We start from the raw sequence: 144179 nt of genomic DNA on the forward strand, positions 1-144179 counted from the left end.
ATTCAAGACATACATTTGAAACATGATCGATAGTTACATCTTCGGAGATCGTGTTTCAACTGCTCATTCACTCGCTTGAGTGGGAAAGCGTGTCGGTTTTGATTTGTTGCTCCCGTACAGTAAAAATGTTCAAATTCATTAATAAATAGTAAACATCACTTGAGATGTTATTTTTTGACGTCCTCTATCCCTGAGCTAAAAACCGAAACGATCTTCTAGGACAAAAAGAATGCTGGTTACAAACGCAAACTATTGGTTTCCAACATAGGGCTAGGTCGTTCCTCATTTCAAGAACATGAGAATCTAGTCAATGTGCATTTCTGAAATTAGGTCGAATTTTATGTCGGACGTGACCATTACTGTATACATCGCTCCAACCGTTCTTAGTATCATAAATTTAACCCATAGTCTCCGGAAATCAACCATACTCAATTGGAGCAAATATAAACATATGTTATTAATAAAACCCCAATAACAAATTTATCAAATGTCTGTTGCAAAATTTCACGCCAGCAGATGCGAAGCATAGACAACATTTCCCAAATTAATCATAATCAACATGTCGGCATGGGTGATATACACTATGTTGACATATCGTACAATTCAACCAATTAAATCTTCTCGCCAACCATACGCACCCCGAGAACATAACGAACTTCTTCTGCGCATAGAATTTGAAAAAAGAAGCGAAACAAAAATTAAACGAAGCGATCAGTCGCGACAGTTTTCTTCAAGCGCTACAGCTGCAGCATCTCTCCTGATCTCTCGCAGGCACTGGGATACTAGAGCTAGCACTTCTCCAAGTTCTTCGTCAGTCGTGTGCGGGATCTCGAGCAGTGTGGTCGCAAAAAGTTCTTGAAGTTCCTCGGAAAGCATGCTTCACGGTGTCGGGAAAACGGAGCAAAACCATCCTTAGAAGTGTTGAATGAATTTCGCTGATAACGCACTGGAAATGTGATGCAGTGATTAATAAAGCTGGGAGAGAAACTAGGCATACCGACCAACCAGAGGAACCTGGAAAGTGATAACGTTACCTAATCTGTGTTGAAACAGAGGAAAAGTGAAAGCTACAGATTAAAACCTTCTTGGGATATCCATTATCAAATGCGTTGATTAACAATGAAAGCAGTGATCTTAGTTCAGTTAGTCGTCCTGGCGTGCATTGGATTAGCCGGAGGGATAAGCTCGGATGATTTCTACGTAGCCGCTTATGAGCCGGTCGAAAGCTTACAGCCAGGAAATGAGGAATTCGCGGAGATCATATTGGACATTCCGGTGTACTTCTACAACGAAAAATATGACCATATCTTCGTAAGTAAAATTTTAAACTTTTCTATTAATAACATTTTGGGAGTGCCGTTATCAACGGCTTGAGGTCACAGAGTTCATATAGTAGTAATATTCGAAAGTCTAATCGCGAACAATTTTGTTGTTGTGAGCTTTCTCAGTTCTCCGTTCTTGTAGAAATGTGTGTTTGCGATTATGCAAAATAACAGCAGAGCTTGCGGGGAGAATCCTTTCACCCGGAATGTGGAGGCGCGTGGGTGATTGTAGATTTCAAAGTGTGTGAAATGCGAACCATTCAGATGTTCATCATGCTTTGCTTATCAAAGGAAACAAATGTTGCCTTCACATAGAAACACAAATCTGTTTACAGACATAAAACGATAACTGTTCATGTCCTGAGTCATTTGAATTGTTTCCAGCATTAATGCAGCATATGTTTTACATGCGCCATTTCATTTTTCTTGTGTTTTCTTCATTGTATGCTGTACACTCATAGAATATGGGTTCCATAAAAGACCGTGCTATAGTGCATGGAAATGACTAGTAGATAGTTTCCTAGATATTCCTCGTAATGCATTAATCTTTCATAGCTTATTATGCTGGCTAGTGATTTGGTGCGTTGTTTTCTGTAATAATGTGACTCGAACCTTTTTTTTGCAACGACAATAAGCTGTTTTAAATTTTTAATACATATAATTAAATTTCCATATTATGTTTACCTTTCCTACATATATTGGGTGTATGCATAAGAAAGGAATATTCATTTCATTGAAATATTTCCAATTATTGTTCTTGAATTGTTGAAAATATTTTATTCAGATTGATGGCCATTTGGAAGCTGCACATTTTCCATCTTTCAGCCAATTTATGCCTTGTATCTAGTCGTGTTTTATGAATGGAAACAAATGACATTCGGAAGGAGACAAAAATGTTGAAAAGTAATTTCCATGATCAGTCTTGCTTGGTGTGGCTGAACATTGTCATAAAGAAAAGTTACGCTGCCTTTTCTAATATTCCGGTCGTGCTTGGAGCCATTTCTGGTAAAGATTTTCGATAAAATTCATTTTTTGACAGATTCGCCTGTTTTAAAAATGTCGTATTAGATTACACCGTGCTGATCCCAAAAAAAAAACACAACATTGTCTTCTTCCCGAAGCGATCGGGTCTTGTGGTCAATGTTGAACGGGATCAACATATGATGTTTTGCGCTTACGAATCTTGAAATATCCCTAGTCACGATCCGATGCAGAAATGACTTCCTTATGTATCTTTGCAAGCAGAATTTCGCGAATGCTTTTTCAGGTTTCTTGTTTTCAGTCAAATTTTGTGAAACACGGGAATGTCGGGAGACGGTCAACATTCAATTATTTTGTTAATTGTTGTTGAGTTTATTCATCGTCTTCGTCCAATAAAATTTTCGATTCGGCGTCGTCAATCACTTTCGGTTGATTTACGCGCTTACATCAAAATTAGTATTTTTTAAATTTCTGAACCGTCAGAAAATTGATGATTTGTCAAAAACATGTTCGCCATAAGGTTACACCAACATTTTTTGTGAATCGGAAACGGGTTTGTTCCAAATTTACAGCAAAACCCAATTATATTCGCAGTTCACAAAACTGTAGGCACGAAATCTACAATTTTTAACACAAATAATAATTTGTGGATGCATGAAAAACTTCTGATATTTTGAATTGGATATTGTTGGCAAATGCACAATAACAGACATAAAATGATGATCGATTTGACTTTTTACATAGGTTTGTGTAACGATTAATGTGTGAATTCCAGTTTCGTATGCATAGACCTGGTATATTTAATTTACATCTGGTATATTAAAATACACCTGGTGATTAATTTATCAATTAATCCCTCTGATTATTATGATATGAAATGACTGATTATTGAAAAATGATTATTTACCATGCATCTCTGAATTTAAACATTTTCGATTTTTGGTAGAGCCTAACCTATATCCAGGCCATTGTCCATACTGTAGCTCCAAATCGTAGCGATGTCATCCGATCATAGCATTCAAGTATGTATTCCATCGTATGTTACTATTTCAGAGAAAAAGACTGTTGAGAGTGTTCTCATGTGGTATCTTCTTGTATACATCAATGGGAGTAATACAGTGGTAGACATTTGTTTGGTGGCATACTATTATTCCTTTATTTTTTTAATCAATTAAATGTTTAAATTGAACATTTTCCGTTATGATCGAGCGTTATAAAATCCTCTTTCTTTGAAAAATCCTTCTATATACTACTATTCCCCATCACTCGAGTATTTCTCACCTTTCTATAATTTCATTCCGTTATTTAAAATGACCCAATAATCGACCAACTTTTAGTTTCTTCGTGAAAATGAAGTACTGCTCGGATAGGCCAGGGATCATAGCTCGGAACAAGTGTTACTCGTAAGAATCAATGCTTGGTGAATACAACGAGGTATAAAATTAAAACTTGATTGCCCAAGGAAGTCATTCAATTAGAAAAACAACTATGTATATAATGCCGTATGTTTTTTAGAATATTGTGACTTTTTGTACAACATATAAACACGTTTATTAAAATTATAGTTACCTTTCCCCCTTTCATTTCCGGTACACACATATGTGTTATACCTATATTGCCAAGAGCAGTCATTTTGACTGCTTCGGAATTCTAGACAATCAAATGACTCTCACTATTGAATTGAGTGAATTTGTGGTTTTGTATTGAAATGACAGTTTTCATAATTTTTCGATAACCATCACATGATAACATACAAGTAAATGGTAAATTGTGGACTTGGGCGTATACTTGATAAGTTTCAATTTCTGTAAAGCTAAAGTAGTACTTGTGGTACTTGTGCTAACAAGTTGTTTATTTTACGTCTTTTGACCCATAAATTGAAGAAAGGAATATGAAATAGAACTGAGTTATTGGAAAATCTGAGGAACATAGATGAAAATTGTTACGATATAGTATCAGATGCAACAAATTTTGAAACACCATCTGAGGATTTTGATGTTTGTTACTGAAGATAACGATGAATAGTCGATCACCAATGATTGATGTTCATCATTGGTGATCGACTGTCATCAATATGCTCAAAAAAAGGTGTAGGATGTAAGGTGTAAGTAGTTCAGACTCAGACTCCAGCATCATGTCAGATAATATTATCAGTGCATTCTCGTTGATAATAGATAACAATATTATCAAACATATCAAACATCAAACATAGAAGAAGGCTGCCGAATTTTGAGGAACGATTGGACAACAGTTTTACCGGAAATACATGCATATATTGGGGTTTTATATGCTCGTGGAATTTACAAGATATAGAGGGATCCCATGTTTTCAGAAAAATTATGGCCACAGGAAAGTCTTACAATTTATCCGCTTTGACAAAATAAATAAAAAGTAGACGTTTACAAACAAATAAATTCGCCTCGGTTTCGGAAATATGGGACATCTTCATTGAATTTAGTCAGGCTTGCTATCGACTAAAATAGAACAGTTCATGAACAATTATTTCCGCCATAGGCCAGGTGCAGGTTTACACTGTATATGCCAAATAAACCGGAAAGAATTCTTGTTTCAATTCGCAGAACAGTTTTTTACCGAATACAAAGCAGCAAGACGAAAAAAAATCTGAATATGAAGACGCACGAAGATCAACTGCAAAATTATCAGATGTAAACCATTCTAACAAACGCTAAATTTGTCAAATACAACTTTGCTGCAACTATAAAACAAAAATACAAATGATAATGATAAAAAATGACAAGAGTATGTAAATAATAAAATAAAAGTGTACAAATAATAATGCATAATTTTTTCCCCAAGTGAAATATTTTTTTTCATTGTTGATATTTAATAATAACTTGTCATATAACTGTAAACAACATAAAATGTATTGAAAATTGATTTAAAACTAATTTCTTTACATATTAAGCAAAGCAGTCATTTTGACTGCTTTTGGGCAATCTAAGTATTCATAAAGTTTCAGTCTTTCTAGTGTTAAAGCGCCTACAAAGTTTCTCGACGATGTTTGTAACATGTTGTTAAGACCACCATGCTTTTTAACTTTGCGCTCAATGCTAGGCTCAATTGCATCGAACGATCCTGTGGGACCTTTAACAAAAGATGTAGGGTAACATGGGGTGAATTGGACCTACGGGGTGATTTGGACCACCCCTTTATCTCAAAAAGTACGGCTCAACTTGGATGTTTTATAATGTCATTTTTATTTATTATTGTACCGTATGTAACTAACGTAAAAAAACTTTATAAAAATTCGACAGGTGGAGGGAAACGGTAGCACGAACACAACAAGCACTTTGATTGTCAAAAAATGTGAGTTTTACGATTGTGGTTTTAAGGTTTTTCCGCTGATTAAACAAACTTTTCGTGTATTGTGCAGTAAAGTTCTGTTCGCCTAAAGAAGAGGAACAATTTGATGCAGCGGAACTGTAAGTGATTGCACGAATGTTTTCACAGTCCAGCTTGTTGCCTTTCTTGAAGATGAAGCAAATAACCCATATTTCCACCACCGATATCTTTCCCAAATTCTGAAAATCAGTCGATGCAGACAATTAACCAACTTTTCCGGGCCCATCTTGATAAGTTCCGTCCCGACACCATCTTTTTCAGCTGTTCTTCAGCTGGTTGATGGAATTCTTAATTCCACCTATCTTTGGAGGTGGTACAACTTTATTATGCACACCCCATTTGTACCAGCACAGTTATCTTGGTCTTTCACAATTATCTTGGTCTTCTTCCTGTATGTCATTCAAGTGTTCATCGAAGTACTGCCTCCACCTTTCGGTCAGTTCACGATCGTTGGTCAAGACACTCCCATCCCGGAATGAAACATTTCTGATCGTGGCACGAAGCTACTGTTCAGAATGCCTAGGAACTGAAACATTAAGAGCGGATGGCTAACTGAGTGTGTTAAGGTAGTATTCTAGTCCAGAAATCAAAAAAGGATAGAATCTATGGTGAAAAACGTACTTTTCAATTTTTTCCACACCTTTCTCAATAGCTTCGAAATAAAAATTTGGAAAAAATACTGAAATTGCATCCCACTATGGTGTATCGAGAAATATTATCAACATTTTTTTCATCTAAAATTGTAGTACTAAAAAGGTTTTGCAATATTGAAATTTTTATGGAGTTTTTAGAGATTCAGTTCTACTCTAATTAATAATTAAATGTGTTCCTATTGCTTTAATTGATATGTGTGATTTTTTAAAGAATTTTAGCAGTGTTGCGCGGTACAAAAAGGATATTCCCAAATTTTGTTTTTAATTTAAGGCCTAGTACTGGTTTTATTTATATTAAAGTATGTTCGTATGTGTTTTTTGATATTTGTAATTTTTTCAGAAAATTTCGAGAACTGCGCGGTACGAAAATATCAAATGATTTCCTCTTAAAAATTATCACCAGCGCTATGAAAAATACCAAATTAGAAAATTAGATAATTTTTCTGAAATTCTGTTTCACCATAATAGCTACAGGTTTAAACATATTTTCCCCCCATTCTCAAAAGGCTTGAGAATAAAAAAAAGGGAAAACACTCAAAGTTGATATACTACGGTGTACCCCGATAGATTATAAAAATTATCTATCCAAATTGAAATTTTTAAATTTAAATTTTTTAATTTCTAGATCCATTAAAACATAATTTTTATTGAAATGTACGTGTTTTTGATATGTGTTTCTTTTCAGAATTTTAGAGCGTTGTGTTGTACAATTTTTTGGTAATTCGAAGTTACTTTGAAGTTCTGTGCCTCAAAACTTCATTTAAAAATTCCAAAATTTCGAATTACCAAAAAAAAAATACAAATGCATGTTTTTTATAATGTTGCGAGGATTGAACGTACTATTTTTTTCCTAATTTACACCGTCTGGATTCGTGGATTTAAATTTATAAGATGTTAATTTCATTTAACGATATGTAGCGGTACATCGTGGTAAGATGGACTTTGAGTACTTTTTCATGTTTTCATTTACATGCATATTGAGAATTGTGCGAAAAAACGAAAAACTACGTTTTTCACCACAGCTCTTATAGTGAATCATATATCAGAAAAATTACCTAATTTTCTAATTTGGTACCATATACAATATTTTCCATAGCGCTAGTTATAAGTTTTGGGACTTTTTCTACATATAAAAATAAAAACACGTATGAACTTATTTGAATATATATCAATTATATCAGTACTAGGTCTTAAAATAGTAATAAAAAATCAAAACTTGGGAATATTTCTTTTGTACCGCGCTACATTGCTTAAAATTCCGAAAAAAATCATACATATCTATAAAAGGTTTAGAAATACATTTAAATAGGAATAAGAGTAACGGGTGTTATATAAAAAACGGGAATTTCTTGTGTGATATAGTAAAAAAAAAGACGGGTGAGTGATGTCGGGGACATAACCGGAGAGACGTAGGACTACACCATGGGGTATCCATTATCCGAATATCATGGAGTACAGATCCTACTTTTTGTGCACAAAATTACAGAAAAAGCCTAAGAATAAAGGGTTTGAAAAAATATGTAATCCACCATTTTCTGGTGGCGGCCATTTTGGATTTACATTTTTCATTATTAACTGTGTTCTCCTGGTCAATCTCCTTCATTTGATACCCATATTGATGGGGCTTTGAGAAAATATGTAATCCGCCATTAGCGGTCGCCATCTTGGATTTTCAAGATCATGAATACGCAGTTTTAAAATGACTGCAGAGATAAAGGTGTGTTCCAAATTTCAGATCAACCGGTCAACAGGAAAAGGGTCAAATTCCAATTAATGTGGTTCAGCGCCATAGACAAACATGTTACATACAAACATACAAATATGTCACAGCTAAATAAAACCGTTTAAAAACTCCAGCTGCTTGTATTTGTACTTCACCCCGGGGGTGTGGTTGACTTGTCGCTGGTATAGTACCGGTCATTGCCGGTAATGTGGGACTTTGACAGCGGAAAATAACTCTCGTTATCCAGCGCGAACGATAATTCTTCGTCATCCTCCGGCACTGAGATTTCACGGTCGCTATCTGCTCGTCCGCGTACTCTGGAGACCTAGTCTTCTTCCTACAGACGACGCCCTCCTGCTTGAGGGTTCTGTGGATGTAGAAATTGGGAGTAGCGAAATTTTCGGCCGGCGTCACGCAAGCTCGTACTGTCCTTGTTGTCGAACAGCTTTTCAGAGATTCTTTCTTCATTTTCGTCTTGACCTTCGCCGGACGGCCACTACCGGTCTTCCGCTCGATGTCCCGGGATGCCAGGATCCGGTAAACAGTGCACACCTGCACATTTTCGTCCCGAAAGTGGTCTACTGTAAACTTTTTTCCTTGACTTTCACGCGTTTCGAAGAACCGTACAACGTGCTCGCGGAGTGCTTGTTATTTCGACGCCATCTTTGATCGAACTGACAGCACCAGAGCTAAAAGAAACGAGCAACCCGAGGGAGCGCAGAGAGCAATTCTCTGGGTGAAAACAAAATTTACGCTTTTTACATTTTTTACAATTGCCAAGGAACTAATCGGAAATGAAAGTGTCTGCTTTCAACAGGATTCAGCGCCAGCGCATAAGGTATTGATTGTTCAGAATGATGCAAGGATAATTTACCGTGTTTTATGCTTTCTCTCCCGATTTGAATCCACTGGACTTCAGCATTTGGAGATACATGCTAAGAAAGCTGGGTAAAACATATGTTAAGTAAAACATATGACTTTGAACACTTTTAAGAATTATTTGATGAATATCTGGGATGAAATGCCAACCGAAGTCATGCGTGCGGCTTGTAATCATTTTGAAAAGCGTTTGCGGGCGTAATCAAATCCAAAGGCAAATGATTTGAACTGAACTAATTCTACTGTAATTTGACTATTCTATCATGGTAATAAAGAAGAACCAGAAAAGGAATATTCATCTGTTTTTCTTTTTCAACATAAATGAAGTGTATCACTTTTACAGTGACACCCTGTTCATTTTAGGGTGTTCCGAAAAATCACTATTTTCCACTTTTTTCCAAAAATTTATAACTTTTGAACTACTATACCGATTTCAATTATCAATATTCAAATTGCAGCCAATGACTCTTCTTCGAAAAAACATTACATTTGCGAAAGAATAGAATTTTGTTTTTGTGATTATTGATTGTATTTGTTTTTTATAGTTTTCATGGTCTCGGGACCAAGGGCGTTATACTTTTTTTATTTTTTCTTGAAAGCTGACGATTTTTTACATAACATTTCCAAATCAGAGAAGTTTTTCTTCGTTTTGAAGTCATGATTTTTCAAAGTTAACCAATGGTTCAACAAATCAAATCATCCTCTTTCTTCCAAAAATTCATTTCTTCAAAAATTCATAACTTTTGAACTACTGGACCGAATCAGATGATCGACATAGCCAATGAGCTATTCGTTTTTGTAAAAATATTATACTTGCAAAAAATTGGATCTCCCATGTTCCTATTTTCTGTTCATTAAGCTATTGCAACCAAAACATCTAAACTTTGAAGAATCGTAACTCAAAAACGAAAAAAAAACACATCTGATTTTTCGATATATTATGTCAGCTTTCAAGAAAAAATATAAAAAATAGAGCGCCTTGGTACCGAAACCATGTAAACTATAAAAAACAAATACAATCAATAATTATTAAAACAAAATCAAAATTTTTCGCAAGTGTAATATTTTTTAAATTAATTATGCCCATTGGCTTTAATTTCATATGTCGATCATCTCAATCGGTCTAGTATTTCAAAAGTTATGAATTAAAGAACAAATACAATCAATAATTATGAAAACAAAATACATTTTTAATATTTTTTCAAAGAATACTAGCCTTTAATTTGATATATTGATCATCGAAATCGGTGTTGTAGCTCAAAAGTTTTGATTTTGATTTTTAGAAAAAAAGGGGGGGAAAGTCAATTTTTCGGACCACCCTAAAATAGAAATTGTTATCCTAATATAAAAAATTAAAAAAAACACAGGTCTAATGTTCTGCGATAAAGAACAAAATTACCGCTTTTCACGGAAATCTGAGAACCACTATATCGGTTTGGCATGGAATGGCTGAATGTCGTATTTTGATCAAACATTGTTTTTTGATGGGAAAAATACTGTCTTAAGTTAACATGTTTTATGATAATAAATATTTTACAAAAGCAAGAGCAACGATTACAACTCTCTGTCGATGTGATGGTATAGAATGTGAATGTAAACGAATCAAAAAATATATGGAAACCAGTACGCCAATGCAGTTTTGGATTTTCGATTAATCACCCAGACTTTGTAATTCGACCGAATCGAAATATTTCGATCGAATTGGCAAATCTCATCCCCTGTTTCGTTGTTTTTAGATTCGAATATCTTTCGTTCGAGCTTTGTTTTCGTTTTGTTTTCGAACATCTTACGAGCAAAACGTTCCAAACAGGGGATGGTAAATTCGAACTCGATCAAAATATTACTTTCGAACAAAATGTAAATTCGTCAGAATACAAAATCGGCGTAAATGTCTACCATCCATGAATGAATATAATAAAATGTATTCTTGAAACCATTCATAACTCTTTTGTACTTTTCAGATCAACACTAACGGTATTCTAACGTTCGGATCGGAGTTCCAAAACTTCCTCAATCTACCGTTCCCGATAGAATATCCGTCAATCGTTCCATTTTACGCCAACGTGGATACCACGCCCGCAAACGATACCGGCACCATAACCTATTTCAAATCGCAAGATATCGAGCTGTTGGAAAGAGCCAACGAGCTTATTCGATACGCCTTCACCAATAGCTATGATTTCGACGTTACCCATCTCTTTGTGGCCACTTGGGAACACGTGGGACATTTCAACATGAAAAATGAAATCACCAATTCATTCCAAGTGATCCTGATGATGGGTGACGAGGGAACGTATGTGCAATTTTTGTACCCAGAGGACGGAATCAACTGGATCCAGGGGGATACCGGAGACACTGGGCTACCAGATGTGCGTGCTCAGGCTGGATTCATCTCGGAGGATGGTCGTTTCTTCCCCCTGCCGGGATCGGGAACCGATAACGTACAATTGTCTGTTGAATTTGTCACAAAATTACTTAACAAAATATCTCGTTATAGATACGACATCTGCCCGAATCTTCGAACTTTGATGTTTCCGATGGGATATGGTTATTCAGGGTGGGCCCCTTGCGTCAGGATGAAAATGTGAAAGAGCCGAACAGACCGGGTATAGGATCTTTGCGTGAACCACAATCTTGTGCCGAGGGTGGCCATTTCAAATGCCACTCAGCCGCCACCTGTACGGACACGGAAAAAGGTTACTGTTGTGCATGTAAAAACGGGTACTACGGCAACGGATTCAGTTGTCTCAAGAATGACATACCAGTGCGGGTTATAGGATCAGTGAAAGGCAAGCTAAATGATTGGACTATTGACACTCAAATGCAGTCATATGTTGTGATAGCGGATGGTCGAACCTACACTGCGCTGAGTCCGCTTGAAGATGACGTCGGAACAACACTACAGCTAGCACATATCATCGGTGCTAGCATTGGTTGGCTTTTTGCCAAACCCATCGGTAGTGTTCTTAATGGTTACCAGGTAACGTATTGCGTTTGGGAGATATCTTGCACGAAATATAATTTTGATGTTGAACGAAACTACAGCTCACAGGAGGTAAACTCAAACATAGCATCTCGATCCACTTTGATGATACTGGCGATGATCTAGGAATAGAATTAGTTTTCAACGGGCTCAATCTATGGGATCAGCTGTCGGTGGAAATTAGCATTGATGGTAGTGTATCGCCGGTATCACCTCATGACAAACTGCAGGTGGAGGATTATTCAGAAATTTACAAACAAGAAGGCCGGGGTCATCTCAGGGCATCGTCGATCCATACGACCTACGTCCCTTCACAGAATCGCAATCTTACGTACGTCATGCGGCAAACAATCAAGTATGAGCCGTGTCCATTCTTGGTAGTGGATGATAACGTCGAACAAATATCGTTGTTGAAAACCAGCAAAATCAATCTTAGTTATGAGCCACGCGAAAAAGCCATTCGTATGGTTATGCTGAGCAAAATTACGTCTGGTGAGAAACTGAACCCATGCGATGATGCGAACTGTGGCGATAACACAGTTTGTGTGCCAAACGCGGATGACTCTTATGATGTATGTTTTGCAAAAAAAAATACAATAAACTACTCTTACTATGCTTTTTTTTCGTAGTGTAACTGCAGAAACGGATTCACATACGTACCGGACATTCGAAATGATCGCGTAAACTGCGTAGACATCGACGAATGCTCGGGAATCAATATTTGCGACGAAAACGCTCAATGTATCAACGAAGCGGGCGGTTACAAGTGCGTGTGCCATCCACCATATCAGGGCAATGGTTATCATTGCGATCGAATTGAGGTACCCACAACAGCCTCGGTTGTAGTTCCAACGCCTGAAAACTCTTACTATGAGGTAGAACCAATCACGAGCGAAAACAAAGATGATCGGGGAGAAAACAAAGATGATCCTTGCGAGGTATGGAATTGTATGCTTTTTTGCAATTGACGAATTTCATGCCAACTCGACTGGCCAGCAACATCTCAGATTGCAGTGAAACGATGTGGGTGTAAAGACATTGATCATTTGAGCAACTTTGCAAAAACTTATAACTAAAAGATTATAATACCTACAAAATTCTGGTTTTTTATGTTATGTATGTATGTATGTTTTTTTTAATTCTAAAAAAATAGATATGGCTATTCATACAATTACAATTTCCAACAAGTCACCTATACATTGAAAGATGGACACTTTCGAAGGAAAGAGTTTTTCTAACAACAACTTATTCTTATTTTCTTTGAAAAAAGTATTATTAATGTTTAACTTGTTGCATTTTTATGTATAAACTAGCTGACTCAGCAAACTGCGTACCGCCCAAAATGGTTTTTTGTTATCAATACTTTCAAATATCCACGTTTTCTTACTAAGCGAACGTTCGTGGATCCAATCGCTGAATTATTCATTGATTGATCTCCTAATTGGCCCTTCACAACTTCCATTTACTATGAGTTTACTAGTACTTCTACCAAAACGCATCTTTATAAATAAAAATGGATTTCTGTCTGTCTGTCTGATTCTTATGGACTCGGAAACTACTGAATCGATCAACATGAAAATTGGTATGTAGGGGTTTTTGGGGCCGGGTATGGTTTTCGTGATAGTTGCTGCCATACAAATTAAACACAAATTTGTACATTGCTCGGGAAATTATTAAGCAAATGAAACGAAATTTTGCATATGGAGGTTTTGAGATGCAATAAATGATTCTATGGTGGTTAGACTGTCCACCCCTCTCTCTAAGGGGGGGCTGCCATACAAATGGAACACAAATTTCTGCATTACTCGGGAATTAATCAAGCAAATGAAACCAAATTAGGCATATTGAGGTTTAAGGGTGCAATAAATGTTTCAATAATGGTTAGACTCTCCACCCCCCTCTCTAAGGGGGGGCTGCCATACAAATGGAACACAAATTTCTGCATTACTCGAGAATTAATCAAGCAAATGACACCAAATTTGGCATGTGGAGGTTTTGGGGTGCATTTAATGTTTTTACGGTGGTTAGATACTCCTCCCCCTCTCTTAGGGGGGGGGGGGGGCTGCCATACAAATGAAACACAAATTTTTGCATTACACGAGAATTAATCAAGCAAATGAAGCCTAACTTAGTTTCATTTGCTTGATTTTTAGGGTGCATTAAATGTTCCTATGCTGGTCAGATTCTCCACCCCTCTCTCTAAAGAGAGGGGGGGTTGCCATACAAATGAAACACAAATTTCTGCATTACTCGAAAATTAATCAAGCAAATGGAGATAAATTTGGCGGCATGTGAAGGTTTTACGGGGCACGAAACGTTTCTATGGTGAATATACTCCTCCCCCCTCTCTAAGGGGGGCTGCCATATAAACGAAACACAATCTTCTGCATAACTCGAGAACTAATCAAGCACAATTTGGCATGTAAGGGTTTTTGGGTATGAGAAAAGATGGTGTTTATTCGATAGTTCGAGAGCGGAGGCTCTGGTTGGATGGTGCACCGTTTCACTGGGAGAAACGAGCCTTGGACGCTATAACTTGCAAATTTCTCAGCGGAAACACTCTTGAGAATCAGCTTGAGCACAAAGAATAACACTATGCGACAGGTTTACAGCATAAAAACATCCGATGTTCTTTATTTCAATTTGCGACCGGATTCTGAATCGATTACTTACATATTATGGAGGAAAAACACGTTTGAACACGTTTGGTTTGTATCTTGCATCTGCGTTTGTAAGTCTCTTGCATCTGCTGCGGTTTTGCTTCTCTCTTAGCTCTATTTGTTGCACACTCTTTGACGGATGGAAAAATACTGCCCTGCTTCTCGCTGCTGGTCCGCTATGCTCGCTGACAGGAAATCACAAAGGGTGGAGGGGATGAATTTGCGACGAAATATTCCTCTCTTCTCTTCAGGGACTGAACAGATGGTATGACACCCCTCTGGAATGGAAAATATTACACATATTTCAACCAAAAATATTCCAACCAAATATGACAATTGAAAATTTTCGAAAAACTCTGAAGAAAAAAGGAAAGTTGAAATTCGGAGAATTAAATTCCCATATGTTCTACAATTACATAGTGACAAGTGATGTTAGTCCATTTGATGTTTGCGCTAGCGAAATTGATCTTTGTTCGAAACTGGAAATGTATTTTAATGTGATGAAACGCACTCCTATATCTTCTTCTATCTATACCAATAAAAAAGTATCGCCGAATGTGTTGATAAGAGCAGAACTCGAGGAAGAAATTGTCCGATTTAGGGCTGTCTTTATTCTATCATATTTTCTGTATCAAATATTTATTCCATGTAACGGAGAAACATGTTATTTGCAAGTGATTGAAAAATCTTGAACGAGAATTGTGTCTAGAATAATCTGACATCATAATGATGAGTTTTATTAGAAATACTAGGAATTTTAAAGTAAAAGGTAAATTCAACAGGGTCGATTAGAAGATCAATCAATGAACAGTTTTGCGATTGGACCCATGAACTTGCTCATAGTAAGAAAACGTGAGTGTTTGAAGGTATTGATAACAAAAAACAAATTTTGGGCGGGACGAAGTTTGCCGGGTTAACTAGTTATAATATAAAATCATTTTCAGACACAATTCTCGTTCAAGATTCTTCAATGACTTGCAAAAAACATGTTTCTCCGTTACATGGAATACATGTTTGACACAGAAAATATAATAAAATGACAGCTCAAATCGGACTATTCCTTTCTCGAGTAGGAGTTACGAACACATTTGGCGATTCATTTTTATTTATATACATTCGACAAAAAAAAAATTAGAGGAACAGAGTGCGAAGTCGGAAATTTTAAGTGGTTTTTGACATGCTGTAACTTCGTGAAAAATCAAAGCATATCGATGAGATGCGCATCATTTTGAAGCTACAACAGGTATTCAGGTGTTACAATATTTTACGTACATATTTTTATCTTGGTGTGTGTAAGTGTAGTGGGCAATCGGGAAGAAATGAAAAATTGATTTTTCTTTGTTTTTTCAAGAATATTCTGGACTAACACAATTTTTTTGCTAACCCACTCAACAGCAAATCCAATTAACCTTATCAACCAGTTTTCATTTGGTTCCAAGAACGTTCCTGTAGGGTCTTCCCACACAGAGATATTTCAGTTTGAATGAAAAATAACCCCTTCGTCTTTGATAATGAATAATACAATTGAAAAACCATCGCATCGCAAATCGAAAGGCAGTTTTGAAAACTCTGATAAATTCTGCACAAGAATAATTTGTTACTTTGATGAAAAAAAAAAAATCAATTTTTTTGCATCGATTTCAGAGAAATGCCAAAAACAGGATTTTTATAGTGCTTTACAAAATTTACTGTAATTCTGCAAATATCGCAGTAAGTTCTAATGTTTCCAGGCAAATTTTTAGCCTAGTGTATTCCCTAAACATCTGTGAACGTTTCATATTGATACGTTAGGCCGTTTTTTCTAGAAGATTTTTCAAAGTTTGGAGTAAATTAGAGAAGAATTTAATCGCAAATTGTAACAGAAGTACAAAATCCTACGCGACTCGCAGAACGAACGATTCGTAACTTTTGTTTCCATGCATTTAAATTTAAATATTTTTTTTCGTCGAAGTAACAAATTATCCTTGTGCAGAATTTATTGGAGTTTTCAAAACTGCCTTTCGATTTGCGGTGCGATGGTTTTTTTTTGAATTATTCATTATCAAAGACGAAGGGGTAATTTTTCATTCAAACTGAAATATCTCTGTGTGAGAAGACCCTACAGGAACGATCTTGGAACCAAATGAAAGCTGGTTTATAAGGTTAATTGGATTTGCTGTTGAGTGGGTCAGCACAAAAAATTGTGTTAGTCCAAAATATTCTTGAAAAAACAAAGAAAAATCTATTTTTCATTTCTTCCCGACTGCCCACTACACTTACACACACCAAGATAAAAATATGTACGTAAAATATTCTAATACCTGAAGCTTCAAAGTGATGCGCATCTCATCGATATGCGTTGATTTTTCACGAAGTTACAGCATGTCAAAAATCACTTATAATTTCCGACTTCGCACTCTGTTCCGCTAATTTTTTTTTGTCGAATGTAGATAGAATATGTAGGAGTGCGTTTTTTCACCTGAAAATCCATTTCCACTTTCGAACAAAGATAAATTTCATTAGCGCAAACATCAAGTGAACTAAAAACGCTTATCAAGATGTAATTGCAGAACATTTTGGAATTTAATTTTCCGAATTTTCCTATTTCCCTTCAGAGTTCTATTTGCTTAATTAGTACTCGAGATATGCAGAAATTTGTGTTTCATTTGTATGGCAGCCTCTCCGTAGAGAGGAGGAGGAGTGTTGAATCACCATAGAAACATTTCTTCCCCGATTAAACCTCCACATGCCAAATTTGGTTCTATTTGCTTGATTAGTTCTCGAGTGATGCAAAAATTTGTGTTTCATTGATATGCCAGAAAAAATTTTCTTGATTAGTGAGGTGTAAAGTGTTCTCAAAACAATATATAGAGATTTGTGTCCATTGTTGACGCAGGACTACGAAATTATTATATACAATTCGCTATTATATACTATTTTGACTGGAGGACTGGTGCCATGCCGCTGTGTTTGTCTGGAGATCCCATTTCCAATTACTATAATAGCTCGGTCGGGTGAACATCGAGGCTTCGTCATCTCCGCATTCTATGAAAAAATAATCGATCAGTGATTTCAAAACAAAGAGACTTAAGACATTTTGACATTTACCGCTCAGAATCGGTTTCCTTTGCATGAAGCAATTCGAATGTGGTTAACCCGCGAGACTGCCACAGGAAACACAATTTTATGAGGCTCAATTGAACGGCATAGAAGTTGAAGAACACTTTTATTTCAAGTTACATCTTCACAAAATCATATTAACTCAGGTGCCAAATGGACGTGATCATGCTTTGTGAAGAAATGCTTAAGACAATTCCTCTTTACGCATTTTTATGAATAATTATGAGGATCGCTTACCCTGGGTGGGATTGTAAATAAACACAACTTTTGGTATTGGATGTCTACCAAACCAAGGGAACACAATGTATTATATTCATACACTCTAAAGATCACAGTATACAGATTTTGAACCATTTCAGTATCTGTGTCTGAATTAGTGCGTAGAAAGTTATAATGTCATCAAAAAGCTTTTTTGTCGCAATCGCTGCTGCAAATCGCGAATGGCTTTTTTTATACCTAATTCGTTATAAACGGATGGGGTCAATTTGCAATATCTCCTGTCTTCACGGTTGCGTATGAACGAACGTTGCATTTGGAGTTCGAACGAACGCTTTACACACTCCTTATTCGCAGTGGTATATAACAATTCTACCTCACGACTCCACTCGTTCCTCGGTATAAAAAGCACAGGCAGGTATGCACATAATAGAACAAATAGAACATATGTGTGGAAAAATGGGTATGCTTCCAATTTTTTAAATTCAAACCACGATTTTATTAACTTAATAAAATTCTTCTAAAAATGTTGAATAATAAAATATTATTTTTTGGTTTACGTGTCCCGTTTTTTTTTCCTGAACTATTCGGTAAGCATAGCTATAAACGAAAGAAAGCCTAACTAATAAACCATAGACGTCTTCGACGAAAGTTCATATTTTAATAAAATCTAAAGCTTTGTTGAATGCACTATATCGCTATTTCGAGATTAAACAAAATTAGGATTAGTTGTATTTTTTCAAAGGAAACATGAAAAAGTTATTGTACGAAAAGTTTTTCCCTGTAAAAGTGCCCATGTATGGATGACTTGTTGAAAGTTGTAAGGGCTATTCATATATATTTTTTGAGCATTAAAAAAAATACTTTTTTGAGAAAAATGAATTCCAATTTTTAATATAATTTTTGTTTCAGTGTTATTTTAAAAACAAAATCTTCTGTATTTTTTATGAAAATTTAAACAATTTTCTACATTTCATTCATTGACCAGAATTATGTAGGTATAATAGTTATAATTTTTTGTAAAAAATTAATAAAAAAAATTTTGGGCCTTTCCAATTCTTGAAAATTTCAAGTATGCAAAGTTACTTTAATAATCAATCTTTTTGCACCCACAACGTTTCACTGCAATCTGAGATGGTGCTACCATTCCTAAGACTAGCTGGCATGAAATTTGTCATTAGTGTATTTGGAAGCTAAGTTCAACGTAATTTCAGTATTGCTCTGAGCACGCCGACTGCACCAATGGGCGTTGTAACTGTAAAGCAGGATACACGGGAGATGGATTTGTGTGTGAGAATCCATGCGACGATGATCATGTGTGGAACGGAGAAACTTGTGTGAAGCAAGGATCCACCGAAGAATGTGAACAGTTTGAGGCCCCAAACCGATCGTTTCATTAATAATTTCTTCTCGTAGATGAAATCGCTCCCTTCTGTACCATTCAAGGCTGCACATGCCCTACAGGATACAGTTTGATCGAGTACGCCTTCGATCAAATATGCCGTCTACTTGAAAGTCAACCCGATGATCAGGATCTGCCTACGTGTGACGTTGAGGATCATTGTAGCCCGTTCGCAAATTGTGAATGGAACGCACAACAGTACCGATATGAGTGCGTTTGTAATCCAGGCTACGATGGGAACGGTTATACATGTGTAGAGAAGGAAGTTTCCTGCCTGGATGAAGAAGATATTTGCGATCAGCACGCCTCCTGCAACTATATGGTTAGCCTGAAGAAATCTATTTGCGTGTGTAATAGCGGCTATGAGGGAGACGGTCGAACCTGTCGAATAGCCCCGGAATGTAGCGTGGATGATGATTGCGGAATGCATTCAATGTGCGTTGATGGGCTCTGTGTTTGCCAGGATGGATTCGAACGGGACATTTCGGACTTTTGTGTTCGAGCTGGATCCTGTGGCGGAACGTACTGTGCAGAGAATGCGATCTGCAAGTGGGATCAAAACCAAGGTATCCCGTATTGCCATTGTCCGGAAGGGTACATTGGAGATGGCGTCCAGCAATGTAAATCTATTCCTCCACCTTGTAATGTACGCAATAACTGCGGTTTGCATGCGACGTGTGGTCCAAATTTCAGGTAAGTATCGTTAGTTAGAAAAAGTCGAGACTTATTTTATATTTCCCCAGAGAACCTTCCAAGTACGAATGTTCATGTAATCCTGGATTCTTCGGGGATGGATTCGTGTGCACGCCAGAACGTAATTGCAAGAATATACCAAGTCTTTGCGATCCAAATGCCAAATGTGTCTCAACCACGTCAGGATATCAGTGCGTGTGTAACCAAGGTAAATAAACAGACGTACCCAATCTTCTAGTAATGAGTATGTACTTCTTTAAGGTTTTATTGGCAATGGGAGCGTTTGCAGTACGGCACCTCGTCTGGATTTTGGCTTTCTACTGATCAGCCAGGGTGTGGCGAATGTTCGAGTTCCATTCAACGGTGCTCGTGGAGTTCCTGTCGCGATGGCTCAAATGGCCATCGGCGTTGACAAAGATTGTGCCGAGGGGCGCATCTACTGGAGCGATATATCGGCTAAACAAATTTTCAGCTGCAAGTACGACGGAACAGATCGGAAGCCATTCATCACGAAGGACATTATATCACCGGAAGGAGTCGCCGTCGACTGGATATCTCGCCGTCTATACTGGACAGATTCGGCAAAGGATACAATCGAAGTTGCAAGTTTAGAGAATTCTACGCTGCGTTCGATCATTGTTTCCAAATATCTGGTTAACCCTAGGGGTATTGCGGTTGATCCTCACCAAAGCAAACTGTATTGGTCAGACTGGAATCGTGAGGGGCCAAAAATTGAATGGGCGAATTTGGATGGCACAGAACGTGAACTGTTAGTCAGTGAACCACGAGTGGAATTACCGAACAGCATTCAGGTTGCCCCAGGTACGGGTGAGCTTTGTTATGCTGATGCCGGTACCAAGAAAATTGAGTGCGTGGATACTTACACAAAACAAATAAGAACAGTTGCTAGCAACCTTACCTATCCTTTCGGTTTAGCTGTTACGGATGATCATTATTACTGGACTGATTGGACGACGTATGTTTCGAACAAAAAATATTCAGCAATAATGACTTCATCGTATGTACCTTTTCAGGAAAAAAGTTGAATCAATCAATGTTTACGGAGAACGCCAGAAGGGAATTCCTTCACCGGTGTTCGGAAACCACAAAATGTACGGTATGGCGGCAGTTACCGATAAATGTCCCCTGTTTCACAGTCCTTGTGTGATTAACAACGGTGATTGTCCAGAGAGAAGAATATGTCTGGCGAATCCTAGAGCACCATCCGGTAGGGGTTGCAAATGTGCGGACGATAATAACTGTAATGACGTTATTCTAGATTATTAAGACGGTTCCTCGAGGACAATTATTTGAACGTTAGTTTATGTTCAAGAAACTAATAATAATACAACAAGTATACTATAGCGGCTAGTGTTTTACTGAAAATACAATACAAAAAAACAATATTTTTATTTTATTATTCGAACAAAAACTGCACGAGTGCCGTGAGCATTCGGCAGTGTGGAGATATTTGGAATCCCAAGGTTATTTAGTGGACATTCCGGACAAATACATCCAGATTTTCGGAATATGCGTCACGTGTAAGAAAGAACTCGAAGTACAATAAAACTACATGTGCTTTTATTCGTATACTGGACTGAAAATAACATAATGGATGTTTCACTTCACTGCTGTTCGTTTTAACGCCCGCGGTTAACGACAGCATTGCTGCCATAGAACGGGAAAATATCGCTAAACATATTCTTCAACACTCCTCCTCGATATTTTCACTTCAACTTGTTCATATTCTTCACTTTCTTTTTGAATGTGCAATCACCAATTCTCTGCGCAACCGGGAAAAACTTTGAATTTAAACTCGTTCTTCTTTCTGTACTCTTTACTTCTGCATTCCCTATCACAACTGATTGGCTCACGTTCTACTAATTTCTTTATCAACGACTCAACCTCCTCCTATATAGCCTCTGTCCACAAGTCACTCTCAGAACCTGTAACGCCTTCGTTTTGGCACGTTGGTTCTGCTTCAACAGCCCTCGCAGTTTTCACGATAAATCGTTGATTCGTTGTGGTAAATTTTCTCTCGTAACGCTTTTCCCAACAGAATTTCTTCCACGAATCAGCCCATCACTTTCTTCGACGTTTTCTTCTTCACAGCTGTGCAATTCATCCTCAGATTCGCGAAACTCCTCCTGAAGCGGCATCTGAGCTTCATTGGGATTCATCCAAACTTGTCAATCCAAACCAATACAAACTTTCTGCCGTTCATTCACTCTAGTTGTTCAATGGTGATCCATCTTTCAATAAACTAAACGTCACGTCTGATTGTTATACTGTCATTCGTCGAATCCTACAAACACTAACTTTTGACCTTTTGCATCGAATTTCACTCGTTTCATTGCGGAAACATGAACATAAGCCGTTGCTCCAAACACGCGGATATGTTTTAGGTTGAGTTTTTGCCCGAACCATTTCTCGTAAGGGGTAACATCTACAGATCAGGATGGAAGACGATTTTTCAAATAAGCTGCTGTCATAATTGCCTCGCACCAATATTTCTTCTCCAGTTTAGCGTCCAGTAACATACACTCTTGCAAGGTCCTATTCTTGCGTTCCGACACACCATTCTGCTGAGAGGAGTATGGTGTTGTTACCTGCGATACAATACTCTCTGAATCATAGAACTCCTTCAATTCACAATTGAGATATTCCCCGCCTCCATCAGACCGTATAAGGGGTGCTCTACCAAATCTGGTCTCCACATGGGCGACATATCGTTTAATACAAACCGCAACGTCAGATTTTTATCACAGTAAGAAAACTACACAATAACTACTATAATCATCGGTTAATGTCAGAATATACCGGCAACCTCCGGAAGTAACATTGGCTACAGGCCCACACACGTCAGAGTGTATCAAATCTAATACGTGGTTTAATCTGTGTACCGATACTTTAAAAAAAGAACTTCGTGTTAATTAGCCTTGTAGACATGTCTCACATATCTGCCTAATTCCGCAATCCTAAACGACATTACCTTCCGAAAGTTCCTTAGCACGTTCCCGTACAGCTGGGTCTTGATGTCCCATTGGCCTATGCCAGGTGTGCTGGCAGTCCTTCAAATGGTGCATCACTCTTCCGAGCTTCGCGTGCTCCGCCATACGCAATGCGTAGAGATCCCCGCTAACTTCTCCCAACGCAACAACACATACTGTATCACTCACTACAAAAAATGTTCTTTCACTCGTCATGTGGCATGAACATCCGCTGTCAATATACCACGACCCGTTCTTCAGGTTATCGTCGACCTTGAAACACACTGGGAGATCTTTTTTGGCAATTTGCTTGGAATCGTGCTTACTGTTCTTCGAATCATCCTCACTTTTCTCATTTTGTTGCTGTTGTTGCTGCTTCATCAAATGACAGTTCACCTTAAAATGACCCGGCTTTTGACAATGAAAACAAACTTTGCTCTTCTTATCCTTCGCCTTCATTATTTTTTCTTCCCAACCACCAAATCGCTCTGATCTTCTTTGGAACAAATCCCACAACTTTCGATTCACAAAATCAATCGTTAAATCTTCGTCTGGACAACTTTCCAGAGCGGTAACCAATCCAATGTACGAGTCAGGTAAACTCCGATGTATCATCGCGATTTTTAGAGAATCTTGTAGCTTACGTGTGTAGGGCAGCACATGTAAGCCGATCAAACAGACCTTCCTGCTCTTGTAAGCACTTCTCCAAATCACTGCCCTCACTCATATTCAAACTGCAATTTCGCTTTAGGAGCGACACACGCGACGTCATCGTTGCCCACTCATGATACATTTTGAGTGCTTCTCACACCGTACACGCTTCCGTTGCATTTTTCACGAGATGTAATTGGTTGTCTTCTATATACAGCACAATTGGCACCATGAATTGTTTTCTTTAGGTCCCAAAGGAACTCGATACGTAAAGAGAGACCGGACAAACTGCGTGTAGAAGCGAGGTTCTTAACAGGGAATATCACATTTGCTTCCCTTCCCGAGATGTGGCGATCAGGGCTCTGCATAGTCATAGTCAACTGAGGATAGTCAGCTGACTAACTGACTGACTATATCCGTATTCATTAAATAATGACTTTTGGCTTCTTCACGCAGTCTCTCCGCCGAAAACGACTAAACAGCCAGTCGGGCGTTTAGTCGCTATCTCCCTCTACCGACTCGACTATATCATTTCATTCTTCCCAGTCAAATTCTCCTCATTGCATTTTGAAGTGACTTCCTCCAAAACAAATTCGTTCCTCTCTTTCTCTCTCCCATGTGATTTGATATACACTACAGGTGAGCTAGATTCTTTTGTATCATACACGAAAATAACTCACACGTATAAAATAGCGTCAGTGTGTATACGCTGTTTTGCACTCTTTATATGGTAAAAATAATATTGCGTACGCGGGTACGAATTAGTGTCAGGGGGAAATGGAAGTGTGGATTGAAGTCAGTTGAATGAAGAGGTAGATTTGTATTCATTATTCGAGTCAGTCAAAATAACCACTGACTGGATTAGTTCACCAGTCATCCTTGCTAGTCAACGCTAGTCAATTCATTTTCTAGTCAAGTCACTTTTTGTTCCCGGCGACTGCCGAAGAAATTCTAGTCGAAGCGAAGCTACTGAGAGTACAGTCGGTCCTCATTTTTCACCTTCGAAAATTCCGGGCCCTGAACACAACAATGGAAGCCTCATATCAACAGTCCCGCTGTGTCCAACTGTGAACTTTCGAACGATAGTAATATTCCTACGCCGAAAAAATGCGACATGTGTTGTGCCTAATAATAAAAACAAACGGATGGGATAAAAAAAACTTTAATAGAATTAATTTTTATTTACATTGTAGAAATACAAGAGACCCGAAATCAATAACATTAGCGAGTTCGAGGTGGATTACGATAGATAACAGAGCTCAGCTTTTTTTCGGCACACTGTCTTGTTCGTAAATCCCATTTTCCGCGTCAAAGAGCATTTGGTTGAAGGATTGCTGAACCAGAAACCTTGTTCGCGGTGGAAGGCTGCGTAGTCTAATTGCTATATGTTCGCCATACGAAGAATGTTCGTCTTTGATGTCCGTTCTTGCAAAGGCGAGTGTACTGGAAGAACCAGGAGTTGCCCATAGTGTACGTTTTGAGGATTTGGTCCTAAGTGACTTTGAAGATTTGAACTTTTTGATTTTGGTCACTTTTGAAGAAGTTTTTAACCGTGTTGAACTTCTGGATTGAATATGCGCTCGACTGTCTTTTTGCCCTTCCTGGTCCTCCGAATCCTAGAAAAAAACGCTATCATAATTTGTTTTACTTCGTTGTACAATATCATAATTTTATGTTTTACTGCATTACTATTATTATTATTTCACTACAATAGATTAAACTAATGGTCGCAGTGGTTCAACGCTCCTTCAGAAAATTATTATTTTTTTTATGCCTCAGAAAAAATCGCCAAGATTTTGAGGAAAAGTGGAACAGTAACGGTGCTATCGATGGCGAATATATCGTGCTAAAAGCTCTTGTTCATTGAGGCTCAGAATTCTTCAGATATGAGGATTTTAGCATCGTTTTGCTAGCTGTTGGAGAAGCCCATTAAAGTTTCACATACAAGAATGTGGGATGCTAAGGGTGAATCTTGGATGGAGATGTTTTTAACAACACATTTTTCAAAAATGACTTGCAGAGAACTGTACTAGATATGAAACGGGTTTCCGGTAACTATCCGGTATCCGGCTTGTCCGACCAGTATCCGGTCGGATACCGGATATCAGAAAAAAAATCAATAATTTCTCATTAACACACGATAAATATAACAAAATAGTTCGTAACCATCATTTAAATATAATTAAAAATATTTTTTTTATTACTCGTGGATAATCGGGGTTTTACTGTACAGTTAGATTATTATGGGCCTGATTCTCGAATACACTACGAATACACTTCACGGTGGAAACGGAATGAAACGTATTCGCGATGACAACGGTACGGTGTCGACATCTGAATACGAGATTAGTTTCCCACTAAACTTAACATTATAATATCAAATTATCTTCAGATGAAATTGAAAAAACATGAAGAAAACAAAGTTTTCCACTCACATTGAATACCAGTTTGATACGAAGAAGTGAATTTTCATTAATGATTTTTTATTTGAAAAGTGCTCATTCTGCCTGAAAACTCATCATTATCTTCGACATTTCGCTAACTCGCAAAACGTAGTTCAATGGGGTGCCGTTTATTTCGTTTCCACCGTGAAGTGTATTCGAGAATCAGGCCCTATATGTTTAACCAATTCATGCCAAGCGTTCGAAAAATCGAACGGCAACTTTGATAATTTTCCATGGCTTTGGAATGCAATCATGTGGTAAGGTTTTGCCATCAAATGATAGCTTAGTCTATTAGTTACCACTTGCTATCAATTTCATTTAATGTTGTATAACTTAGTTGGGCAACACATTCGGCTTAAAGCAACTTTGTGGGGAAAGTACCTAACAAAAAAACAAACCGTACAAAATTCAAAAATATGTTAAATTTTCTACAGTATTACTTTGATAAGAGATCACACATTGTGACGTAGGATAAAAAAAAACTATTGGATTGATCCTCCTTCAGGAACAAAAATGTAGGTTTTGGCCAATATTTTTGTTTGGCAATTTTTTGTCATTTTTTTTAAAACGGAATAAAAAATTCTTGAAGCTTGGGGTTTCTGTAATGCAAATAATTAAAATAACATGTTAAAAAAATTTTTTTCAGCTTGGTCGTTAGTGAATTAAACGATGGCGGAGTCATTGCATGTACAGCACTTTACCGTAAAATTAAGCAAAACGTAGCAGTGTACTTTCATTTCCATTATGCAAATCACTGCCAGGACGACAGATGAATGTTCCATATGTTTTGGTTTCCTCTGAGTACATCAATATTGAAACCATACTCTGGAAATCATGCCAAATATAGCGTTGAAAGAATTTTACACACCGATTTGCCGCGTCCGCGGAATCGTACAAAATGTATTCGGCATTTTAATATCAGTATTTCGAGTTTTCCGAACACCAATGCTGCTACAACCCGAGAAAGCTACATTGGTTTGCAAGACATGCACTCCATAACATCTTACGGTTCTTGTTTTTAAAGGGACTTTAACCCAATGGTCATTCGTCCCTTTATAACTTCATACGACGAAGCTAACCAAATTAATACTCCAAGAAGAAGTTTCGATTATGAAGCAGATGGAAATGTCAGACCTGGGGCATGGCATCAGGACACGAGTAATACTTCGATTATAACAATTCCTAAGACGGCCTACAAGCAAGAGAAACACGAAAAAAATGCTAAATATTTTAGAACCTCCGGAGCAGTTGAATGGCTATGTTACTAATATACTTCAAATCATTGTTATTTGCAATGTTTCAACTAAAATTACCTCTGAATTCAACAATTGATTTTTTTGTATTCTGGCCTTAATGAAACGATCTATTGCTGCATATGCAAACCATGACGGTACATATACATCCTTTGCCCCGGATCCGGACGAAGACGATAAGCGAACTTTTTTCGACAAAGCTCTATACCTAGCCATCAGCGATTCTTTCTTTTTCCTTAATCCTTCCACAGTTACAATAATCCCTATGTTATTCGCAATATTTTGCCAAGCATCGAACAATCGGTTCCGATTCTTATGGTATTTGTGTCTAGGATCCCAAAGAATTGGATGCATTTCGTACAATTGAATGAAATCCAATATCAATTCGTTGCTCCAATCCATATTTAGTCGTATAATCCTGTGAAAGACGGTATTTAATCCTGAAATAAATATTTTATATTGCTTCGGCGTACATTCCTGTTTCTTTTCAAATAACTCACCACAATTTTGCGATTCAATTCCACTGCTCTTACGCCTACAACTTGTAAACAAACATATCTGTCAAAGATACACTCGGATGAATTATGTAGCAGTGTATCGAATGCCATCGAGTGTCGAATCGAGCGAATGGCAAAAATCCTTTGACTCGTGCCAAAAAAACCCACAACGGACGGATTTCATTCCAACACGAGTATTCAACGCTCGACATTGGAGGTTCGTAGCTCGTTCACCGGCTACACGATGCGCCGAACCATCGAGCGTCCAATATTTGGGGGCTAACAAATTTTCGACGCTCTCAACAATATAACACAGAAAAAAATATACACTGGAGAGTTAATTCCTTAATCTCGTTATGCTTTTAAATAAAATTCACGTCTAACCGGAAGATATAGGGGGTAAAATGAAAATCTAGGCACCGAACATGAGGTAAAAATTAAATATTTCGAACGCTTATACAGTGTCGGACAAGCCCGATGTTCTACAAAAAAAGAAAGTGACAAAACTTTCAGGAAAAATAATCCAATCCAGTACTTCAAACCATTTATAATAATTTATTTGCATTGTTCGAAAAAAATTATAACATCTGTAGTTAAAACAATAGTACTTACGTGGTCGAGTGGTTAACATCCCACATTATCATGTCTGGGGTTCGGGTTCGATTCCCGTTCTTGTCGGGAGATTTTTCGTCGAAGAAATTTCTTCCGACTTGCACTGTGGTAACGCGTATTCTAGAACTTGCCATTCCAGAATACATTTAAGGCGTTTTATCCGGCATAGAAATCTCAACTAAGTTTTTCCGTCCGAGCCGATAAGGTTTACCTTTGTCTCATCACAGTATATTTCACCACTGCTTTTCCTTCTTCGGACTTCTTCAGATGCTTCGGCGTCAGCATCGCGACCTTCCGGGGTATTTTACTGCCTAGCCCCTGCTCCACCAGCCGCCGCTGAACTGTCCAGGAACTCTCGGACAAGTTCAGTTCGTCCGGGATCTTTTTCGGTGCCTTGAAGGGATCTTTCTTAGAGGCTTGATTGTTTTTATCCCTTTTTTATTAAGGCTCAATAGCATTTTAGCTGTAACACAGCCGGGTTTTAGTTGTGTACATGTTACATGTTTTTATGAATTCTACAAATTGTACATAACACAGTAGTAGCCATTTAGGCGTAAGAGTATATTTTCTGTTCCATTACATTATGGTAAATTAAACAGTAGTAGCCATTTAGGCGTAAGAGTATTCTTTCTGTTCTTCCATTATTCAGCAGACCGAACAGAGGAGACAGTTGATATTGATCATTGTTGTGTTATTAATAGCACAACAGCCCGATGTTTCTTGCAGAGCAGAGCAGTTGTATGGATGAATCAATTTTCATTCCCGATCTCCATCGCTGATGATCAGTCTTCAGAAAACAAACTCAGCGCTGCGCTTGAGTTTAATTTTCATCAGGGCGCACTCAAAGAAAACTCTTATTCTATCTTGGTGCGAAGAGCACAAAATTCATAAGCACAACAGCGCAAAATGTACCCGGCGCATAACTCAGATACTAAACATTTCTTCTCACTTGTATGATGCGCGTCTCATTCTATACACACACACATACACATCAAATTCTAGCGCCCGCTTTGTCTTCGTTCGTTCTAAGCAAAGCATAAAAACAACAGCGCGTCCCCATACGCACCGCCTCAACAGAGAAAGCAAAGCAGACAAACAATATTCGAGCGTGGTTTAAAATTGGGCATATACACTGGTGTAAGGATACGGTGCAGGATGTTCGAACTTTAAAGCGAACGGTGTTGAAACAAAACATTTCAACTTTGTTTCGGTGCGTGTTGATTCGTCCGGGCGCAGGTGTGTGTGTGTATAAACTTGTATTCTTTACAGGTTAGATGAGATAACGTGGTAGAATTCGGACATACATTCTGTTCAAAAATGTACACAAAAATACCAATTATCATTCTAAATAGTTGAAATCTACATAAATATCTAAGGTCAAATAAATCTATGACTAAAGAAATGTATTATGAATAAAAATAGCATTTTCTCCTTCGTTGCCACGTTGTCCAGAACATTGTTTGTAGGGGGTTGTAATAACTTTATAGCCAGGTGATGTATATTGAGTATCCTATGACCATAAGTGTTCTCTTGGGAAGTTCATGTAGCTGCTGTAGTGAACTGATCTCATTGGATGCTAAGTTCTGCTTATGTATAGAAAAGGGAAAGGAGAAAGAGCAAGTGCATTCGAGGGAGTGAAGCGGGCTTCTAAGGAAGACATATATGGGGAAGATAATATTAAGATAGCGACTATTCGAGCTATCATAATCTGATACGCGTGAGTATACCCTTTCGAACTTCTGAATCAGCAGCCAGTTAAATTCATTAATTTCATTTTTTACATAACCAAACAACAGGCTCGATATTATGACATTCTGGACTTGAATTAGATAAATTGTTACTAGCAAGACCTACCCGATAAAGACATGATTTGAGCCCGAAATGATTGTACTTCGGGGATAAAAGAGTAAAACCATCTTCCAAGATCATACCTCCATTGATTATGTCAACTTATAAATGCCTGTTTGCCCGAAAAATGGAGAATAACTCGTGGTACGCATCGACACATATCGTGAGCTAACGCCGAATTGTAGGCAAAACTTTTTTCGTGTCGAAACAGGCAATTACTCGTTGCGTCGGGGAGGAAAACGAGTGGTTAGTGCAATCGAAAAAACATGTCCATTTTAATCGTCAAATTGTTTAACTTTTTTACAATATTTTCTGTTACTGTTTCAAGCAAAAAATTGCTGGATAATTGCTGTCTTGAAGAAGAAGTAGAAGAAGAAGCCCGCTGTACAAAAGTGTGGGACAGAAAAAATAGAATACACGTAAAATAATTTGCTTACTTCTCTTTTGGTGGTCATCGGAGCAACATCGTTGCCGGTGAGCGTCGAGCGAGAATGAATTGTCTTTTCAAGACAAGTGAAGGAGAAGTATGGCTAGAGGAGAATGAACTGAAGAAGTTTAATAGCAACTATGGAATGGAATGGGATGGAATGAAACCACAGTTGCGAGCGAGATAGCCAGCACAATAAACCTAGCGGACATCATTTATTCCTAATGCTGATTTCACCCACGTATACACATACAAGAATGGAATAAATGAAAGATATTGCAATTGCGTTCTCATTCACTGACATATACGCGATACATGAATCAAATTCACGTTCGTTGTACGGGCAATGAGCGAGGTGATAGGAACTTCTGCAATTTAACAGGTTGGGCCCGCGTCGGTCTCTAGGAGCCGACGTTGAGATTTTTGAAACTGACAGTGACTGACTGGGACTGACAGTTACAAAATAAGAAAAAAATATATATATGGTTAGCTTTCGGATGTTTTGCAAAATGTGACTGAACACACTTTCGAGATGAAAATTATGATTGGAAAATAGCTTTTCTATATCTTTTTTTATAACTTTTCTATATCTATTATATACAATACACAATTGTTTCATTTTTTTACTATATTTTTTGTTCGTTTCTCAAGCAAAAAATTGCTGGATAAATTTCCTGTCTAATGGTATATAACACAATATATGTCGCAATAACGATTTTGAGTAATTCGCGTTTGAAGCTCTTAATGAATCGTGACCCCCCTATATATAAATCAAAGACATAGTCCTATGTCAAAAACTATGTACCGACAGGTTCGAAGAACAGACCAAAAAATATTCTAGGCATGTCATGTTTCGTGTCGAATATATTTGATCAGTTGACGTTAGTCAAATTTTATCTGTCAAACAGTGTATGAGCATCCTAAAAGTAGAGGTCAAAAATGTTACACTTTTTGACGAGTAAAGTTTGGTATGAAATTTGTACAAACACTATTTTGTTTGCCACTCCTCAATTATCAACAGTGGCAAACAATGTCAAACAGGACACTTGGAACAAATTCGACTGAAATTTTTAAGGTAACCTAACCATGTACAGTCAGGTTTGAAGAACAAGTCGAAAAAATATTTTAGGCATACAATAGCTAAATATATGCTTGTCGTGTTTTGTTTCGATTATATTTGATCAGTACACGTTGATGAAATTCTATCTGTCAAAAAGAGTCAAACATTTGGCTCGAATCAAACAGTGTATGAGTACCCTAAGTAATATTTCAGGAGTAGGGAAGTAAAAATTTGAGTTTATTCTCATTATAAAAAGATTAGAGCTGAATGACTGCAAACTTTAATGTCTCTTGAAAACAAAAAAAAAATAATAATAATCCTACAAAGATATGCTAATAAGTTGCCTAGCATCGAGATGGAAAATGAAAGGTGGGAAGATTTTTTAAATCTGTGACGTCACAGATTTTGTTTATGTATGTTATTTTTCTTATAATAGTCCACTACATAGGAAAAGTGTTGTTATTAAAAGTAAAAATAAGCAAATGAAATGAACGAACTGGTTTTTTTCCTAAATCAATGCTAGCGTTCAAAATCATAAGTGCCCGACATTTTAACAGAAACTGAAATTTCAGTATTTTTGAAGTGTTCTTACTTAATTTCAATTTAATTCTACTTCTCGTTACGTCGACCAAAAACGTAAACGAACAAAGTCAGAGTCACACAATCTTTTGTTCCTTTGTCGGATAAACATTTGACAGTGCATGGGAAAAATGTTGCAAGTATTTTTTTTCATGTAAAATGAAGTTGGAAAATAAATTGAATTGACTCCGTATGACTTAGATTGAGACGAAAAGTTTTCCGCTTGCGTCTTAGTTTTAGATGACTGAAGTTTTCAGCACCCTAATTGTGAAAAAAGTAATTACAATTGCTGACAAAAGTCAAACTTCCATAAAATTGCTCTAGAATTAAGACATAGTAGACATTAGAATGATGTGCTCCCTTGGCCGAGTGGTTAGCGTCATAACTAACATGCCGGGTGTTCGGGTTCGATTCCCGTTCTGGTCGGGGGAATTTTTCGTCAAAGAAATTTCCTCCGACTTGCACTGTGATCACGCGTATTCTAGAGCTTGCCACTCAGAATGCATTCAAGGCGTGTTATTTGGCATAGAAATCTCAACTAAGTACTAATAAAAATGACGCAAGTAATACTACGTTGAGACGGCGAAGTTCCTCTAGGAACGTTAGTGCCATTGAAGAAGAAGAAGACATTAGAATACTATTTCTGAAATCAAAGAAAAAATTAAACATTTTCGTGATATGTTTTGTTTTTTTCAAAATGCGAAAAATATGATTTGGAAATCTCTAATTAGCTTCTGTATATCCTCTTTCAACGTTATTCGTAGACACATTCAATTTTGTACCATTTGAGTAACTGACTGGTATGCCTGGTATGTGAACTTCCTATCCTCCTGGCTACTAACACAATCAAAGTTCAATACAACCAAAACCCGTAAATCTTCCCATCTTCTATTCTTCATCTCGGCCTAGCATCCTGTATATGAACAATATTATGTGCGTTATGTAATCGCTACCATCCACGTTGCCCCCGGTACAATAACAACAACCGCAAAGTGAACCATCCAGCTGTCTTGCAGCGCCCAGTGTACCGATGAAAGTGTGTGCAAATAGTTCGTCCCATTTGTTTCGTTTATTTTGATGGAATGCGGCCATGTTTGGCTTATTGAGGAACGCGGTTTGAAGAAACCATCAACTTTGTGCGTCAGTTAATTGCGAGAATCTCGCACGGTTTGTGCTCAAGTGTCCAAATACGCAAGTGGTGCCCATAAAATGGCAAAAACCAAACAATACGTGTTAATCATCAACTTGAGAAAAAGTTTTTTAATGGACAATTTATAAGCCTTCGAGTCCGAGGGTGGAGCGAGTTTTTTGATTCAACCTTTTCATCGCTTCTTTAGTTTGCTCCTTTACGTTTGTGCTATTGTTGGAGGAATTCGTCCGTGCGGCGTAACATGGAAATAAAGCTTTGGATCTTCTAAGGGTCAAAGTCAAACACATACGGAAAAGCACCGGAGCACGGCTTTCTGCTAGTGATAGCAAATGCCTGCAGGCAGAGAGATGCAGGAGGTTGATATCTATGTCAGTTACATAATCATGTTTTGCAGTCTCAATGTTTAAATGTGGAAATACACCTTTTTCCAAACAACACCCTCTTCGGACACAAACACCACAATAAACAGCAGGTACTATAATAGTGCCGTACCGTCGTTTCTGCGATTTACTGCTTTATCCCGCTCGGCATTGGATTTCCTTTGTGATGTCCTAAAGTGACTCCTGCCTGTCGCGTGGACTTCATTTATGTCAGTAGTGCTTCCGAGTGATTGTTTTTGTGCATATGAAAAAGTCTTTTTTCGGATCTCATCTTCACCCGGAATTACATTGACCAGCTGAACTGTTTTGTAGGTATGTATTCATCCAAGTCCATCCAGATAAGAACGATTGTGTTACACACCTGCTGCAGCAAATCACTCCTCGTCAGAAACAGATGCTGAAGGTGAAGGTTCTTTTTATTTATAAACAATTCCTGCTTGAATTCACTCTTTGCAATTAAGTCCTAACTATGCTACGGCTGCTGGCGATTGCAGTGTGATTTGAAGTAGTTACGAACTAGATAACGATCGGTGAACAGCTCGAAGCTGTTGATGACCTCGGGTGTGCCGTGCGTCCGTTTGTCTTACTTTTTTTTTTACTATTATTGCCGATTGGCGGCTGTTGTCGAACCGTTACATCTGGTAAATTGTTCTGATCAGTTCCGCGTCGGTGGTGCTCAGGGGATAAGATTCGATATGCAAGCAAATAAATTGTGTAAGTGCCTTCTGAACTCAGCTGAGAAGCCTGACGATGAATTGTCCCTTAAGATCTAGCACAGATGAGAATTTTGAGAACCCACGCTCTTGCGTTTGCACTTCAGAGTGTACAAGTGATGTTAAATAAGTAAAAGCTGAAACATTTGCGAGTATTTTTAGATCCTTTTTGGTTTTGGCAGGATCACAGTTGGGTGCTAAATTTAGTCCCGGCACGTGCATGCGGACAACTCAAATGTTTGGTATGATATAACATAATTGCAATTGAGTTCACCACAGAGAAGCTTATCCCCTCAACTGCGTGTAATATTAACTGATTAAAACAGTTGGCGCAAAATTAAACACTGTCAGCTGATTGGCAGATCACTCTGAACTGCCCAAACTGTTCACGGCTCAAAAGCTCAGCAGTCAAAGCGACGCAGTAAGAGCGTGGAAATGATAACAGCCGGCGTTGGCCTTGATGATGCTGTCTGGTGAACGCATGATTGTGTTCGGATTGTGAACGCATGATTGTGTTTTTTCTTCCGCAATTCGCCTACCAAAAAAGCGAAATCTAAATGCGCATTAACGAAAATTAATGCCGAAGCTTGTTATTGACGTCAACCGTGGTGATTCGCCTGTGTAATTTATTCCAGCAGAGACGAGCCCCCATTTTCGTCACACGTGCATTGGGTTGGAGTGGGAAGCCGGTTCGAATACGATAACAGTACGATAATTGAATTGATTTGACCTAGAAAATAAACCATAAGCAACGAAAGTTGTTTCTTTCCCAGAATTTGATTATTATGCAAGCGGCCACTCTGTACTATATCATTCAAATGCGAATAAACGATTACGACCGGTTAGTTTCTATTAAGCAAATTGCAATATCATTGGCATGTTATATATTGATTGTGTTTACCCAGCTTAGATACAATTGCTGGCAAGGATGTTTACAATCGGAGAGAAATAGCATAGCGAAATTATTGTGAAGAATCGATAAGCTATTAGGCACACATTAAGTGCATGTCTTTTATCCGACATAGAACTAGTTACAGAATTGCCCATCATTTTGTAATGGCTTATGACTTGTAGCAGGAGAGCAAAAGCTAGTTAAAGCGAGGAGCAGAGTGATAACGAACTATATGAGAATAGAAGACAGCTCTAAGCATCTGACGATTATGAAATTCTTGTTTTTGTGCGATTATTATTATTAAATCGAACATAATAAAAGCACACAAAACGGATTGCATAAAAAACAGGTTTCCCCGTATACTAATTTGTTATCTATAAACTGAACATACGATTTTTTATTTGGTCCTCAGGGTGAACCATCCCAAATTAGGGTCGTTTAGAAATAATTTTTTTGCCGTTTTTAACTCATACGCCCAACTTTTGAACCACTGGACCGATTTCTGACTAACAAATAAAAGTTATTTATGTGAACGTCTCTGGTTCGATGAAATGATTCATTGCATGATTGTTGTTATTTTCGTGATTGAAGTGGTTAAGAAATGTGGAAGAGTGATGCTGGTGGAACAAATATATAAGCTGCGGAAAACGTTGGTGATAAATCGTACTGAATTCAGTAAGTGTATTGGCAATGAGAACACAAATTTGGACCTGTACCCCTTTATAATTTCGAAAGAGAGAGAGAGAGAGAGAGAGAGAGAGAGAGAGTAAACGGGAGAGCGAGAAATAGAGAGAGAGTAGAGGAGAATGAGAGACACAGAAAAATAGAAATAGAGAGAGAAGGGAATGAAAGAGAGAGAGAAAGAGAAGCGAGAGAGAAAAAACTATGGATGGGTTATACCTATGATATAACCGCAAGGTTGACGTAGGACTGCCGTTGGCTTTGTAATCAATTGTATTTCTCCAATTTGCAATATTACATTCAATATTTGCAATATTCCATTGAATATTGATTAAATTATTGATTCAACAATCCCAATTTAAGCCAATTCATGTATTATGGTAGTAGTTCTCGCAGCAAATAATTATCAACATTTTGCCTAATCATCAAACGGTATGCGTAGAAGTTCAGTGAGCTGGCGACATGAAGAGATATCGGGCCTGATTCTCGAATACACTTCGAATACATTTCATGGTGGAAACGGAATGAAACGTATACGCGATGACAACGATACGGTGTCGACATCTGGATACGTGATTAGTTTCCCACTAAACTTATCATTATAATATCAAATTATCTTCAGATGAAATTTTTGTATGAGATTATTATATCACATGAAGAAAACAAAGTTTTCCACTCACATTGAATACCAGTTTAATACGAAGAAGTTAATTTTCATTAATGATTTTTTATTTGAAAAGTGCTCATTCTGCCTGAAAACTCATTATTATCTACGACACTTCACTAACTCGTGAAACGTAGTTCAATGGCGTGCCGTTTATTTCGTTTCCACCGTGAAGTGTATTCGAGAATCAGGCCCATCTTCCAATGCAGTCTTGAATAATCGAGCCAAAGCGTTGCATTTGTACCCTCTTTTGTAGACCGTGATAGCAAAACGAATTCCGGTGTGTAAAAATGCATGGGGGTAAAAAAGTATTGCCGACTTGAATATATCTGCAATGCCGATTTTCCCGACATCTTGGCTTCGGAATCTGTATTAGGAATATACATTCCGGTTTGCAAAAATGCAATCGAGTACAAAAGTACCCGCAGCTTGCATCTATTTTGCAATGCCGATTTCCTCAGGCTCCATGGTTTTTAAAACTGTGTTAGAGGAACATTCCGATTTGCAAAAGTACCCGCAGTACCCGCAGTCTGTGTTAGGGAAACATTCTGATTTCCAGAAACGCAAGCGAGAACAAAAGTTCCCGCTGCTTGTATCTAATGTGCTATGCCAATTCCCCCTGGCGCCATGGTTTTGAAGTCTCTCTAATACACAGAAAGTAACGCAACCTCGACCTCAAATAAAATTTATTGTAGAATCAGTTGACGATAATTGATTGATGATTCATTTTTGCTCTCGCAGAACAATAAAAAAGCTAATCGCATGTCGCACTTTATTTCATTTTCAATTGCATACACTCGGCTATAGGCGATTATATGCTTGTTGCACCAGCACCATTCTTCCACATCTTATAACTACATCAATCTTTCTTTGGCACCGAATGGAGAAAACAACAATGGCAATACTTGCAAGTATCAAATATCATGCTACATGTTATTTAGTATTGTCTCAGTGGAATCGCACCTCCAGAAATCGTTCGTACAACGAAAACCAACCAGCACCAAACAAGCGTTCAACATAGCATGCATACGGAGCCATACATTGAGGGTTTGAAGCGACTAAGCATATACTCAGACAGGGGTGTTAGTAGGTTCAATACTTCCTCATGATCACGAGGGAACTGGAAACGAAACATTTTAAGCATGCAGGGGAATCGTTAGCTGATGTGTGGAATTGACGATCGACGGATATTCCCTCGAAGCGGAATATATTGAGTTCGCAAACTCCAAAATTCATGAAGCGGAACTAGTACGATATTAAGCCGAGTGGTTTGGTCGTCACGTAAAGACATCCCAGGGCATTTTGCATGTAGTGAAATGTAACGACAGAAACTGCTACATTGAACTAAGGAGTAGTGTAAATCAACATCAATTCATATCAGTCCATGTTCCTCTCAGCTTAACGCCAGATAAGATAAAAGCACCAATCCCAACTGATGTCAGCATTAATTTTCCGTCTACTGTTCGAAGTTCTATGAAGTTGTAGAAAACTCCTCCGATTTCACTACTTGCATATAAGGTACATCCGTAAGAACATTTGATTCCGACCTGGGCAGATATCTATTTTTTATGTTGAACGAACAAATTTAACTTTTTGTAAGATTACGTTACGTACCATAAGGAGGAGGGGGCTTTATTTTGCGTTACTATTTGTTACATTAGGGGGGAGGGGGTCCAAAAATCGCATTTTTAGCGTTACGTAATTTGTGTACGACGCCTTACACGCGTACACAATCTTATTTCAACATACATATAAAGTGAAACGAAAACCAATGCAAAAACGTAGTTGCACCATTATTAAACGGCTTAAGGGGGTATTCTAGTCTAGAAATCTGAAAAAATCGAAATTTTTTTTTTACCATATTTCTGTAGTTTAGGCATTCAAGAATATACTCTAGAAAGGACTTATCGAAAATCCTATTATTTACCTAGTTAGAGCCATCTTAGTGATGTGGTATCTAACCTGTTACGGCCATCACAATGAACTTCAAACGCGTTTCTCTCGGAACTAGTTTTTTTCTAACTGGCGTACACGATATCTCAAGTTCTACTGAACCGATTTATGTCAAATTTATATGAAAATAATCTGCATACATCTCTCTATCGCATGAACCAATAAAAATTATAACTTTTTAATTATAACGAATAATGATATAATGGATAGTAAAAATATTCTTTGTTTTATTTTTACGGAGTTCGAAAAAACGTCCGAAATTCGTGTCTCTACACTAGAATACCCCCTTAATTGTTTACCCACCGTGAATTCAAACCAACGAACTAAATCAATTACCAGGTATGCTATAAATGTTCTCGCGTTAGTATTAATAAATATCGTGCAGTTTGGGAGGAATTATAACACAATTTTAGTTCACTTTTTCTCCGAGTTCAATTTTGTAAAAAAAACCTACAGAAAAACGGGTTTACATCAACAAAATTCACAAATTCGTCAGTGTTTCTGAGCACAACACTGCACGCCATTTAATAGGTGTGTACATATTGATACTAAACAAAATGTACACACTTTTAGTATATGTCAAACCACGTTGAACTCAAACATCGATACGTGCATACGTGATACATGAAATAGAGAGAGAAACAAATTCGTTTTGGGGGAATTCACTTCAATATGCAATTAAGTCCATTTGACGGGGAAGAATGAAATGAGATAGTCGAGTCGTAGAGAGAGAAAGATAGCAACTAAACGCCCGAATGACTCTTGAGTCATGTTGACGGAGGAACTGCTGGAAGAAGTTCGAAACTCATTTCCAACTGAATGCGAAGGCGAATTTCTACATATTCCCCTGACTATCCTCAGTTGAATATGATTCTGCCCCGAGTCCTGATTGTGATATTTTTGAACGTTAAAAACCTCGCTATCTAAAGCGATCAGTACGTCATAGCAAGCGACTACAATCAATAATTACGAAAATAAAACCCATTTTTGCGAGTTTAATATTTTTTGATAGAAGACTAGCTCATTGGCTTCAATTTGATATGTCGGTTCAGTGGTTCGAAAGCTATGAATTTTTGAAATAAAATCATTTTAAGGAAAAAGTGGAAAAAAATGATTTTTCAGACCACCCTGAAATGAAAATGGGCACCCTGATGCAAAAATAAAAAAATCGGGTCTAATGTTTTGCAATAAGGAACAAAATTATTACTTTTGACAAAAATCTGAGAACCACTATATCGGTTTGGCATGGAGTGGCTGTATAGTGATATCCGCATGTCGCGGATACGAAGAAGAGGACGAGTATAGAGGTAGAGGTTGAGGATAGAGGTTTTATATTTCAAATTCTACATTAAAACTGTCTTCAGACGACTTTTGGATCTTATCAAGACAAACATTTAGCAATCCAGAACTTGTCAGTATCTTATTCCCACTCGAAGTTATCGAGATGTTATTCAAAAACTCATGATTTCAAATTGAGTTTACTAAAATTTAAAAAAAAAGTAGCTTTGAAATATTCACAATGTCAAATATGTCACTTCAAATGCCGTTAATAAATCAATTTTAAGTTTGTCCCAGAAATAACGATAAACAAATTAAAAGGTCACATTCTTTGGGAAAAAATATCAATAATTTTGAGTAGAATCAAGATATAGACAAGTTCTGCATCGCAAAATAAACGCTTAGTAAGCTCTAAAAGTCGTCCGAAGACAGTTTTGATGTAGAATTTTAAATTCAAAAGTTAACTCTTTCGCTACGGCAGTGTGCTCCGTCGAAGTGATTCGGCTAAATGGAGAACTGCACCGAAAAGTGTGCATACCGTGCTGGTGCGATCGATGTGCAGTATCACCCTGATGTCGTCTATAGGCGATGCTCGTACACACGTGTCATCGCGCCGTTGTCGCCTATAGACGACGCTCGTAGCGAAAGGATTAAATAAAAAAAACTTTTGTCGTGGTCACCCTAACGCAATTTATGAGAGAACGCTATATCGGTTATTTCAAGGGATAGAAAAAAAAGTTCTACAAAATTGCTTAAAATAACTGGGACTACAACATTGTCGAATTATGTTTACCTCTATGTACAAAGATAATGAACTTATATGTTTTATTAGCTGATCCGGCAAACTTCGCCCCGCTCAAAATGGATTTTTTGTTATCAATAATTTCAAACATTCACGATTTATTACTAAGCGAACATTCATGGATCCAATCGCAGAACTATTCATTGATTGATCATCTAATTGAGCCTTTACAATTTCCTTCTACTATAAATTTCTTAGTTATTCTACCAAAACTCATTATAATATAGAATCATTTTCAGACACAATTCTCGTTCAAGATTCTTCAATTACTTGCAAATAACATCTTTCTCTGTTACATGGAATACATGTTTGATACAGAAAATATAATAAAAAAAGAACACAGCTCAAATCGAATTATTCCTTTCTCGAGTTTTGTACTTACCAACACATTTGACGATTCATGTTTGTTTATATAGTTAGAAGATATTGGAGTGCGTTTTTTCACCTGAAAATCTATTTCTATTGACGTGGGACTACGTCTAACCGGAATATATGAAAACCTAAACACAGAACATGCAGGAAAAAATGAAGGATTTCGAATGCTTATAGCTCGAACATTTCGTACTGGATAGGAGAGATGTTTGCATCACTTGATAGGGAATATTTCTACGCATCTATCGCAACTAACAAAATGTTGTTTTTCATTATATACACAATTGAATAACTGTAAAATATTAGGCGTTATCTAAACGCCCTAACTGCATCGTTTTGATTGGCCCGATTTACGGTTTCCCTAACACAGCCATCAAAACCAAGCAGCCTTGGGGAAATCGGCATTGCAAATACATGAAAGTAGGGGGACTTTTGTTCTCATCGAAAAATGTTCCCTAACACAGACTTTAAAACCAAGCAGCGAAATCGGCATTGCAAGCACACGAAAGAGCCTAGAGGCGAGTGAACTGAAAAGTTTAAACCCTCTTAAAGCCAAAAAGAAGAAGAAGAAAACACGAAAGTCGGGGGAGCTTTTGTTCCCACCGAAATGTGTTCCCTAATAGAGATTTCTAAACCAAGGTGCCTGGAGAAATCGGTATTTCAAATTCATGCAAGTCGGGGGTATTTTTGTTCCGACTGGAATGTGTTTCCCTAACACAGACTTCAAATCCATGAAGCGTGGGGAAATCGGCATTGCGAATTCATACAAATCGGGAGTATTTTTGTTCCGATTGAAATGTGTTTCCCTAACACAGACTTCAAAACCGAGGTATCTGGGGAAATCGGCTCTGCAAATAAATGCAAACTGCGAGTACTTTCGTCCTCGCTTGCCTTTGTGCAGAGTGGAATATGTCTGTCCTAACATGATCTTCTAAACTTAGGAACCTGGGAAAATCGTGCAGCCACTAGAAGCGAATGAACTTGCCAGTTTCAAGCAAATTCGAGATTCGAGAAGTATGTACACCTTTGGGATGTAAACTTCAGAGGGAAATGTAAAATAAAATAATCGTTTGATAATTTTTTTTTGTCTTTATTGGAAAGATTTTCAGCCTTAGGCTGGTTCATCAAACGTTTGATAATTCTTCCGTACATATATTTTGTTCTAGTCATCATACCAAACGTAAAAGGTCCGTCATTAAATTTACTTGTAACGAAGAACAATCAATCACAATAAATGAATTGACTTTACACGGCATTTGTTCATTTTTTTCACTCACAGAGCAAATATATTGAACTCAATTGAATTTGGAAACTGTTTCATTCAATCAAGAATTTAATCAATACAAACGAATGATTGCTAAGCTAAGGTAGTTCCACGTGAACCTTGCGGTTATATCATAGATATAACCCACTCATTTTTTTTTCGAACAAATATCAATTTCGTTAGCGCAAGCATCAAAAACTTACGAAGTTGTAATTGTAGAACATTTGGGAATCAAATTTTCAGAATTTTTCTATTTTCTTTCAAATTTTCATTTGTCATGTTTAGTTGTTAATATGGTTGGTTAAATATGTGTAATATTTTTATGGGGCCCTCCTTCTCCTTTCAGAGGATTTACATTACATTTATTGTATTCTTCAATCCCCGCATTCCAAGTTTGGCTTCATTTGTTTCATTATTTCTCGAGTTATGCCTAAACCTAAACTCATAGAAACAAAAAAAAATTATAGGAGGTTGTTTCCAAGATACGACCGCATTGTTGACGTAGAACTACGCTGTTATTTTATATATGTCGCTTATTTATACCTTCGGATATTATTCTATAATGCTGTGAAATTTTAGAAACAACTGCTTAATAGAATAATCTCTGAAATGGTTTTTTCATAGTAGAATCAGTTGACGATAATTGATTGATGATTCATTCTTGCCCTCGCAAAACAATACACTAGCTGATCGTATGTCGCAATTTATTTCATGTCAATGCATTGAAAATTTACCTCGAACGCTATTCCGATGGCCTTTTTCGCAATTGATATAGACTCGGCTACAGTCGATTATATACATGTTGAACCAGCACCATTATCCCACATCTCATAACTACATCAATATATCTTTGGCACCGCATGAAAACAACAACAATGACAACAATTGCAAGTATCAAATATCATGCTACATGTTATTTAGTATTGCCTCAAAAGAATCGCTCCTCTAGGCATCGTTCGTACAACGTAAACTAAGCGCCAAACAAACGTTCGCCATAGCATGCATACAGAGCCATACATTGGTGGGTTGAAACTACTAAGAATACAATTACTTCTCAAATTTTGCGCTATTCTAAAAAGAAACGCTTCTGGTAATATTACTGGCCTCGAAAAAAGTTGCACTACTTTCTCATGCTCGAGAGAAGCGCTGCTGGCAAGCGAAACCTAATCACATACAAATTTCCAGGACGACATTTACTTTCTTGGTGACTAAACAAGCGAAATAAACACTTTTTGTTAATAACAACCTCGAAAACAGTAGCAATGTTTCATTATGATCAATATTAGCGCAAATGCAATCCTAGTTGAAGACAGTTTTGCGACTGGCACGCAAACCCAAATAACTTATAACATTCCAGAAAGACATTCAAGATGCTTGGTATTCCTCAAATAATTTTTAGGCGCACAAGATTAACGCATGCTTCGCCATAACGTCAGTTTAATGCATTGATGCGTTCTCAAAGGCACCAAAGAAGCCCTTATGATGACGGAAAACAAATAATGTTAACTGCTTGGAAAAAGACTGAATTATGCCACACAGCTTGTACTCTGCTGTAACACCCATCGATGCGAATTCGCTGATGAGTTTGTCAAGAGCGACCGCCTTCACCACCAGCGGGGAAAGCTTGATTTTGGTTGCTGCCTTAGGCTGATGTCACATTAAGCGGATATCGCGACGGGTTTTTTTCTCGATATGAATTCGCTTTCAAAACCGCACCGCTCTGTGTGACATGGCTCATGCACAATACACTGTAGATCCTCCGCTACGGTTTTACTCGCGGAATCCGCGGCGGCGAATCCGCCTAATGTGACATCAGCCTTAGTAACGGCGTTTACATTTTCGACAGACGCGTCGAAATCGCCTACTTCTCTGTTGTTCTATGCGGTGTCACACTCGCGAAGGCTCGGTTCAGTGCGAGCGCTTTTCACTTCACCAACATCGCTTGCCTCGAAATTTTATTGCCCCTGGCAATGCGTTCGTTTTTTTGCAGGGCTCGAGCCTGCCTCTTCTTCTTGCTCATCACACACTACGCGAAGCGTCCAATTTATGACGCGGGAAGAAAAACACAAGATATGAATAATGCGAAAAACGAACAGAACAACCAAACGAACATATCCAAGTTGGATTACCACTGGTGGGGTCCAATCTTAGATCGAAGCGCAGCGAAAGCAAAGTGAACTGGATTGCTCAACAGTCCGATGCCGAATGAAAGTTTGCGTAAGCGAGATGCACTGTTTATACTCTAGGCAAGTATTTCCCGTCATTCTTCTACTTTTCCTTTGTTCATGGAGACTTTGAATCCTACGATTTCCCCTCCGTTGGTCGTCGATAAGTTGCTCGTTATTGACAGCTCTGTTTGGGAAGGCACACAAATGGACAGAACAAATGTATGGGAAAATGGGAACGCTTAACGTTTTCATGAATTTTAACCATTTACAAACCAGGGGATTCTAATGTATAGCATATTAAACAAATCTTACGGAATTTCCGATTCGTTTGGTATGTAAATCGTCAAAATCCGTTCGCGACCAAAATAGTTGTTAACGTTAACTTTATTTCATAAAAACGTGACCTGTTTTCTGATTTGGCACCCTTAATGAAAGACGTAGTTCTACGTCATAAAAAACTATAACCAACAAAAAATCTGTCTTACCTATATGTTAGAGCTTGGAAAGTATGACTGGATTATTGAAAAGCATTGACTCTATGATTGGTGTCAGGCTTCATGAAGCAGACGGTGAACTGCCCTGGCGCAAGGTATGTAACATGGGGAGAATGACAAACCGCCACTGTATTCCGATCGAGCCCACTTCTTATCAAAATCGAATAAAATAAATATAAATCAATCCACGCACACTATTCGCCTAGAATCATCAGCGAAATCATTCGATGTAAGCCGCTCGCACTCATCGCACTTCGCTAACTTCTCCTTAATTGAGAACCGACGAGAACCGCGATGCTCAGGCAGTAGCGCGGTATCAGTTTAGTAGCCAGTCGTGATAATGAACTTCACTCGCGAAGGTAGAGAATAGCTTTGTTTTGTTTTGTTTGCCTGGCACATTTCGAATTAAGCATGCACTTTAAAGTCGTAATTTTATTATTTTCAGCTGAACAACCCATTACTTCGGAGCTAGATAGCAGCAGCAGCACCACCACAACCGCCACAATGCAACAAACGACCCGAACCGAAATGCGACCGGTGAAATACCACTATGCGGATTCATTCTGGTGCACCTATCTTATATCGGTGTTTGCCGCGAGCATAGCCGAGACCGTTACCTATCCATTGGATCTGACCAAAACGCGGCTGCAAATCCAGGGCGAGGCAACGGCGGTCACAGGCGCCCTGAAAAAGGTAAAGTGTATTTCATCTGTTAAGGGTTGACGGAGGAATGTTTTTGACGAATTTTATTGAATTTGATCATGTATTAAAAATGGTCGCAGATACTTGAAACATTAGCTACCTCAATAACACTGAACTCTATCATCGATTAGCTTCTGTTTTGGTGTTTATCTAATCACCAAATAAAACAATTAGTTTCACTCAATGCCTATCGACGGTATTCATGGCCGATGCTGTCACCATTCGAGTCGTTATCCTATACTCAGTTCCGATGCTCTTATCGTGTTACGTTTTCCTATCGTCAACATCGATGCTAACGCTGAAATCGACGGCTATGTGTATATTTCAATTAATATGTTTCTATTTGCATTTGCATTATATGATTATATGATAAGTAAACAAAATTGATGTGTGATAGTAAGAGATATTTGAAGCTCGATTCGGTTTATATATGGACTGAAGAAATCAACTCTATCTCGGGATTATTTTGACGAAATAAAAACGTTTCGAAACAATCATTTTAACCTGAGACGTTTCAACTTATTGGCGATTTTGCTTAAGACTAGAGTCAGGAGCATGAGAACTGATTACGATTACTTATTTGTATGAGACAAGTATTTTTTTTGTCTGTATTATAGTGATTTTCAACTCATTTGGCTGGTTCGAACAATGAGACAAGTATTCTCTTTTGGATACAATGAACTTTCCTAAAATACTTCGCAACATTTTGTTGGTCAATTTGAACGGCATCTTTATTCCATCATCTCATCATCCAAGACGAATTAATTGTAGTAAATCCATTGATCAATAGTTCGCGAATGGTCGATATCACGGGAAACTGGGTGGAATTTGGGACAAATTCTTTTCGATAGAATCTGTCTTGTTGCCACGAATAAGTGCTTCTCGGCTGCCACCAATCCGAGTAGCACAAACCCTTCACAGATTCCCTCTGTGCGGTAGAATATGTTTATTTGTGACGAAAACCTTAACTAGACAAACCAATGGCTTTGTTTATTTTTTTCTCATTCCCTTCAAATGCAGCAGTCAATGAAAATGGTCATCTCGAATTTCAAAAAGTTTCCCCATAAAAAATGTTCACCACCTCGAAAAAACACCCTATGCAAAATATAAGGTCAATCGGACATAAGGGCGAGTGGCGCAAAGCGGTCAATATTTGAGTTTTTTGAAAATCCAAAAATCACCCAAAAGGGGAGTAAAGGAAATCGGGTTTTCGAAAAAAAAATTTTGATATCAAATGTCTTTAAATTGCATGAAACGTCGGATCTCAAAAAAAAATCGGAGTACGAGACGAAAAGTATGGTTTTGGGTGCCAATAAAAATAGTTGTCTCGATTTTTCATTCGGAACTTGCTACGAAATGTTGATTTGCACGATAATATACCCTTTGAAAAATATTAGCTCATTCGGACTTCAGTTACTGGTGTCACAAACGTTAAAAATTGAGTTTTTTTTTTGAAAAACAAAAAATCACCGAAAATCAAGGTTTACTAGAAAAAAAAAATTGATGCCAAATGTCTCAAAATTGCATTACTCGTCGAGATTCACAATTATCTCGAATTTTTTTTTGTCAAAAAAAATGTTTTTTTAGCACTTGGTCGTTTTTCCGTCTGAAAAATCGATTTGAGATTTTTTTTTTTGAGATGACTGTAAATCTCGACGTGTCTTGCAATTTTAAGACATTTGGCATCAATTTTTTTAAACCCCGATTTCCGATGATTTTTCGGTTTTCAAAAAACTCAAATTTTAACGTCTGCAGCACTAATAAATTAAATTCGAATGTGCTAATAATTTGCATAGGGTATATTATCGTGCAAATCAACACTTCGTAGCAAGTTCCGAATGAAAAATCGAGATAACTATTTTTATTGGCACCCAAAACTATACTTTTCGTTTCGTACTCTAAAAAAACTAAGTGCCAGAGTGCCGATCCACAACTACACCCAGGTTTTTTTTTACGCGATTTTTTTTGCGTAGTTTTTTTTACGCGGATTTTCCAATTAACGCGGTTTTTTCTACGCGGATTTTCCAATTAACGCGGTTTTTTTACGAGGTACGTATCCCCCGCGTAAAAAAAACCTGGGTGTATAGTATTATAAAAAGACCATCTAATTGGCTTTAATTTGATTTGACCGAAAACTTCATAAAAATGTGTCCTCTTATGGTAAGAATTTCAACATTTCTCATTGTCGATTGCTTCCTCTGGGGGTACGTGAAGGACCGTTGCTATTTTGATAAGCCAGAAAATTTGGAGGAACTTAAAGAAGAAATAACTCGAATTTTCAACATAATCGAAGTCGTAATGTTAGAGTTGTTCACCGTTTAAAACGCACTATCGAAAAAAGGGGTGGTCACATCGAAAATGTCCTAAAATAAGCTTTATTTTCGTTTTTTTTTAAATAAGAATCAGTTCACTTTTGTAGAAGTAATTACAATTAGTTGCGTGAGCGTGTAATCTGAAAGATCCTGTACAAACAACATAAACAAGTTTGCTCACTACGATCCGAAAAATGAACGACTGGAGCATTCTTGGAAAGGACAGGTTTTTATGAAAATGGTTTTCTGGAGATAAAACGTAGAATATTATGGAAAACGCAAAGAAGGAAGCCGAAAGATTACAAGATACATCATTTCGTTAGAATCGTAACAGTTTCAAGAAATTGATCCGAATCAAAATGAAAATGTCTCATTCTGTACAACACCCAAAATTGATTTTTGCTCATGTTTTGTCATCCCGATTTATTACATTAAATGAGCCTAAATGTAACAGAAAATGTCATGACTCTCAAATACAGGTAAGCATTTGTATAATATATATAGTAAAACAATGTAAGATTAATACGAGCGAGCGAAACAGAAGACAAATAAGCTTTCCGCATACTCTGCCACATACACGGCCCAGACCGAGATAGATATTGCTTTCCTTCGTGCTCTTCTTTTTACTCTTAGAAAACACTTTCCAACTTAATTTTATAATCAGGTGCAATATTATCACGCATTTACTCAACAGCATCATTAGTTATGTGGATAGCGTGGTCGTGTAAAACAGCCTTGCATTCCAGCCGGCCTTGGTTCGACCCCCGTTGACGTCATTTGGTTGCAATCCCAAAAAAGATGAAAAAAAGAGATGTCTGCTTCCATACATACAAACATTTTAAAGCTTTGGAGGCCAGATGATCTTTTTGCTAATTTGACGCTTCAAGGCAAGAAATTGCATGGTTTCTGTCGAAAATGAAATGCTTTCTGACAACGCTAGTTTGGGTGTAGTATTTAAGACTCCTTCACGATAACTTCAAACTGTATTCGTAAATCCATTTTGTCATATGTGCTCATATGTTCTCATATGTACATAATCCATAATCCATCCTCTTCTATAGCTAACAGTGCCTTTCCAACAAGTTCAATCAGAGCAGTGATGGTGAAAGCTGGAGTACAGTAGAACCTCAATTATCCGCGAGCGGATGATCCGCGAATGCGAGTTCTCTAGTAGTTCTATAAACCTTTCCGAAATTTGTCAGTGAGTGGTAGAGTCTTGCTCTTTTGTTTTGGCCATGGCTATCACATTATCTGCTCACTGATGTAAACGACGTTACAGATGGATAGTTCAACAATTTCTGTACTGATAAAACATAGTTTTCATGCTAAAATATCTTTTTTTCGTGTTAGTACTTCATTTTTAGCCATTCATTGCGTTATCCGCGATTTTCGTTATACGCGGTGATCTAGCCCGACTGTTCTGCGGATAATCGAGATTCTACTGTACTTTATTTCGTATATGTAGCAACACTACACGATGTACGAACAGCTATTCGCTTCAAGGAAACAGGCAGAATCGTCCAGAATTGCGTTCTACTCAGAAGCAGGGCACGGCATCTCCCTCTACCGAATCGACTATAACGGGGCCCTATTATAGAAATCGAATCGAGGATTCGATACAATCACTATCACTATCACACCGAGTAAAATCTGAAATTATAGAAATCGAGGAAAACTACTCGATTCGTTAGCAAGCTCGAATGTCAGCTGTTGTGATGAAATATTTTGAAACAAATTCGAAATGTTTCACGAAGCACTATAGAAAGGATGCCAAATCTTTCTTTGAGGCATCTGCTATGAAAATGTGTTTCCAAAAGTGTTAATATGGTTATGTTTTGGAGCAAATTGATATTCTCTCAAAGAATAAAGCTTAACAGGCGTAAGGCACGCATGCATGTGTAATAAAAACGACAGCGTGAAACAATTTGCTTTACAAAAAATATAATTATTAGAAAATGAACTTATTCATGTATTTTCATGACTGCAATCTATGGAATTCCGAAAAGAGTCACGCACGAATTTCACTTTTTTTAGCAAAACAATTTTTGTTATTCATGTGATGCAACATGTAATTCTCTTTTTTAACGTCGATTCCTTGTTGTAGCGGCCACAATAGCTTTATTGTATTGGGGCCACCACCTGTTGCTCTAAATTCTCGCTTGTTGTGTGCTAGTGTTTTCTTTCCGTTTCCCCTCATGTCAATCCAAACCTGTAATTTAAATGAAATGATTATTGTTTTGCAGGATAGCTTTAGCATATGGTATAGAAAGTTTGGAATCTTCTATAGGAGCATTGCGACCACTGCGACCATTAGTTTGATCTATTGTAGTGAAAGTGGTGTAGTTTGGCATAGTATAGCAGTAAAAAAGAAAATTGCTGCCAAAAATAACGTACTAATGTATGCTAGTAGAAGTGAGCAATTTTTAGGTAGGAAATTCGGTTGAAAGCAATTCAAAGAGTATGATAAAATTTACTTATGAAAGTTATGTGTATCGTAAAAGAAATACTTACTTTCTACCAACCATGATGCATTGGTGGTCTCAGTGCATTAAGCTCCTCTCTCAATTCCTCTAACTTTCCTACACCGGGATTATATTAGAACTGCCTTCTCAAGAACCTCGAGCAAAGTCTACATTCGCTTTCATTGGTTCAACGAGCCGTTCAAACTGGTGGTGATTTGGTTTTTTTTTTCTTCCGCCACTCATTTTCAGCCACTGAAATATGCGCTGGAAGTAAATTTTGCATTGTAAAGTATAACATGATTAATATAAATAACGCTGGACTTAACACTTACCTTGTATACACTATTCTGGCAGCACAATAAAACAAATGATGATCAAAACAAACGAACATGTGTTGCAAATTGCATATATTGAAGCGTTTCTGAAATGTTTCCCAAAGGAAAATATCAGGGACGCAAACAAAAAAAAATAATTCTCTGAAGATATGCAACAAGCGAACCAAACAACTCGAAAAGTTCTGACACTTGCAACGATAGCTATCACTCGCTCGGTGCTATCGAATTGCTCGATTTCTATAATAGTAAAACAGAGCTAACGAGCAAAATTCTTATCGCCTCGATTTCTATAATAGGGCCCTTCATTTCATTCTTCCCAGTCAAATTGTCCTCATTGCATTTTGAAGTGACTTCCCCCAAAACGAATTCATTCCTCTCTCTCTTTCCCATGTATCTTTATGCATGCAACGATGCTTGAGTTCACCGTGGTTTGACAAACGCTACAGGTGAGCTAGATTATTTTGTATCGTACACGAAAATTACTCACACGTATAAAATAGCGTGCTGTGTGTGAATTATTTTGCACGCCTAGTACTAACTAATACTAACGCGAGGACCTTTATAGCATACTTGATAAATGTCTAAGTTCGTTGGTTTGAGTTCACGATGGGTAGAAAAAAAACCGTCCATTGATAGGTTAACTACTTTTTTTCCATCAGGAGTCAAGTTTTCGTTCCTCTTCATATGGACGTACAATAAGATTGCATACGGGGGTACAAAATTAGTGTCAGGGGGAAATGGAAATGTGGATTGAAGTCAGTTGAATGAAGAGGCAGATTTGTATTCATTAGTCGAGTCAGTTAAAATAACCACTGACTGGACTAGTTCACCAGTCATTCTCGCTAGTCAACACTAGTCAATTCATTTTCTAGTCAAGTCATTTTTTTGTTGGCGGTGACTGCAGAAGCAGCTCTAGTCGAAGCGAAGCTGCTGGGAGTAGAGTCGGTCTTCATTTTTCACCGTCGAAGATTTCGGGCCCTGCTCAGAAGAGCCAACACTTCCTTCGAGAGTACTTAAATATCCCCAACTCAGTGGAAGAGATGCCAAGAGAATGGTGAAAAATAAAATCTAGTTGTCTCGGCATCAAGACAGGAATCATTCCAGTCCAACTACTCAACTAAACAAAACGAAGCGTACAGTGATTACCGGATCGGATCAACCAAATGCTCGGGATCAATACTTACATATAGATTTCTTCTACAAGCTTACGCAGACCACCCAACGTGCAGATGCAAACAAAGACTCACAACTGAACATATTCTTACGAAAGTAGGTATGAAGGTCTTCATGGTAATCTAGATGAAATTCTCAAAAACAATAATGATACTGAGAAAAAACTGCTGGAGTTTTTGAAAAAGACTATGATATCCTGTCTATTATATTAATTCATTAATTTCGATAAAGACAAATAGAAAGATATCCTCAGAAAATAAATTTAGTCAAATTAAACGACTTCGAAATTTCGGAACCTGAGCAAGTCGACAATCCGACGATATCCAAGGTATCTCTTGGTTTTTTCTGTCTTTATTTCTGTTAAACTGAATGAATCTTAATATTACTTTTAGATTTTGATTTTCAGATTTTGAGTGAACCAAGCTTTGTGGTTCTTACTGCCATCAAGCCGCAGTTATTTCGCTCTGTAGTTCAAAATTTGTGTACCTAACCTTATGGTATATTTCCAGATCAAACATCGCGGCATGCTAGCAACAGCCAGTGGAATCGTTCGCGAAGAAGGAGCATTCAAATTATGGCAGGGTGTCACACCGGCTCTCTACCGTCATCTTGTGTACAGGTTAGTCCCCAATTATGACTCATAAGAACAGTCCCTAAATGCGCCTTTTTTAATTCCCTCAGCGGAGTTCGCATCGTAACCTACGATGGTCTGAGGAAGAAGCTCCGCAACGGCAATAACGATTTTGCGCTGTGGAAATCCGCGCTAGCAGGGGTTGGAGCGGGTTCCTTGGCGCAGTGGTTGGCTTCACCAGCCGATCTGGTGAAGGTGCACATCCAAATGGAGGGCAAACGTCGGCTGCTGGGACTCGAGCCCAGGGTTCATGGAGCGGCCCACGCTTTCCGAGAAATAGTCAGCCGTGGAGGCATCCTCGGTCTGTGGAAGGGAAGCGTTCCCAATGTTCAGCGTGCGGCTCTTGTCAACCTGGGTGACTTGACGACCTACGATTCGGTTAAACATTTCGTCATGAAAAAGACCGGGCTACCGGACTGTCACTTGGTGCATATCATTTCCTCGATTTGTGCTGGGCTGGTTGCGGCTACGATGGGAACCCCCGCCGATGTTGTTAAGACCAGAGTAATGAATCAACCCACCGACTTGGATGGAAGGTAAGGATCTTGCCAACAATAGTTTTCCGGAAAAATGAAAACTGATCAGACTGTGAATCAATATTTCAGGGGCCTTCTTTACAAAGGATCCCTCGATTGTCTGCAACAAACCGTGGCCAAGGAAGGATTCTTCGCACTATACAAAGGTTTCTTGCCGGTATGGATCCGCATGGCACCATGGTCCCTCACGTTCTGGCTTTCGTTCGAACAAATTCGTAGCACTCTTGGCGCGAGCGGTTACTAGGCGAACTAGGTAATAGGTGAACGGCCTCTTCAAAACAATAGTCACTGATGTGTAACCACACACATAAGTTATCGATTTAGGTGTTCTCTACTGCATAAGCATAAGACCTTTAGCATTAGATAGGATGATTTCACGGTAGAAATCACAAGCCCTATTTTGCACAAAGTTTATTTTTCTTCCGTAACCCTGCTTTTGAACTGCTGTTTGTTGTGAGGAAACAATGTTTGTTTATTATATCTGCGACAAGTTTAAGACAGGTGTGTAACAGCAGACGAAGACTTTAGAAAACGTGAACAGTTGGTATATAGCCGATGAATATCAGCATGTATTCGAAGAAAAAAATCTTCCTTATGTTGTGTCGCTAACTTGCTCCCAAGTCTTCGGATTTGCTGAACGGTCTGGTATACGCAGATGAAAGACAACTTATAAAAGTATTTTGTTGGCTTGTGGAATCGATTTTGAAACAATATTTGATTAACATCGGTGCTGACCTATTTTTACATTCATAACGATTCTGGGAGCATCTGGATTGCCACTGAATGAATGAGTATTGATAATTCCCCTTTTTTAACCAAGCTTTTCATGTGAAATACGCTTTAATTTCATTCGAGATATGAGAATTTGAGAGACGTAACATTGTCATTCAGCTTTGCTTTTCAAGAGAGACCATGTTTCATTAGTTCTTTCCGGCGTAGGCTCCAATAGTGAACACCACATTTTCCCACCGTTATTATTTCCTTCAGCACTGAGCAAGAATCGTTCATACTGCTACTATTAGTGGATACACGTTATTCACCAAATCTTTTTTTTTTCACAAAAGGCCCGAGCCTCTGCATATCTCTTGTGAGGGAACACAAATAGGAAAAAGTATGATCAAAATAAGTTGTCATTGCTGAATCATACGAAACCGATACAACAAAAACAGTGCCATCCTCTAGGTTCAACTTCAGCATGTTTTCAATTGATTGAAAACCATTATATTCTTTCTTCAACAGTTGGTTGAGTGTGATACCCACTCTTCGGCCCGAGAACGACTCAAGGAAATAATCCAAATGGTAAAATTTTCTTGTACTCCCGAATATTTTTGTTGAAGAAGGACTATAATTTTGATCTGTGATTTAGTCGATAGATGCCATTAGTTTAAGTGCATTCAACCAACAAATTTGAAACCGAATATGTTCTAATAGTAGGAACAACTTCTTCATCGAAACCAATAGTAGTCGTGTCACTTCAAACACGTCAATTGAGTAGTCATTCACTTAAAACACAAATTTCATGTCAAATCCATTAACCATTCTAGGATATACATATAAAACTCAGGGAAATGACGATAACTACCTGTTGTACGAACTTTGACTACGACTTTCCCGGAAATCGACATAAAACAACGACGAACGGAAGATCTAGCCAGATACATACCCTTCACCGAATGCCACTATGCGAAGAGACTTAACGGAAACATACTTCTTCATCCGCCAGTGATATGTTTTCTAGATATTAGTAGGTGCAAACTAGTGTTGCTTTTTTTCTATACAGCATCCTCGTTACTCGTTGACTTAATGAATGTTCCGAAAAAAAGAAATCCCACCGCCGCCTTGTTCTATTCTGGAGTCCCTAGGAGTGACTCATGACAATACCAAATTTTATCATGTTACTAACGTAGAGTCTTAGCCAGGTGTTCGAATTTGAATCGGTGACATTTGTAGACCTCTTTATTATATCCACAACGCAAGAGAATCAGGCAAAACCAAACTGCAACGAGCACACGCAATGACCACTGACTGGGGAAAGGTGCAGTACTGTTATATACTCTTCTCATGTAAATATACAAACCCCCTACAGCTCGATAGAGTAAGGAAACCTTAGATCCCGACTATGAATGACGAGCGTTGATAAGAACGCACAGCCAATAATTAGAATTGAAACTTTTGTTGTTGGAAACTCATGTGGAAGGAGAGTTTGTACTCGAGCTAATAAACTAGTTCCATAATACGAGGGCTTGTGTCATCATTGATCCGAAAATCAAATAATATTCAAAGACATCTTCCGTTTCAAATATTTCATCTTAGCCGAACTATTTACTCTGTCAAGATTAATTTAAACACAGTTCATTAAAAGCATAAAGAGATCAACATTTAATTATTATTTTTAATTAACATTTTTTAATTAGCATTAAAATTTTGGACTAATTTCGGAGGGCGAAGAAGGAAAAAATACAAAAGATAATTCTATGCACAAAATGTTCCTTAAATCCCACGATTATTAGGCCTTCTGAAAAATACTTCGCCGCTCCTCTCAGTTGATTTGCAGTAGCCATTCAGAAGAAGTTGGACATCGTGAGGCATTTCGTGTCCGTCGGATACAGCCGATCCGGTATTTACAACGTCCTCCTCCTTTTAGAGAAAAGTAAAAGCTTCAAAAGGAAGTCTGGTTTCGACGGTGCCGCGCGAACCTAAAATGCAGCTGAAGTAGAAGAGGAAGACTGAGAGCAAGATGGTCTCATCGTTCTGCAACTTGGACCGGAAGTTACTTGGAAAGCAAGTGACCAAACGATGATGAAAAAAATGGCCAAAATCATATGCGGATGTGTCAGTCGAGGCCGGCCGTGTCTGAGTAGCAAGTGAAAAAAATCTTACTGGAGAAGCACGCCGTCGTGGTCATATTGAATGACGAAACCTACTTAGCGCAGGACGACAGGGGACCGAGTACTTTACGTCCCCCCCAAGAAGGTAAGTGTTCCCATTAAATATCGTAATGCTTTTTTATCGCCACTTTCACGAAAATTTAAGAACCACTCTATCGGTTTGGTATGTAATAGCTGTACTTCTACTTGTTCCTTTTGGCATATAGAGATTAGTAGAAAAATGCCGCTCGGAAACACATTCAATATGAAAGGTCAAAAATAGTAGACGCTGTGTTTCATCTCAGAAATAGGACAAAAACTAAGGGAATATTGGTTGAAAAGTTTATTTCAAGAGTTTATTCAGTTGAGTCGCTATTTTACGGATTCGACGGCATCTTCAGGAGGTACAGTAAACATTCACTAACTGGGCGAAAAGAGAAGACCACTTATCGACATTCGCGTTTTAACTGGTCCGGCATGTTAAACGTCAAATAAAATCGAGGGAAACTTCAATGAATTGTTTGATTCGCTTAGTTCCTGTAATTGAATAAATAAAAGGATTCCAATGGAAGTTTCGCATTGAGTGCGACAACAGGTATGACATATGATTTGAGAAAATTGTTTTTCTGTAGTTTAATCAATGTTTTTGTCGTGCGAAAATAATGTCAACTTTCATAACATTTAAAATTACATTCGAATGCCCCTCACAGCAAGTCTTCCATTTGAATATGGCGTCGATTGTTTACGAAATTGTGCTTTTTAACTGGTCCAAGGACCAGTTAACGTTCGCCCAGTTAAATAGCAGACCAGTTAAACCAGGACCAGTTAGCGAACGATTACTGTAATTGGAAAAGATATGGAAAACCTTGAAGAAGTCAGAAAAAAGATCGAAATGGAAAAACAAAACAAAAGAGATAAAGGGTGTGTCACATCAAATTGCATCACGGAAAAAACGCAGTTGAAATTCGCCCAGTAGACCGATCCTTTTGAAAATTTTAGACAGTAAAATAAAAACTATTAAACAACTTTTGGCATTTTCTTTTTAATCATACTTCGAGCCCAAGCCCGTATGCTCGCACCTTCCTCTTTACCCCGTCCATAAGGTTCTGTACAACGTCAGGTTGTAGTTTTTTTTTAACAGAAATCCATTTTCTCTTGAAGTCCGCCTCCGATTTGACAACTTTTGGGTTCTTCCGGAGGGCCTGCTTCATAATCGCCCAATATTTCTCTATTGGGCGAAGCTCCGGCGCGTTGGGCGGGTTCATTTCCTTTGGCACGAAGGTGACCCCGTTGGCTTCGTACCACTCCAACACGTCCTTTGAATAGTGGCACGAAGCGAGATCCGGCTAGAAGATGGTCGGGCCCTCGTGCTGCTTCAATAGTGGTAGTAAGCGCTTCTGTAGGCACTCCTTAAGGTAAACCTGCCCGTTTACCGTGCCGGTCATCACGAAGGGGGCGCTCCGCTTTCCGCAAGAGCAGATCGCTTGCCACACCATGTACTTTTTGGCAAACTTGGATAGTTTCTGCTTGCGAATCTCCTCCGGAACGCTGAATTTGTCCTCTGCGGAGAAGAACAACAGGCCCGGCAGCTGACGAAAGTCCGCTTTGACGTAGGTTTCGTCGTCCATTACCAGGCAATGCGGCTTCGTCAGCATTTCGGTGTACAGCTTCCGGGCTCGCGTCTTCCCCACCATGTTTTGCATTTCGTCGCGGTTAGGAGCCTTCTGAACCTTGTATGTACGCAGGCCCTCCCGCTGCTTGGTCCGCTGGACGAATGAACTTGACAAATTCAGCTTATTGGCGACATCCCGGACCGAACTTCTCGGATCACGTCTAAATTGCTTAACTACGCGCTTGTGATCTTTTTCACTGACGGAGCATCCATTTTTGCCGTTCTTCACCTTCCGGTCGATGGTTAGGTTCTCGAAGTATCGTTTTAGTACTCTGCTGACCGTGGATTGGACGATTCCCAGCATCTTACCGATGTCCCGATGTGACAACTCCGGATTCTCGAAATGAGTGTACAAGATTAATTCACGACGCTCTTTTTCGTTCGACGACATTTTTCCAAATTTACGAAAAATTGACAGTGAAGCATGGCCAACGTGATCTATACACTCTTATCTGATTATAAAACCAAAGCTGAAGATATAATTCCTAAAAATTAAATTTCTACAGCGTTTTTTCCGTGATGCAATTTGATGTGACACACCCTTTAAAATACAGAGGAAAAAGCTAATTGTCGCCAAAACACGAACAAAAGAACAAAACAAGAAATAAACGATCTACTATTTTTATTCATTCGATTGTTGATTTCAATTTATTTAACTTGTTTTTAAAATAAGGTTTGGAACATTTAGAATTGGAATCACTGTTCACCTTATAGCGGTAGTCGTAGTAGGCGTATCTGGAATCTTTTGACAGTAAATTGTTTGGAAAACCTGTTTCTTTCGGCAGTACAAGTTTCACGTTGATCCGTCTTTTTTTAAAAAAAAGTTGTGAAGGATGGAAGCCAGGAGAAGAAATTTGATTAGTATTATTTGTATTATTTGTTTGACTCTGAATACGTAAGGAATACAAAAAAACGTAATGGAGGGAGAATAATTTTAAATATTTTTTGCGTTACGTAATATATGAGAATGAGCTTAGTGTTCTTCGTGCACTTCAACAATTCTTAATGGAGGGCTTACTATGCATTTCTTAAGCATGTAATCGTGCATTGTGTGACATGATAAGCACAACGATACGCTTATGCTTCGGGACTATCGAACAAATCTTCAACCCGAAAAGACGTTAGATAGTAACGAGATTCGAACCTTCCGCTTCTCTTTTGTATGCCTTTGATTCTGGCCGTTTTTATGACTTCCGCTCTGAATTCTGCTGTCCGCCGAACATCACACTTACATTTCGTGGTCGTATCCGGGTCACAATCCGATTAAGTTGAGGCGCATGCTTCTTACGGCATCGGTGAACAATGAATGAAATTATATATCGATAGAGTGCCGCCGGGGGTGGTTAATGCAGATATCCTCAAGGATTCAAAAACTGCCAAAAATTCAATTAAAGCAAACCCGGAACTCTCGGACTACGACATCGCCAAAAACACGACTCTAAACAATCCTCCCAGTTGCCTCCAATCCGCCCTATCGAAAAATATTAAGCAATAGACAAGTGGAAATTGTAGAAGGAAAGTACGAAAATTTAACAAAACTGAGACGGGATAATTTTTTCAATATTTTTACTGAAAAAAAACATTAAATTATCTCCGTCTTGCAGTGTTAACTAAATAATTCGCATTCGTTCGTTCAAATATGATCTTACGGAAATCATTTCCCCCAGCGGCATTCTTTTGTTGTTACGTGCTACAAATCACGACACAAAAGAGAACGAGACAACTCTGCTTCGGTTCGCACTTCACGCAAGCACGCAAGCAGAACCGTCATGTACCCTTTCGGTGCAGAAAGTTCTATTCTTTGCTTCTAACCAGGGATGGGAAAAAATCACATTCAACGATCAATGAATAAGTATATCCCTCTAGTCAGATATTTTTAAATCACCCCCAGCAGGCGATGCTCTTTTATTCTTCATATGTACACAGAGAGAATACTTGGAACGGTGAGCTACCAAGATCTCAAAAAAGCAATATGAAAGCGGAATCCCCACTGCTTGCACTCTCGAAGCATTACTTCTACTACTCAAGTTTTATCGTGAGTGCAAGCCACAAACGGTTAATCCCATTCCATAGAGCGGATGATGAGTTCTTGATCGGAAAGTGTAACAAGAGACGATCAACTGAAATCTTACGACACTCGTCGAGGGATTTTTAATTCTCTATTGCATTGTCCGCAGTGAGTGGCTGACTCAGTCTCGTGTCGATTTTATTTTGCTGTCGTCTCCCGCCCGATGAACAGCAGACTGGATGCAATTGATTAATTTTATTACCAGCAGATTTGGGCGAATCTCATCCCGCCCAAAATCGTTTTTTAGATACCAATAATTCTGAACATTCACAGGTCTCTCCAAATAATTTTTCCAATAGTAATTCAATTAGTGACTTCACGAAACACCTTTCGAATTCGATTGAGTTTCAGACCCTTTTTTATTTTGTAGATAAAACGGATCACATATTTGATTAATTCAATTCTGTGTGGTTACGTTCTTCGTTGCGAATAAATGTAATGAATTAGTATGGACGTATTTTATTCATATATCGTGGACTTCCGACATATCTGGCAGTAGATTTATCGAACGACTAATGTTTTTTTTATATCCCTTCAAACTTGTTGCATCTCTCAAGTGTACATACTGCTTTGACCGCAGATTTGCATGGTTAAATCTGGTTAATTTCAGGTATTCAGTCTTCATTTTGTCGAATGAATACTGTTGGAACAATAGGTATCGCAGCAAATGATTATCAACATCCTACCTTATCATGCTACCATGCGAAGAATTTCAGTGAACTGACGGCATTGGAATATATGCTTTGTGAGGACCACACAATTATTATCAGAGCTGATAAACACCCGACTGGAAGTCATGAACATCAATTCAATGTGCCCAAGATAAATTTATCCTTTGAAGGTCATTAACCTTTTTAAGATGATCAGATGGAATATATTCCAATGTCGTCTGGAATAACCTGTCCAACACCTTATGATCGTAATATTGTTTTTGCTATTATTTTGATGTTTCATAACACGGCACTCTATTGATTATTCGCCGAAAATGAATAAAAAATATCCTTGAAGTTAGCCTACGGTGTTAGTAGCAGTGCAATATGGTGAGCCAGTCTCAGGATAAGAAAACATTTAAAAATAAAGCTTTTTCTTTTTTAATGAATCAATAGTAAAACAAAACGTCAAAAAATTTCTCAGCTTTGTGATAACAAAGAATCATTATCCATTTGAGTTGTATGAGTATTACAAATTATGTAGAGTTCCACAATCCAAAAATTTTATGAGCAAATATTTACGTGCTTACACAAAAAAACACATGTTGACATATTTGCGCTAATTTATGTTTTTTGATTAATTCAAGGTAATCAAGGTCCTTTCTAGCAACCAGTTTACTCGGGCCCGAAAGAAGAGGTCTGTTTTTGGGCTGGCGGAAAAATATATCTCGCAAGACCACGTGTTCGATGTCGTAATAGCCTTGGCCAATAACGCATTTACATTAACTCATAAAATTAGTGATTTGAGGGGGATTATTGTTTGTAGTCTCTTGTAGATTAATTTAAACACCATCTGAGAAATCCTCTGTGAAACATTAAACATTAAAGTCGTCCTATCTGCTGTAGCGCATTTTTTTATTTTACCCAGTTTCATCGAAGCAAACGCGCTCGAAAAGGAAAATTGAACGCCCGGACGAGAGAGCGAGAATCGTCATAGAGACACTCATTCCCATGGAGCATATTCTTGTTAGGAGTTGTAAACAAAACGAGGACGGAGAGTAACTCAATTATTCGAACTAGTTTCAGTCTAGCAATGCTTTGGACAACTCAGAGTTACCAAGAGAAAATCATTTGGTTATGATGGGTGAGGATTAATAGTTAGTCGCAGTTTGCACAGATTGCGATCTGTGCAGTTTGCGATTAATCGTAAATCACATCATGCTCCCTTGTTTTCCATCCTTGCTTCTAACATATACATATCGAACCTCTCCATGCATCATGAAACAGCAGGATCATACGGACTACGCAAAGCGAATGATTCTTATTCAACTAATGTAGCAGATCCTGATCAATAAGTCCCAGAGAGTGCAAACTATATGATTATATAGCTAGAAAGAGGCTAAAGGAAGGGTCTTTCTTCTTCTTCAATGGCACTAACGTTCCTAGAGGAACTTCGCCGTCTCAACGTAGTATTACTTGCGTCATTTTTTATTAGTACTTAGTTGAGATTTCTATGCCAAATAACACGCCTTGAATGCATTCTGAGTGGCAAGCTCTAGAATACGCGTGATCACAGTGCAAGTCGGAGGAAATTTCTTTGACGAAAAATTCCCCCGACCAGAACGGGAATCGAACCCGAACACCCGGCATGTTAGTTATGACGCTAACCACTCGGCCACGGGAGCACTAAAGGAAGGGTAGTCAGATTATATTTCACGTTTTCGACGCTGCTATCCCTCGAAATATATATATTTATACAGACGCATAGTTTTACTAGCAACCAGGGTTCTGCATAGTCATAGTTAACTGAGGATAGCCAGCTGACTATCTGACTGACTATATCCGTATTCAGTTAGTAATGACTTTTGGCTTCTTCACGCAGTTTCTCCGCCAAAACGACTAAACAGTCAGTTGGGCGTTTAGTCGCTATCTCCTTCTACCGACACGACTATATCATTTCATTCTTCCCAGTCAAATTGTCCTCATTGCATTTTGAAGTGACTTCCCCAAAGCGAATTCGTTCCTCGTAAAAATAAGATTGCGTACGCGGGTATCAAATTAGTGTCAGGGGCAAATGGAAGTGTGGATTGAAGTCAGTTGAACGAAGACGCAGATTTGTATTCATTAGTCGAGTCAGTTAAAATAACCACTGACTGGACTAGTTGACCAGTTATCCCCGCTAGTCAACGCTAGTCAAGTCACTTTTTGTTGACGGCGATTGCCGAAGCAGTTCTAGTCGAAGCGAAGCTACGGAGAGTAGAGCCGGTCTTCATTTTTCACCTTCGAAGATTTCGTGCCCTGCTAGCAACACCGCTCCAGAGAGAAACAAAAACTTTCTCATTTTAGCTCTTTTCCCATCCACTGCTCTCCGCAAATGGTGATTACTGTCATTCATACAAATATCTGAACGATTCACTCATGTTTGGTTTTATATATTCGTGAGAGGTTACTTGCATGACACTTTGTGTATCATTCGATATTGATCGAAATCCAAACACTGTCGTCTTGTCATAATTCCACTCCAGATACAACTGGTTTAAATTCTAAATGTTTCAAACTTTTATTAGGAATCAGTAAAACTAATTAACGAAATCAGGAAGGTTGTTTTCGCCGATTGAAATTAGGAACAAAAAGTGCTAAATGTTACCCATCATTAGTAGTATGGTGGACCAACACTCTCATCCGTATGGAACAAATTCCAAGGAAATAGCATATTTAAAAATTTCCCGTACAACATCGAGTCTCACTCGTGGTGTACTTGCATAACATAGAACGCTCAGCAGAGTAGTGAAATAACATGATGTGTGACGTATTAAATAATACTGGAAGGGATTAAGAGCCTCATACACACAAGTACTAATTTTTAGCGTATTCTAACGTCAGAAAATGTCTTAAAGGGTGTGTCACATCAAATTGCATCACGGAAAAGACGCTGTAGAAATTCGCCAGTAGACCGATCCTTTTGAAAATTTTAGACAGTAAAATAAAAACTATTAAACAACTTTTGGCATTTTCTTTTTATTCATACTTCGAGCCCAAGCCCGTATGCTCGCACCTTCTTCTTTACCCCGTCCATAAAGTTCTGTACAACGTCAGGTTGTAGTTTTTTTGAACAGAAATCCATTTTCTCTTGAAGTCCGCCTCCGATTTGACAACTTTTGGGTTCTTCCGGAGGGCCTGCTTCATAATCGCCCAATATTTCTCTATTGGGCGAAGCTCCGGCGCGTTGGGCGGGTTCATTTCCTTTGGCACGAAGGTGACCCCGTTGGCTTTGTAACACTCCAACACGTCCTTTGAATAGTGACACGAAGCGAGATCCGGCCAGAAGATGGTCGGGCCCTCGTGCTGCTTCAATAGTGGTAGTAAGCGCTTCTGTAGGCACTCCTTAAGGTAAACCTGCCCGTTTACCGTGCCGGTCATCACGAAGGGGGGCGCTCCGCTTTCCGCAAGAGCAGATCGCTTGCCACACCATGTACTTTTTGGCAAATTTGGATAGTTTCTGCTTGCGAATCTCCTCCGGAACGCTGAATTTGTCCTCTGCGGAGAAGAACAACAGGCCCGTCAGCTGACGAAAGTCCGCTTTGATATAGGTTTCTTTGTCCATTACCAGGCAATGCGGCTTCGTCAGCATTTCGGTGTACAGCTTCCGGGCTCGCATCTTCCCCACCATGTTTTACCTTTCGTCGCGGTTAGGAGCCTTCTGAACCTTGTATGTACGCAGGCCCTCCCGCTGCTTGGTCCGCTGGACGAATGAACTTGACAAATTCAGCTTATTGGCGACATCCCGACCGAACTTCTCGGATCACGTCTAAACTGCTTAACTACGCGCTTGTGATCTTTTTCACTGACGGAGCATCCATTTTTGCCGTTCTTCACCTTCCGGTCGATGGTTAGGTTCTCGAAGTATCGTTTTAGTACTCTGCTGACCGTGGATTGGACGATTCCCAGCATCTTACCGATGTCCCGATGTGACAACTCCGGATTTTCGAAATGAGTGTACAGGATTAATTCACGACGCTCTTTTTCGTTCGACGACATTTTTCCAAATTTACGAAAAATTGACAGTGAAGCATGGCCAACGTGATCTATACACTCTTATCTGATTATAAGCGAAAGCTGAAGATATAATTCCTAAAAATTAAATTTCTACAGCGTTTTTTCCGTGATGCAATTTGATGTGACACACCCTTTAGATGACCGGAAAAGGGCACATTACGGTATGGAATATTCTCCAACAGATAATTCTTGTAGGAAATTATCTCAATTTAACTTTGAAATCGTTTACTTTCTGAAAATCGTGTGACTTACACATGAAAACGTGAAAGCTTTTGTCTAAGAGGATATAATGCAGTTAGTACTATTTATGGATTTGATTTGTTGAACTTTTGAAATTAGGATTAGAGAAATAGTCTAATTCTTAGTCTGTACGATTGTGGATCGAAGACGGGGAAAACAAACAAAACAAAGGGAAAATTATTGTGTTGTGGTTTGTGATCTCGCACCGATCAAGATGATGATGATGCTACAACATCATGACACAGTACAATAAAATTGTTTTTAACAATAAAACGACAGTTCAGCTTGAAGCGATCGGACGCTTTGTGCTATTGTGCTCGCGTTTCGGTAACAGCTATTGTTATTGGCTGGTGTTTTTTCCTCAACCAAGTGTGCTTCTTCCATCGCGTGTTAATTGTGGGAACAGTGAAGTGCGCTCAACAATTCCCACCAGCTGGAGTGAGTAGCTTCTCACAGCAGATACTGGTGAAGGTCTATAGAGAGACACTTTTGATCGCCGAATCATCGCCATTTCCACCGCCGACGTAGGTGCGCTCGCTCACCAATACACCTACAGCAGTGTAGCAATAGACGTCAACACGTGGTCAACTGGACGGTGCAGAACGAGTCGAATATTATCTGCGCGGGGTGCGCATTTAGGTGAATACGCATAAAAATACATTTAGAGAAAATATATATAAATATTATATTTTATTTTATTTTTTTTCTTGAAATATTATAATTTTTTATTTTATTATTGTGAAATATTTTTAAAAAAATATAATTTAAGTGCCATTTATAATGGCAGAAGGTGGGGGGTCTCCGAATATGGAGATCTCAGACAATGAAACCAATGAATCCCCCCCATCAGGTAAAAAAGGGAAAACACTTAAACGTGTTCCTAAATCGCAAGATGTTTCTTCTGGGGACGAATCAGCTCATGCTAATAAGCCCCCTCATAAAAAAATCGCAAATCTCTCCTCTCCACCTCTTGACGCTCCCACCCTACCTTCCACTTCGGGTTCCCTTGCTGTTATCCCCGCTACCACTCAATCCTTATCTTCACCTACTCCCCATGTTGTCTCCCTTCCCACTCAATCCTTGTCCTCGTCTTCCCCCTCTGGTACGTCCTCTCCCCGTGTCAAGGTCTATCCAGAAGATGCATCTGGAACTGGCCCATGGGTTGTTTTCTTTCGGCCCAAACCAAATGGAAAAGCTTTGAAAGTCATGCAGATCGCGAAAGATCTGGCAAGGTATACCTCCGTGTCGGAAATTTCGAAGGTTAGACCAAACAAATTGCGAGTTGTCGTGACTGATCGAAAGGACGCAAACAAGATTGTTGTCGACCAGCATTTTACAATTGAGTACCGGGTTTACATTCCCTCTCACGTAGTTGAAATTGAGGGTGTGATAACCGAAACGGGTCTGACGTGCGAATACATTACGAGTGAAGGTACTGGCCGTTTTAAGAAACTGCCCTCGATGACTGTTAAGATCTTGGGTTGCCGCCAGCTCGGAACAGTTTCCCATGAAGGGGGTGAAACCAAATTTACGCCGTCCGACTCGTTTCGAGTCACCTTCGCTGGTTCAACTCTCCCGGACTACGTGATGGTAGAGAAATTGAGGTTAGCCGTGCGACTTTTTATTCCGAAGCCAATGATTTGTCAGAAGTGCAAGTCAGTTGGTCATACGGCTGCTTATTGTGCCAATAAAGAACGCTGTGCCACTTGCGGAGAGCAACATGTGGACGAAGCCTGCAGTGCGATGGTAAAAAAGTGTCCATATTGCGGGGGAACCCCACACGTGCTCTCAGCTTGTGAAGCATACAAGAGTCGCTGGGAGAAACAGAAGCGCTCTTTGAGGGAACGCTCTAAACGCACTTTCGCGGAAATTTTGAAGGGCGCTTCTCCACTGGCTCAACAACAACAACCAATCAACACACATAACGTTTACGCCACGTTGCCAGTTGACGAAATGGAAGCGGATACAGCTAACGGGGGCACGCCGCCTATTTCTCAAGGGAATCCCCGGCGCAATAATGTGACCACTCCCAACGTTCAAGGACAAGTTCCTCCGGTGATACCCCCAGTTAGTTTGCCTAAAAAAACGAGTGCAGCGGACAAGCAAAATCAGGTTCCTCCTGGCTTCCGTGGGAATGGTTCACCTTTGAACGACTCAGCATTCGAGGGAATATCAAAAACCCCAAATGTCCCTGTTTTTCCGTCAAGTTCAACTTCCCAATCGGGATTCATAAAGTTGTCCGACCTTGTGGATCAAATTTTCACGTGTTTTAATGTTTCATTGTCACCGCAATGCTTCCAGTATTAAAGACAATTTTGCAGCAATTGATGCAAACATGGCCCCTCCTTGCAATGATTATCTCTCTTGATGTCTAATTTAAATAGAGAGGTCGGAGATATCACTGTTTTACAGTGGAATTGTCGTAGTCTTATCCCTAAATTGGATAAATGTATTTTTAATTCATAAGTTCAATTGTGATGTTTTTGCTCTGTCCGAAACTTGGCTTTCTTCGCAAGATAATCTCTCTTTCCACGATTTTAATATTATACGCTTGGACCGATATGACAGATACGGAGGGGTGCTATTAGGGATCAATAAGTGCCACTCATTTTTCCGAATTGATCTTCCACCTATTGGTGGGATCGAAGCTGTTGCTTGTCATGCAAACATCAGACGCAAAGACCTCTGTATTGTCAGCTTGTATTGGCCTCCGAGAGCTGCGGTTAGCCGCAAGCAACTTGCTGACATGTGCTCACTCCTTCCTGAGCCACGGTTGATCTTGGGAGACTTCAATTCTCACGGAACCGCCTGGGGGGAACAGTACGATGACAACCGTTCATCGTTGATATATGACCTTTGTAACAGCTTCAATATGACCATTTTGAATACTGGGGAAACAACACGTGTACCTAAACCACCTGCTAAGCCAAGTGCTCTTGACCTCTCGCTTTGCTCGAACTCACTATCGTTAGATTGCAAGTGGAATGTAATACAGGATCCCAACGGTAGTGATCACTTGCCAATCAAAGTTTCCATCACCACTGGGTCGAATTCTTCTGAATCTATAAATATGGCATATGACCTCACAAGACACATTGACTGGAAAAAATATGCGGACGCGATTGCTCTAGCCATCAATTCCAGAGATGGTTTACCTCCATTGGAGGAGTATAACCTCCTTTCTCGTTTGATCTATGACAGCGCAGTTCGCGCTCAAACGAAACCCATCCCAGGTTCCACCATTTGCCGAAGGCCTCCCAATCTATGGTGGGATAGCCAATGTTCCAAGCTTTATATAGAAAAATCGAATGCATTTAAAGCTTTTCGGAAACGTGGAACTCCTGAAAATTTTCAAACGTATTTAGCCCTTGAGAATCAGTTCAAAAATTTGATCAAAGGGAAAAAACGTGCTTATTGGCGAAATTTCGTGGGAGGTTTGTCACGAGAAACGTCAATGAAAAAAATATGGAAAGTGGCTCGAAACATGAGAAATCGCTCTTCAACGAATGAAAGCGAAGAATATTCACATCGATGGATTTTTAATTTTGCACGGAAGGTTTGTCCCGATTCCGCTCCCGTGCAGAAAATTGTTCGAGATATACCACAAGATAGGTGCGATCTTGATTCCAAGTTTTCGATGGTAGAATTCTCTCTTGCTCTCCTTTCATGTAACAATTCTGCTCCGGGATCGGATAGAATTAAGTTCAACTTGTTGAAAAACCTCCCTGATGTGGCGAAACATCGCTTGTTGAATTTATTCAATCGGTTTCTGGAGCATAATATTGTTCCAGATGATTGGAGACAAGTACGAGTTATAGCTATTCAAAAACCCGGTAAACCCGCGTCCGACTTCAATTCGTACCGCCCAATAGCAATGCTGTCTTGTATACGGAAATTGTTGGAGAAAATGATCTTGTTTCGCCTTGATCGATGGGTTGAAATGAATGGCCTACTCTCAGATACACAATATGGGTTCCGCAGGGGCAAGGGGACGAATGATTGTCTTGCGTTGCTTTCTCCAGAAATTCAAATGGCTTACGCCGAAAAAAAACAAATGGCTTCAGTATTCTTGGACATAAAGGGGGCCTTTGATTCTGTTTCAATAGAGGTTTTGTCAGACAAATTACACTCTCGGGGACTGCCGCCTCTATTGAATAATATGTTATATAACTTGCTTTGTGAGAAACATTTGAACTTTTCTCATGGAGATTCGACAGTAAGCCGGGTCTCCTACATGGGACTCCCCCAGGGCTCATGTTTAAGCCCCCTTTTGTACAACTTCTATGTAAGCGACATCGACAATTGCCTTACACAAAATTGCAGCTTAAGACAACTTGCAGATGATGGAGTGGTGTCTGTCGTAGGATCAAACGAATCCGACCTGCAAGAACCCTTACAAGATACTTTGAACAATTATTCAACCTGGGCCATTGGGCTAGGGATCGAATTCTCCACGGAGAAAACAGAGATGGTGTTTTTTTCTATGAAGCATAAACCAGCAGAACCAAAGCTTCAACTTTTGGGTAAACCGATCACTCATGCTATGTCATTCAAGTATCTTGGGGTCTGGTTCGACTCCAAATGCACTTGGGGGGCCCATATTAGGTATCTGAGTAAAAAATGCCAACAAAGAATAAACTTTCTCCGTACAATTACCGGCACATGGTGGGGAGCCCACCCCGAAGATCTTATAATGTTGTATCGAACAACTATTCTCTCAGTGATGGAGTATAGCAGTTTCTGTTTTCAATCAGCTGCCAAAACACACCTCATTAAACTCGAGCGAATTCAGTATCTTTGTCTCCGTATTGCGTTGGGATGTATGCCCTCAACGCATACCATGAGTCTCGAGGTTTTGGCAGGCCTACTCCCACTAAAAGATCGCTTCAATTTATTATCTCTTCGGTTCCTCATCCGGTGTAAGGTTATGAACCCATTGGTGATCGGAAATTTTGAGCAACTGATCGAGCTAAATTTTCACTCTGGATTCATGAGTTCATATCATGAATTCATCTCCATGCAGGTTGTTCCTTCTTCGTATATTCCCAACCGTGTTTGTTTTCCTGACTACATCAATTCCTCTGTACATTTTGATCTGTTCATGAAGGAGAAAATCCATGGAATTCCAGATTATCTTCTATCGGGGATCGTTCCTACGATCTTTAATGCAAAGTATGGGCGTATCAATTGCGATAATATGTACTTTACTGATGGGTCCTCTATGAATGAGTCCACAGGATTTGGAGTGTTCAACGTATTTTTTAGCACCTCACACAGTCTTCAGTATCCTTGCTCAGTGTATATTGCTGAATTGGCAGCAATACACTGGGCGCTGGACAGCGTCGCCTCACGACCTGTTGAACACTATTACATTGTAACGGATAGTCTTAGCTCTGTCGAAGCTATCCGTTCAGTGAGGCCGGAAAAGCACTCGCCGTATTTCCTTGAGAGAATACGAGAAGTTTTGAGTGCTTTAACCAGACGCTGTTATGTCATTACCTTTGTCTGGGTCCCTTCTCATTGCTCAATTCCGGGTAATGAGAGGGCTGACTCATTAGCAAAGGTAGGTGCGATTGAAGGCGATATTTATCAGCGTCAAATCGCCTTCAATGAATTTTATTCTTTAGTCCGTAAAAATACCATCGCTAATTGGCAACGCAAATGGAACGAAGATGAATTGGGCCGGTGGCTCCACTCAATTATCCCTAAGGTTAGCTTCAAACCATGGTTCAAAAGTCTGGACTTGAGTCGAGACTTTATTCGCACCTTCTCCCGACTCATGTCCAACCACTGTTCGTTAGACGCGCTACTCTTTCGTATTAATCTTGCCGACAGCAATCTTTGTGTTTGTGGCCACGGTTACCACGACATCGAGCACGTTGTTTGGTCGTGCGAGTTGTATCTTGTCGCCAGATCGAATTTAGAAAACTCCCTTCGGGCTAGAGGAAGGCAGCCCAATGTGCCGGTGAGAGATGTGTTGGCTCGGTTAGACCTTGATTACATGTCCCAAATCTATATTTTCCTTAAAGCTATCGATGTTCGTGTGTGATTATCCTTATATCCTTATATCCTTTGCGTGCAATTGGTCCCCTTGCTACAAACAGTAGAATAAGTTGAAATGTAAATACACAATAGATATACGAATAGATTTAAGAATTGAGTGTGTGAGATTATCATTATTGTAACAATTTCCTTATATCCCATCCTTTTCCTGAGCAAATATGTCACCCTACTAAACTCGAGTAGACCGCGAGTAATCGGTTTTCTACCTTACTTACCTTAGATTTAGAAAATGTTTATGTATAGTAATAAAAATATAATTAAGAATTCGGCTCCTTTAAACTTATGTAACTGAGCCTGTAAAAATAAACGATTTTAATAAAAAAAAACAATAAATCAACTTATACAAAACAACCCAAATTGCTATCTCGACGATACAAATGAAAATCCGGCAGGTTTTAAGTAGGCAGAACACACAAAAAAATCGAGAAGCTATCCATTATGAGGCCTCCACGAATGCCACCAAACAGATGTTATTGATCTTATGTGTTGTTCAATTCAATTCGCGAAACGGTAAAATCGACCACTGTACGATTTTGCTCACGATTCCTCTTCTACTCATCGGTGAATCTCCATCCTCTCACCGATGAGGAGGCATCCGAAAACTCACGTTTTCTCGCGAATTACGTCGCCAATCCACCAAATACCGGTCTCTGGCAAAGCGTGCTCTCTCATATATTGACAGTTGGGCCATCGGAATGTGCCTAGTCTTATTTTAACTGCAGCTGTGGTCGGATCGTAATCGTAAAGCCGGTTGTGCCTCCGTTTGTGGTCTGAGTTTTGAAAACATTTACAAAGAAAAACACATTTTTCGGTTTAGCTGCGAGAACCATAGTGTACCGAGAGAATGGCCAACAATCACGGTAAGTGACTTTGGTATAATTCCTTCGTCTTTTTCGCATATTTCGTGGATTTGCCGTTAACTGTTTCTTGCTTTTTGGTGTAGTTGTTCCTGTGCAAGTTGAAAAAAAATTTACCGATATGTTTTCAAGTGATTTTGTTAGGAATAAGAAAATTCTCGTATACTGAATTAAGTTGAGTATGTGATACAAGGTGAAAGTGTAAAAATCTAAAAATGTCCCTGTCCATGTCGTACTGCGCATTTTGCCACATGTTCAAATCCTATCGATTTGTGTGAATTCCTATGCTGCCAAGGTGCCCTCTTCTGGAAAAACAAAATTTCATAGTTTACGACTGCGACGAATTATGTGTACTCATTCACACAACAATGCTAACAAGCTGACCTGATTCCAACATGAGTATATATTCTCGTATAACTGCAACCACAAACCGTGCACTATTGGGTGACAACACTTCACATGTAACATCTCGCCGAGGTGTTGTTCTCGATCTTGGCTTCGTTGAATGCCGCCGCCGCCCCCAGCATCGGGTGTAGCGTTTGCGATGACATCATCACTATCATTGGAAGCATTTTTCCTACTGTGGGGCGCGATTTGCGGCAGAGAATTTGATTCTCACAGGTTCTGCATTGAATTAATAACGACGAATACACGTTCACATATCAAATCCAGACAGAAAAGGTCAAATGATAATAGGATGAGATAGGCAAGAACCGGCTTCGTTTTTTCGTTTGGAAAATATTGGAAAGATTTCACTCACCAACGTCTTTTCGTCAACGATTTTGGTAGAAAGATCGTGTATGCTCAATACTTTCATAGACTAACATTAGCGGTAATCACAGGTCTTTCTAGCCGCTTTCGCCTACCTTCGCGTAACGGCGTGGTACATTTCGTTCAATTTTGGAACGCCAAAGGAGAAGCAAAAACTTGCCACGAAAGTGCATTGATGGGAGGAAGTAACAGTTTACCGCTAATATCGGTACGGTGGTGTCCAATCGCTATTTCGGCATGGTATTTGACTGGAATCTTACTTACGCCAACGCTCACATTGTGACACGTTTGCAGTATTTCCAACATGTTTCTTTTGATAAAGTGACGCTTCATGAATCATGGATTATTCTACGATAATCTAAAGCTAAAATATATTGAACATACACATACTCAAAATCATAGACAATTGTTAGAACAAACTTTCAAGTGCTGTGACTGTCGAAACGCAAATCCTAGATCCGATTTATATTTTTTCATATCCTTCACTTGTCTATCTCGTGTTGGATTTTAATTTAAGAGATTGAGATTCCATTTTTTCATATTCATTTCCAATTTCATAATAATGTTTCAATAAAAAAAAAACACATTCAATAGATATGAAATAGATATGTGAGCACCTTTGCCGCTATCATGAACCCTGGGATGAAAAAAATCAAGTCACTTCGATAATCTAGAGGAAGATTACGTTTGATGTAATTGTTATAACAAATCAAACGAAATACATTTCCCAATCAAAACAGAGGCTTAGTGAATATTCCTGGAAATTCGATATGAACGTTGAAGTACATTTTATTCCATTTTTTTTATCTGTATTATAGTGACTTTCAACACATTTGGCTGGTTCGTCACTTTTACTTCCATTTTTGGAAGAATGTCGGGAGTGAGAATTGAACTCGTGACCTTTAGCGTGAGAGGCATGGATGTTACCACTACGCCAGATCGCCTCCACACATTTTATTCCAATAGGATACTAATTTAAGGAATATTGTTAAAACGAGATGCATTGCCATGTTCCAGCCAAATGACAACAACATTTTACTTGAATGAAGGGTACAGGATGAAAATCTTAAAATATTCCACGAAATTAAATTACTTCAAAGTTGACCAAAATTTGCTCATTATTCGCTACGCAACGTGATACAAATCAATTTTAAATACTTGCATAGGGTAAATGATGTTGGTTTGTTCAGTTGAAAATCTGATTTTGGTTTGTCCACTTTTTTTAATAATCTAGTTCAGCGCACCTGTGTCAAATCAGGTATTCATATGTAAAATTGTTTTTTCATGATTTACAGTAATTTCACAGGATATTTTTACGGATTCACTTTTTTAATGGTTTATAAAGTCCTCCTTCTATTGGTGTCAATGCGCCCCACATTTGAGCTAACTTTCAATCAGTCACCAGATGATTATTTGATACGTATTTAGACTAGGATTGGGCGATCTCGTATCGATTCTTAAAAGATCAATTTTTTCGATTTCGATTTCCGATTTTTTGGATCGATCTTTTGTACTCGAGAAAATCTATTTTTGTTCGTTTTTGATCTTTTCGATCTATACATCTATTTTTTATTTTTTAAGGCCATCTAACATAATGTCAATATTTGGATCGCTTATTCTAAGGTTCACTTCTGTACAAATGCTGACATACACAGAACTAGCGGCAGCTACTGCAATCTACTGTAACAAGTTACGCATAGGGTCACTGAACCTGATGTTGGCATACATTACCGGAATTTTTTTTTAGAACTGGCGCCAAAATCAATAATCGGCTTCGAATAAATGACAGATTTGTGACACGTTTGGCTTTTATGGGATCATTTTCAGCTGAGTTCTGGACGGTTGCTGATTTTCTAATAATTGTTCTTCAATTAAATTATTTAATAAAACGACTGCCTGACGGCACAAGATGAATGCCCCGTGACTGTGGTCTTCATGCTGAGGAACAAAACAAAATGCTTTTGATGTTTGAATAGGAGTATGAAATTTGTATTCCATGTTTGAATAAAATACGGCATTCATATAGAATAAGCATTCATAAGAATAAGATAAATCGAAAAAGGTTTTTATTTTTCAAAGATCGATTTTTTGATATCGATTTAATTAGTGGATGAATCCCTATACAAGATCGATCTTTTTGTAAAGATCGCCCAATCCTAATTCAGACCGTTTCTGGATTAGAACGCTTACAAATATTGTAAACACCAGGGCTCTGCATAGTCATAGTCAACTGAGTATAGTCAGCTGACTATCTGACTGACTATATCCATAGTCAGTTAATAATAACTTTTGACTTCTTCACGCAGTTTCTCCGCCAAAACGACTGAACAGTCAGTCGGGCGTTTAGTCGCTATCTCCCTCTACCGACTCGACTATATTATTTCATTCTTCCCAGTCAAATGGTCCTCAGTGCATTTTGAAGTGACTTCCCCCAAAACGAATTCGTTCCTCTCTTTCTCTCTCCCATGTACATGTGCATGCATCGATGTTTGAGTTCAACGTGGTTTGACATACGCTACAGGTGAGCTAGATTATTTTGTATCGTACACGAAAATTACTTACACGTATAAAATAAAGTGCAGTGTGTGTGCGCTATTTTGCAAGCCTAATACTAACGCGAGGACCTTTATAGCATACTTGATAAATGTCTAAGTTCGTTGGTTTGAGTTCACAATGGGTAGACAATAAACCGTCCATTGATGGGGTAACTTCTTTTTTGCATAAGAAATCATGTTTTCGTTCCTCTTTATATGGACGTGAAAATAATATTGCGTACGCGGGTATGAATTACTGTCAGGGGGAAATGGAAGTGTGGATTGAAGTCAGTTGATTGAAGAGGCAGATTTGTACTCATTAGTCGAGTCAGTTGAAATAACCACTGACTGGACTAGTTCATCACTCATCCTCGCTAGTCAACACTAGTCAATTCATTTTCTAGTCAAGTCACTTTTTGTTGGCGGCGACTGCCGATGCTGTTGTTGAAGCGAAACTGCTGAGAGTAGAGTCGGTCCTCATTTTTCACCTTCGAAGATTTCGGGCCCTGATAAACACCATGCTCGCACACCATTTGTTTCAAATTTATATATCTAAATCATGTAAATAATGCATCTCGATGACCTCAATTCTGATCATGGTTTGTCCACTGCACTGATTTGAGTTTGTCCACATAATTACTATGGCAGCCGCTTGGCAGTTTGTTTATGTTTGTTTATTGTTGTCCTTCGTGCGTAGCAGAAATAAAGCTTCTCTGTGTTGAGTGCTGTACACATTGAAAATGCAAGGAAATGGCAATATTCTGAAGGAAGCCTCAATTATGAATGGATCATTATGACAACAGTAAACTCAAGCAATAAAAAATGTAACATCTACTTGAAAGTTCGAATTTCTTCATTCAAAAATAGTGATTTCTGAAACCGAACAAATCATGATCATTTTCCGGACAAACCATGATCATAGTTTCTCTTTGAAGAAAATCGTTAAAAAGCATAAAAAATGAACAATTTGAACGCCTTGTGATATTATTAGCAACTAGAGACTTGGGGCTTTTCAACAAACCCAAACTCTTCTTGATTACATGTGATTTACCAGTTGCGTAAAACACCCAGTTTCACAACAAATGAGGTGTGATAATGAAACAAAATACATATTATGCTTTTTCATTGCACTTCACATCCCCCTTCAAGGTCATTCCAAGATGAATTCATTGACGATCAAAACGAGAACATTGAAACAAATTTTGAATCGTGCATTCGAAGAAAATGATTCCGCCAACGTAATTTGTTGCCAAATCATAGAAAAAGGAAAACAAAATGAAACCTCGGACAAGCGTGTAGTAGATTCTGACTGAGAATGCACAATGAAGATGAAGAAATTTTCTCATGGTTTACATTCAACACTAATGTGTAAGCGCAATGAATGAGTCAACTGCCGGTCGATTCGATTTTTAGCTGACGTATACGGTACTCTGAACACAAACTGATGATGCTCTTTTTGATGAAGGAAACGCTTGGCAATCAATTACTACTCAATGGTGGGAGTGATCATGTTTTGGGAAGCAACAAAATGATAATAATATCATCCCATCACTCTACCTTCCGATTTGTTAAACTTACCACAATTCTTGTTGTGACCAAGGTGCTACGTATTGCAGTAAGGCGTTGTATCCGATAACAAAACGCGCAAACCACTATGCCACTCTCAAAATTCAAAAAAAGGGCGGTAGTTTTTCATAAACTTTCTGAGACGAGTTCTTCATGCGCAAAATCATTCGCCATAGATAGGGTAATCGTTTGGTGTCAGGTCCACACTATAGGATGGATGCCCAAGTCGCTTGCTAACTCGGCAAGATTGTCTGCTCTGAAAATCGAGGTCTAAACGAGGTGAAAATTTATTAATAAATGGAGTAACATAGTCATGGTCCTAACCAATCTCTTCCAAAAAATAATGTTCAATTGACGTCGATATTCACGAGATATTTCTGAAGATATTGAACTTGAGGGCACCAGAGAACATCAACCCTTGACTAAACACGGATAGGGCCTTACTGTCAGTGTAAAGTACTGATATGAACCCTATCTTTGATAAAGCACGGCTTGATGAACCACGTTCATATAATCGTCAGACAGTTCCATGTAGGGGAGGTGGGAGTAAAAGGGATATGTTAAGAAGAATTTCAATTACATCTTTGGAATCTCATGCTTCCCAAAACTTTGACGCTGTTTCTTCCAATTCAATATACTGTAACTAATGGCCAAATGTTTTACAAAAAAAGTGTTTTTCAATGTTCAATGTTTCAAAAAGTACATTTTTTCGATGCGGGTAATATGGACATATAGTGGGGGGAATATGGACAGGTTTGTAATATATGAAGTGGAGAGGTTTATCGATCGCGAGAGGAATAATTTTATGCAACCAAGGTCTGAACTCATCACGAATGTCCGTTAAATGATGAAAAAATCGAGTTAATCCACCTAGAAGTGATATCGGGCTTTTAGGCAGTATAAACGGACAGACTCTCAACTATTTTGCTTTTGGTTCCAATCAGCTTCTAAACAGTCCACATTTGGCGATTTGACTTCCATTTATAGACGCAGGGCATTCCTTAGGAATAGATTAAACAGACTTTTCACAGTCTATCTCACTACCACTGGCAACTGTCCGTTTTACCCCACCAGTACAATTATTTCAATAATTTAAATTTTCCACTCAAAAATGAATTCACTTTTCCATACATACCTAATATCGCTTCTCTGTTAACTCACAAACCGAAATATTACCATCAGCGAATTGAATTTTGATATTGAACCACTCAAAATGCTTAATATCGAAGCAGCTAAAGTTACATCAACACGCGGAAGCATGTATAATTTTCGGTTTTTGATTCCCTTTTCCACTTTTGATCAGTATTCATTGCCATAGGGCGGCTTAAATATTATATAATAACATGTAGAAGGTTTGCTCATTAACAGAAATCTGAAATTCAATATGTAGCTATACAAATCAACCACCTGACCATATTACCTCCACTGTCCGTATTACCCGCGGTTCCCCTATTATTCAACCATCGTTGGCACTTCTGGATAAACCCAATTTGGGAACAAATGAAATTAATTTGGATAAATGTCTTGCCCAAACATTTTCTAATATTAAGCGTGAACATACATTTTACGTAAAGTGATATTGTTCTTTTGTCAGAGTAGAACGAACAAATAGTGAAAGCTGAGGAGAATTAGTCGCAAATCCGGTTTATGCAGTCCATACGCTTTTTATCCAGTTCCGCGTGAATTACATCATCATCAAACGTACACCAGCGTACGCGATTGACGAATGCAATTTGACATTGTGTTTTGATTCCATTGGAAACTCATGGCGATGCAATCATGCAACACATGATAAATGAAGCTTGGCATACACAATGAAGAGAGTCCCACGATGGCTGTGCAAAATATCGCTTCCGATTGTGCTTTATTTTTGGAACACACCTGCATTGGCGCTGGAGGTGATACTCGTATATGTAAATTAGGTTACCTCATAGATTTCGTTTTGTAAACTCGAATATTTTTCACCACAGTTCGAGTGCCTATCTATCTCTGAGCTGTTTTTCGAAAATACACCTGATTGCCCAACAAGTACATACACTCTGAAGTTGTGAAAAGTAAAGGGTCAAAACTTTCCACTTATCATTGTCGCTCGTTTGTACCGTCTTAGTGCTACATCATTTCTATCGAAAAAAAAATGTAACTGTTTCCTTCTTGCTTTCCTACTGCATCCATAGAGTAACACAACTAAATCCAAAAATAAACCATGATTCAACGCCACCGAAGCGACCTTCTGTTTTGAAGGTCGCTTTAGTGGCATCGAATCGCAACGTCTTGGAGTCATCTACAACAGAGTGACGTTATTGTTTAGCACTCCCATTAATCGCTTATAAACCCTCTCTATGCTTCCTTTATTTGGCATATGCTTGTTCGGAAAAAAAATAACGATGCGAGTCATGAAAACCGGTCAAGCTTCACCATCACCCCGCAGGTGTTGCTTCTCACCTCAAAGTAAAGGGAAGGAAACCGTGTGTAGTTTCGGTTATCAAACCTAGCGAATCACCATCTCATCCGCCTGATTCTAAGCTGGAATGTCAGGGAGCAGTTGTCGATAGCAGTGTTTGTCCCAGCAATACTGCATCCAATGCATCAAGTGATGGCAACTTCAATCTCGTTACATTCGAAGGTAAGTGTAGCTCGTGCAGCCTTTGCTTTAATTGAATTCAAATTTTTTATTTGATTGAATGACATGTATGATTTCATTTGTATGTTCGAGAATCATCACTGTTGCCCGATGATGCTGCAGGCCTAGCATAACGCGAGCAGCGAGATTTGTGTGACTCATTCGAAGTTATTGCGTTATGTGTGTGGCAGGAGATTGCACGATAATGTCAATCATTCCTTTAACAAGTCGCAATTAGCGTTCTCCCACCGAGATGCTGATTTGGGTCGTCTGCACAGCTAATGAGAAGGGTTGAGTCAATTAAGTGAGCAAGAGAAATGTATCTGATGGAACTGATTTTACCCCATACTCATGATAATCGGGAATGGTGTTTTGTTCTAATTTATGGTTAGTCGATACCATTCATCAAAACCGATACTATGTTAGAAAGAAATCATATATTGGGATGAAAAAAGTCACAGGAGGGTTGTGTCTAAGACACGACCACATAGTTGACGTAGGATTCAGTTAGGCTATCTGTTGTTTTGGCTATGTTTGAAGAATCACATTGCTAAACTCTTCGATAATGATTTGGTGGCCCGGAAAAGGGTTGTTAGGTATTGTTTGTTCACTCTACCAGTGTTCACAACCGAGTGATGATGATAGAAGGATGGTGATCAGTCATTTGACTGTGCGTATCACCATAGAATATGCCAAAGAGGAATGAGATATGATGAAAGTCGCCCTCTGAGGCCCTGAACGAGATGGTTCCTGTGTTATGTATGGATAAAATGAAGAAAAAAAAATCATCATTACATTTAATATAAGATAATTATAATTATCGAACACAATTATCAAATTTCCTCACCAGAAAAAAAGTGTTACTTTATTATAGCGAAAATATATTTGAAATGGAAAATATAATTTCATTCATAATTTTTACTTTCTGAGTGTTTATTCAATCCATTTTTAGTTTCGCTTTAAACCCAACGAGACACGGAACTCCTTCATTTTCCCACTTTTTCTCGTCGCATGAACTATCCTTGGGAGAAAAAAAATCGTTTCATATTTCAAGTCATTTTAACACAACCGCTACCATATACCAACATAAAAGATCCAAAAATTTAAATTTTACTTATATTCTTTCTACGATTACGATTCTACATAAGTTCTATTCAGTTGATTGAAACATCATTCTTCAATCAATCCATCAAAAGATTCTTATTGGAACAAAAATAAAAAAAATCGCTCATCGCTCCCAACTTGCTTGCTCCCGTATGCAATCAGCAATGCCCACGCTAGTTACAATGAGCACCATCTATTTGTGGGCGTCGTTTGTTAAACTATCGACCACGAGGGTATTTATATGCTAATTTCCCCCAGGTACCTTGAATTTTAAATCTGTTAGGGAATACATGTCGGTGAAAACAAAAGCTCCCCCTACTTTCATGTGTTTGTAATGTCGGAAATCGGCAGCTTGGTTTTCATGTCTCTGTTAGGGAACGTACTTCGGTGGGAACGAAAGTTCCCTTTACTTTGATGTATTTGCAATGCCGATTTCTCCGTATCTTCAATTTCGACCAATCAGAACGAGGTGGATGGATATGCATTTGGAGATTTTTCGATTGTTTTATAGTTAGTTTCATATGATATATTATTTTATCCATTGTGGTGAATTGTTATGAAGTGCTCAGATCGATTCGTGCAAATATCTCGTAAGTACATCAGGAAATAACTGACTTATAATTGAAAGTACATGAGCCGCCGCATGTATCGTCAATTTCGACCAATCAGAAGTGGGTATATCCGTTAGGATAGGGGTTGAGATTTTTCAATTGTTCGATAGTTAGTTTTATGACATATTTTACTTTATTCAACGTAAAAAAATTGTTCTGGAGTGTCGAAATTGATTGACGCAAAAATCTCATCAATCCATCATTAAATGACTGAACAATAAGCGTTTGAAATTGGACAATTTTCACGATGTGCTCGATTTTCAATTTGTATCCCCATATGTTCCGGAAAGACGTAATCCTACGTCAAAAAAGTTACAATGGGAAATATTTGCCTATTACGCAATGATACACTTTTGTCGGTCTTTCTACCAGACGTCGTCTATCGATTTTTCCCATAGAGCAATTCCATACCGAATCAGCCAGCCGCTGACTCGGCTTTCCGATTTTTTGAAGCTTGCTACTTATGATGGAAACTACTTCAACTCACAATTTTCATTATGATATTACCAATTCAAATTACGACTGATTTTTCAAAAGGACGAGAGCAGCTCTCCGGACAGTGTCTGCGCTGACAGGTATTCCAATGACGCCGACTACTTCGGTAGTCAATTTAGGAATGTTTGTTTTAGGGGTTTTCGCAATGTTCGCACAATTACTCGTTCATCATCAGAAGATAGGATCCGTTTGCATTCTCTACCCGGGAGATTTTCCATGGTTCCTTCGTATTTCCACTTATTTATGGTTTTCTTTACTGTACAGTGGTTTCTTCCGACAGCAGCTGCTATTTCCGGCAATGTCTTTCCTCGACAAGTCAACAGTGTCTATTTCTTTTCTCTTACTTGCCATCTTCATAAAAAAAATTCAAACATCTACGAAAAATTGAGTTAATACTTATCTCGCAGATGAACGAGAATTTCGATCTCTGTGAACAATCCTCCTTCCGCTTTCTTCCGTGCTGTTTCATATACCGCACCTCTAACCCACTTAGTGATAAGACGGGCTTACCTATTTCCCTAGACTCGCCTTGCACCAGACCAGCTCCAGAAAACAGTCTTATAACTGATTTACACATTGACCAGTAATTGGCGTCAGTTACTTGAACGTCAACGGCACGCCATATTTAGATCACCAGTTGACTGGTGCTGTGCGTTTATACACATTTTCAGCAACTGGACAGCTTGGCTGTCACTTTATCCTCGATGACGAATGACAATGGCGAATGAATGGCGACGTCTGGTGGCGATAACCATTTTGGGAGGCAAATTAATCTTTATCGGTTTTGTAGGCCCGGAGGCAGTTTAAAATTGTCAAAATTTGAATGATAAATTTTACTTCTTGTTAATTTACTAATTAAAACACGTCGTACTGAACCTTCATCAGCTGTTTTTATATAAATTTCCTGATATTTCCATGATTTCATTGTCTATTACCATTTTCGCTTCACAAATCGAACACATGAAGCACAATGCCGTCAACGCGAATGGAGATTCTTCCATGTATACGTTGAGGGAATTGAATTTGATGTTCCTTGTACCGTCGAACCATCCAGTGTTGGCAAATGTACAGATTTATCCGGAAAGGTATATTTTTTCAGTTTTTTGACGTGGGACTACGTCTAACCGGAGTATATGGGGGGTAAAATGAAAACCTAAATACAGAACATGCAGGAAAAAATTAAAGATTCCGAATGCTTATAACTCGAACATTTCTTACTGGTTCGGAACGATGTTTGCATCAATTGATAGGGAATATTTCTACGCATCTATCACAATTAATAAAAAGTTATTTTTCATTAGATAAACAATTGAATAACTGTAAAATATTAAGCGTTGTCTAAACTCCCTAACTACCTCGTTTTGATTGGCCCGATTTACGGTTTCCCCAACACAGCCATCATAACCAAGCAGCCTTGGGGAAATCGGCAATGCAAATACACGAAAGTATGGTGATTTTTGTTCTCATCGAAATGTGTTCCCTAACACAGACTTCAAAACCAAGCAGTGTTGGAGAAATCGGCATTACAAATACATGAAAGTTGGGAGTATTTTTTATCCGACTGAAATGTGTTTCCCTAACACAGACTTCAAATCCGTGGAACGTGGGAAATTGACATTGCAAATTAATGCAAGTCGGGGGTATTTTTGTTCAGACTGAAATGTGTTTCCCCAACACAGACTTCAGAACCAAGGTGTTTGAGGAAATTGGCATGGCAAATAAATTCAAACTGCGAGTACTTTCGAACTCGCTTGCCTTTGTACAGACTGAACTTTCAAATTTAAAGGCTCTATAATATAAAAAAATATAAGTTGAAGTTGTTGGTTCATGCAAGCCTGGGGTACTTTTGCACCCGCATGATTTTTCGCACTCCGAAAAGTGTTTTCCTAACACGGATTACAAAAACCGATACGAACACAACGCTTTGGTTCGGTTATTCAAGATTGCATTGTAGGATATGCCTTCATATCTTCTGCTCACTGAATTTCTGGCACTGAGTGCCTGAAGTTCATCAAATCAAGCAAATTCGCGGTTCGAAAAGTACGTGCACTTGAGAGATGGAAATGTAAAATAAAACGATCGTTTGATAATTCTTCCGTTCACATATTTTGTTCTAGGCATCATAACACACGTAAAAGGACTGTCATTAAATTTAATTGTAACGAAGAACATAATCCATCATAATGCATGAATTGACCTTACATGACATTTATTCAATCTCTTTACTTACAAAGCAAATATATTGAATTCGATTGAATCCGGAAATTGTTTCATTCAATCAAAAATTTTATCAATACAAACAAATGATTGCTAAGCTAGTCCCTCGTCAACTTTGCGGTTATATGATATATATAACCCACCCATTTTTTTGTTTTGTTCTGTACAGTAAGAACACAGATTTTTCTCATAAAGCACCGATAGGAACTGTTTTTAAACGGTTTTATTTAGCTTGCCCTGTAATTTGTATGTTTGTACGTTTATATGTTTGTAACATATTTGTCTGTAGCGCATTACCACATCGATAGAAATTTGAGCCCCTTCCTGTTGACCGATTGATCTGAATTTGGAACACACCTTTATCTCTGCAGTCATTATCAGTCAAACTGGGAATTTCGTGATTTTAAAACTCCAAGATGGCTGCCGCTACAAAATGGCGGATTACATATTCTCCCAAACTCCTTCAATATCGGTATCAAATGAAAGGGCTTGGCTAGTAGAACACAATTATTCATGAGGAATGCAAATTCAAAATGGCCGCCACCACAAAATGACGGATTACATATTTTCTCAAAACCCCATCAATATTGGTATCAAATCAAAGGGCTTGACTAGTAGAACACAGTTATTCATGAGAAATGCAAATCCAAAATGGCCGCCACCACAAACTGGCGGATTACATATTTTCTTTAAACCCGATCAATGTGGGTATCAAACGAAAGGGATTGACAGTTATTTATGAAAAATGCGAATCAAAAATGGCCGCTATCACAAAATGGCGGATTACATATTTTCTTTAAACCCGATCAATATGGATATCAAATGAAAGGGATTGACTAGTAGAACACAGTTATTTATGAAAAATGCGAATCAAAAATGGCTGCCACCACAAAATGACTGATTACACTTTGTCTCAAAACCCCATCAATATGGGTATCAGATAAAAGAACTTAACTAGTAGAACACAGTTATACATAAGAAATGCAAATCCAAGATGGCGACCACTACAAAATAGCGGATTACACATTTTATCAGAACCCCATCAATATGTATATCAAATGAAAGGGATTGATTAGTAGAAGACAGTAATTTATGAAAAATGCAAATCCAAAATGACCGCAATCCCCAAACAACTAATTACTTTTTAAATGGTTTCATTCAGCTTGACCTGTTTGTATGTATGTTTGAATGTTTGTAGGGTTGTCCCATATTAATAGAAAATTGCCCCGTTCCTATTGACTGATTGATCTGAAATATTAAACATACTTTCAATTCTACTGCCATTATCAAACTACGTATTCTATGACCTTGAAACATTTATTTTGGCCTTCGCTAAAAATGGCTGAATGACTTGGCATGAAGAACACGAAACATATAAAACAACATAAATTCAAAAAGGTCGCCACCACTAAATGGTCGACTATGTATTTTTCGCAATTCCCTCAATATCGGTATCAAATAAAATGATATGACTAATAGAATACAATACATCATGACAATATTCCGAAGAAAATTAGGTAAGAAATAAACGTTGGATTTCCATTATCCACAGTTAGTTGTTTCATCATATACCCCACGATGTTATTTTAGTCTCATCATTGCCCTAGATCAATGAAAGAACGGATGTGATAATTACTAACAGCTACTTGTCAAATTATTTTCTAGCTCTTAGTACATTGAACCGTTTAACTTAAAAGGGTTTTTTTACTTATTTTATTTCCTAGTTTCTCTACATTAAAACCATTCAAAAAATTTGTGTTTTTTCAATTTTCATTTGATACCCATATTGATGGGATTTTGAGAAAATATGTAATCCGCTATTCTGTGGTGGCGGCCATTTTGAATTTGCATTTCTCATGGATAACTGTGTTCTACTAGTCAAGTCCTTTCATTTGATACCCATATTGATAGGGTTTTGAGAAAATATGTGATCCGCCATTTTGTGGTGGCGGCCATCGTGGATTTGCATTGCTCATGAATAACTGTGTTCTACTAGTCAAGCCCTTTCATTTGATACCAATATTGACCGGGTTTTGAGAAAATATGTGAACCACCGTTTTGTGGAGGCGGCCATTTTGGATTTGCATTCCTCATGCATAACTGTGTTCTACTAGTCAAGCCCTTTGATTTGATACCCATGCTGATGGGGTTTTCAGAAAATATGTAATCCGCCATTTTGTAGCAGCCGCCGTCTTGGATTTTTAAAATAATGAAATACCCAGTTTTATAATGACTGCAGAGATAAAGGTGTGTTCCAAATTTCAGACCAATCGGTCTACAGGAGGGGGGTTAAATTTCTTTTAATGTGGTAAAGCGCTACAAACAAACATGTTACAAACATACAAACATACAAATTACAGAGCAAACCAAATAACACCGTTTAATAATTGTCTTCACCATAGCCGAAAAAGATTTTTCCCCTTCCAGTACAGATAAATATATGGCACCACTGAACCTGCCTGGCATTTCGATTTCACACAAATGTCTAATATGACGCACTGTTTGGAAGAAATTGTCATTTATCTATTGGCGCCAGTATCTAGAAAATTTTCTATTCGCTGGCGTGGCCAATTACTTGTGCGATACTTGCGCAAGTAACTGGAGCCGGGTGTTTACATGGCTCTAATAACTAAACTCTAGTGATTGGATTCTTCTTCAACACAACACTTCAACAAAATGACTGTTTTTCAATGAATTTTCGGGATATTTGCTCTTGCTGCTCTAAATTGGAAGTTGTTAACACGAAAATGGCTTCAAGTTAATTTTTATTTTATTTTTTCGCGCTATAAAAAATCAGACATGTAGGTAGACATCAGAACAAGTTAACACATAAGGTTAGAAGTAGAGATGGGCAAACCGTTCATAAACTGTTCAAAAAAACTAGTTCACCAAAAAGAGTGAACGAACGGTCGTTCTTTTTTACTGGGCAACAGTTCACATGAACTGCTTATTTAGTTCAGAACGAACTGTGTACGAAGACCGCTGGCTGAACTGTGTATACAGTTCAGTTCAGAATGAACTGTGTACGGTGAACGATGAACTGTGTATGCAGTTCAGAACCAGTACAGAACGAACTGTGTATGATGACCGCTGGCGGAACTGTGTATACAGTTCAGAACGAACTGACCGCTGGCTGAACTGTGCATACAGTTCAGAACGAACGGTGTATGGCGATCGGCGTATAAGAGGAAGGCGAGCGAACGAGTGATAGATGAATGATGTTGCAAGGTAAATAGTCCTCAAATTAACGAATGGAAATAAACGATAGCCCCATGGAATAATGAATATAATATGTCGATATGCCCATCTCTAGTTAGAAGTAATAATTTATTGTTAAAGAAGAGAAAAAAAAATCGTTGGTGGCAATATAGCTGCCAGTACCCGTTAAAGGGTTAAAGCAGGGATTTTCAGATTTTTATCATGGCGTAGCACTTACTATAGCAAAAATATTTTGACGGAACTTGAATGAAAATAATTGATTGACGTTCTTTGCATATTTAAAAAAATATTTAAACTCTAACTCGTCTAGTATTACAATTATTTCAACATTGTAGTAGAAAATCTTTATGTAAAAATGTGTTTATTTATCCTAAAAATGTAATCCTGTATTTGCTTCATGCACACATGCATTTTCTTCCAGTTTTGTATTCGCAAACAATGAGTCGAATATCCGGCTGCCGGCTACACTATGGAAAAGTTTATGTAAAAGAAACTTTTTTGTTTCGAATGGGAAAAAGGTTGCTGATTTGAGTAACGATTTCTCTGATTGAAATGGAGCGTGGCGGTTTAAATTTCATGCCGTTCACGATCCTTCGACAACGCTTTATGTGCGATTCACATAGCACGTTACGGAGAAGAACGTCTACGCTCCGTCAACGTCTCCACCAATTCACACATGCAGTCAATGCTTCCACCAGCACCGTCACGTCAAATGCCAAACGAATGATTTATTTAATTTTATTCATGGTGTCGCCACCTATAACAATTTTAAATTGAAATGCCCTCTTTCAAATCAGCATGCCTAGAATCAGTTCTAAATTTTGAAAAATTCAATGAGAATAATTGAATTCAATTATTTAAATGCTTAAACCCCGTAGTCCGACCCTTATGCAATAATAATAATAAATAGAATAATTCTTTCAACTAGTCGCGAATGATTTTCACTCAGAAATTTGGAGCTAAGAGATATGTTAGCATAAAAAATACAGTAAGTTACTTATAAAGCGATATGCTGAGGCACCACTCAGTGTCGCATTGGAGTCGGTTTTGACCAGTAATTGGACATTTGCGACTGGGGGCGACTTTCAATGTGGGGCCATAATTTGGGCCCCGAACTCAATGTTTACAAAAATGTCCAACTAGAGGTAAAAATGTTTAATTAAACGTGTTGCATCACAGATCTGTTCAATTAGCTTAGTGTCGATGTAGATGTAAATTACTGTATAACCAAATCAAAACAAAAGCCGAGACACAAAGCCCAGACAAAAACCAAACAAGCCGTCCGTCTCCGTCAATTATTCTTTTCTACAAACCCTGCCGGTCGTTTTCGTTGAACGTATGCTGACGGGTCGTTACGTTGCTGGTGTATGTGAATGTTTTCATGAGAATTTCATGGTAGAATCATTGACGTATCGTGACGTGACGGGACGTGAACGTGACGTGTATGTTGTATGTGAATCGCACTTTAATCATATCAGGACCAATCGGAGGAGTTCAGATTTTGCAGGGAAAGCAAAACCAAAAAATCATACCACTCTTTGAATTTATGAGGACAACATACTTTTTTGCTTGAAAACAGTGTGGAAACAGTGGATAATTGAGACGCAAAAATGCTTTTTTCGCATTGAAATGCGTATAAACCATCGAAAAAAACTAAATGGACGATAACTTCGTCAAATTTGCTTCAATTCATACACCGCACAAAAAAAAACGGCACAAGAGAAAAAAATCGCACAAAAACAGGTTTTACTGTAGATCTAGCGTAGAAATATTTGCCAACAAAAGGATTATCTCTGGGTCAGGTTTTGACTAGACCTGGGATAACAATGGAGGAAAAAAAGGGTTCTAAATCATACAGTGGGTTTGAAACTTAGGTTGGGTTTGAAAAATCATCCCTAGTAACACACATATTTCGAAATAAACATCAAACATCAGAAACAGCTCCAATCCTTGCCAGGCTGCCTTCTCTCATGGGCACCTTACACGATCAACCGGATTGACAATAAGTGTCTTCAATATCGTGACAGCTAGGCTTTCAACATCTGATCTAACCTCAATCAATATTTTTCCACCTTACACGGTCAATATCGCCCTCAACCCGAGACAACGGAAATATCCGCGATGGCTAGTGGCGACATTTGAGTTTGGGATCCAAACTATTCTCTATCAGATTAGAAGGCTATAAGGTAATTTTCAATTGGTAAAATTTGAATGAAAATATCTACTTGGTATTATTCAATTAGTTGAAGCGCGTAGTCCTAACCTTAACTTAACCTATTTCCCCTGAATTTTCAGATATTCCTACTAAAATGTATTATTATAATATAACGTCAATTTCAGACATAATTTTTGTATGAGATTTTCTCACCACTTGCAGGAAAAAAGTGATTTGCATTCACATAGAATACTAATTTGATTTGTAAAAGTTAATTTTCATTCATAATTTACACTTTAGAATTCGGTTTTTCTTCTCAAAAATACATCATAATACTCGTTTCACAAATACAGACTGTTCCTTTCAGTTTCAGAGATGCCAGATTATTTTAGTTTGCGAAAATATATGCAGGTTATTTTATCTGCAAGCAAATGTTTTTATTCCATAAATGAGACTATGACAGTAGAACCCCGATTATCCGCGAGCGGGTGATCCGCCCTGCGGATTATTCGTGACTGCGAGTTCCATAGTAAATCAATAGGCCTTTCCGGAATTTGTTAGTGAGTGGTAGGCCCATGCTCTTTTGTTGTGATCATGGCTTTTACATTATTTAGCCACTGGTGTACACGACCTTATAGATGGATAATTGATTGATTTCTGTATTGATAGAACATAGTTTTTATGTTGAAACATCTCTTTTTGTGTTTGCATTTTTTTTATCCTTTAATGGGTCATCCGCGATTTTCGTTAATCGCGGTGAGTTTGCCCAACTATTCCGCGGATAATCGGGATTCTACTGTAGCTTGAATTAACACATGATGTTTTTTCATCTGTGCTTTTCCAAGATCTTCTCATTATCCAAATTTTATAGCGGAGTGTGAAGAAACACACAACCCGCGCACTAGCGCAAAGAATGACCGAGTTCAACGTTAAAAAATTCCTAAAACGTTAAGTTTCATCCACTCTCTCACCATCACTTTGTCAGTTTACTTTGAAGTTTTGATTTGTATCGTGAAAAGTACCGTATTTTGCTATTCAAAGTATCGGTTTTCCAAACCAAAAGCTTCCATTTACGATTCCTACAATTTCAGTGGTTTATGAATTTTAATTGCAATTGCAAAAAAGACTAACAAAAATTAAATGTGCGCTTGCATATCTGGCAACTCAGTCTGGAAGTCCGTGAGGTAAAACGTCAACATCATGCATCCATATGAAATGTCACGATATTGAAGCCCGAAATCATCATATTGTCAATAAATTTGACCGTGTAAGGTCCGCTTCAAATTGTTGATTGAGATAAGAATGCCAGGGCTAGTGTGAACAGTGTTTGGCAGATGAACGTTTCACAGAATAACTCACATTCGTTTGTTGAAATATGATCTAGTAGAAGTCACTTCCCCCCGTGGAATTCGTTTGTTGCTACATGCTACGAATGATAACACAAACGGGAACGATAGAACTTCGGTTAGCATTTCATGATACACAAGCATGCGAACTAGAACGTCATGAACGCTTTCGATGCGGAATCAATTATATCTCGTTGGAGCCGAATATATGGTTAAGTTAAATAATAAGCAAATAAAAAACATTTTGACAACAGTTAGGCTGGAACTCGTACGAACTTGGGTTACGCAAGAATACACGAAAACAAGGTTTGAACGGAGGGGGTGACACCCAAGACACCCGCCCCGGGTGTCACCCGGTCACGCTACGCCACCGGGTTGCGTCAAAATTAGCTGATTTGGTATTGATTTGACTCCATAGTAGTTTCACATCTCATCGCTTCTCATTTTTCTTTTTTCTGTTTTTAGAGCTTGAAACCGAAGACAAGTTGGAGTACACCTTCTACCCGGTCAGCGGTAAAGAAATTAACTTCAAGGTGCGAGCGGCTCATGATGCTCATCTGGCACTGACCACCGACGCGGCGGAATCTGATCAAATGTTGGAGGTGTTCATCGGTGGATGGAAGAACACCAAATCCGTTATCCGGAAGAACCGCGCCAAGCCGGACGTATGCGAGGTGGAAACTCCCGATATTCTCAACGCTGGCGAGTTCCGCGGATTTTGGATTAAGTGGCATGATGATGTGAGTTACCTCTCAACAACAAATATAATATAAAAGTGATTTTTTGTTACTTCTCATCCTTCCAGGTTATCACCGTCGGTATGGAAGGAGCTGCAGCAGCTTTCCTATCTTACGAGAACTCTGATCCATTCCCAATTAACTATATCGGTGTTTGCACCGGTTGGGGAGCCACTGGCTCGTGGATCATGCTGAAGAACGAAGAAAAACCATCCGCACCTATTCTAACAAGCACCAATGCCGCATGCTGGATTCCAGCATCCAACGGCGAGATTCCTCCAAACGCCGTAGTCGGAGGATCAGACGGAGAGGAGCTGTACATTGGTCGCGCTCGTCATGAAGGCGCAGTCATTCCTGGAAAGGTTGTCGCCTCCCATGGATTGTGTTACGTTCCGTGGGGTGGTGCTGAGAATCCAATTGCCGAATATGAAGTGCTATGTGATGCAGTTGGTAGTTTTGTTTCGGCCAGCGGAAGTGAAATTCCTCCGAATGCTATTCCTGCAGGAGAATCTGAGGACGGCGAGCCACTGTTCATCGGCCGTGTATCGCACGAGGGAACGCAAACGGTCGGTAAAGTGCAGCCGTCGCATGGCGTCTGCTACATTCCATACGGCGGTCAGGAACTGGCATTCGCCGATTACGAAATCTACGTTAGCAACTAAACACACAGAACGGTTCGTCATTCGGCGCAAGTTACCGCTGCAGCCTTAACGCATTTGAAAAATTACACACCAAAAGCAAGAATCTCGTGGGATGCGAAGATCCTATTTACCATACGATTTGGATGATAAGTTTTATTCAGGATATGCTCGCCGGCACAACAGAAAGGTGTAGTAAAGCAAGCACAACCATATTTATTATTAATTTACACATGTATTGAACAGAGTCAAAATAAAGACACATGCTTCTACAAAAAATATAAAGGAGTGTTCAATCTAAAAAAATCATAGATATCCTTTAATTCAATAGAGATTAGCATGGTTCTAGCTAATCCCCCCTATTCCGCGCGGGGACAGATGTGAGATTGCTCAGGCCACAGTATAACCCATTCGGGGTAGTTTCGACCAAGCTGTGCCATGTTGTAGTGTGTATCTCGCAGAGGATACTGCCCTTTGAAGCTCTTCAAATCACTCATACTGCTTGTAAGCTGCATCTACTATTCGTACAATCGCTCCCCATAAGGGGCTGTCCACATACCATGTGGACAACTTTAGAGTGGGTAGGGGTTACGAAAATCTGAGGGTTGAGAGGGTTTAGATAATGTCCATGTGGACACGTTGAATTTCTTTTTGAATAAAGCATTCATGTTTATAGTCAAAATTGAATGAGATTTGCTTTGTATTTAAAAGATTTTTGTAAACTTTACGCTTCACACGAGCTGGGTACAGCTTTCATCGTGATGGGGGAGATGCAGAAACGGGTGATTGGCTGGTGGCTGATCAACGAATGAATGTGCAGATTGAGGATGCGAGCCCACTTCTTCAATATCAGCATTATTAACGTCCACAACCCCTCATCTAGTTAGCACCGATGAAGACAAGGAAGAATTCTACGCGCAGCTAGAGCGTGAATGCGATCGTTACCCGAAACACGACATCAAAATCATCATCGGACACTAGCGCTCACTTCGGTACCACCTACGACGGCTACAGGAGCCGAACGTTGCTACTACATACTCGCAGCGTCTTACAGGGGGTAGACGAACTGGATGCTGCTACGAGCGACTCGACAAAACGTGGAACGATACAGACTGAGGGCGATTACACATTATCCGGTTTCTGCCGGACCGGTTTCAAAAAGCGCCGCTGGGTTTGGACGGAAAACCGGACAACAATGTGAAAGAGACCTCGCGCTACACAAAACTGTACATCTCTCACAAACACATATATGCATTTATTTATATGTGGATTTGACAGGTAAACATTGCTTCAAATATTCCGGTTACATGCAGCTGAGTGCAGACGGAAAACCTTAAACCCACAGCTGCTGCGGCAACCACGTGCGTTCTCATATGTATGTTCCTTGGAAATCACATAAGGCCGAATGTTGGAGTGTAGCACACCATGAGCATGATCAAAGTGAGACCAGGCCTCACGGACATTACACACATCCTGCATCATAACGGCGTTCTTACCGTACCTATGAATACTTCCGCCCCACTTCAGAATACGTTTAAAAAACTAACTTTAATCCAGCTGCGGTTTATTCATTCATCTTCTTCTTCTTGAATTGCGTTAACGTTCTCTGTGGAACTTTTGCCGTCTCAACGTATGTATTAACTAGCGTCGTTTATTAATACCTAGTTGAGATTTCTTAAGCCAGATAACACGCCTTAAATGTATTCCGAAGGGCAAGCTCTTGAATACGCGTGAACCACAGTGCAAAGTCGAAGGAAATTTCTTTGACGAAAAATCCCCCGGCCAGAACGGGAATCGAACCCGAACACCCGGCATGATAATGTGAGACGCTAACCACTCGGCCACGGGTACACGCTAATTATTCATTCATACGCATAATTATTTCGTTTCCAAGCATACACGAATAGTATGATTATATCACACGCTCTGTTGCCACATAATTTTTCAACAGTCTCAGAAACACGGTTAGATAAAAGTGCAATTTGATGAACCAATAATAATAACATTCCGTTACAAGCCAGAGGCACTATTTATTTATATGTATAATGTGTTCACTTCCTGTGATTATTTTGGAATTTACCTACAAGAGAATGTATACACATCCATTCATTCTAGAGTTTTTTTTTATTTCATTAATACAGTAAACAAATTACGAATAAAATAACATAATTCGTTCAAACACTATTCCATTGCTGCTTCCGCTGATCCTCGTCGAAGAACGAGCTCAACATATGCCGCAATTCCTCGAGCACGTAATCCTGGGGCAGGGGCAGCTTCTCGAGCCCAATTCGCATCACAGCTATCAATACGCGGATCCGGGGCAAAGAATGACCGAATCAGATAAGCTGGAATTTCGTTCTGACAGAACCGATGCTTTGGCGTCGGGCATTGGAACATTTAGACCACAGAGCACATATCTGACAGTTTTGGCTGGAGTGCCTTGGTCTTGTCGTCAATCGCGTCGCCGGTCAGGTCAACTGGAATACCCAAAGAATATTAGACGAGAGAATTATTTTTAGTGTGTTCAAATTAACAAAAACTAACCTTCTCATTCAGCTCGATAAAGCCGCTCGAAATCCGCCCCTCCATGAACCGATTGAAGATTTGTTTGACATCCCCGAACTCGTTCAATAATTATTTCAGATAAGGGATGTTGCCTGTGAACAAAAAATAGAAGTCAATTAAATAACTCGATCTGCTTGTCAAAAGACATCACTCACCGTTAATAACACAGTCCGTGGCAATATGCTAAATGATGACATCGTGCACCTGTGACCATTGCTTCTTTTTGAGCAGAAACTTGCATCACAGAATTAGTTCCACAACACTGGTAGTTGTTGAAGAAGTGAAATAAAAATTTCAGCATCCATATCACTTGCAAATTATTAACTGGTTTCAAAATCAACAAATAAACGTCAATAGTGCACACATACTATTACATTAGACGAAAAATTGCCTGAATTGTACTAATACTAACAGACATGACAAACAACTGTCAATTCGCTTTCATGGCATGGAGTTTCGTGCTCCGCTTTTGGGAAATGATAGTGATAATGGATTTTCAGGTGCATTAAACACATATCTTAAAATAAAAACTATGAATGAAAATTAACTTCTTCTCATGAAATGTGTTCTTTATGTAATAAAGTAATACGTTCTCTTGCAAGTTGGGAAACCTCCTGAACAATAATTGTGTCTGATAATGATTGTATATTACAATGATGAGTTTTAGTTAAAATATCAAGAAAACTATACAAAAATGGTTAAGGAAGAATCAATACCACAGGTTCTGAGCAATCAAATAATATGAAGTAAAAGTTTTCATTAAAAATTTAAACAACTTAAAACTGTCTTGAGGTGTGATAATCTTATAGAGAATGATTTGCTTTCCCAAACCGATGTCTCCACCAGACGTCGACACTATTCTACGGTCATCGCGTATAATGCTTGTCCGGTCACCGGACATTGCAGTCGCTGTAGACGGCTGCATCACGGCGCCGTGAAAAGGTTGGTCCGATCGAAATTTGCCATTTGGGTTTCAAACCGGTCCGGCAGAAACCGGATAATGTGTAATCGGCCTGAAGCGAAGGCAGCAAACACATCTCTTTCGGGAAAAAAGCGCCGCCTGGAAGAGAAAGAGTGTGAGGAGATGGAGCTGCTTTATCGTTCTCGAGAATCGCGGAAGTTCTTCAAAAAACTAAACGCCTCGCACAAAGGCCTTTGTGCCGCGAGCCGAAATGTGCAGGAACAAGAAAGGCATCTTGACGAACGAACGCGAGGTGATCGAAAGGTGGAGGCAGCACTACGATGAACACCTGAACAGCGCGCAGACAGGAGACCAATACGGCGTTGAGGAGGACTACACCGGTGCAGTGAACAACGACGACGTACCACCCCCGACGATGGGTGACGTTAAGGAGGCCATTAATTAGCTGGTAAGGATGGCCACGTAGCGGAGCTCTTCAAGGGAGGTCCGGGAAAACTTGTAGAGTGTATGCATCGGTTGATAGTCAAGATCTGGGACACAGAACAGCTACCGGAGGAGTGGACGGTCGGGGTAATCTGCCCCATGTATAAAAAAGGTGATAAGTTGGATTGTGGGAACTATCGTGCCATCACAATCCTGATTGGTGTCTACAAAATTCTGTCCCAGATTCTCTTTCGCCGTCTATCGCCAATAGTAAGTAGATTTGTGGGAAGTTATCAGGTCGGATTCATGCCCGGTTGCTCGACAATGGACCAGATTTTTACACTGCGACAGATCCTCCAAAAGTGCCGCGAGCATCAGGTTCCTACGCAACACATCTTCGTTGACTTCAAGGCGTTCACTTGATACAATCGATCGACGACAGCTATGGAGGATCATGGACGAATACGGCTTTTCCCGAAAGCTGATAAGCCTGATCCAGGCAACGATGAACGGTGTGCGGTACAGTTTGCGGTTCTCAGCTGAGTTGTCTGCTCTTTAACGTGGCGCTAGTAGGTGTTATGCGGAGAGCGGGCTTCAACATGCGGGACATGATTTTTAACTAGTCAGTTTATCCGTTTCGCCGACGACGTGGACATAATCGGAAGAACACATCCGACGATAGTCGACTTGTATATCCGACTGAATTACGAAGCAGGGCTGATTGGGTTTGGGATAAATATATGCTAGCAGGTGGGACTGATCGCAACAGAATTCTTCTTGGTAGTAGTGTTGCGATCGACGGCGACGAGCTCGAGGTGGTAGAAGAATTTGTCTACCATGGTTCGTTGGTAACAACGGACAACAACAACAGCCGTGAATTTTGAAGAAGCATAGTCTATGAAGGTCGCGCCTAATATGGGCTCCGCGAACCCTAACGGTCCAACAAACTCCGAACCCGTACGAAGTGTACCATGTACAAATCCCTAATTCAACCGGTTGTTCGCTATGGGCACGAAGGACGATACTCGAAGAGGGCTTACAAGCACTTTGTATTTTCGAACGCCGAGTGCTCAGAACAATATACGGTGGTGTACAGGAAAACGGAGTTTGACGAAGGAGAATGAATGAAACTGACGCAACTCTACGGCGAACCAAGCATCCAGAAAGTCACCAAAGCTGGACTTGCAATGGGCAGGGAATGTTGAACGATTGGCGCACAGCAGCCCTGCAAAGATGGTGTTCGCATCGATTCCGATAGGAAAAAGAAGGAGAGGAGCCCAGCAAACAAGGTGGGCCAGCTGCAGGTGGACTTGGCAAGAATCGCTTCAGCCGGGAGTTGGAGAACTGCAGCTATGAACCAAGTGCATTGGCGGAACAATGTTGTGAATCAGATCCAATCCCTCTGAAGGATGTAGTATCATTGTAAATAATTGAATGAATCGAAATCCGACGTGGAATTCGATGTGGTTATTCTGAGATATAAGAGTTTTTAATTTTAAATTTAATTTTTGAGTAAGATTATGCATTCAAAAATGCTATTTTTCCTGAATAGTTATATAATTTTCCAACAACTTCGCAAACATTATATTTTTATCAGACATCTGAATTTTAAATTACGATTTTTTAAAAGAAAGATCAATAATTCTGAATACACTATTCTTAAAAAAAATTGTCGTAATTTAAATTTGTCATACGATAATAAAAATTGTGACTTTGGTTTGTGAAGTTGTAATTGCTTCATAACTATAAGGGGCTTTCCACATACCACGTGGACAACTTTAGGGGGGGTAGGGGTTATGAATAATGTCCACGTGGACACGCTTAATAAGTATGGTATAAATGAAGCCTGAAATTTGTTCTGCATTTTCAATACATTTTTATAACTTTCCACTCTTAGAACTTCGTGATTTTTGATAGAAGGGTTGAGCTGCCTGAGCACTTTAGAACATCCATCTTTTTCTCATATTGTTGAATTTTTTCACTGTAATGTAAAGGGTGTGTCACATCAAATTGCATCACGGAAAAAACGCTGTAGAAATTTAATTTGTAGGAATTATATCTTCAGCTTTCGCTTATAATCAGATAAGAGTGTATAGATCACGTTGGCCATGCTTCACTGTCAATTTTTCGTAAATTTGGAAAAATGTCGTCGAACGAAAAAGAGCGTCGTGAATTAATCCTGCGCACTCATTGCGAGAATCCGGAGTTGTCACATCGGGACATCGGTAAGATGCTGGGAATCGTCCAATCCACGGTCAGCAGAGTACTAAAACGATACTTCGAGAACCTAACCATCGACCGGAAGGTGAAGAACGGCAAAAATGGATGCTCCGTCAGTGAAAAAGATCACAAGCGCGTAGTTAAGCAGTTTAGACGTGATCCGAGAAGTTCGGTCCGGGATGTCACCAATAAGCTGAATTTGTCAAGTTCATTCGTCCAGCGGACCAAGCAGCGGGAGGGCCTGCGTACATACAAGGTTCAGAAGGCTCCTAACCGCGACGAAAGGCAAAACATGGTGGGGAAGACGCGAGCCCGGAAGCTGTACACCGAAATGCTGACGAAGCCGCATTGCCTGGTAATGGACGACGAAACCTACATCAAAGCGGACTTTCGTCAGCTGCCGGGCCTGTTGTTCTTCTCCGCAGAGGACAAATTCAGCGTTCCGGAGGAGATTCGCAAGCAGAAACTATCCAAGTTTGCCAAAAAGTACATGGTGTGGCATGCGATCTGCTCTTGCGGAAAGCGGAGCGCCCCCATCGTGATGACCAGCACGATAAACGGGCAGGTTTACCTTAAGGAGTGCCTACAGAAGCGCTTACTTCCACTATTGAAGCAGCACGAGGGCCCGACCATCTTCTGGCCGGATCTCGCTTCGTGCCACTATTCAAAGGACGTGTTGGAGTGGTACGAAGCCAACGGGGTCATCTTCGTGCCAAAGGAAATGAACCCGCCCAACGCGCCGGAGCTTCGCCCAATAGTGAAATATTGGGCGATTATGAAGCAGGCCCTCCGGAAGAACCCAAAAGTTGTCAAATCGGAGGCGGACTTCAAGAGAAAATGGATTTCTGTTCAAAAAAAAAACTACAACCTGACGTTGTACAGAACCTTATGGACGGGGTAAAGAGAAAGGTGCGAGCATACGGGCTTGGGCTCGAAGTATGAATAAAAAGAAAATGCCAAAAGTTGTTTAATAGTTTTTATTTTACTGTCTAAAATTTTCAAAAGGATCGGTCTACTGGGCGAATTTCTACAGCGTTTTTTTCGTGATGCAATTTGATGTGACACACATTTTATACTTTGAGAGTAACTCACATAAAAACCACCGATATCTCGAGGATTATCTTCATATCACGAACTTACGAGCAAATTTATCCATGAATGTGAATTAAAATTTGTCAGGGACACCTCCTAGGTAAGATTTCTTGGCCAGGAAACTGTCCGAAATCCATCTTTGAATAAGAAAATGTCGGAGCAAATCACACATGTTAGTTCTGGCAGTATTCAACTGCGTTGCGATTGGTTCACCTTACCACGTTGAACTTTCAATGTAAGTAGGTAAGAATAATTTCGTTCTCTCGTCTTCCATCTAGAATAATTTTTGACTCGCAGCACGAAAAGCAGTAAAACTCTCTCCACCCGAAGAAGTCTACTTTATAATCAAATCGCTATCGAAAAATTCTTGTAGCGATCACTGAACGTGTTGCTACAAAAAAAACACGTACGAATTGTATGTGGACAATGCTTCAATCTGTGATTGAACGATTTTTTCTCCATTTTTAGTAAATATCAAAGATCAAAGAATGTCTAAGAATGTTTATCAGCGAGTTGGTAGAACCCAAAAATCTAGGAGAAAACTATGCATTTTATTGGATATTTTTTCCTTAGCCTATTATTCAAAGTTTCCCCAGAAAACCGCCCATTATCTTTTGCACCAGCTGTTTTAGCTCTTGTTTGGCATTCAAATTCCTATTTTCGTTGAACACCTTCACAACGCTTATAGTTCCACAGTTTACCTCTAGTTTGCCCTTGACAATCGACCAGTAATCCTCAATCAGCCTTAGCTTGGCCCGGATATTATATCTTGGGAACCAAAGTGACGCCATTGTCGTTGTACTTCATTAACGCTTGGTCATATCTTAATAGTGACTGTGACTGTCCAATACGGGTCAAAAGGCATATAATCTCACTCCAGAAAAACACAACATCTTCTGAAGGCACTCCTTTTGAAAAAGAATTCTGGTTTGTTGTTGCAGGAGTTACGAAAGGTACATTTCTTAGTATTCAGCTTTTTCTGGAATTTGACCATTTTTTATTTTGTGTTCTCCTGGGCACTTTGCAGAGGTATTAAATTGTTTCTCCAATACTTTTCTTTTCGAAAACAATGGATTCGGACTAGACTCAGGATAGTCCGGCTTTTCATTGCGTACGTGCATGATAGATTCGTGACGCGCTGTAACGCATTGAAGGACTAAAAATGAGGTGCAAACACGAAAATCTTTCTTTTGAAACATGAAATCATGAAGACTATTATCAATACAGAAATGATTTAACTATTCATATGTATGGTAATGTACACCAGTAAACCAAAAAGAACAAAAAAGCAAAGTCCAACCTCTCACTGACGAATTTCGGGAAGGCCTATATAATTGCTATGGTACTCCCTTTCACGGATAACCCGCACCGCGATAATCGAGATTCTACTGTATATGCAAATGAACTCATTTTGATACTTAAAATAATAAATTCATATTCTCATACTGCTTTCTCCAAAAACCTTGTTAAAACCTTGTATTTTAATCAGACCGCAGGCTTTAAAGTTATTCTCTAATCTCTGCTATTGAAATTTGTCATAAGATATATAATGATAGCATGTGCCAAATCTAAAAAAAATCTGTTCGAAACCTATAAGTGATGTTTTGATGCGGAATTCAACAACGGAAAAATCAAGACAACATAAATGAAATTAGGAAGAAACTGAAGGACCATATGAATTAATTCTTGGGTAATGTTAGTGAAAAACTTAAAGGATTTGAATGAATTTTACGATAAGGATAAAGAGAGATTAACGTTACAGTTCCGGTAATATAAAATAAGCTTTAAATATAGACGCAATTCAAATATTTTCTTGATCCGAAAATGGGAATGGAAAAATGTCCACGTGGACAAGAGGGGAGAGGTTTAGTAAATGTCCACGCTTGTCCACGGAAGGGGAGGGGGGAGTCCAAAATCGGGCTTTTTCTGTCCACGTGGTATGTGGACAGCCCCTAACCGTGTCGACAATTTTTTGATATACTGTATGCGTCATACAGAATGCACTCCCTTTTGATTTTGTAAAGATTGTCCATTTAAACCTTGTTTATTGCTCCCAGCGGAAGTAAAATCAAGCATGTACTGTATAAACAGAGAATCCTACTCTCTCTCAGTTCCCGCTGTTCCCGGTACTATGATCTCACATATAGCTCCTAGCCCAACATTGTACGTATCAGTTTGTGACATTCAGGAAAATCAGTATTTACGTATAGTATTATAGCATTTCCATTTCAGCTTTACTTAAAATCAGAATTTCTTGAACATTCTAACATTGTGTCGTCGATTTGTGCAGTATTTGAACGATAGTGAGCAAGCGGTACAGAGAGAAATTAATCAAGTGAGAGAAATGGATAACATTAGTGAGAGCAAACTGTCATTCGTCAGCAAACAAAACATTAGTCATTCCGTATTGCGCCAGACAATGTTAGCGACGGGAAACGACGAAAATGGTTAATCTAGGTGAGTAACCACCAACATGTTATGAGTTAAAAATAAGTATTTCAATCCATACATATCCTGTTCGCCAGTCTCCCCACTCTCCTCATCGCAAGTACAATTTTGGCACGGTTTGTGGGCCTACGAGGATGAACCACGCTTGAATCGGCAGGCAAGACAGCGGGTGCTGGAACGCAGGAACCACCAATCGGGACTCCGGTGGATGTGGGCAAGCAACGGCGAGGTTCCACGAAGCGCAGTAAAAGTCGGCAAATTCTACGTCGGAAGAGCACACCACCAAGGATCGGTAACGCCCGGCAAGATCGATCAGAAGAAGAAAGCTTGCTTAATCCCATGGGGTGGAGACGAACACAAGAAGAAAATATACGAGGTGCTCTGCACCGCCGGTGAATTTTTCACGGTTAATGCAACTAACACTGAAGCCCTGCTGAGGGCAAGTTCGGCTGGAATTTCCGAAAACGGGGAGCCCTTGTTTATCGGGGTAGTCGAACACGAAGGAGCCCTCGTTTGTGGGAAAGTCCAGCGATCACATGGTGTGTGCTATATTGGGTCAAGCGACAAGGAGCTAACATTTCATGAGTACCAAGTATTTGTTGCCAATCCCGACAAGTTGTTCGACAATCATTATTGGATGTCAAACGATGCAACAGACCTGATACCACAAAATGCCTTGCTAGGTGGAATAGATGAAAACGGGATTCTCTACGTCGGTCGTACCGGACATCGAGGGTCGTTGACACCGGGTGGCATAAGTTCTGCAACCCAGCAGTGCTACATAGCATGGGGATCCGAAGAGCACAGGAAAAGCAATTTCGATTATTTGTGCAATTGCAAAGCGAAGTTTGTACCATCCCGCGGGAACAATGTACCCGTTGGAGCCGTCCAGGGTGGATATTCGGAGTTTGGCGAGCCGCTGTTTGTCGGTCGAGTGAAAATTGGCAGATTTATATTGGTGGGAAAGGTCCAACCTTCGCATTCGGTCTGTTACATTGCCTATCGCAGAAAGGAGGTGGCTCACGGTGATTATGAGATATTGGTGTTAGAACAATAATTGCAACTGAAGACTAATTAGGGAACAATCGTAACAGTTTGGAGTAAAGTTCACCTTATTCAAAAAAAAAAAAAAAATATTTGTTCGAGTTGACGTTCAATTGAGTAAATTTCTTGGTTAAAACAAATGTTCACGAGAAATTTATACGACAGTATTTTTTAATCATTGAAACGCACCCTTATAAAGGGTAATTTTGTAAAGACAATAAAAATTATTTTTATTGTAATGTTTATGGAGTAGAACAGAACTTTGATTTTTTTTTATTCAATATTATTTTGTTCAAGTGTTGATCAAGCATTCGGGACCTATAATTTTCAATGACACGTTTCATTTTATTTTATTTATAATTAGCTGACCCGGCAAATTACGTCTCGCCCAAAATTTATTTTTCGTTATCATATCCACGTCTTCTTACTTTTTTCTTTAACTGTATTATAGTGACTTTCAACTCATTTGGCTGGTTCGTCACTTTTTACTTCCTTTTTGGAAGAATGTCGGGAGTGAGAATTGAACTCGTGACCTTTAGCGCGAGAGGCATGGATGTTACCACTACGCCAGATCGCCTCCCAAAACTCGACATTATAATGTCAGATTATTTTCAGACACAATTCTCGTGCAAGATTTTTCATCAATTTGCAAATAACATGGAATAAATGTTTGATACAGAAAATATGATAGAATAAAGACAGTCCTAAATCGGATAATTTCTTTCTCAAGTTTTGCTCTTATCAACATATTCGGCGATCCATTTTATTTATATAGATAGATTACGACATAGGAGTGCGTTTTATCACAACAAAACCCATTTCCACTTTCGAAGAAGATCAATTCCGTTAGCGCAAAAATGACATGGACTAACAACGCTTGTCAATTGTAATTGTAGAAAATATGCGAATTGAATTTTTCGAATTTTCCCATTTTCGTTCAGAGTTTTCCGAAAATTGTATTGTTTGGTTGAAATATGTGTAGTATTTTTATGGGACTCCCTATCCATTCCAGAGAAGGAATGGAGGGGGAGGAGTTTCAAACCACCACAGAAACATTTGTTGCCTCCTAAAACCTCCATATACCAAATTTTGTTCCTTTTACTTGATTAGTTCTTGAGTTATGCAGAAATTTCTGCTTCATTTATATGACAGCCACCCCTTAAAGATGGGGGAGGAGTGTCGAACAACCATAGATCGATTTCATTTGTATGGCAGCCCCCCCCCCAACTTAGCGAGAAGGGAAAGGGTATCTATCCACCGCAGAAACGTTTCGTACCCCCTAAAACCTCCAGAAATTTCCTCTGACTTGCACTGTGGTCACGCGTATTCTAGAGCTTGCCACCCAGAATGCATTCAAGGCGTGTTATTCGGCATAGAAATCTCAACTAAGTACTAATGAAAATGACGTAAGTAATACTACGTTGAGACGGCGGAGTTCCTCTAGGAACGTTAGTGCCATATAAGAAGAATAAGAAGAAGAAAACCTCCATATGCCAAATTTGGCTCGATTTGCTTGATTAGTTCTCGAGTTATGCAGTAATTTGTGCTTCATTTATGTGACAGCCACTCCTTAAAGATGGGGGAGGAGTGTCGAACAACCATAGATCGATTTCCATAACCTCTATATGCCAAGGTTGATTCAATTAGCTTGAATAGTTCTCGAGTTACTCAGCCCCCCTCCCAACCTGTAGAGAGGGGGAGGAGTGTCAAACCACCTAAGAAACGTTTCTTGTCTCCTAAAACTTTCACATGCCAAATTTAGTTCTGTTTGCAATCTATGGAATTCGTAAGGAGTCACGCATGAATCCCACTTTTCTCGACAAAATATTTTTTTGTTGCATGTGATTCTCTTTTAGCGTCGATTTCTTGTTGTAGCGGCGTCAATAGCTTTATTATATTGGGCCACCACCTGTGGCTCTAAATTCTCGCTTGTTGTGTGCTAGTGTTTTCTTTACCTTTCACTTCATGTCAATCCAAATGTAATTTTTAAAAAAAATATTGTTTTGCAAGACATTTCAGCTTTAGCATATGGTATAGAAAGTTTGGTATAGTATAGCAATAAAAAAGAAAATTGCTGACAAAAGTAACACGTACTAATGTACGCTAGCAGGAATAAGTAATTTTCAGGTAGGAAATTCGGTTGGTAGTAATTCAAAGAATATGATAAAATTTACTTATGAAGTTATATGGATCGTAGAAGAAACACCTACTTTCTGCCATTCTGAACCAAGACACATTGATGGTCTCAGTGCATGAGGCACCTCAATGAATTCCTTCATCTTTTCCTTAACCGGGATTCTATTTAAACTGCCTCCACAAAAACCTCGAGCAATGTTCACATTCGCTTTTATTGGTTCAACGAGTCGTTCAAACTGCTGGTGATTTGTCTGTCCATTCATTATCAGCCACTGAAATATACTCTGGAAGTAAGTTCTGCATTGTAAATTGTGACATGATTTATATAAATAATACTGGATTGTACACTTACCTTGTATAGACTATTCTGGCAGCACCGTAAAACAAATACTGATCAAAACAAACGAACATGTGTTGAAAATTGCATACATCTACGCGTTTCTGAAATGTTTCCCAAAGGGAAATATCAGGGACGCAAACCAAACATAATAATTCTCTGAGGATATACAACAAGCGAACCAAACAACTCGAAAAGTTCTGACACTTGCATCGATAGCTATCACTCGCTCGGTGCTATCGAATTGCTCGATTTCTATGATAGTAAAACAGAGCTAACGAGAAAAATTCTTATCGCCTCGATTTCTATAATAGGAACCATAGATATTTATAATTTTCATAGCAGATGTCTCAAAAAAATTTGATTTTTGGCATCCTTTCTATAGTGCTTTGTGAAACATTTCAAACTCGTTTCAAAATATTTCAGCACGGCCACTGACATTCGAGCAGAGTAACGAATCGAGCTGTTTTCCTCGATTTCTATAATTCCAGATTTTACTCGGTGTGATAGTAATAGTGATTGTATCGAATCCTCGATTCGATTTCTATGATAGGGCCCTAAGCTTGCTGCATTCCTCCCGCTCAGAAGCGCTCGGTACTCGTTGTTAAACCATTCGTTTCGTTGTCCACGTTGCTCATACCCGATGGCGATGCTGCAGGGTGTTCCAGTTCCAGTGTTCAACGTCGAGGGAAGTTGCATCCAGTTCGTCAACCCACGGTAACGCAGCTTCAAGACGCTACGAGTATATGGTAAGTGATACGCAGTTTGACCGTTTGACCAGTGGTTTGAATCGATGTAACGGCAGCGAAGTCGATAAGTCTCAAGCCGTTTTCGTTGGTTCGCAAATGGGCGCTGAACCTACCAATTACCGGTCTGAACTCTTCCTCTTGGCCGACCTGAGATTTTGATGTCGTGTTTTGGGCAGCGATCGTATTCACGCTCTAGCTGCGCGTAGAATTCTTCTTTATTGTCATCGGTGAGGCTGTGGACGTTGATAATGCTGATGTTGCAGAAGCTGCCTCGCATCCTCAGTTTGCACATTCTTTCGTTGATCGGCCACCAACCAATTACCCGTTGATTTGATAATTCCATTACCCAAATGAGAATAGCGCACTGATCTTGTGACTGGTCCATCTTAGGATGCTAATACACTGTTTGGCCGAAGCCAAATATTTGACTCTTTTTGACAGATAAAATTTGGTCAACGTGTACTGATCAAATATATTCTACACAAAACACGACAAGCAAATATTCAGTTATTGGATGCCTAAAATATTTTTTCAGTCTGTTCTTCGAACCTTTCGGTACATGGTTAGGTTACCTTGGATATTTCAGTTGATTTTTTTCCATGTTCGGTGTTTGATATTGTTTACTACTGTTTAAAATTGAAGAGTGGCAAACAAAAAAGTGTTTGTACAAATATCAAATCAAACCTTATCTGTCAAAAAATATCAAATATTTGACCTCCGGGCAAACAGTGTACGGCCACCTTTAGAACTGCATAGGTAATTGATGATAAAGATACTCTACAAATATAATATTTTACGAAACAGTGCGAAAATTGCGCTCTACCTGTACCAGCACGTGTACTCGGTGAGAAGACCGTATAGAAAGCACAATAACAGAGAAGTTTGAGCATACATGATCACAATCCACATCGTGCAATAGTTTTTACTTCGATATGCGTTAGTCATCCAGTAATACAGTAATAATGGTGCAATATGGTGAGTGGTTGCTTAAGTTGGACATTCCATCTAAATATTATAGTTCAACGCTCTTTTCCAGCCTCGCTATATGACGACTATGTTCCTTTCGAATCGGAGAGGTTCCGTGGCACGCACGAGAACCGACAATTCCTACGACGCTGGGACAAGTTGAACGGAATGGTGTGGGTTGGTGCATCCCATGGTAAAATTCCCGAGAATGCTGTCGTCGCAGGTTACGAAGGGAGACACAAACTGTACGTCGGGCGGGCAGACATAATGCAATCAATCGCACCAGGAGTTGTCATGCCTCACAGGAGGGCCTGTTTCGTGGCATGGGGCGGCAAAAGCCACAAGCGAGCAGCGTATGAAGTGCTCTGTACCGCGGGAGAGTTCGTCCCTATCGATAGTACTAACACGTTGTTGAGAGGAACTCCGGCGGGCATTTCGGAGCAGGGCGAACCATTGTATATAGGACGTGCCAAACTAGATGGGTCGCTCATCAGTGGCAAAATCCAGAGGTCATACTTCTTCTGCTATATACCCCACAAAGGAAAAGAAGTAGAAAATTTAGTGTTTGAAAGTGAAATTTTCATTAAAGCTAGCTAAGGTTGAATGTCATGAGTCGGTTTTAAGTATCGTTTTATAAGTGTAAAAAAATTAGTTAAAAAATAAGGGTAAAGAACCTTCATGTCACAATTGCAGTAGCAGATTGCCGCTTTGTCCACTTATATGACGGAACAATTAATCCTACGCATATAAGAGCCAAGGATTATATTATCAATTAGCCCATTCATAAAATATGTAAATCATAATATTCTTCATTTCAATGTTTCGCTTACGAAAGCGAAGGACTTCGGTTTGTTGGAGATAGCAGTATTGAGATAAGTTATGCAGTATTGAGCTTCACATCGAGTCAGTGGTGTAGCGCCACCCGCCCCGGGTGTCACCCCTCCAACCAAATCTTGGTCAACATATGAAAATTGTAAGAAATATAACAAACATTATTGGGGGTAAAATCAATCCTTGCCTTTTTTTCAAAGATTATTGCATGAGAATGGTGGTCACAACTACGTTTCAGGTGATCCATACGTGCGGTCCAATCTCGAGTTACATTTTGGGACATATCGGCTTGTATCTTAACGGTAATACGTGTGATGTTGTCTTCTAGTGTTTGAATTGATACTGATTTATCGGCTCAAACAAGCGATTTAGCACAACCTCACAAATACATTTCAACGGCGTCAAATCGCACGATTTTGGTGGCCAATTGACTGGTCTAAGACGAAAGATGATTTGCCCGCTAAATTCGATGCGGAATAGGTCCAACATTCCGTGTGCCATGTGACATGTAGCATCATCTTGTTGAAACTACATGTCGACCCGATTTAGCTCGTGTATTCTTTCATTAGGTACCATAAGAACGCAAATCGTTAGTAAACGCTAGTCAAGTTCATTGTAAAATTGTGAAGAGCGTTTCTGAGCAGCCACGATGAACTGTAACACTTCCAATGCAGTCTTATAAATGGAATTGGCCAGAATAATTCCTGTGGCCTTCAAATATCCTTGTCCGAAACTTCGTCGTAGAAATTTGTCACTTTGGACATCAACGTTTTCAGTTAGTTGTCAGATATTACTGTGTTTTGCTTGAATTGATTTAAAAATTTCAGCTACTCGTTTTGACGATTTTTATCACTCTTGTAGCACCCAATGAAAACCTTTCTATGTGTTTCTGAAACAGGAAAAATTACCATACATTGCATTGAGTCTGTTCGCAACGTTACTGAAAAAAAAATCTCTGATTTGTAAGTAATTCTGCGTTAGATCTACTTCACATAGTACATCGCACCCGAAGTACAGATAACACAGGAAACTAAAAACCAAAACTGTTGGAAGAAGGGGCTATGCACTTACTTGATCTAGTATTCAGATTCTCGGAAGGATCTCACAAAACTTCAACGACTGTGATCAGCCTAACGTAATTCGCCGAAATTTATTTCACAACATTATAATGAGCACTCCATTGAGTATGCGTCAATTTTACCATCGCACTCGTGTGTCTCAGGAGCATATGCTATGAGTTGAAACTGCGAAACAAGAAAACTACTTCATCAGTTTTCTTAAAAAGCGTGTTGTTCTCTCAAGTTCGAAGAGTGGTCTACAAACCCTTGAATACGGCTTTTGACGTAGGACTACGTCTTTCATTTCTATACCGGGGTGTAAAATCAAAGTTTCGAAAACGAAAGCGTTACGCCGGAGACCGAGATTTTGAGCGTTAATAGCTCCTAAATAACTGAACGAAATGGTATGATAAACACTTCATTCGAAAGATAAAATGTCTACGCGTTATATACTTGTTACTTTTTGATCCAAAAACTTGTTTCAATAGTCTTAAAATAGCTTTCAAAACAGGCTATTGAAATCACCAATCGGTATATAAGCGAGCGGCGCTCGGAAATCCACTCAGTTCTAATTGAACAGCGATTGGAGCATGTTGTCGCTGTTGTGGTGAAGCTCTTCATTTGTCATGAAAGCGCGGATGAACGGTGTCACCAAGAGCCTGTTTGTGCACCTTAGGCCATCAGGAGGAGAGTGATGCCATAAACGGTTCCCTGGGAAGACATCGCTACACACACATACACGCGCGGCTATTAACAGGTGGTTATCGAGTTGGCATTAACCACTGGTGGGCTTCCAGTATCGAGGAAAATGTGGAAATAACTAATCGTTACTGAAAATAATCTGCCAGTTCCTTTGGGAATTTTCAAAATATATTCATGTGAAAGAGTTTAAGGGGATATTCTAGTGTAGAGACACGAATTTCGGACGTTTTTTCGAACTCCGTAAAAATAAAACAAAGAATATTTTTACTATCCATTATATCATTATTCGTTTATCTATCTTTCAACAATAAAACAAAAATAGGACGGAAAAAAAATATTCATAATTAGAATAGTTACATGCTGGTGAAGTGAGGGTGTTCAAAAAAAAGTTGTGCCATGGCGTACACGATTCCAGTCCTTCTGGTTATCTGAAACAAAAAAATCGAACAGATTCTGAATCAGTAAAGATGTCGCTATGGCATGAACCTCGGACAAGTCAAAAACATGGGTTTTAACAAAATGGCGGCCGTTTGAAAACAAAAATGCTGTTCAAAACGTTTTTTTTTGCGTTTACCGATTTTTTAAAAATAGTAAAATTAAAAAGTTATAATTTTTTATTGGTTCATGTGATAGAGAGATGTATGCAGATTATTTTCATATAAATTTGACATAAATCGGTTCAGTAGAACTTGAGATATCGTGTACGCCAGTTAGAAAAAAACTAGTTCCGAGAGGAACGCGTTTGAAGTTCATTGTGATGGCCGTAACAGGTTAGATACCACATCACTAAGATGGCTCTAACTAGGTAAATAATAGGATTTTCGATAAGTCCTTTCTAGAGTATATTCTTGAATGCCTAAACTACAGAAATATGGTAAAAAAAAATTTTCGATTTTTTCAGATTTCTAGACTAGAATACCCCCTTAATTGAATGTTTTCTATCCATGTAACACTGTGACCAAATACATTTGGTTTTGTGGTTTTTCAATCAATCGCAATTAACAGGATAGCTTCAGAAGATTATTCTTCCCCATCAGTAGGATATTTCCGTATACAATATTGTATGCGCCCGCAATCGATTATCGCTCAGTCGCCGAAAGTTCCGAGCTCAGAGAGTTCATTCCCCTCTAGTTTGCCTTCCAAATTGCCATCGTAAACCACACCTTCTCTCGATTCAATCACACACAAAAAGCATACTTAAGCGATATTCTGGTGGTGAGACACATTCATTTTTCGTGAGGACATCGACAAGACAACATCGTTGCCTAACGTGCTGGAGGAGGTGGACGGCGAAGGATCGACACATACACGCGCAGAATTCTTTCCGTTTGGATGCCATTCAGCATCGAGGGGGTTCCGGAAAGATCTAATCATTGCTGGGAAATAATCAGCCAGTTCCTCTGGGAATTTAAAAATACATTCATGTGAAAGAGTTTATTTGAATGTTTTCTATTCATGTAACACTGTGACCAAATATTTTTCAATCAAGTACTATTAACAGGTGGTTATCGAGTTAGTATTAACCACTGGTGGGCTTCCAGTATCGAGGAAAATGTGGAAATATCTAATCGTTACTGAAAATAATCTGCCAGTTCCTCTGGGAATTTAAAATTACATTCATGTGAAAGAGTTTATTTTAATGTTTTCTATCCATAAAATATCCATATAATACATTTGGGTTTGTGATTTGTCAATCAAGTACAGTTAGCAGGTTAGCTTCTGAAGATTATTCTTCAGAACAAGGTTTTTCGTATCCTATATTGGATGCATAAAACCTTGTGCCTCCAACGTAACGCTCTCGTTTTCGAAGTCTCCCGAATATTCATTTATTCATTCTTTCAGAATTGATTTAGATTCAACTTCAAACAAATGATCTCTAAATCAACGATAGTCCTACGTCACCCTTGCGGTTATACCATAGACCCACTTCCTGTTTTTTCTTATGCTTTATCAACAAAATCTGAAGTCCTCCATTTGAACTCGACATGGTTGGAGCGTTGTTGAAAATTGAGCAATACTTACGACAGACATACAGCTGTACTTGCGTTGTACTTCGAAATTTGTATGTCTGTCACCATGTACAGCGCTAGAACCATGCAAGCAACTCGGTACAATCGCTGTACCTGTACCGACCTATTTTTCCGCTGTACATGCCCAGTTTCATATATTTTCGAGCGGTTATGGACCCGATGTGGACCGAATGTCACAAAGTACTATAAAAGTACTGGATTAAAGCTCCTCTCTCACCCCCGCATGAAGGACTGTCTATAGTTTGAACTATAAAAGTACGCGATAACTGGTGCTGAGCGAAATGGCATCACTGCAGAGATTGCCTTCCCTCTCTCGCATTGAACTGTCATTCAGATAAACAAAAACGAGAGAAGTGAATGGATTAAACAATTTGCTTGAGTAAGTATGTTTTTCTCTAATTAATGTTTAATTTTGATGTCTTTTTCTTTGAATTGCAGCTAACAGAAATTCGAGGAATAAAATAATGGGTTGATTTTAAGGATAATAGTACCATGTACTATTCCTACGCAATAGTCCGGAATAAGTTCCAGTTGTGTTTCCTTGTGTATATAACCCGCGATTAAGTGTGTGTCAATAGCAACTTGGTATGTATATCTATTGAATATGTGCAATAAATTATTAAATGAAATGCATTTCATTTCAGAGTACGCCCCAGTTGTGGAAAAGCTTCTGTTGCTATGGCTCCAATTACCGAACCTCAAATTTGCCGGAGTAAAACCCGTATCTGTATTCAACGATTGTATTAAACACACTCTTCGCTAATGCTATCAACATCCAGGATATGAACAGGAATAAATAGGAATGTTCAGGTAAAACTCACTTACACAATTTATAATAATCAATACATTTATGTCTACATTTACTTTTTAGTGAAAATTTGATTCATCCACACCGGTGAACCAAAATGTTCTCTCTGAACGGTGTAGCATATAATTTGTTCAAAAGAAAATTTGGTTCGCTCATTATATAGTGCTTTTATCTATTATAACTGTAGTACAGCCATGTATTAGTATTGATGTAAATAAACCAGCATTGTAAATAAATTAAATAATTTCCATCGCCGGTTTTTTAAATGTTTGTTTCAACTTTCATGAAAACAAATACCACCATAATGAGGGTTGAGCAGTTTTTCAATCGGTCGACGCGGTGCCAGATTGGCACAGGTTTGGCTCGAAATTGGTTGTCGAATACGAAGGGTAAGTCGACAAAATCGTTGCAAAATGGCACGATATCGGTACCGTTGTCGACATCATTTGTTGGGACCAATCTGGCACAACAATGTAGAGTGGGTGGCTACAGTTGTACTGTGCGCAGCGCCATAGACGGTTAGTGGTGGGTAGCATGAACAAAACGAATCAAAACATTTGGTATACATTCTTTTCATTGACTTTCTCTTGAGTTAATAACTCAGATTGGAAACATATTTGTTGTGTTCGATAGTTTAGACGCTAAATAAAAACCTTTTTCATTGAAATATTGGTGAAAATACAATGCAATAAATTCAAACTTCTGATTGTCAGTCTGACATGCGGTACAATGTACAACCCAAGATGGGTCTATGGTACTAGGTGAGGCCGTTTCGTCACTAAGTTGGTAGGGGAGCGGTATATAAAAACATTATGGAAGAAAGTAGAAGGGGAATTATTTGCTTGTGGCGTGAAAGAGACAGACTGATCACGAGCGAGCTTCGGCACTAGCGTATTGTGTTTTGTTTACAAACAAAACACAGTAGACTTCCAATATGGCTGAAAAGTGGTTTTAGCAAGTTGGCCCACCTTAGGATATACTTCTAGGCGCCTTGGTACAACCAAAGTATGTGTGTCATGCTATCGTGGTACCTGTACAACGCTGTACACGTACAGCGCTAGTACCAAGGCGGTATAATAAGGTGGAACGTTATGTCAGAATTGCTGTTCAGCCATTACTTGAGTTCGAATTGACAGCGGCCAAATGAACGGCTAGCGTTTCCGAGAAAGAGGATAACAAATGGCATGCAATGAAGAATGCATACCGCTATGTGTTTGTTTGTTTACGCTGTTGGCATCATTGTTGTGTTTCTGTGACTGCTGCAAGTTATTGTCTTCATTGCTGTTTTACGGGACGTGAGGGTTGTTGCCGTTGCTGCTGGGATCGGCAATTCAGCGATTGCGGGAGCTGTGCTAGTGGGTATATGAAAGAGCCACTACCGGCGGGCTTGTATCGTACTGCTCCTAGTTCCATTCGCTTTGATCACATTAGTCGTTGACGATCCATTACGATTGAGTGAGCGCAACGGTACGGTTTGGATATCCAGGCATGTCGTTTCCCGACGACTGCTGCTTCAGCTGGAGACTCACCTGATCGTGCGGGACACAACAGCTAGTTCGATTGAAACCGGTCCAGCGTAGGTAATTGTTGGTGTGCAGAAAACGCTATGTAGCATAAAAATTGGACCTGGTTTGTTTATAAACAAAAATAGTCGCTGTCATTTTTCATCCCCTCTCGCATCTTCCATGCCTTATCCTCATACTGTCGAAAACGAACCACCTGTCAATTCCAGCTCCTTGAAATTCACTAAAGGCTGATTTAGACGATGCCAGTCAGCGCTCTAGTTGAAGTATCCAGTGAACAGAGAACAGACACTCTGTTCATGTTACTTGTACCAGTATCGAACAACTGGCATCTGGCATCGTCTAAATCAGCCTTAAAAAGTGTTCACATTTTCATCGCTTTTTTACATGAAGAATATATTTTTTTCAGGCACACTTGATTTGAGAGTGTATGGATTTCTAGCTGTCTTGACGCAAGGTCTTGAATGAAAAATGATAAGATGGGAAGGTTTATATAAACATGTTTATAATTACATAAGTTATTCAAATATTAATATTGCCCTTCTTTAACTATTCAATGCAATTTTATCAAAATTTGAAAGAGAAATTAAAAACGAATGTTTTTTCCAATATTTTTTGAGATGGTTATTAATAATCCATGATTACCTTCGCTTTATTATTTACCCCCCATTATTTGTTAATTTTTCCTGCTTTTCGTTCTTTGACCTATTATTTTGACAATTCAATTTGAGCGGTTTAAAATTGCGACAAGATAGAAATTTGGTATGAAAGAGCGAATTGTGGAAAATTAAGTGGCAAATTTTCTAAGCTTTATAATTATAGTTTTTCTGTAGTATCTAATTTCTGAGTTTGTTTGAATGACCGATTGAAGTTGATTCATAGAAGAATAAGATTTCATTTGATATGTCTATTTTTGAAATCGACTCAATGGTTGAAAAGTTATGCCGTTTTGGAAGAAATCTTACTTACTTAATCAGCAAAAGGCCACAGTGGCATGTGGCATGTGGCATGTGGTGTACAAAAAAGTCGTCTCCATTCACATGAATTTATTTTTTAATTTTTTTCCAATTCTTAACATTCAAACTTATTTCAAGGATCAACATAGCATATTTTTCTATAAATCCGCAAACATGCTTAGTAGTAACTTAAAAAACCAAACTCATAAACGACAAAAAGAGTCTTCGAGTCTTCTATATCATCCACTATTCAAGGAAGTTAATGATACTTATATTTTCTAGCATTAAGCCAAATGCAGTAATCCTAATTATTATTATGGACGCACTAAAAGACATGAAAAACAGCAAGAAAAACGCGAACTTTGAAATTTTTGAACTATTGCAGTATTACTTCAGCCATTCCATGCCAAACTGATATAGTGGTTTTCAGATTTTCGTGAAAATGGGTAGCTTGTTTTCGTATTGGTAAAACATTGAACCTGTATTATTTTTTTTGGGTGATTCGATTTGTTACACTTTTCCCAAAAATGACTTTTATCAAAAACTCATAACTTTTGAACCACTAAGCCGATTTAGATAATCGACACATCAAATTGAAATTAATTAGCAAGTCTTTTTTGGAAAAATATCAAACTTGCAAGAAATTTGAATTTTGTCTTCGTAATTATTGATTGTATCCATTTTTTATAGTTTACATTGTTCCGGGACCAACGGTGCTATAATTTTCTATATTTTTTTTCTTGAAAACTGAGGATTTTTTACTCAAATCAGATGTATTCTTCTTTCTGTTTTGAGTTATAATGTTAACCGATATGATGGATATATCAAAATGAGCTAGATTTTTTTGAAAAAATATTGCACTTGCGAAAAAAATGAATTTTGTTTTCGTGATTAATAGTTGTATCTGTGTTTTATAGTTTACATGGTTTCGGGACCAAGGGCGCTGAATTTTTTATATTTTTTCTTGAAATCTGAAGATTTTTACTTAACACGTTAAAAAATCAGAGATGTGTTCTTTTTCGTTCTTGAGCTATGATTTTTCAAAGTTAATATGTTTTTAAGCTTCCTTCGATCATCCTATGTAACTAGACTATATATATACGGTATATATATATATATATATATATATATATATATATATATATATATATATTATATATATATATATATATATATATATATATATATATATATATATATATATATATATATATATATATATATATATATATATATATATATGCGAATAAAATTCCTCTTTTTTTTTGCAAATGTGGGACTTCGATTAACTATGTCGATTCTTCCTCGTCGATTATTTGCAAGAGACGGACACACATTGTCCGTCCTCCGCTACAATATCGAAGCTGGAAAGTTTTTTTCCCCCTCCGCCAAAGTGATTTTTGGTTGTTTTTTTTCTTTCGCCCATTGGTGACAAGTTACGTGCCAACGCATCCGGAACAGCTGATGTGGCCAACAAGATTGTTGACCACGAAGTTTTTAACAGGGAGTATCACATCTACATCCCTTCTCGAGATGTGGAGATAGAAGGCGTAGTAACCGACGCGAGTCTGAGTGTCGATGAACTAAAACAAGCGTCGGGTTCCTTCAAAAACTCGATGATTGGAGATCTTGTAAAGATCCTGGATGTTAGAAATCTGCATTCAGCATCTTTGGAAGAAAATAAAAAAGTTTATAAGCCCTCGCACTCTTTTCGAGTTACTTTCGCAGGTTCTGTTCTCCCAAACTATGTGAAAGTAGAAAATGTTTTTTTCCCAGTGCGCCTGTTTGTACCGCGGGTTTATAATTGTACCAAATGTAAAAAGTTGGGACACTCGGTTAGCCACTGCGGCAACAAATTTCGTTGCGGCAAATGTGGCGATAAACATAGTGAGGATTCTTGCACTCAAACAGTGGAAAAATGCATTCACTGTGGCGAGAATCCTCACCCTCTACAAGAGTGCCCAAGGTACAAACAGCATTCCGATAAAGTGAAGCGTTCTATCGCTGGACGCTCCAAGCGGACTTATGCTGAAATGCTAAAGACCGCATCAGCCGCTCAAAATGAAAACCAATTTTCGGTTTTGTCATCTCAAGAATCGGATTCTGATTCTGATGAGGGTCATACTTCGGCTGCACCAGAATCTTCAATAAAGGATGAATCATCAAAAAGAAAGCTCTCTTCACCAATGGTGCACCGTAAGAAAGCTAAAATGACCCTCGGAAGATTGTCTAATTCCAAGGGTAATAGTAGCAAAAAAACGAATCCGAAGGCTCCTTCTCAGCCAGTTCCTGGTTGCAGCAAGGATTTTACGTCATTACCCAGAGAAGAGAGAAATAAAAACGCTGCTCCTCGATCTTCTCGTAGAAAATTCGCGTCTAATCGAGGATTGATAGCTTTTTCGGACATTGTGGACTTCATACTAAACACGTTCAAAATTCAAGACCCCCTCAGAAGCCTTATTTCTGCCTTGCTTCCATCTTTAAAGTCTTATCTTAAGCAATTGACTGCTTCATGGCCCCTCCTTGCATCAATCATATCTTTCGATGGATAATTCACCTAACGTAGTGGAAGATATGATCAATGTGCTACAATGGAACTGCCGTAGTCTAGTGCCTAAACTAAACTCGTTCAAATTTTTACTTCAAAATTATGATTGTGATATATTCGCTCTTTCCGAAACATGGCTTTCTTCTGACACAGAACTCAACTTCCACGATTTTAATATTATTCGCCTGGATAGAGATGATTCCTATGGAGGAGTACTTTTAGGGATCAAAAAGTGCTACTCTTTCTATAAAATTCCTCTCCCAGCTCTATCAGACGTCGAAATCGTCGCTTGTCAAATAACTGCAAAGAATAAAGAACTTTGCATAGCTTCAGTATACGTTCCCCCGAATACTTCCATTAGCCGTAGTCAACTTTGGAATCTAATTTCGATTCTCTCAACCCCAGTTCTAATTTTGGGTGACATGAACTCCCATGGTACTGGGTGGGGCGATCTTTATGATGACGCTAGGGCGGCTATTTTTTACGATTTATGTGACGATTTCAACTTGACTATCTTGAACACTGGTGAAGTGACACGAATTGCAAAACCTCCGGCTCGGGAAAGCCGACTCGATCTATCTTTGTGCTCAAACTCGCTATCATTAGATTGTCAGTGGAAGGTCATCAATGATCCCCATGGTAGCGATCACTTGCCAATCAATATATCAATCAAGTGTAGCCCGCAATCCACTGAACCATCTCGAGTTCCATTTGATCTAACAAGGAACATCGACTGGCAAAATTTTGCAACGGCGGTAACAATCGGTGTCGAATCAATAGATATACTTCCACCATTGGAAGAATATCGATTCTTCGTCGATTTATTGTATAAAAGCTCACTGGAAGCACAAAAAAGAAAAGTTCCAAGTGCTTCATTTTAAAGAAAACCAACCACTCCTGGCTGGGACGATGAATGCACAAAATTGTATTTGAAAAAATCTGATGCTTTCAAAGCTTTTCGCAGACATGGAACATCCACACACTTCGAGGAATATTCAAAGCTTGAAATACAGCTGAAACAATTAGTTAAAGCAAAAAAACACGGTTACTGGCGCAATTTCATCGAAGGTCTTTCTCGTGAAACCTCAATACGCACCTTGTGGAGGGTAGCTCGCAACATGCGTAACCGCTCATCTACCAACGAGAGTGAAGAATACTCCAACCGATGGATATTCGATTTCGCTAAAAAGGTCTGTCCAGACTCAGTTCCAGCCCAACATATTCTTCGAGAAACGTCTCCGAGCGGTGGACCTCTGGACAGACCATTCTCAATGCTGGAATTTTCTATGGCTCTTCTTTCATCGAACAACTCTTCACCCGGAAGCGATATGATTAAATTCGTTCTTCTAAAAAATCTTCCCGATATCGCGAAAAGACGCTTGCTAGACTTATTCAATACTCTACTAGAAAACAATATTGTGCCACCCGAATGGAGACAGGTCAAAGTGATAGCAATTCAAAAGCCTGGCAAACCAGCGTCTGACCATAACTCATACCGTCCGATTGCTATGCTCTCGTGCATTAGAAAATTGCTGGAGAAAATGATCCTTCGAAGACTCGATCAATGGATCGAGACAAATAATTTGCTATCAAGTACACAATTTGGGTTTCGCAAGAGCAAAGGAACAAACGATTGTCTAGCGTTGCTTTCTACAGATATTCAACTGGCCTTTGCGCACAAGGAGCAACTGGCTTCAGTATTCTTGGATATTAAGGGAGCTTTTGATTCAGTTTCCATAGAAATTCTGTCAGACAATCTGAACAGATGTGGACTTCCTGGAATTTTGAATAACTTCTTGTACAATTTGTTGTCAGAAAAGCAAATGAACTTCACCCTTGGACAGCTGACAACTTCCAGAAATAGTTATATGGGTCTACCCCAAGGCTCATGTCTCAGCCCCCTTCTTTATAATTTTTATGTGAAAGATATTGACAGTTGTTTGGCAGAACAATGCACGCTAAGACAACTTGCAGATGATGGTGTGGTTTCCGTCAGAGGTCCCCATGCCGAAAACTTGCAAAGACCATTGCAAAATTCCCTAGATAACTTGTCTTCTTGGGCAAGGAACTTAGGGATAGAATTCTCGCCGCAGAAAACAGAACTGGTAGTGTTTACTCGAAAGTGGTCCCCAGCCCAATTGCAACTTAAGCTTTTGGGGAGAAACATTACCCAATCATTGACCTTCAAGTACCTTGGTGTCTGGTTTGATTCAAAATGCACTTGGAATACCCACATTACGTATTTGAAGCAAAAATGTCAAAAAAGAGTCAACTTTCTCCGCTCGATTTGCGGCACGTGGTGGGGAGCTCATCCGGGAGATCTCATAACGCTTTATAAAATAACTATTCTATCTATTCTGGAGTATGGCTCTTTCTGCTTTCTCTCAGCAGCTAAAAGTCACCTTCTAAAATTGGAACGAATTCAATATGCGTATAGCTCTCGGCTGTATGCACTCAACGCATAACATGAGTCTCGAGGTTCTGGCAGGAATAACTCCTCTACAGAACCGATTCTGGGAACTTTCTCTCAGAATACTGGTGAAATGCGGTATCACGAACACACTTGTGATTGAAAACTTTGATAAAATGCTTCATCTAAATATACAATCTCGGTTTATGAGAATTTATCATCACTATATTTCATCAGATATTTGTCTTCCATCGTTTACTCCAGACCGTGCTCACTTCACCATCAGCAGTTCCTCAATTGAATACGATCTGTCGATGAAACAAGCAATACTTGGGATTTCAGATCAGCTTCGACCAACTTTCATTCCCCGTATTTTTAACCGAAAGTACCAAAAAGTCAATTGCATGAAAAGATACTTCACTGATGGGTCTCGCCTCAATGGATCCACTGGCTTCGGTGTTTTCAATGAAAATTCAAGCGCCTTCCGTAAACTGCAGGAACCTTGTTCCGTTTATGTTGCTGAGCTGGCAGCAATCGACTTCGGATGATCTCCAATCTCCAACAAGCCTGCAGACCATTACTTCATTTTCTCGGATAGTCTCAGTTCGATTGAGGCTCTCCAGTCGATGAAAACTAGTAGGCACCCATCTTATTTCCTCACAAAAGTGAGACAGCAGATGAGTGCACTGATCGAAAGATCTTATAAGTTATCCTTTGTTTGGGTCCCCTCTCATTGCTCAATTCCTGGCAATGAGAAGGCGGACACTCTCGCAAAGGTGGGTGCCCAGGAAGGCGAATTGTTTGATAGACAGATTTCATACGATGAATTTTTCCAATTACTGCGTCAGAGTTCCCTCTTGAGTTGGCAAACTGATTGGAACACTGGAAGTCTTGGGCGGTGGTTATATTCAATTATTCCAAAGGTTTCTTCGAGAGCGTGGTTCAAAGGTTTGGACTTAAGTCGTGACTTCATTCGTGTAATGAGTAGACTTATGTCCAACCACTACTCGCTAGATGTGCATCTCCACAGAATAAATCTTGTTCAAAGCAACGTCTGTCGGTGTGGAAACGGTTACGATGACATCGATCACGCAGTTTGGCAATGTACGGATAATTACGCAGCCAGAGAGTACCTATTGAATGCCCTTGAGGTCCAAGGAAGACAACCCTATGTTCCTGTTAGAGACGTGTTGGGAACTCGCGACATCTGCTATATGCAGTTGATCTATATGTTTGTGAAACGGTCTAGTATAAGTATTTAATGCTTTTGTGTTTTTCTTTTTCGTTATTAGTTTGTTTGTCTTGTCCCCCCATCTCACCGTCGCCCACCCTCGACAGCTAGTCGAACACCAGATGCTATCCCTGGTCATTATGCACAATGCTACAGTGCGTGCGGCAACCCTCGGTTGAGACAACGATACCTCATATCCATATCCCCAACCTGACCCGTCCCACAAAAATGTTGCCCTTTTAACCTCGAGTAAACCGCGAGTATTCGGTCGAATCCTACTAAACATAGAAATTAGTTGAAACTTTGTATAAACAAACCTTGAATTAGCGGCTCCGCAAAGCTTATGCGATTGAGCCTTACAAATAAATGAACTGGATAAAAAAAAAAAATATGTCGATTATCTGAATCGGTTCAGTAGATCAAAAGTTATGAATTTTTGAAAAACGTAATTTTGGAAAAAAAAGGAGGAAAATGATTTTTTGAACCATCGGTTAAATTTGCAAAATCATAATTCAAAAATGAAGAAGAACACATTTTAGGATATGTTATCTAAAAAATCCTCAGCTTTCGAGAAAAAATATAAAAAAATTGAGCGCCCTTGGACAATGAGAACTGTAAAGAACAAATACGATCAATAATTAAAAAAAAAAATTTCTTTTTTTGCAAGTGTAGAATTTTTTCAAAAAAAGCTAGCTAGCTAATTGGCCAATTTGATATGTCGATCATCTGAATCGGTTTAGTAGTTCAAAAGATATGAATTTTTGAAAAAAGTTATTTTTGGAAAAAAGGAGAAAAACTATATTTTTCGAACCACCCTAAAATGGAATGGGATCTTGTATTTTGCGATAAGGAACAAAACTACCAATTTACACGAAAATCTGAGAACCACTATATCGGTTTGGCATGGAATATATATAACTCTAAAAAAATATAGTTTGGTGGTAATTTCCCCGGCAAATAAAAAGATCATTACTAGAAACTAATTTATGTTAACGTTTCATTACCTTGTGAATTCTAGATACAATATCAACAGAGGGTATTTAAAAAAATAAAAATGGCTTTTTACGGGGTTTGTTCGAAACTGAAAAAAATGAAATTTATTCAGAAATCATATTTTTATGTTGTTTTTTAGGCGTACATACATTACCTAGTCGTTTAATTATTGTATCATTCAATTTATTTCGATGAGAATGCTTTAAAATATTTCAACTTATGCTCTTACCACATTTTATTTTTTTTATTCAATGTCCAGTTTCTATGGCAAAGCTTCATTCGTAAATTACACATTTGTCATCATTGGTGGAATACGACCATCAATGTTGTTATGAATAGCACGGAAAGTTATGATTACAGTACATATGGGTTTTTTTTCATATTGCAAATATTAACGACATTATATAAAAACCGATAAAAATGCATTATAATATTTGTCCACAGCACTTTCAGCGTCTATTTATATATTTTATTCAATTTTCAGTTCGTAATTTCTATCCCATTCGCCGTGTTTATCATGATGATGCTAACATTAATAACATTATATACGAACCTCCCACCTTATATATGACGTCTCCCACCGTTTTAGAGACAACTTAACATTATGTTCAATTTTTAGAACGTAAATCATCTGTCAATTTTTTCATTATTTACATTTTCTTGCCATAAATCGTTGCCACTTTTTTCTCTCATGTTCCTCTTCTCTTCTCTGGTTGAACCCAAGACGGGTCTATGGTACTAGGTGAGGCCGTTTCGTCACTAAGTGGGTTAGGGGAGCGGTATATGAAAACAGCACGGAAGAAAGTAGAAGGGGAATTATTTGCTTGTAGCGTGAAAGAGACAGACTGATCACGAGCGACCTTCGGCAATAGCGTATTGTGTTTTGTTTACAAACAAAACACAGTAGACTTCCAAGATGGCTGAATAGTGGTTTTAGCAAGTTGGCCCACCTTAGTATATACTTCTAGGCGCCTTGGTTGAACCATCACTCTTCATTTAACACCTGATGTTTTCCAAGGCGCCTAGAAGTATATCCTATGGTGAGGCCATCTCGACACTAAGATGGTTAGGGGAGCGGAACATGAAAACAGTGCGAAAGAAAGCAGAAGGGGAATTATTTGCTTGAAGCGTGAAAGAGACACACTGATCACGAACGAGTTTGGACACAAGCGTATTGTGTTTTGTTTACAAACAAAACACAGTAGACTTCCAAGATGGCTGAAGAGTGGTTTTAGCTAGTTGGCCCACCTTAGGATTTACTTCTAGGCGTCTTGATGTTTTCAATCGTAAAGGCCCATTTATACGTTGCTAGTAGCTGACTTCACAACGAGCAGCTACTGACCCGGTGAACTCGCTTGACAAATGGTTGACTCGCCTTGTCCGTTCACACAATGTGAGCTGCTGACAAGAAACTAGATACTAAGTACGGGTTTACCAGAGATGCCAGACGATTTTTCAAATGTCCATCAAATAGTCAGAAACAGCAATCAGGTCCGAATTTGACAGATGATTGATCCGAAATCAACTTATTTATTGGCTGTTTTCGGCTTAGGTTTTCAGTTGAATTTATCATTACACAATTTTAAATTTTATCGCGAGACACACGCTGGCCGTGTTTACAAATACTTTGTGCTGAATTTCTTTGAACTGAGGGTACTATCCGAAAAAAGCAGAAAGAAAAAAGGATTCGGGCCAGGAATTGGATGCAAAGAAAAGGAGTAACAAATACAATACTGGAGTAACTCCACGATGATGATCCCCGAGAGTACAGAGCAGTGTTGGAAATAACACCTGAAAAAGTGAAAAAACTGTTGGATTTAATTGCTCCACAAATACAACGCCAATATACACTCATGAGTGAAACTAGAAATGATGTGCCTTTCTTCTGGAATATGGAATATATATCAGATTATTGTCGCTATTTTTTAGAACCTCGAAAGCATCCATAGCTTAATTAATTCCGAAAGTATGTGGTGCTACAAATGGCAGTCTAAAAGATTTTTCAAAATTTGATTTACTTCGCGTTGACAGCAGCTTCGTGTACCAATTTGTGAAATGAAAATGATAGTAGATTCGCCGGAGGAATAAATACGTCTCAAAAACTAAAATAATGAATGAAAATATACTTTTTTCAAATCGAATATGTATTCTGTTTCTTAGAACAATACTTTTTTTTGCAAGTTGTGAGTGAATTTTGAATGAAAATTGTGCCCGATGATGATTTTATATTTAGATTCCCAATAAAACTGTCTCAATAAGAAAACGTGCCCCGCCAGTGTGCCAAACAAAATAACAACGATTCCGTTTAGAAACTATTAGGGTTTTATTTGTTTTTCCAATATTTTTCAAGTCTATAAATATCTTCGCATATTTTCAAATATCTTAAAAATAGAGACATTTGTTTACATTTGGCATCCCTGATTCGAACGCTAAATTCTGTTTTTTGACGTTTTGAGGGATGCGAGTGCGAGTAAATTCAAAAAACTTTGAAGTAGCTCGCACGCCGAATCACACATGACACTAACTGGCATGATGTGTTCACACGGTGTGAGTAGCTGCACTGCAGTAACTGACTAGATCGACTCGTATGCTTACTCGCACCGTCTGAACCCGGCTTAAAGCGGAGGATCAAGGCGCCTAGAAGTAAATCCTAAGGTGGGCCAACTTGCTAAAACCACTCTTCAGCCATATTGGAAGTCTACTGTGCTTTGTTTGTAAACAAAACACAATACGCTAGTGCCGAAGCTCGCTCGTGATCAGTCTGTCTCTTTCACGCTACAAGCAAATAATTCCCCTTCTGCTTTCTTCCGTACTGTTTTCATATACCGCTCCCCTAACCAACTTAGTGACGAAACGGCCTCACCTAGTACAATAGACCCGTCTTGCGGGGGAACACTTGCGAAAGAGCGAAAAAAGATTAACCACCCAAGCAAGGATGCCAGGTGATTTTTTTCAAAAGTCTTCACATGGTACGAGAAAATGTCTTCAAATGTTTTCACATGGTACGAAAACATGTCTTCAAATGTCTTCACAATCATATCGAAGGAAATTAAAATTCATTGAGGTTTTGAAGTTTATTTCAATAAATGTGAACAAAGAATATATTTCACAACTGCGAACTAAATTTCTTTCATGTAATAATTAGTTTGATATACCGTTGATTGAGTGAATATTGCCCATATAGGCCAAAGTAATAAAAATACAATGTCACAATTATTCAAATTTTCTAATGCAAATGAGCTAATGTCTTCTAGGGACAATATGTATTCAAACCGCTTGAAGTTCTCCAGATCCATATTTGAAGTAAAAGTCGCTTTTTTTTCCAAAATATATATTTTTATCGAGCCCATCCCGAAGATCTTATAATGTTGTATCGAACAACTATTCTCTCATTGATGGAGTATGGCAGTTTCTGTTTTCAATCAGCTGCCAAAACACACCTCATTAAACTCGAGCGAATTCAGTATCTTTGTCTCCGTATCGCGTTGGGATGTATGCCCTCAACGCATACCATGAGTCTCGAGGTTTTGGCAGGCCTACTCCCACTAAAAGATCGCTTCAATTTATTATCTCTTCGGTTCTTCATCCGGTGTAAGGTCATGAACCCATTGGTGATCGGAAATTTTGAGCAGCTGATCGAGCTAAATTTTCACACCGGATTCATGAGTTCATATCATGAATTCATCTCCATGCAGGTTGATCCTTCTTCGTATATCCCCAACCGTGTTTGTTTCCCTGACTACATCAATTCCTCTGTGCATTTTGATCTGTCCATGAAGCAAGATATCCATGGATATTCAGATTACCAACGATCGAGGATCGCTCCAACGATCTTCGATGAAAAATATAGGGGTATCAATTGTGATAATATGTACTTTACTGATGGGTCCACTATAAATGAGTCCACAGGATTTGGAGTGTTCAACGAATTTTTTAGCACCTCACACAGTCTTCAGAATCCTTGCTCAGTGTATATTGCTGAATTGGCAGCAATTCATTGGGCGCTGGACAGCGTCGCCTCACGACCTGTTGAACACTATTACATTGTAACGGATAGCCTTAGCTCTGTCGAAGCTATCCGTTCAGTGAGGCCGGAAAAGCACTCGCCGTACTTCCTTGAGAGAATACGAGAAATTTTGAGTGCTTTATCCAGACGCTGTTATGTCATTACCTTTGTCTGGGTCCCTTCTCATTGCTCAATTCCGGGTAATGAGAGGGCTGACTCATTAGCAAAGGTAGGTGCAATTGTAGGCGATATTTATCAGCGTCAAATCGCCTTCAATGAATTTTATTCTTTAGTCCGCAAAAATACCATCGTTAACTGGCAACGCAAGTGGAATGAAGATGAATTGGGTCGTTGGTTTCACTCGATTATCCCTAAGGTTAGCCTCAATCCGTGGTTCAAAAGTCTGGAATTGAGTCGGGACTTTATTCGCACCTTCTCCCGACTCATGTCCAATCACTGTTCTTTAGATGCACTACTCTTTCGTTTCAATCTTGCCAGCAGCAATCTCTGTGTTTGTGGCCAAGGTTATCGCGACATCGAGCACGTTGTTTGGTCGTGCGAGGTGTATCTGGTCGCCAGATCGAATTTAGAAAACTCCCTTCGGGCCCGAGGAAGACAGCCCAATGTATCGGTGAGAGATGTGTTGGCTCGGTTAGACCTTGATTACATGTCCCATATATATGTTTTCCTTAAAGCTATCGATCTTCGTGTGTGATTGCCCCTATGTCCTTATACCCTCATTCCCTTCTTTTGCGGGTAATTCGTCCCCTTGCTATAAATAGTAGAATAATTTTTTTTTTTTTTTTTTTTTATATAAATCGTTTATTTTTACAGGCTCAGTTACATTAGTTTAAAGGAGCCGAATTCTTAAGTATATGTTTTAAAACTATACATAAATAATTTTCCTAACACTATGGTTAGTAAGGTGGAAAACCGATTACTCGCGGTTTACTCGAGTTTAGAGGGTGACATCTTTCAGGAAAGGGATGGGATATAAGGGAATTGTTACAATGTTGATGATCACACTCGATTCTTAAATCTATTGTATATTTACATTTCAACTTATTTTACTGTTTATACCAAGGGGGCCAATCGCTCGCAATGGATGAAAAGGAGGGTATAAGGACATAGGTACAATCACACACGAAGATCGATAGCTTTAAGGAAAACATATATTTGGGTCATGTAATCAAGGTCTAACCGAGCCAACACATCTCTCACCGGCACATTGGGCTGTCTTCCTCGGGCCCGAAGGGAGTTTTCTAAATTCGATCTGGCGACAAGATACATCTCGCACGACCAAACAACATGCTCGATGTCGTGATAACCTTGACCACAGACGCAGAGATTGTTGCTGGAAAGATTGAAACGAAAGAGAAGCGCATCTAACGAACAGTGATTGGACATGAGTCGGGAGAAGGTGCGAATAAAGTCCCGACTCAAGTCCAGACTTTTGAACCACGGTTTGAGGCTAACCTTAGGGATAATCGAGTGAAACCACCGGCCCAATTCATCTTCGTTCCATTTGCGTTGCCAGTTAGCGATGGTATTTTTACGGACTAAAGAAAAAAATTCATTGAAGGCGATTTGACGCTGGTAAATGTCGCCTTCAATCGCACCTACCTTTGCTAATGAGTCAGCCCTCTCATTACCCGGAATTGAGCAATGTGAAGGGACCCAGACAAAGGTAATGACATAACAGCGTCTGGTTAAAGCACTCAAAATTTCTCGTATTCTCTCAAGGAAGTACGGCGAGTGCTTTTCCGGCCTCACTGAACGGATAGCTTCGACAGAGCTAAGACTATCCGTTACAATGTAATAGTGTTCAACAGGTCGTGAGGCGACGCTGTCCAGCGCCCAGTATATCGCTGCCAATTCAGCAATATACACTGAGCAAGGATTCTGAAGACTGTGGGAGGTGCTAAAAATTTCGTTGAACACTCCAAATCCTGTGGACTCATTCATAGAGGACCCATCAGTAAAGTACATATTATCACAATTGATACCCCCATACTTTGAATCGAAGATCGTTGGAGCGATCCTCGATCGTTGATAATCTGAATATCCATGGATATCCTGTTTCATGGACAGATCAAAATGCACAGAGGAATTGATGTAGTCAGGAAAACAAACACGGTTGGGAATATACGAAGAAGGATCAACCTGCATGGAGATGAATTCATGATATGAACTCATGAATCCGGAGTGAAAATTTAGCTCGATCAGCTGCTCAAAATTCCCGATCACCAATGGGTTCATAACCTTACACCGGATGAGGAACCGAAGAGATAATAAATTGAAGCGATCTTTTAGTGGGAGTAGGCCTGCCAAAACCTCGAGACTCATGGTATGCGTTGAGGGCATACATCCCAACGCAATACGGAGACAAAGATACTGAATTCGCTCGAGTTTAATGAGGTGTGTTTTGGCAGCTGATTGAAAACAGAAACTGCCATACTCCATCACTGAGAGAATAGTTGTTCGATACAACATTATAAGATCTTCGGGATGGGCTCCCCACCAGGTGCCGGTAATTGTACGGAGAAAGTTTATTCTTTGTTGACATTTTTTACTCAGATACCTAATATGGACCCCCCAAGTACATTTGGAGTCGAACCAGACCCCAAGATACTTGAATGACATAGCATGAGTGATCGGTTTACCCAAAAGTTGAAGCTTTGGTTTTGCTGGTCTATGCTTCCTAGAAAAAACCACCATCTCTGTTTTCTCCGTGGAGAATTCGATCCCTAGCCCAATGGCCCAGGTTGAAAAATTGTTCAAAGTATCTTGTAAGGGTCCTTGCAGGTCGGATTCGTTTGATCCTACGACAGACACCACTCCATCATCTGCAAGTTGTCTTAGGCTGCAATTTTGTGTAAGGCAATTGTCTATGTCGCTTACATAGAAGTTGTACAAAAGGGGGCTTAAACATGAGCCCTGGGGGAGGCCCATGTAAGAGAACCGACTTACTGCCGAATCTCCGTGAGAAAAGTTCAAATGTTTCTCACAAAGCAAGTTATATAACATATTATTCAATAGAGGCGGCAGACCCCGAGAGTGTAATTTGTCTGACAAAACCTCTATTGAAACAGAATCAAAGGCCCCCTTTATGTCCAAGAATACTGAAGCCATTTGTTTTTTTTCGGCGTAAGCCATTTGAATTTCTGAAGAAAGCAACGCAAGACAATCATTCGTCCCCTTGCCCCTGCGGAACCCATATTGTGTATCTGAGAGTAAGGCATTCGTTTCAACCCAACGATCAAGGCGAAACAAGATCATTTTCTCCAACAATTTCCGTATACAAGACAGCATTGCTATTGGGCGGTACGAATTGAAGTCGGACGCGGGTTTTCCGGGTTTTTGAATAGCTATAACTCGTACTTGTCTCCAATCATCCGGAACAACATTATGCTCCAGAAACTTATTGAATAAATTCAACAAGCGATGTTTGGCCACATCGGGGAGGTTTTTCAACAAGTTGAACTTAATTCTATCCGATCCTGGAGCCGAATTGTTACTTGAAAGGAGAGCAAGAGAGAATTCTACCATCGAAAACTCGGAATCAAGATCGCACCTATCTTGTGGTATATCTCGAACAATTCTTTGCACGGGAGCGAAATCGGGACAAACCTTTCGCGCAAAATTAAAAATCCATCGATGTGAATGTTCCTCGCTTTCATTCGATGAAGAGCGATTTCTCATGTTTCGAGCCACTTTCCATAATTTTTTCATTGACGTTTCTCGTGACAAACCTCCCACGAAATTTCGCCAATAAGCACGTTTTTTACCTTTGATCAAGTTTTTAAATTGATTTTCAAGGTCTAAATACGTTTGAAAATTGTCAATGGTTCCTCGTTTCCGAAAAGCTTTAAATGCATTCGATTTCTCTACATAAAGCTTTGAACATTGGCTATCCCACCATGGATTGGGAGGCCTTCGGTGAATGGTGGAACCTGGGATGGGTTTCGTTTGAGCGCGAACCGCGCTGTCATGGATCAAACGAGAAAGGAAGTTATACTCCTCCAATGGAGGTAAACCATCTCTGGAATTGATGGCTAGAGTAATCGCGTCCGCATATTTTTTCCAGTCAATGTGTCTTGTGAGGTCATATGCCATGTTTATAGATTCAGAAGAATTCGACCCAATGGTGATGGAAATTTTGATTGGCAAGTGATCACTACCGTTGGGATCCTGGATTACATTCCACTTGCAATCTAACGATAGTGAATTCGAGCAAAGCGAGAGGTCAAGAGCACTTGGGTTAGCAGGAGGTTTAGGCACACGTGTTGTTTCCCCAGTGTTCAAAACGGTCATATTGAAGCTGTTACAAAGGTCATATATCAACAATGAACGATTGTCGTCGTACTGTTCCCCCCAGGCAGTTCCGTGAGAGTTGAAGTCTCCCAAGATCAATCGTGGCTCAGGAAGGAGTGAGCACATGTCAACAAGTTGTTTGCGGCTAACCGCAGCTCTCGGAGACCAATACAAGCTGACAATACAGAGGTCTTTGCCTTTAATGTTTGCATGACAAGCAACAGCTTCGATCCCTCCAATAGGTGGAAGGTCAATTCGGAAAAATGAGTGGCACTTATTGATCCCCAATAGCACCCCTCCGTATCTGTCATCACGGTCCAAGCGTATAATATTAAAATCGTGGAAAGAGAGATCATCTCGCGAAGAAAGCCAAGTTTCGGACAGAGCAAAAACATCACAATTGAACTTATGAATTAAAAATTTGAATGCATCCAATTTAGGGATAAGACTACGACAATTCCACTGTAAAACAGTGATATCTCCGACCTCTCTATTCAAATTAGACATCAAGAGAGATAATCATTGCAAGGAGGGGCCATGTTTGCATCAATTGTTGCAAAATTGTCTTTAGTACTGGAAGCATTGAGATGACAATGGTTCTGATGGAATCGGAAACATTAAAACACGTGAAGATTTGATCCACAAGGTCAGTCAACTTTATAAATCCCGATTGGGAAGTTGAGCTGGACGCAAAAAAAGGGACAGTTGGGGTTTTTGATGTCCCCTCGAGTGCTGGGTCGTTCGAAGGTGAACTATTCCCACGGAAGCCAGGAGGAACCTGATTTTGCTTGTCCGCTGCACTCGATATTTTAGGCAAGCTAACATGGGGTACCACCGATGGGACTTGTCGTTGAACTTTGGGAGTGGACACATTTTTGCGCCGGGAATTCCCTTTGAAAATAAACGGTGTGCCCTCGTTAGCTGTATCCGCTTCCAATTCGTCAACTGGCAGTGAAGCAAAGACATTGTTTGTTGGTAATGGTTGTTGAGCCAGTGGGGAAGCGCCCTTTAAGATATCCGCGAAAGTGCGTTTCGAGCGTTCCTTCAAAGAGCGCTTTTGTTTATCCCAGCGACTCTTGTAAGTTTCACAAGCTGAGAGCACGTGTGGGGATCCCCCGCAATATGGACACTTATGCTCAGTCGCACTGCAGGATTTCCCCTCATGTTGCTCTCCGCATGTGGCACAGCGCTCCTTGTTGGCGCAATAAGCTGCTGTATGACCAACTGACTTGCATTTGTTGCAAGTCATGGGCTTTGGCACGAAGAGTCGCACCGGCAGCCTCAATTTGTCCACCATAACGTAGTCAGGGAGGGCGGCACCAGCAAAAGTGACTCGAAACGAGTCGTACGGCGTAAATTTCTTTTCTACTCCTTCCTGGGTAACTTTTCCAAGTTGGCGACATTCCAAGATTTTGACTTCCATCGAAGGAAGCCTCTTGAACCTGCCAACTCCCATACTTTCTATAGTTTTGCACGTCAGACCCGTTTCAGATATAACGCCCCCAATTTCTACGTTATGGGAGGGAATAAAAACTCGATATTCGAGGATGAAATGCTTATCAGCAACAATATCGTTCGCGTCCTTTCGGTTAGTCACGACAACTCGCAGTTTGTTCGGTCTTACTTTGCAAATTTCCGAAACAGAGGTGTATCTTTTCAGATCTGTCATAATCTGTACGACCCTCAAGGCTTTACCATTAGGTTTGGGCCGGAAAAAAACAACCCAAGGACCAGCGTCAGGCGCATCGTCCGGATAAACCCTGACACGGGGAGCGGAAACAATAGGAGAGGAATTCGAGGACAAGGTTTGAGTGGGGACAGTAACATCAGAGGGGGGAAGGGATGTCGATGATTGGGTGGAAGTATTGGAGGAATCAGGGGAAAGGTTTGCAATCTTTTTTTTGGAGGGAGGCTTGGTAGTGTGAGTTGACTCGTCCCCAGAAGAAGAATCTTCGGGCATAGGAGTCCGTTTAAGGGACTTACTACACCCTGCTTGAGCAAGCGAGGGGGAGTCTGAAATGTCCATGTCTAGACCCCCACCCTCCTCCATTCTTAGAACGAACGATTATTATCTATACAATTTTTTTATCTCATGAGCGTCAACCACGTGTTGACGATGCCGTTATGGTTATTGATCCACTACAGACGCCGATCCAGACCACTGCAGAGGCGCTGCTTCCTCGGTTCTGGCTGCTTTGGGCACTTTGGGCACTAATTCACCACAGAACACACGAGAAAAAAAACCAACTCGTTGGGGAGAAGAGAAAAAAAAAACTTCGAGAACAATGCTTGAGGAGTGATGAATAGCACATCCAGCTCCATCAAGTTGTTAGCGAGGAATGGATAGTAGAATAAGTTGAAATGTAAAAACACTATAGATATACGAACAGATTTAAGAATTGAGTGTTCATCAACATTGTTACAGTTTCCTTATACCCCATCCTTCTCCTAAAAATATGTCACCCTTCTAAACTCGAGTACACCGCGAGTAATCGGTTTTCCACCTTACTAACCATAGATGTAAGAAAATTGTTTATATATATAGTTTTAAAATTATATTTAAGAATTCGGCTCCTTTAAACTTAAGTAACTGAGCCTGTAAAAATAAACGAATTAATTAAAAAAAAATATATATATATATTTTTATCAAGGCTCATATGGCGTTAGCCTGACGGGGCCGGAGTTCAATATTATGACAGTTTTTCTTATTATCTATGTTAGTAATATGTAACCGATTACTCGCGGTCGGCTCGAGGTTAGTATTACAAGTGTTCTCGTAATTGGGATGTTGCTGTCTCCAATGCTCTGTACGTGTGCCCGACACGGGATACTTCCTATTGGGATGCAGCTGACCATTAATCAGCAACGCCCTTCTAGTATGTACCCCATATCTAGCGTGGTGCGTCTTCTCGACTCGAGGAATCCAGGATAGGATGGTCACTAGCCGGCGCAATCATCAGCTCGTGTAGAGTTGTCATGAGCGGTACAACCTTTGGCTCTTGTTGAATCATCAGTGGACTGCACAACCTTTGGCCCGTGTATCTGTGAAGAGTGTGTGTATGTATTGCCACGACTAAGTAAAAGTTTATAGATCGGATAGGAGGGATATGAAACAGGGACACAACGAAGGAAAAGTCGCTTTCTTGTTGATTTAATTCTATATACTCGTAGATTTCCTGCTTGAAAATTTTTGAAAAAAGCGAGGGAATGACCCTGAGGCTAGCTTTGCGCAGAGGCGATATCATAACCAATGTGGTTTATCCGAGGTGCGATTATTGTTAGTTGAACTAAAAAACAACCCGAGATAAAAGTCTCCGTTGATCAAAAGTAAACAAGTAAACAAGTGACACGCGATAAAAAGCGAACGAATGACAATCAGACAAAAGCCTCATTTCTTTTGACGATCTTTTCGGCCAATAGTTTAAATTTTATGGAAATAATATCTCTCAAAAATTTACATGAGCTATCATACTAAATGTCTTCACATATTTCATAATGTCTTCAAAATGTCTTCACAAAATCAAATGTCTTCAAAGTAAGTCAAATGTCTTCAAAATGAAGACATGTCTTCAAACCTGGCATCCCTGCTCCCAAGCTTTTGTTAGGGTGGGTTTAGACTAGTGATATATTTGTAACAATCTGCCTACAGACGGCACACAAGGTTGGGAAAACAGTGTAGGTGAAATAACGGAGGAGAAATAAAAAGCGACAGAAGGCAGATTGTTACAATTGACTACAAAGCATTACAGTACCTGTTTGCTCCTCGCTCACGTCCATGTGCTCGTATCGAACGGTGGGTTTTAAGGCTTCAGTCGTTCGATTATAATGTTGTTCATATTGCGGGAGATAAAAACGCAGCCGATGCTTTATCACGACTGGCAACTATGAATCCAATACCATTCGATGCGTCTGAAGAAATAATGATTCGTGAAGTAGCTTCCCATGCATCTAATGGAGTGGCTTTGACGTGGAAAGAAATTCAATCTGCTAGCATGAATGACGAAGAAATCCAAGAAATAGCTGAATTGCTTGAAACCGATCGTCTACTTGATCTGCCGATATCGTACCGAGTTGTTGCGAATGAACTTTGCTTAGTTGACGGAGTAATTTTGCGTGTTGATCGTGTAGTGGTGCCGCTGAAGTTACGAAATGCAGTGCTCAAACTAGCTCATGAATGTCATCCAGGAAGCAACATGATGAAAACTCACCTACGTACTAATTGTTGGTGACCTAAGACGGACCAAAATGTAGAAGAATTCGTCAGAAATTGTCGTGGATGTAGTTTGGTATCAGCTCCAGATCCTCCAGAGCCCATGGTAAGAAAAGAAATGCCATCGAGTCCTTGGGAAGATGTGGCAGTGGATTTTCTGGGACCATTGCCTGAAGGTCAACATTTAATGGTAGTGATAGATTATTATAGCCCATATATTGAAATTAGAGAGATGACTTCAACAACAGCTCAAGCGACAATCCAGGAACTGAGTGCAATATTTAGCAGATTCGGTCTACCTGTGTCATTGAAGGCTGACAGTGGGCCACAGTTCAGCAAAGATTGTGAGGAATTTAAGTCTTTTCGCTGTGAGAATGGTATAAATCTCATTAATACAATACCGTATTGGCCACAGCAGAATGGTGAAGTCGAAAGACAGAATCGATCCATCCTTAATCGTTTGCGTATAGCCCAGCAGTTGGGAAAAGACTGGAAGTTGGAGTTGAGTCAATACTTGTTAGTCTATCATTCAACGAAATATCCAACCACGGGAAAGTCTCCGTCGGAACTCATGTTCGGTCGAAAGATACATAACAAATTGCCCCAAGTCCCTAAGTTTTGCTTGGATGATGAAGAAATTCGAGATAGAGATCGTTTTCAGAAGGAAAAGGGGAGAGAATATGGGGATGTCAGAAGACGAGCCAGGTATAGCCAGATTAAGCCTAGAGATAGAGTACTAGTGAAGAACATGAGGAAAACAAATAAGCTGGACTCAGAATATTTGAACGAAGATTTTATTGTGATACGGAAACAAGGAGTGGATTGTACCGTAAAATCGAAGACTGGAAAGGAATTTGGTCGTAGTGTCACACATCTTAAGAAACTGCCTAACATTGTAGAGTTGAACACTTCTAGCAACGAGAACTCTGATTCGGATTTGCCACAAGCAACGATGGACTTGACAGATGAACCAATATCAGAACAACCATGTTCAGCAGAAAACTCTACAGATCGAGCAATATCTCCAGAGATCGTTGGAGGTTCTCATAAGAGAATTTGTCGCGAGCCACGACGATTTGAAGATTACGTTTCGTTCTGAATTATTAAGGTAAGTGGGGGATGTAGGGTTTACGGTAAGGTTAAGGTAAGTAGGGATTTAGGGGTTGCTATTCCTTTCAATGTAGACTACCTTACGTCATTCGACTATCTTGAGATGTCAGATGAGCGGAAGAGCGGAAAAAGAAAAGAAGAGGGACAATCAGTAAACGGACGGCACACAAGGCGGTTGGAAAAACAGTGTAGGTGAAATAACGGAGGAGAAATAAAAAGCGACAGAAGGCAGATTGTTACAGAATGAAACAATTTTCGAATTCAATTGAATTCAACATTATTGCTGTGTAAGTAAAGAATTTGAACAAACGTCATGTAATGTAAGGTATCTTGGTTTTGATGGCTGTGTTAGGGAACATGCTTCGATGGGAACAAAAATTCCCCCCCCCACTTGCATGTATTTGCAAAGCGGATTCCCTCAAGTTGATTTTGAAGTCTATGTTGGGGAAACCGTAAATAGGACCAATCATACGCGACAGGTAGGGCGTTTAGATAACTCTTAACATTTCACAACTGTTCAATAGTTTATCTCAAAAAAAATAACATTTTATTCATCGTGATAGGTGCGTAGAAATATTTCCTATCAATCGATGCAAATATCTTTCCGATCTATTGTGAAATGTTCGACTTTTAAGCATTCTAAAACTTTCATTTTTCCTGCATGTTCAGTGTTTAGTTTTCAACGGCACACAAGGCGGTTGGAAAAACAGTGTAGGTGAAATAACGGAGGAGAAATAAAAAGCGACAGAAGGCAGATTGTTACAATATTCATGTGAAGAAATATGATGAGATTTATAGAAATCGCATCAACAGTTTACACTAGCGTGAACTTCTATAATGAATATATTCACATTTTTGGTGAATTTATTCACCTGAAGTAGAACTGCATCCAACTTTAGTAAAATTCACAAGCGTTTACATATGCTGAATTTATTCAGGTTATATATACCTCGAATAATATTTAAATTTAAATACTCGGAACTTGACAGTCCAGTATAGTTGTATTGGTGAACCTGAGGGCGAACCCGTGAAACATCTCAGTGCGAACCCAACGGCTTTCGGGTTTAACCTAGTGCGAAACTAGGTTGGAACTGGGTGAATAAAAAACGTTTTGACAGCAGTTAGTTTGGCACTGGGGTTGAAACTGAACAAAAACGAATTCGCTATAAGATCAGACAACTGGCTTCTTACCCTTCTTTGTCGTCCAAAAACGAAGCCATGCCATGAAGATGCCAGAGTTGGCAAATATTATAAAATTTAGGATATTTTTAATTTCTGTTTCTATGAATCGTAACATTTGGTTGGTGCGAATTTGATGTTTTTGCATATTTTCAATTAGGAAAAATCAAAAATATGTTTTAAAAGGATAAAATAAGTCTTTATATAATATAATAATGATATCCATAACATTATTTCAGGCAATTCAGGACCAACTTGAAAATGGTGACTCTTTCGCAATACATGACCGTAGTACCGAATGCTTCATATACAGCCGATACAAAAGAACATCTTGTTGGATTGATGGATTTGCTATGAAAACGGCGAGAAGAATATTCAGCCCAGAAATTGATGGACAGTGAAGCAGCATCGACATCATATCGAATTTCAGCTTCATCTAATTTTAGTAAGAATATGGATGACATGAATATTAAATTCGACTATGAGTACACCGTCGATGAAGCGAAAACTTTCCTCGACAGAACAGAATAAGATTCGCTGTTCTATTTAGCTGGTTACATCATCAAAATAAGTCAGCGGGAAAGAACATGTCAGCAGTGTAACAAGAGATTGGTAGTCAGCAAAACACAACCTGGATTGTATCAACCATCTCTTTCTCATATTTACGACCTAGAGCTATCAACTCTCTCATCTGCATAGTAAATGATGAGATTTTTCATTTCATCTTAGCAATGGAAATTATATTTCGAAATATGAAATCGAATTAGAGACCTAACGAAGCTATATTGATAAATGAGTGTTTTTGCGTTCACTTTATTTCATTTTGAACATTCCATACACATACATAAACTTGTATATAATTCCTTCACATTTCCTTTAAACTAAATATCGTAATATTAATTAAATTCACTATTTCTAAATTCAGTACAAATCCAACGCTATTTTTTTTTGTAACATACATTCTAAGGGTGGGTTTAGACTACCCAGCAAACATTAAATCGCATAACAAGCGTATATATAATATCATATGCCCTAAAATTTGGTTGGCATATAATGCGCCTAACTGGCATATGCATGCAAAAGTGGAGGCCATATACATACATGGCAAATGCTTACCGAATTTGTTTGGATGAATATGCAACTTTGACCTGATATAATAGCGATTATGTTGAAATTGAATTGCGATCTAATATGAATATATTCATGAATTGTCAAAGCACCAAATACGACTTTTGCCATACTCATATACGATTTATTACAGACATAGAAAAAAAATAAATGGCGCAAAATATTTTCGTGAAATATTTATTATAGTCTCACGAATCGCCATTTTTATATATGAGTATTTATGTCTGTAGAAATAATAATTGTTTGATTGACTTGGGTTGGGAGTGGAATATGAATGTTTAAAATGGCACAGATTGATGTTTGGTGAAAACTGCTCCGATGTGGGTTCGAACTCCGGTCGTCTGGATTATCATCCACCTCTCGCGCGGCTATCTGAAATTTAATTCAAAGGCGGTTAAAACTTTCGAGTGCATCAGCATTTCATTGACATTTCAATATGATGTAATATGTTCTTCTTTATTAGGATCTAATATGATTTACTGTTTCATGATTTTCTTCAGCATGCAACACGATTTACTACAGTACTGAATCGATTTAAATTATACGCTTAGACACACAAACTGCATCAGCGTAATATACGCATATGATGCGGATTAAATATATTTTACGACAATGTACATCATAAAATTGATGTTTATTATACCGAATTGCGACTTAATTTGATAATGGTATATAAAATCGAGTTTTTACATTTTTTGCGATTTCAAATATATACGATACATACTTTAATTGATATTATATGCGATTATGATTTATTCGGATTTCATATAAGACTTGGCACGTGCAAAATTATACTATTTAATGTTTGCTGGGTAGTGATATCCCAGCAAACATTAAGTCGTATGAATAGCTTTAATTGGAGGCGATATACATACAACCAAGACACATTTGGATGATATATGATGCATATAACTAGCATATACACGCAAAAGTGGAGGCGATATACGTATATGTCACATTTCGTACGCATATAAAGCCGTATATAACGATATACGATGCTTTTCGGACTGATATATGATTTGATCCGACAATGTTACCACTCAATTCATTAAATATATGGAAAATCGTGTTTTTGCATTTTATGCGATTTTAGATATATATGATCGATATTTTGATTGATATTTTATGCGATTGTGATTTGATACGAATTTATATGCAACTTATCATGTGCAAAGTTATACGATTTAATGTTTGCTGGGATATTCGTGTGAAGAAATAAGATGAGATTTATAGAAATAGCATCAACCGTTTACACTAGCGCGAACTTATATAATGAATACATTCATATTGTTGGTGAATTTATTCACCTGAAGTAGAACTGCATCCAACTTCAGTGATTTCTCACCAGTGAGAAATTCACCAGCGTTTACATATGCATGAATTTATTCTATTCATCCTATACATTTATACCTCGGAGAAGTGTATCGTATATATTCTCACCCGTTTACATCTATTTTCGGGTGAATAATTCCATCTATAGCTACAGATCTCCCTAATGTAAACCCACCATAAGATAAGATCAGACAATAGGGGGTATTTTACGGACCAAATTTCTGTCAGTCGCTCATTGGCTGATTTCGATAAATTTTGTAAACAAAGTCGATTTTACACGAAAGAGTAATTTTTAATTCAAACGGAAATATCTCTGTATGGGAAGGCCCTACAGGAACGTTCTAGGAACCAAATAAAAACTGGTTGATACGGTTAATTGGACTTGCTATTGAGTTGGTTAGCAAAAAAATTGTGTTAGTCCAGAAAATATTTGAAAAAAAAACAGAAAAATCGATTTTTCATTTCTTTCCAAAATTGTTGCCCACTACACCTACACACATCAATATAAGAATATGTACGTAAGATATTCTAATACCTGAAAGTTGTAGCTTTAACACGATGTACATCCCATCGTTATGCGTTGATTCTTCACGAAGTTAAAGCATGTCAAAAATCACTTAAAATTTCCGACTTCGCACTCTGTTCCTCTAATTTTTTTGTCGAGTGTATATTCTATAAATTGTATACATTTGGATGATGTGAAGCAAAATTGTTGCGTATTTCACGACAAATTATATTTTTCTGTTATGCTTTATCATGAAAACTAGTGTGAGAATACATACCATGAGTACATTTTATCGAAGTGTATTTGCAAATATTATTGGCAACCTTTTAAAATCGACCAATCAACAGCTGGTCCAAAATCGACCCTCTGTTGTCTGGTCTTGTCGTAGATTTTGACCTGTAATTGGACATTCGCGGAGACAGTGATACAGTGTCGCATATGGTGGCGACTTTCAATGTGGGCCATAATTTGGGCCCTAAACTCGATGTTTCCAAAAATGGCAAATTAGTGGTAAAAATGTCCAATTAAACGTGTCGCATTACAGGTTTGTCCAATTGGCTAGATGTCGTATTATATAAAATGAAATATTAAATGTCATACAGTGATTTGCCTCTAATTTAACATACCGAGACAGATCTCAGTGTCACAATAGAGGCGATTGTGACCTGTAATTGAACATGACAACCAACATAACACTGGAAAACAAGCTAAAATAGGAATGTCATTGAAAACCTAACAAATAACTATTAGAAAAATTTGCAAAATACATAGTCTAGTGAAATGGTAAGGTCTAGTAAAAAAACTTCGTTTTTCTCGAGTTGAAGAAAATGTTACATTGGACCTTTTCAAAAGTTACGCGAGAATTCGGAAATTCTGAATATTATTCAAAATTTGCAATTAGCTTTGAAAACAATTAGTGTGCATGTAGTCGATCTCAAAGCCACCTTCCCCGGTATTGACTTGATGCGTCGTTACGAGACCAGCTGTACAGGAAAACATGTCAAGTAACAAAAATAATAACAAACTTTCTCAAAGTGCAGTTTCACTCAGAACCTTTATCGCAGAACAAAATAAGTTGATCACCAAGAAAAATTCTCTCGAAGTGTGTGTAGAATCTTGTTAGCAGAACAATAAATTGTATTACATTTATTTGGTAGCTAAGTAGTATACGCAGAAGTGTGAAAAAAAGTGTAAGCAAGTGATCTGCTGCCTGTGAACAGTGGCGTCCAATATTGTGGCTAATGCCAATGTTATCAGTAGCCAAAAGTTGGGGCTAGCAATCATGGATTACATGCTGGACGCATACGTGGGCTACGATATCGGATCCGTTGAACCGGATGATATTCCCAAGACGGATGATGCTGTCTGGATTCTAGGCAAGCAGTATGACGCGATTCAAGGTGATTACAATGTGCTACATCATTATTGTGACTATGTCCCTGATCTTTTTTTTGTCGAATACTATTATCATAAAAGCAACACCAATGAAATTTCGATAATCGTAAATGAGATGACGACATATGCTTTATGATTCAAACTTTCTTTGTTTTGATTTCGTGTCTCATGAGAGAGCAACATTTTCGTTGGGATGTGAGTCGCAATAACAGTGAATTTCAAATCGGATGGAAAATTTTAGTCCTCGAATTTGTATAAAACACTATTAAGTCTTTAACAAATTTTTTTCATTTGAATAACATTATTGTATTTTGAAATCTGGGTAATCAATACATGTACCTAAACCAAGTGCTCTTGACCTCTCGCTTTGGTCAAATTCACTATCGTTAGATTGCACGTGAAATGTGAGCCATGATCCAAATGGAAGTGATCACTTGCCAATCAAAATTTCTATCAGCAATGGGTTGAATTCTTCTGACTCTCCTTTGGAAGAATATAACTTCATTGCTCGTTTGATCTACGACAGCGCAGTTCGCGCTTAAACGAAACCCATCCCAGATTCTACTATTCGTTGAAAGCTTCCCAATCCATGGTGGAATACCCAGTGTTCCAAGCTTTATGTAGGAAAATCGAATGCATTTAAAGCTTTCCGGAAACGTGGAGCCGTTGACAATTTTTAAACGTATTTAGCCCTTGAGAATCAATTTAAAAACGTGATCGAACCCTAAAAATTGCTCTTCAATGAATGAAAGCAAGGAATATTCACATCGATAGATTTTTATTTTTGCACGGATGGTTTATCCCAATTCCGATCCGGTGCCCAAAAAATGTTCGAGATATACCACAAGTTAGATGCGATTTTGATCCCGAGTGTTCGATGGTAGAATTCTCTCTTGCTCTTCTTTCGTGTAACCATTTTGCTCCAGGATCGGATAGAATTAAGTTCAACTTGCTGAAAAACTTCCCTGAAGTGGCGAAACATCGCTCGTTGAATTTATTCAATCAGTTTCTAGAGCATAATATTGTTCTGGATACATATTGTGAAGTATTGTACCGATTAAGAACAAAAGGTCAGGTTTATTGACGAAAGGAGTGTTCCTCATCCACGATGATGCGCTGCCCCATTCTGCTCGCGTAACTCGAGAGCAATTGAGAACATTCAAATGGACTGTGTTCGAGCATCCTCCTTACTCCCCAGACCTCGCCCCTAGCGACTATCACTAATTCCCGGTGATGAAACAGGCGTTCGGCGGTCAACGATTTGATAACACTGAAGAAATTCGTGACGCAGTTACATCGTACTTCAAAAAGTTGGACGCTACGCACTTCGCGCTCGGAATAGAAGAACTCGTGCCACGCTATGAAAAATGCCTCGAACGTTACGGCGATTATGTAGAAAAATAGAAAATAAAACATAGATTACGAAAATCACCTTGTTTTTTTGTCCTAACTTTATTTTTCCGCGATTTCTGAGGCACTGAAACTTATTTTTTGAACGACCCTCGTATATTTGAAACCAGGATCTTTTTTAAAATCTATCAGGAAAGCCAAAAATTTCAAAACGCAAGTTGCCACCCTGAATAAGCTGGATGTCAAATTAGAGGTAACTTACTGTATATAGTTATAAAAATATAGTTAAGAATTCGACTCCTTTGAACTCATATAATTGAGCCTGCAAAAATAAACTATATAAAAAACAAGTTTTATCTGTGATCCACCGCAATGTGGACGTAGGACTAGCGCTAAAATGATAATCATTTGTTTGAAGTAATTATCGATGAATGAATTAATTTTGCAACTAGGCGACACATTTGTCCGAAAACCATTTTTACGTATGTTTCATCGTCCATCAACATGCATTTTTGACGTGGGACTACATCTAACCGGAATATATGGAGGGTAAAATGAAAACCTAAACACAGAACATGCAGGAAAAATGAAAGATTTCGAATGCTTATAGCTCGAACATTTCATATTGGATAGGAGAGATGTTTGCATCACTTGATAGGGAATATTTCTACGCATCTATCGTAACTAACAAAATGTTGTTTTTCATTAGATAAACAATTGAATAACTGTAAAATATTAGGCGTTATCTAAACGCCCTAACTGCATCGTTTTGATTGGCCCGATTTACGGTTTCCCTAACACAGCCATCAAAACCAAGCAGCCTTGGGGAAATCGGCATTGCAAATACATGAAAGTAGGGGGACTTTTGTTCTCATCGAAAAATGTTCCCTAACACAGACTTTAAAACCAAGCAGCGAAATCGGCATTGCAAACACACGAAAGAGCCTAGAGGCGAGTGAACTGAAAAGTTTAAACCCTCTTAAAGCCAAAAAGAAGAAAACGAACACACGAAAGTAGGGGGAGCTTTTGTTCCCACCGAAATGTGTTCCCTAATAGAGATTTCTAAACCAAGGTGCCTGGAGAAATCGGTATGTCAAATTCATGCAAGTCGGGGGTATTTTTGTTCCGACTGGAATGTGTTTCCCTAATACAGACTTCAAATCCATGGAGCGTGGGGAAATCGGCATTGCGAATTCATACAAATCGGGAGTATTTTTGTTCCGATTGAAATGTGTTTCCCTAACACAGACTTCAAAACCGAGGTTTCTGGGGAAATCGGCTCTGCAAATAAATGCAAACTGCGAGTACTTTTGTCCTCGCTTGCCTTTGTGCAGAGTGGAATATGTCTGTCCTAACATGATCTTCTAAACTTAGGAACCTGGGAAAATCGTGCAGACACTAGAAGCGAATGAACTTCCCAGTTTCAAGCAAATTCGAGATTCGAGAAGTATGTACACTTTTGGGATGTAAACTTCAGAGGGAAATGTAAAATAAAATAATCGTTTGATTATTTTTTTTTGTCTTTATTGGAAAGATTTTCAGCCTTAGGCTGGTTCATCAAACGTTTGATAATTCTTCCGTACATATATTTTGTTCTAGTCATCATACCAAACGTAAAAGGTCCGTCATTAAATTTACTTGTAACGAAGAACAATCAATCACAATAATTGAATTGACTTTACACGGCATTTGTTCATTTTTTTCACTCACAGAGCAAATATATTGAACTCAATTGAATTTGGAAACTGTTTCATTCAATCAAGAATTTAATCAATACAAACGAATGATTGCTAAGCTAAGGTAGTTCCACGTCAACCTTGCGGTTATATCATAGATATAACCCACTCATTTTTTTTTTTTTTGTAATTGGTCAAC

General features: G+C 38.9%; 8 protein-coding genes, 2 long non-coding RNA genes and 1 pseudogene across 17 annotated transcripts in view; 8 read left to right on the forward strand and 3 right to left on the reverse strand.

The window, feature by feature from the left end:
* The first annotated feature begins 792 nt into the window (after positions 1 to 792).
* Positions 793 to 21364, forward strand: LOC129778743 (nidogen). The gene is made up of 10 exons (XM_055785829.1): positions 793 to 1311; positions 10883 to 11362; positions 11419 to 11901; positions 11967 to 12476; positions 12534 to 12842; positions 19094 to 19241; positions 19296 to 19974; positions 20025 to 20182; positions 20236 to 20950; positions 21009 to 21364. The coding sequence occupies exons 1-10, from the start codon at positions 1120 to 1122 to the stop codon at positions 21259 to 21261; spliced, it is 3927 nt and encodes a 1308-aa protein (XP_055641804.1). The 5' UTR covers positions 793 to 1119; the 3' UTR covers positions 21262 to 21364.
* A 195-nt stretch (positions 21365 to 21559) lies between these two features.
* Positions 21560 to 23636, reverse strand: LOC129778296 (uncharacterized). Its single transcript, XM_055785106.1, has 2 exons — positions 22967 to 23636; positions 21560 to 22882 (listed from the first exon to the last, which is right to left on the reverse strand). Exons 1-2 carry the CDS (start codon positions 23577 to 23579, stop codon positions 22737 to 22739), a joined length of 759 nt encoding a protein of 252 aa, XP_055641081.1. The 5' UTR covers positions 23580 to 23636; the 3' UTR covers positions 21560 to 22736.
* A 1125-nt stretch (positions 23637 to 24761) lies between these two features.
* On the reverse strand, positions 24762 to 27913 carry LOC129777009 (uncharacterized). 5 transcript variants are annotated; one of them, XR_008743190.1, is made up of 3 exons: positions 27813 to 27913; positions 27373 to 27752; positions 24762 to 25244 (listed from the first exon to the last, which is right to left on the reverse strand). XR_008743190.1 is itself a non-coding variant. In XM_055783035.1 (3 exons), the coding sequence occupies exons 2-3, from the start codon at positions 27712 to 27714 to the stop codon at positions 24875 to 24877; spliced, it is 699 nt and encodes a 232-aa protein (XP_055639010.1). In that variant the 5' UTR covers positions 27715 to 27752; positions 27813 to 27913; the 3' UTR covers positions 24762 to 24874. The 5 variants fall into 5 exon arrangements, 4 of the variants coding, with proteins under 4 accessions (XP_055639010.1, XP_055639011.1, XP_055639009.1 ...); XM_055783035.1 differs by having other exon boundaries at positions 24762 to 25231; XM_055783036.1 differs by having other exon boundaries at positions 24762 to 25231; positions 27816 to 27866.
* Positions 27914 to 33347: 5434 nt separating this feature from the next.
* Positions 33348 to 55533, forward strand: LOC129777154 (mitochondrial uncoupling protein 4). 3 transcript variants are annotated; one of them, XM_055783241.1, is made up of 6 exons: positions 34371 to 34579; positions 45592 to 45839; positions 52640 to 52749; positions 52812 to 53297; positions 53367 to 53550; positions 54842 to 55533. In XM_055783241.1, the coding sequence occupies exons 1-5, from the start codon at positions 34417 to 34419 to the stop codon at positions 53539 to 53541; spliced, it is 1182 nt and encodes a 393-aa protein (XP_055639216.1). In that variant the 5' UTR covers positions 34371 to 34416; the 3' UTR covers positions 53542 to 53550; positions 54842 to 55533. The 3 variants fall into 3 exon arrangements, with proteins under 3 accessions (XP_055639217.1, XP_055639216.1, XP_055639214.1); XM_055783242.1 differs by lacking the exon at positions 34371 to 34579 and adding an exon at positions 33348 to 34177 and having other exon boundaries at positions 53367 to 55533; XM_055783239.1 differs by having other exon boundaries at positions 53367 to 55533.
* Positions 55534 to 71598: 16065 nt separating this feature from the next.
* On the forward strand, positions 71599 to 92068 carry LOC129775323 (uncharacterized). Of its 2 annotated transcripts, XM_055779939.1 has the most exons (4): positions 71599 to 71773; positions 79070 to 79264; positions 90874 to 91148; positions 91214 to 92068. In XM_055779939.1, exons 1-4 carry the CDS (start codon positions 71758 to 71760, stop codon positions 91805 to 91807), a joined length of 1080 nt encoding a protein of 359 aa, XP_055635914.1. In that variant the 5' UTR covers positions 71599 to 71757; the 3' UTR covers positions 91808 to 92068. The 2 variants fall into 2 exon arrangements, with proteins under 2 accessions (XP_055635914.1, XP_055635915.1); XM_055779940.1 differs by lacking the exon at positions 79070 to 79264 and having other exon boundaries at positions 71603 to 71773.
* A 1644-nt stretch (positions 92069 to 93712) lies between these two features.
* On the reverse strand, positions 93713 to 94709 carry LOC129775327 (uncharacterized). The gene is made up of 3 exons (XR_008742927.1): positions 94504 to 94709; positions 94328 to 94440; positions 93713 to 94260 (listed from the first exon to the last, which is right to left on the reverse strand). It is a non-coding gene; the product is annotated as an uncharacterized LOC129775327 (long non-coding RNA).
* A 6598-nt stretch (positions 94710 to 101307) lies between these two features.
* On the forward strand, positions 101308 to 103214 carry LOC129775324 (uncharacterized). The gene is made up of 2 exons (XM_055779941.1): positions 101308 to 101462; positions 101531 to 103214. The coding sequence occupies exons 1-2, from the start codon at positions 101450 to 101452 to the stop codon at positions 102508 to 102510; spliced, it is 993 nt and encodes a 330-aa protein (XP_055635916.1). The 5' UTR covers positions 101308 to 101449; the 3' UTR covers positions 102511 to 103214.
* Positions 103215 to 106529: 3315 nt separating this feature from the next.
* LOC129775326 (uncharacterized) lies at positions 106530 to 107696 on the forward strand. Its single transcript, XM_055779942.1, has 2 exons — positions 106530 to 106694; positions 106756 to 107696. Exons 1-2 carry the CDS (start codon positions 106682 to 106684, stop codon positions 107280 to 107282), a joined length of 540 nt encoding a protein of 179 aa, XP_055635917.1. The 5' UTR covers positions 106530 to 106681; the 3' UTR covers positions 107283 to 107696.
* A 3855-nt stretch (positions 107697 to 111551) lies between these two features.
* Positions 111552 to 112358, forward strand: LOC129780513 (uncharacterized). Its single transcript, XR_008743950.1, has 4 exons — positions 111552 to 111685; positions 111745 to 111891; positions 111951 to 112116; positions 112178 to 112358. It is a non-coding gene; the product is annotated as an uncharacterized LOC129780513 (long non-coding RNA).
* Positions 112359 to 133316: 20958 nt separating this feature from the next.
* LOC129780934 (U4 spliceosomal RNA) lies at positions 133317 to 133397 on the forward strand (annotated as a pseudogene).
* A 7135-nt stretch (positions 133398 to 140532) lies between these two features.
* LOC129779361 (cysteine protease ATG4B) overlaps positions 140533 to 144179 on the forward strand; it is a 5838-nt gene continuing 2191 nt past the window's right edge. The window contains exon 1 of the mRNA XM_055786778.1: positions 140533 to 140959. Within this exon, the coding sequence (XP_055642753.1) occupies positions 140842 to 140959 (118 nt within the window). The 5' untranslated portion in view covers positions 140533 to 140841. The remainder of the gene's footprint in view (positions 140960 to 144179) is intronic.

Source organism: Toxorhynchites rutilus, chromosome 3 (assembly GCF_029784135.1).
Source record: "Toxorhynchites rutilus septentrionalis strain SRP chromosome 3, ASM2978413v1, whole genome shotgun sequence".
Classification (NCBI taxonomy): Eukaryota; Metazoa; Arthropoda; class Insecta; order Diptera; family Culicidae; genus Toxorhynchites; species Toxorhynchites rutilus.

Bases quoted from the DNA above. Each gene is read 5' to 3' on its own strand.
- LOC129778743 (XM_055785829.1), top strand. From the start codon at position 1,120: ATGAAAGCAGTGATCTTAGTTCAGTTAGTCGTCCTGGCGTGCATTGGA. The intron at 11,363-11,418 runs GTACAATTGTCT...ATCTCGTTATAG, and splicing joins CGGGATCGGGAACCGATAAC to ATACGACATCTGCCCGAATC. The intron at 19,975-20,024 runs GTAAGTATCGTT...ATATTTCCCCAG, and splicing joins ACGTGTGGTCCAAATTTCAG to AGAACCTTCCAAGTACGAAT.
- LOC129777154 (XM_055783239.1), top strand. From the start codon at position 34,417: ATGACCTCGGGTGTGCCGTGCGTCCGTTTGTCTTACTTTTTTTTTTAC. The intron at 34,580-45,591 runs GTAAGTGCCTTC...TATTATTTTCAG, and splicing joins TATGCAAGCAAATAAATTGT to CTGAACAACCCATTACTTCG. The intron at 45,840-52,639 runs GTAAAGTGTATT...GTATATTTCCAG, and splicing joins TCACAGGCGCCCTGAAAAAG to ATCAAACATCGCGGCATGCT.
- LOC129778296 (XM_055785106.1), bottom strand. From the start codon at position 23,579: ATGATACATCGGAGTTTACCTGACTCGTACATTGGATTGGTTACCGCT. The intron at 22,883-22,966 runs GTAATGTCGTTT...CTTTTTTTAAAG, and splicing joins TGCTAAGGAACTTTCGGAAG to TATCGGTACACAGATTAAAC.
- LOC129775323 (XM_055779939.1), top strand. The intron at 79,265-90,873 runs GTAAGTGTAGCT...TTCTGTTTTTAG, and splicing joins CAATCTCGTTACATTCGAAG to AGCTTGAAACCGAAGACAAG. The intron at 91,149-91,213 runs GTGAGTTACCTC...TCATCCTTCCAG, and splicing joins GGATTAAGTGGCATGATGAT to GTTATCACCGTCGGTATGGA.
- LOC129777009 (XM_055783034.1), bottom strand. The intron at 25,232-27,372 runs GTAATTTTAGTT...GTTTTTTTCTAG, and splicing joins ATCAATTGTTGAATTCAGAG to GATTCGGAGGACCAGGAAGG.